The sequence below is a fragment of the Sander vitreus genome, chromosome 7 (genome assembly GCF_031162955.1).
Source record: "Sander vitreus isolate 19-12246 chromosome 7, sanVit1, whole genome shotgun sequence".
Lineage (NCBI taxonomy): Eukaryota > Metazoa > Chordata > Actinopteri > Perciformes > Percidae > Sander > Sander vitreus.
In genome coordinates, this window is record NC_135861.1 from 6,122,428 (window position 1) to 6,266,606 (window position 144,179).

Here is a 144,179-nt window from a genome sequence, read left to right on the forward strand (position 1 = left end):
TCATGTAGACGCGCCAACAGTGTTATTGTCATTACTAATTCTTCTTGGGGGAGACAGAAACTACGCACTATAGCTTTAAATGTTAACAACATTAGTCTTTCATACGTAATGCTCCGCTCTAACTAGCTTGGTTTGAGGATGTGCCACACTAGCAGCTAGGCGAGCATTATAACTTGTGTTACAAAGTGACGCAAAATGACGAGCGTTTGTCACGGAAGTAAAGGCTGGACTACAATAGAGCTGTTTTGAGCAGTTCGTGAACAGTGTTGTCTGTGGGAGATGGTAAGTCCCTTTAGGGTGGACTTTGGCCTTTTTTCACTTTGTAAACCTATAACGTGCACAAAAAAGATATATCTAACACAATAAAGGAAAGGGAAAAGCCAAAAAGCATACTATGAGCACTTTAATAATATGATGTCAAACATAATGTCACATCCTTTTTCTCTCTACTATTCTCTCTATTCTCTCTCTATTACTCCAGCACTATCCATCTTTTTTCTATCTTGCTCACACACACACACACACACACACACACACACACACACACACACACACACACACACACACACACACACACACACACTAAGAGCGAACAGTCGCTGACAGGTCGTTTCTCCCAGGACAGCTCCTCCCCTGTGCCACGGCCCATGTCCTGCTTAGTTCTGTTTAATATTGCAATAGACAGGGAAAGAGGTTAAAGAGAGATGGAGGCATGAGTTGATGGAGAAGAGAGAGAGTCATCAAGCTGCGATGGCTTGTGGGCTACTGAGCTTTACCTCCTTTCTGCTCGATGGAGGAAAGGAAACAATACAAACTGGAGACAGATAGGAGAGGATATTGGGGAGGAGGTAAGAGTAGAAGAAGATGGGGGAAGAGAACAACATAAAGAAACAAAACGGACCTCCCTGTTTCTGTAGGAAGGTAAAAACTCAGTTTCTTGCGCAAAAATATTTTTTTTTCAAAAAAGGTGAATTAAACCTAAAGCTCTTACAGTTTCCGCGGGAGGATTTTCCACTGAATTAATCTAAATCCAAGCAAAGGTGCAAGCAGCAAAGCTCTTCGCAGATGTCAGGGTGCTTTTGGGAAATCTAGCCCTCCTCTTGTTCTTTTCGTGTGAGGAAAAATGCTGCTTAGTCTAGATTCTTAGTGTAAAATGAGCCCATTATTCACTTTACCGTTGAGGTGTGACATAACTTGGGGCCGATAGGAGAAAAGTCACCTATTAGCAGGTAGTTGTTTATTCACTATTGGCCCAAACCTTTCCCACTTTTGGCCACATTTGGTTTGTTACTAACCCCTTTGACTTCATAATTGTCTACAACTAAATAACCATTCAACATTTGCTTATCCACTTTTAAACCTACTTATATTAAACTGTTGATCATTTCTTGTCTTGTTTTTTTGCTTGCTGTCTGATGTGTTGTGTTTGTTACTTCTTGTTGTGCATTGTGCGCATGTTTGAATGTTGGTCTGTATATGTTGTTTTTAAGTGCTGATCGTATTATGTTATTTTACTGTATATTATTTTTTTAGGTTGCTGTTTTAAAACTAGCCAGGGACAACAGATGAAAATAAGCCGGCTGAGCTAACTCTGGCTCATTTACAGTTACTTTGCTGTTGATTAATGAACACTGTCCCTGTCAAATAAACAAATAAATGAAATGTCAGTGGCAGCTATTCTTGCTGCATCATCCCTGTTTTCCTGGGGCCTGTATCACAAAGCAAGTTTGACTTAGTCTGTCACTCTTTGAGCTACGTGACTTCACTCAGACTAACATTGGCGTTCCTAGCTAGCTGGTGTCATCAAGCTGGTTATAATCTGGGTCAAAATTATTACAAGAAATATTATCCGGATGAAACAATGATAGCTTCACATAGCTGTTCCAATGGCAATACAGAGAGGCGGGTCTTAAAGCTGGCTGTTATATAGGAGTAAGATGCGCTAATCATTTGAATATGGGGATAATGGGGTTCACAGACTCTCTCTCTCTTGGAACACCTAGTGTTGGACTCATTTGTACACACAACAAAATGACAGAATTAAATGTGTAAACATATATAAAAGGGAGCATGAGAAAGAAGTTCAACCCTGCCCACTAAGGGAGCCATCTTTGCAACAAAAGAAAACCTGAGTAAAGCCCATAAATGGATAACCCACAAATCTTGCATTGTGATACAATCCCCTGCTGCAGGGTTTTGCAATCAATTCCTCTTGTGTTCCTTACAGCAATGCAGGAGCAGTGCAGAATGTGTGTATGTAATTCTGCCAGTGGTTTAGTTTCTTTTAAAGAATCTTCCTTGGCTTGGGTCCGCTTCGCAGCAACCCAGGTCGCTATTACTTATTTTAGGCCTTTTGGTAAAAACAGCCACTATTTATTGCCAAGAGTCATGAGTGGTATCTTATAGTCCTTTCATGTGCATTAACCTAATGGGCCAACTTTGGCCCATTTTTTTGTTGTTTTTAGAAGCCAAGACAAACTGTCACGCTGCTCTGCCAAGAGGCCTACATCCCAATGTTTTGGCCATTTTTTTTACCAGTTTCAAATGTTACAGTATCACTCCATTGAATGGGCATTATCAATTGTTATCAGCCTCATAGATATGGGTTAGAAGGAGCCTGCTACTCCTACTAGTAGGTTCAGAAGGCCATTATCATCTATTCACATGGTAACAATCGCCGAAAGCTTGGTCTGGACCCCTGGCGTCACTTTTTAGCGCTCTGGTACTCCCATTGTCAAACAAAACCTGTTACTTGGTTAGGTTTAGACAACAAAACAACTTGGTAAGGTTTAGTAAAAGATTGTGGTTTGGGTAAAAAAAGTAATGTTAGTGGCGTTAGTTAAGAACCTTTTGTAGGAAAGTTAACTTACATAATTTAAAAGTCAACGTTGACTTTTGGTTTCACACAGGAAAAGAACAGCGGTCTCCCAGGTGAAAGTCCTGTGTTTGTCCAACAACCCGCCCCACCCCACCCCACCCCACCCCAAACTGCTCCCTAATTTGCACTTTTGGTCCATTTGGCCTAGATCTAGGCCACCCTTGGTTCAAATTGGCCCTGACTGTATTTGATGAGGCATACTCTGTCACTGTACAGTGCCAGGAGACCTGCTGCACCCGGCACCAGCTGCACCCAGTAGGGCAGAGTGGATGATTAAATCATGTATCTCCAAGGTGATGAGCAGCATTAGGCTGTCTGCCAAGTATATTAAACAACTTACCTCTGCCGCACATCGTACGCATCGGACGGAAGGACAGTAAAACATTCTAAAGTTTCATAAGCTCCACAAAAAACAAAAACGTACTCACAAATTAGAAGGAACGCTTATATAAATTTAGTTTGAGAATAAACATTTGTGTTATTACAGTCAGCACTGAGCTTATGTGGAAAGCCTAACATGCTGGAATCAAGAAGACATGCTGTCACTTTTCTGAAATTATACTTATGGTATTGTGAAGATCTACTTACACTAATAAGAAACAAATCCAAATGATGTAATATATACTGAAAATGAGATGACGTTACATAGTTGATAGATGATTCCCATGCAAGCTGTTTTTTCATGACATACAGAGATTTTGTTGACCCTAGTCTTGCATTGCGCTGCGGAGGAGGGTCTGGCTAGTCCACACAGCATTCCTGGATAGAAGAAAAACATGCTCTGGTTTATTGGCATTTCTTTAAACCAATCACAATCATCTTGGGCGGCGCTAAGCGCTACGGTGTCGCTGTTTAGTAACTTGTTTTGGTGGAACGTGTACGTTGTTTTAGTCGTGCACCAGAAAACTCAGATTGGACAGATAGTCTAGCAAGCTGTCTGATTTACCCTGCATGGATCTGAGGAGCAGTTAACCATAGTCCTCATAAATCCACCAGTGTTTAAAATGTCAACACAAAGAAAGCCCAAGGTAACGGATTTACGGCCTAAATGAGTGAAATCCGGCGGAATTTTCGTCGGCAATGGAGCAATCCCGGAAGTGGAACGTCGTGGATATAGACTAGTGACCACTGGACTAAACAACCTATGTGTATATGAAGAAGGTAAAAGTAGCTCCGCAAAAAGTAGCTCAGCATCTGCCACTTACAACAACAACAAATGCTGCTTACACACTGATGCATCAGTATTACATAACAAATTAATAATGTAATTTCCTTTAGGCCCATTTGCCGAAAATACTTCTGTACTCATTTTATTTAAATGCATGTTTTACAATTGCAGTGTCGCTAAAGTAAAGGATCTGAATACTTCTTCCACTACTGCTTATAAACGTCTTGCTTGATTAATGGTTTGTGGAAAGACCCGGGTTCAATTCCTGTTAAGTCATGAAGATTTAGATAAAGAGAGTAAAACCTGTACCTCTGCTATTCTGTCTGATTCGTGCTGATTGTGGAGCACCAAGCCCTTTCGGCACACTCGGCAGAATAGAGGACAGAGTGGGCAGATGAGGATGAGGAAAAGAACAATACAGAAGGAAAAAAAAGTGCTGATCTCCCTCTCTCTCTCTCTCTCTCTCCGCCTCTCTCTTCCTTTCTCCCTCCCTCTTATTCAGTATGCTGACTGTTTCTGTACAGAAAACTGTCTCCCACGCTATTCTGCATGGCCTATTTATCACATTGATCAGCTTATAAAGAAGTCGGATATACACAGGAGGCTCACTGGAAATGTGCGAGAGAGGTTATGATTTTTTGCACCTTCTGAGAGATACGTGCTGCTCTCACTACTCAAAGGTTACGACTTGCTGATATGGCCATTTTACTCACTTGGCCTTGTGACATCTAATCAATATAGATTTCATTTGTATCCTTTTGCTCCAAAAACAATTGTACATTTTGTTGCAAAAAACAGGAGAATCAGAGCTGAATATCAGCAGAAGTTGAAAAAGACAGTAGCAATAAATCAGACCCAAAATTCATAATGTTCCTGTGTGGGCCATTAAGAAGAATCAGTCAATATGAGCTTTGTCTTCATCCTGAAAGTAGAATAAAACTGTTAAAAAGTCAGGAAAGTAGAGCTAAAAAAAATTTATTGATTAATCAATTAGTTGATCGTCAGAAATCTGTAACTACAATTTTTCAAACAAAAATGACAACAATGATCTGATTCCAAATATTTGCTGGTTTTCTTTTAGGATTTGGACTATTGGTCAGAGAAAACAAGACATTTTATACCACCGTGGGCTCTGGGAACTTGTGATGGGGATTTTATTTTATTTTTATTTTTTTGCTATTTGCTGACATTGTCAATACATCCCAAATGAATTGGCTAAAAGACAAAAAGAAATTGTAGATTAACCAAAAATAAAAAATAAATGTTAGTTTCACCCCTGCAGGACAGCAGAACATTTGAAGATGGACTTTTACTAATCAAATGAAACAAATTTGATACTGTACATATTTAATGTATGGTGCTATTAGTTACAAACCATTCCCCATAATGTCACACTTGGTAAAATAAATAAATAAAATAATAATAATAATAATAATAATAATAATAATAATAATAATAATAATGTCATACTTGGTGTCATTGCTCACAAAGTCCCATATTTTTAACGTCATCTCCAAAGGGGTCTTAGCTCTGGCACCTGCACAAATCTAAAGTGAACATTCAAAGCGTAAATGTTACAGACCCCCTGTTTGCCATTACTGAAGCTGTTCAGTTGTCTGTGAAGGTAACACTACCCACAAGAGCAGGAGACAAAAACATCACCATCCTGAAAACAGTAATCCAATCGACCTGGAATCATCCCTCAAAATAGCGACACAGCCCAATGTAAGCCTGTAACATCACATCACATCGTATACTGTGAGATGAGCTGAAATGGATGAATGAATGACATTTGCATTCCATCAGCATAAAGCTATGATCCTGCTGCTGCTGTCACTGGAGATGCAGTGGTGTATCCTCGGAACATCAATGGTAAAAGGGAAGCTCTGGGCCTGTTTGTGCTTTCAGTGCGTGAATAATCGACATAAATGTAATATTCCTGCACAACATCCTAATTAACTGTAACAGAACCTGGCCAATAGCCTTCAGACTACAGCGAGGTAACAGACAATCAAAGGCTGCACAAAAACCTTTCATATTATTATTTCTACCCACATCATAGGATATCTCTTACGTGAGCCAGCGGTGCTCGGTATACTGACCTCAGAAGTCCGTAATGATGTTTGATGATGTCACTACACTAGCCTCTACATGGGAATTTGCAGTTTTGCACTTTTCTTTGTACAGCATATAGGCCTGCCTACCATGGCAGTTTTTTTTCTTAAGCATTTTGAAATGTATGTAGGGGTTATTCATCTTATCTCACAACACATTCTAGAGACCGACATTTTTTTTATGGATTTATGGGGCGAACAAAAGGCTTAAATAATATTCAAGGTGGCAATGCAAACTGGCTACACTGAGTGGTCATCAGAAGGCTCCATCAAAAGAAGAATGCATTTTTTAGAAATGCATTCAGAATAGATTGTAGCCTATATGGTGAGATAGATAGATAGATAGATAGATAGATAGATAGATAGATAGATAGATAGATAGATAGATAGATAGATAGACTTTATTAATCCTAAATTGGGAAATGTCTCTGTTACAGCAGGACATGCACAGATACTCACACACGTATAGAGAATACAAGAAATCTACTAGAAATAATAAATAAGATAAAATAAGATAGCAAAGATAAAAATGCCAGAACAACTACTGAAAAAACATAAAACAAACTGCAAGGTCGCTATTCATGCAATTAAAACAGGAGGGTCAATTGGGTTTTGGTTGGGTTTCGCTTTATTCCCAGGGCCTTTGCTTTTCTGCATCTGTGTGACTGAAAAGACAAAAATGTAGCCTCTGCTGTATAGGTGAGAGCAATTGTAAGAGTACCTACCGCACAGCAGCTGCATCCAGGCGCAGGTCTTGTAAACGGTGGAGGTGTTGCAGAAGAAGAAGAGCGCCATGCAGGCGATGCAGCTGAGGGTCAGCACCATGGACAGCAGCACGAACACAGAGGCCGCCTTGAAGGCTCCGGACGGGATGGAGCTGAAATCGGAGAAGCTGCCCACGCAGGTGAGCTCCCGATTGGGCGACGGCCCGGTGCCCACGCAATAGTGGAAGAGGCCGAAGTAGCCGGCCTGCGGCGTGTTGACGCTGTCGCCGATCCAGTAGGGCTGGATGAACACCACCACGTTGACGATGGCGAAGCAGATGGTGAAGATGGCCCACAGCACCCCGATGGCCCGGGAGTTGCGCATATAATTGTCATGGTAGATCTTGGAGGCTTCTTGGGAAGGCAACATGTTTGGTCGGGTTTATTTCTCTCTCTTTATATCTCTCTTCCCACCCCCGTCCTCCTCCTCTTTAGACTCTCACAAGAAAGAAAGAAATGTAGCCTAAATCTTTTTAAAAAAAATGCCCAGACAGCTCGACACCCCTCACTTCCCAGGTATTGTATTTTTGTTTTCCTTCTCTATATCAAAGCTTTCCTGCGCTAAAAAAAATCCCCCCCCCCCACTTTGGCTATTTCTTATGTGGCTGTTAAAGGCTGTTAAATGAGCCTACATCACAACACCATAAAAATGTTACCTGCAAATGTGTGTGTGTGATATCACAAGACAAAACATTGTAAAAACGAATGAGAGGGGGATGCTACATTGAAGCAATACAAAATCATAGCCTACCTACACCACTAATGAATAATTTACCAAGACCAGTGATTCAACATTGCTGTCTAAGGCTCGTTTCCTTGGGGCTACACCATGAATGATTAAAAAAAAAAATCCATCAAAACGGGATTTTCTTTCTTTCACAGTGGACGGAGGGAGTGGGGGGGTTAAAGCTGTGTGTCATCCTCATCCATCGGTCCAGAGCTATCTTCAGGATGTCCTTTATTACCATCCGTGAGATGAGATGCGTCTTGTTGCCTGTATAGCGCCAGCGGTGAACCCCGTTTTTTACCTACCGAGACATCCGTTGGGTGCTCCCCTTCCTTGGCTCGCCGTCAATGTCCACGCAGCATGTGGAAATCAAACAGAATGAACAAAAAAAAAACGAGAATAGGTTTCAACACGAGCCCTCTGTCAAATTTCAACAGTCCTTTCTCGTAAATCCGACATCCTCCAGCGCCTCGACTCCATTATCATCATGTTTTTTTTTTTGTCGTAGCCTTTATCCAGTATGTCTCCTCTCCCTCTCTCTCTCCCCCCCTCTCTCTCTCTCGCTCTCTCTCTCTCTCTCTCTCTCCCTCTCTCTCTCCCTCTCTCTCTCTCTCTCTCTCCCCCTCTCTCTCTCTCTCTCTCTCCCCCTCTCTCTCTCTCTCTCTCTCTCTCTCTCTCTCTCTCTCTCTCTCTCTCTCTCTCTCTCTCTCTCTCTCTCTCTCTCTCTCTCTCTCTCTCTCTCTCTCTCTCTCTCTCTTTCTCCGTCCTCCTCCTCCCGTGTCTCTGCGCGCCCCCCGGAAGATGCTGATGTTGTACTGAGGACAGCGATGGAGCGCGTTCTCGTACGGGGGCGCAGCTGCAGCAGCAGCAAGCAAGGGGAAATTTGCATCCAAGCACGCCGCCCCTGTATCTCCTTGAATTTGAAATTAGACCTACAAATATTCACTCACGTTTGGATGAACAATGAGCGTTTTCATGGAAACGAGACACGCATTATAGCCTAGATCATGGCCCCCTGTTTGATAAACGTTTTGACTCAGGGAACCCAATGGGAGAAGATGTTTGTTACCATGTGAGATGAAAAAACACAGGATGGAGCCAATCCTGCAATCAAAATACTCCTGTCATGTTATACTACTGCTAATTAGTGAATGCAATGGTGCTAAAACTGTATAGCCTATCCTCTCAGTCAATTTACACAAACATATGTGGAATTCTATACATGTGAAATGTCCAATCAATATGTATATGTATTTGGTATATGGTTTGGCGCACAACTAGGCGGGCCAAAACTTGATATGCAGGCTGGATCAAAATTAGCGAGGGGCCGGTGTCGGCCTGCGGGCCTTGAGTGTGACACATGTGATAAATAATACTACCAACCAGTATATAAACTGACCATACATTTTGTATGTAATAGCCGAAACTGCAAAGTAACTAGTACCATGCCTGTTAGCTGAATGTAGTGCAGTAGAAAGTATAATACTTCCTCTGGGGGACGGGGAAGAGTTTGTTGTCTTGGAGAACAGAAAGCATAAAAGACTTTCAATAAAAAATATGCTTCGTGTTTGCGCATTTCCGAATTGTCACTTCGCACAGCTTTTACAGACTTTACCTTAGTTGGACAGGCTAAAGTTGTGGCTAGTTGTGCTAGAGCTACAAAATAATCCTAATACTCTGGTCCATACACTACGCCTGGTAGACAATCAGTAGCCTAGAAATCTACACACACTAAGGCATGGATACCCGACCCGAGCCCCACGGGTCCCGACGGGTCCCGACGGGTCCCGACGGTACCCGACAGATATTTAGAAATGATGGTCGGGTTCGGGTCCGGCTCGGTCACATCAGCGCGATCAGGCATTTGTTGTAAAATGGTGCTGCGGCTCCTTTAAGAGAGCTCAGTGCATATTCTCATATAGCCTCTGTCTTTCTTTTATTACTTAATGTAACAATGTCAGATGCTGTATACCCATCAGGTTTTTTCTATTTTTTGTAAAAGTTTAGAAAAGTTAAAATAAAATATAAAAACAAAAGAGAGCTCAGTGCGTGTCTAAAGTGGGCAGAAGAGAGATAGAGAAAGAGGAAGCAGACGTGTAGATGCGACCGGAGCAGAGTTGGTGGAATAAGTTTTAGTTTTGTACACAGTGTGTGCGGTGTCCGAGATAAACCCCAGACTGAAAGCCAAGTTCATTCATCTGCTCACCAGAAACGGGATTTTAACCCCCGACGTTATTCATTTTATAATGTTGGCCCTGGAGGTAACGAGTCTCCCCTGGTTTTCTGATCACGGTCGGAATTGAAGCAATCAGGAAAGGTTAACACATTGAACATTTTAGATTAAACATATTATTAACGTGAGCTTGTTCCCCCGTGTGCGCTGATACGCTCATCTGTTGACATTTCCGAATACCTTCCTACAGTTGCTTAATAAAAGCGGGCTTTCCACACAAACAAACGTAGGCTACATGTGTCATTAGTATGAGAAAAAAACGGGATTTTAACTGTGTCGGGCTCGGGTCGGGCTCGGACATAAATATCTTAATGCCTGTCGGGCTCGGGTCGGGTTCGGACGAAAAAATTCGGCCCGATCAGACCTCTAACACGCACTCTAGCGGCAGCAAATGTAATTTGCAGCCAGGGTAATCTAGCAACTCTCCGATGGCTTGCGAGCTGGAAAAACCAAACTCTAGTCAGGCCAATCACATCATGTATAGAGTCGGTGGGCGGGCTTAACATAATGACGGCAGAGTTGCGAAGGTTCCGCGTGAATTCCCTGCTACTTGAAAACAAAGAAGATGGCAGCTGCTGCTGGCGAACAGCGGTCTTTCGAATCGGCTTTGGCGGAAGAAGACTTGGAGTTAAGCTTTTCTTTGAGAAAAGAACAAAGAACGGCACTGAAGTCATTCTTAAAAAAGGAAGATGTTTTTGGAGTTTTGCCGACTGGAAACAGCAAAAGGTTAATCTATCAACTAGCTCTGCTACCTTCTTCGTTGCTCTGGTTGGTTGTAGCGCCATCCTATAGCGTGCAGAGGGAATTTCAAAAACAACCATTTATCCCGCCCCTCAGATTGAGCCCTGCCAATGGTGAGTTCCCAGACCCAACATCTTGATGTGGGTCTGGCTTGTCAGGCTAGACAATCAGGTCTGCAGTGACCATTTGCATCCGGTATTTTTCATCCAAAGAGGAGCACAAATTCTATACCAAAGCACATTTTTCTAAAGAAAAATGCTGTTCCAAGAGTGGAGAGGAGCATACAGAGCGGAGGTAAGCTAATGCTATTAAGTAGAGTTATTGTGTTGACCTGTCATCAGTTAGTTGCACACGAGCATGACAGTTTTCTTCGTGTTGGTGAGGACGATTTTTAAAGTAATGTATTTAAATGGGAAGCATATTTTGTGATCACAGCACGACTACGGTAGTCGTATGAAATGCCGAAAATCTGCGTAGGGTGGTGGTTGGGTCAAACAACACAGGACTTTCACCCCGGAGACCGGGGATCGTGTCCTGGCGTGTGGCATGTCCTTTCACCGTTCTCGTGTCACGGTGTGTGACATGTCTTTTTCCCGTTCTTCTTTTCCTAAACCCAATCGTCCCGTTGTTGTGGCGCTTCCCCCAGAGACCACGGCTCGTGTCCCGGCATGTGGCGTGTCGTTTCCCCGTTCTTCTTTTCCGAAACCCAACCTCCTGATAGATGCTTCCCATTATGTGCTGACCAGCACGAATAGATTATGTTCTCAGCAACATGAAATAAATGAGATAATCGTGTCCGTGTACGCGAATCAATAGATTACAAATAATGTGACCATTTCACGAACTGCCATGAGACTCATGCCAGCATGGCAGCATGACTTTTGCTGGGCGGTCAGGATCTGTTCGAGGTTTCTGCCTGTTAAAAGGACATTTTTCCTCCCCACCGACACAACCAAATGCTGGCTTTTGGCGGGAATTGTTGGGTCTCTGTAAATTATAGGGTGTGGTTTTGACCTAATCTGTAAGGTGTCCCGAGATAACTTCTGTTATGATTTGATACTATAAATAAAATGAAATGAAATTATATTAAGTTATGTAACAAACTTACTTATTTTAACCCTAACCACAAACTTGTCCTAAACCCAACCAAGTTGTTTGGTTGCCTAAACCTAACCATACATCGGACGTTGAAAAATTCTGCAAAAGCGTTACCCGGAGTGTTAAAAAATGTGATGCCAAGGGGTCCTGACCGAGCGCCATAGCTGGCTGTCAACACCTGGCATCCTCCCAGATCTATTTTCTTCATATATATTTACATTCTATGTATATTTTTGGTCATTGGTATTGTCTAGACTGTAATTGTATTACGTTGGTTATTCTCTACACATGGTCTGTTCAGAGAGAGGGATCTCTCCTCAGTTGTTCTTGAGGTTTCTTCCATTTTTTCCCTGTTAAACGTTTTTTGGGGGGGAGTTTTTCCTTATCTAAAGCCAGGGTCTAAGGACAGAGGGTGTCGTATAATGTGCAGATTGTTAAGCCCCTTGAAGCAAATTTGTGATTTATTTTAAAAAGGTCTAAATAAGTAAAATGGACTTGACTTGATGATGCGAGCATGGCAATAAAATTCTAGCGAATCGTGCTAGTGATCATTATAGAATGGGTGAACACTACAGAATTTATCCACATGAAGAATGTAAAATGACTGCGCTACAGCACAGAGTGCATTACAGTGCTGCCTTCCTGAGTGTTCTGTATTCCTGTATTCATCAGGGCCAGATGTTGCCTGAACCACTGAAGCCTTCATTCTCTGTCCATTAAAAGCTCTGTTACTCACTCTGGGGAGAAACGCATCTGCCCTCAAGCAAGCACATTCATGAAAACTAGGCCAAGACAGTGGTCTGTGAGTCAATTCAAGTCATTTTTTCATATAACGCCAAATCACAAAAGAGGTTATCTCATGACACATTTAGGGCTTAAATTCTTGCTGTAAAAGCAACAAAGTACTCCAATTATGATACAGCAACTTAGCGTACACACTATTCTTTCCTGTGAGAGAGTGTATGCTTTAGAGGTGGAACATTGTTGCGTATGATGATCACTATAGGGTCCAAATTTGGTCCTCAGGCAGAGATCTTGAAGTGGATCAAAAGCACGTCCCTTTATGTGCTACAGGCGTGCTTGATAATTCATATAGAAATTTGGTTAATAATGCACAAGCTAAATTCTTCCTGTCATACCTTCTGGCCGCGCTGTTCGCTCAGATCACTTGTAGCACATCTGAATGCTGTCTAAACAAACATGTATTTTTGCCCTCTCCTTTCACAGCACTCAGACTATCTTTCTTCATCCAGAGGCCTCCTGTCATCTGTTAGCAGCAGCAGGGGAGTTGACAAGCTGTGTGTGTGTGTGTGTGTGTGTGTGTGTGTTCCTGTATACGTGTACTTTCACGTGTGCACGCAGTGTGTGGTGATTGTGTGATGTATGCGAGTATTTGTGTGTGCTAAAACGAAATTGGCAGAGTGAGAGCAAAAAGGTACAGCGTGGCTGCTGAAGTGAGGACATGTCAGTGGAAGAAAATAGACTCGTACACAGCTCGGGGATGCCTCATGAGGAATGAGGTGTTTTTGGAGAGAGAGAGAGAGAGAGAGAGGAAAAGAGAGGGTTTGGGACTCTTGTGTGTGAATGTCTGAATGACTGCACTCGTGTGTGTATGTGTGTTAAAATAGATAGTCAGAGGCAGGCATTGCCAGCTGATTTGAGGACATGATGTCAGCCTCTTGCAGCTGAAAAAACACCTCATAAAGAGTAAGAGGTGCTTACAGTATGTGCATGTGTTTATTTACATCTGATGCCGCAACATGTGCACTGACTTTAATATTTTTATGTTTATTCTCATTTTAGGTCAGGTAATTTCTGTGTTGTAAAGCACTTTGTGCCGCATCTTAAGTATGAACGGTGCTATACAAATCCAGTTATTATTATTATCATTATCATTTTTTTTCTTTAACTTATCATTTTATATTAATTATATATGACACATGTACTGTTGCATAAGAAAAAAGGCTGAATGGATTGTATTCTTTGCAATTTTGCACTCAGCCCCTTCGGCCTTTTTTCTTATGCAACGGTTAATTTGTATGTATATATAGTTTTTTTCGTTTAATATGTTTGTTTGTTTGTTTATGTATGCACCTACCAATGCAAATTCCACATACGTGTACTTATTGTGGCAATAAAACTTTTTCTGATTCTGATTCTGATTTTGATGTATGTTAAACACACAGTATTTCCAAGCATGTTTCCATCTCAGCACACACTACTTTACATGATCTTGTCTAAGGTTGCCATCTGCTGGAATAACAGTGAACTGCAACTGTGTAATGGGAATAGTCGTTTCCAAATAGTGATCCATCTTAGAGCGTCTACAATGTTAGGTCCTGATACATTTCCAAAAACAGCTCATAGGATCCAGTGGCTAAGGCTCACAACATCCTGAGCTTTTGTTATTGTCAATAAAACCCATGAAAACATGTGTCTGTTCATACTTTCTGTGGATTTCAGCCTCAAACCCATTCATTCTCACTAAAATCTTTGGAAACTAATAACAAAGATATACTAAAATGTGTATCATAGATATGCTTAAAAGCCCCTAATTTCCTAAAACAGCGGGGCTCTGTAGTTTGTAGCAAACGTTACTCAAACCAGAGGAAATTTGTTGGGGACTATTTTCAGCATTGATAAGCAGAGTAATTTTTTTTTTTTTCACAAATAAGATATATCAGGATTTGGCTACACAGACAATACCTGTTAGTAGGGATAATTCATTGTTGGTTTTATTTTTTCATGGGATGTGTTGGCAATAACAGAAATATAAAATATTACCAGACCTTATAAAAGCTCCTTAATGTCCGCTGTCCGTGGTGCTGAAAAAGGATGACGAAAACACTTGGCAAATCTACTGGTCTATGAACTGTTGTTGATGTTAAAAAAAAATCATCGTGGGGTACTGCTGCCCAAAGTAGATGTGGCCATAAAGAAAAATGAGCCTCAAATCAAATCGTACGTATTTTATTAGCTTCCTAAATGTATGTGCATCATCAACAGCTGTGTGTGATGCCATTCAGTCATCAAATTAACTTTTTTTTGTGAGAGCTCGGTCAGCAAGTGGAACTTGCAATGGTCGAATTTAACTGTTATAGAAAGTTGGGGCCACGTCCCACTCTCTTTTTATTGTGACTGTGTCGCCTCGTTTCCAGTGCACACAGCAGATTATAGGTTAAAGTCACTATATGTACCTTTTTAATGTTTCTGAAGCTCTGTCAATTTTTCTACAATGGTCTTAAATGACCTTTAACAGCAAACGAGAAACAGTGAAAAGAATGCCAATTTTATATAGTTTTTAGTAAGGCCTCTGCCCGGGTTTGATTTTTCCCGCGCAGTCACAGAATGATTTGCGGCAGGTAGACGGCGCCACAGTTAACACATTCTGACGAGTCACAGAATTCTTTGTAACACCGGAAAGGCTATGTTAGCGTTTCCAGCCTTTTGAGCCAGGTAAAATGAAGCAGGAGATTTCTTTATATAGGCCTAATTGTATTTTAATGTTATTTTAGAAGGTATCTGCTGTAGTTATGGCTGATACTGGGGCAGGGCCATCACAGAAAAGAAGGAAATTAAACGACGAACAACTAAAAGCTAAAAAGGAAAGTAAAAGATGACGGTCGATAACGTGAGTCACACTCAGTCGGGCTATAAACAGATGGAGACAATTACGGGATTGTAAATGATTCAAAACCCACCCAGAATTGGCCCTCAGGTATGTAATAGGTCTATTTCATTCATAAAATAACTTTACAATGCTTGATGTGGTTGTACGTCAGTAACCCACATTAAATTACATCCTCCTTCCATTTAGACGTTTTATTCCTTTTAGTCCGTCTTTGTGTTGGCCTACTATTTTCTTTTCCCGTGTCCCCCTGTAACGTTACTTGTGTAAAGTGTCCGTGGGTTTCATGAAATGCGCTATATGAATCTAAGTTATTATTATGTTGGTTGCTCAAACAGAATCAACACAAACTGAAAGTTACATATAGCCACTTTAAAGCCTGTCTGACAGTTCTGCGGAGGCTCCACGCAGAGCTTTCGGCGTAGCCTAGGTAAGTGGCCTGATGTTTATATACTTACATATACATATACATATACCCTGATGTGTGCGTCGAGTCGGCATGTGTGGGGAGTGGGTGATAATATTAAGCTTTATTGCAGATACAGGTCCATATAACCATCCATCATACAGTAAATAGTATAAAAAAGGAGATACAAGAATACATAAAAATTGCATATTAGCCTATAGGATATACTGGCTATTACACCAATGCCGTCTTAACCTAGAAGTGTATCTATAGCAGCTTTTCAGAGGGCTGACTAGGGCTTCAATTATGTGGTTCTTTGACTTGTCCAGGCGACACATAAAACTAAACATCAGTTGTCTTAAGAGTGCCTTACAGGTTGGCACTCTAGTGGACACAAACAAATGACTGGCACTATGCCACCTAGGGACACAAAGCGGAAAACCTCATTGCATCATTGTATGCTACCCTCAGCCTCTGCATACTCTTTTTCTTATGATTAGACCACAATTGAGCATTATATAACAGTGTGATGTAGGTTCTAAACAGAGAGCACTTCACAGTTCATATTAGCTTGAGAATAAATTTGACATCGCTGTCGATAGAGGTCTTCATCATCCGTCCTGTCATCAGATATGACATGTCCTAGGTATTTCATTTTCTCACACACAGCAGGAGGACTATCTGACAAATAAAAGGTCGGAAAAGTTAATTTCCTGTCCTCAGAGTTTCTGACTATCATTATGTGGCTTTTCTTAGCGTTATACTTTATGTCATGATCAAGGCCATACTGAGAGCACACCTTCAGCATCTGCTGCAGCCCAGCACTATATGGACAGAGCAGGACCAGATCGTCTGCACACATAACATGATTAACAATATTGTTGCCCACAAGACAGCCAGTTTTTAACCTATTTAACTGATTTGATAATTCATCCATATAGACATTAAATGAAATAGGAGACAAAAGTCCTCCTTGCCTCACTCCATTACTAACACAGAATGGAGCAGATACAACATTGTCCCATTTAATCTGAAACGTTTGATGGGCATACCAAAACACTAAAATTCTCACTAAAAATGTAGGGGCACCTCTATCTAGCATTTTTACAAACAATAGTTCATGATTAATTCTATCAAATGCCTTTGACGCATCAATAAAACATAGGAATACAGATGAATTCAGGCTTGTGTACCTGAACACAATCTCTTTAAGAGCATATGTACACAGTAACAGTATTCTCTCCAGTACTTTAGACAAGATACTGGCTAATGCAATATGTCGATAATTGTCAATACTGTTGAGCTTACCAGCCTTGTCTTTAAGCACAGGTACTAACATTACAGACATAATAGCATTTGGCAGGACACCATGAACCAGACAACCATTAAAGCTCATGGAAAGCAACGGCAGAGCTTATGGCTGGCATATTTTAGATGTTCTGCAGTAATCCATTCCATACCGCTGGCTTCCATCTGCTGCCCTAACTATCATATCTGCTGGGAAATCAATATGTTCATGATTGATTCTAGCTGGGTTACTTTTACCACAATTAAAAAGGTCACAGTAGTGCTCACGCCAAAGCTCAGTTATTTTTTCTGGGCTACTAACACCTTCAGTGTCAGTGTAAGGGTGTTTTATTGTTATTCATTACTTTGACCTTTTGCCAGAAGTCAGTAAGGTTGTTGTTCTGTAGCTTTCTGGCTAGCATGTCTGCTCTCATTGAGTTTTCATTTTTCTTAATAAAACGGAGTGCATACTTAACTCTAGCATTTGTTCCGTTTTTTCATATCCAGCAATCCCCATGTCTAGGCCTGCCTGCCTCTGACCAGAGTCTAAAGGCCTCTCTTGCCTCAGCATACTGCTCAGCCACAGACTCGTTCCACCCAGGTCTGATGTTGAGTACCTTACATTTACTTTTACAAAAGGTTTCACTAGAAGCATTGAGACATTTCACAATACCATCATACATGGCACAGAGTTGTTCAGCATGTTGCAGGTCCTTACAATTCATATCTGAGCACATTAGGGCCTCTTGAGGCAGTGCAATACTATTTAAAAGACTTTCTATTCACAGTGAGTATCCAGCCACCACCTATTTGCTCAGTTTTGACCAGTCCAGTTTACTTGAGGAAGCAGCATTATTATTTCTGGACAGCAGGGGGACATTCTCAGTGTTTAACAGTGCAGCAATAGGTATGTGATCAGAGGTGGCAAGTTCATAACAAATCTCCACATTTACCAGTGAGGCATGAGCATCAGCTGTGGTCACAATATGGTCTAACCGAGATGTTGTGTGCCACGCTTCACTAACGTAGGTAAAACTTGTGTCAGGCAACAGAGCCTTACTCGACTCGAGAATTAATTTAGACTCATTACAAAACTGCTGCAGGTGTGCTGCAAATAAAGATTTGCTAATCGACATGTCAGCATTAAAATCACCCATGACATAGACACAAGATGAGCTGTTATCCTCTATGAATGACTGAATAAAAGCTAACCTGTTCAGAAATTCGTCCTCATGCTCATACGATTCATATGGTGCATAAACATTTAAAACAGTACATTTCTTTCCATTACAATTACACTCTAGCCCTATGGCCAAGTCAACATTTAAACGCACCACCTTCACCATTGAGTCATATTTGATGTTGCACAATATAGCTACACCACCAGCTATCCTACCTCGAACCAGCCTTGTACTGAGGTCGGTAGTGGACTCTCCAGCCTCATGGAAGTTCATGTGTATAGTGTTCAACTTATCCAGATCTTGTTTCGCCAACCAGGTTTCTTGCAGGCACAGAATGTCACATTCGTCCAGCATTGTGTCCACAACCAGACATCTTGATCTATCAGTAGCAGTGTGACCTACTCACAAACCGCAAGTGTTGTATGAAACAACACACATTTAATATGTTTTGTCGCTCCCTGCGGAGCAGCTGGTCTTCATCCCGTCCTCGCCCACAAATGCGACAGGCACCACGGCATTGTTACCGTGCAGCAGCACCTCATCTCGAGAGCGAGGGGCATCATCTGGACCAGACGGGCCTCCGTCTGCTCCTCTAGGGCGATGAGGCTCATAGTAGCGTCGGACAAAAAACCTAGCGGGCCAAAGCTGTGGATCGTACAGCTCCGCCACATCATTACATTCAGCAGTGATACAGAAGGAGCTGAATTGACTCTGTATCATCTCTATTTTTCTAAATGTCACTTCCCGACCCAGCTTCATTTTTAAGTACTCACTGAGAGTGTTGGCGTCTACACTGAGATCAAACTTTGTAACAAATACCTTTACCATCTTTGTTTTGACAGCCAGTATATTGTTAACTACACCAGTCCCAATTATGCCAGTTTTCTTTCTCACAAGCCTCGCTGGAGTTTTTACACTGCGAGGTGCAGGGCTTCGATGGGCAGAGTTCTCAGGTACCTGCTTCAGTCGTACCTGCTTCAGTTGGCGCCCATCCTTTACCGCCATGCTCCATGGGAGGGTCTGCGTTCATCCCAGGGCTGGATCTACAGACTGGGCTGGTTGACTGCCGTCGGTCCCGCCAGGCGTTACTGTCAACCATCCATTACCCCCAGAGGGAGTGCTGGGGGCAGGATCAGGGCCCGGCGGCTTCTCCACAGTCGAGGAAAGACCTTTCGCAATGTTTCACAGGCAGCTACCTGAGTTCCCATAGTTCTTTTTAGGTAGTCAATGTCAGCATTGATTTGCTGCATTTTCCCAAGGAGCGCAGACACATCGATGTGTTTAAATGAGATGGGGGGGTAATTCATCCAGGAAGTGCGATACAAATCTTGGGATCTCTTCACCGCACTCATTAAGCACTTGCAGGCACATTTTGACATTGTTAATGCCCTTCTTTTGTCCCCTGTGGGAGATCCATTGTTTGTTGTGAGGGAAGAGCTCTGACAACACTGCCTTTGAAGACTCAATCCGCTCGGAGCTGAAACTGCTCATTACTATCGACACAATATCATCGTGGCTTAGTGTTCGCATTTTGATCATAATAAAGTTCAGCAATTCATCCTCGACTATGACTCTACTGTCTTCAGTATGGTAAATCTCCGGTTTAATTCGAAAAAACTGTCGCGCAAACTCTCCCACAGCACGCCGTGCTGCTGCACCAGCCGCCATGTTATGTTTTGATAGAGCGAGACTTTGACTGAGACAATGATGGAAATAGGAAGATGTCGGTAAACACAAAACGTGCAAATGTGCAATGTGGCATGAAAACAGCGCGTGAGGTGCGTAGAAACAGTTGTTTACACCGGTTTGCAGCTTTTTTCTCATTGTCGAGAGGGGTTCGCGAACACCAACCTCATTATTCCGGGGGGTCGCTACTCGAAAAGGTTGAGAATGACCGCGCTATAAAATTAAATGCTAATCTTTTTTGTACACAGCTTATGTTAAAATATTTGCTTTGATATGTTCATGTTTTTAGTTGCATATACATTTATCTAAGAGTTTATTTTCCTCTCTGTCTTGAAATGAAACAAATGTTGGATGTTGTATGCTATGAGACATGAATAGGAATTGACTGAAAAATCGAATGTGAAATGCGTTGACAAACTATTTGACATGCCGATAGTTATAGTCGAACCAATATCCATACAAAACAGTTGAGTTGTAATGTTGTGCACTGGACACTAGAAGGGAGCATTTCCTCAAACCTGGTACAGTTATGGTACAGACTGCTTCGTTTCAATAGACGCAACAACTTTGTTGTGGCACAGGCTTTCTACTCTTCCTAATTATGTCACAGTCGTCTTCACAACTCAGCCTTTGAAAGCTAAAGACCTAAATTCAGCGGCAAAGCATATTTTCCAAAAAAGCTAAATATAAATCACTCTGTAAGAGAGATTTGCTGTGCTGGTGCTTTGACTCCTGCTACTTAGTTTTTAATAAAGAGCAAACACGTGGACGGAATCGCATAGTAACATAATCAAAATTCACATCACACTCATGACCCTCGATCCTTAAACAATAACTGAGAATCAGCCATGAGTAAATTGCGTCCTTTGTGGCTGGACTGTGATCTCAGAGCTTCAATATTTATTTTACTCTCGGTTTCAGACGATTTATTAAACTCAAAGTGTGGTTGTTTTCAGTTGTCTCATCTGCAGAATGCTGGTCCAGCTTACCACAGACTGCTTGTTGGCAGTGATTGTGCTGAGTTTGGGGCCATTCGGACACAAGCCTTGCGAATCAAATATGCTGTCACATCATCAAAGGCATTTCAAACTGGGAATTGAGCCGGAAATTGGAAACAGTCCCATGTTGAAAGGCTAGACACACTCAGAAACACAGTGGGACACACACAACTGAAGCAGAGGACAGTTCATCCATCTACCCTATCAGAGAAAACATGTTTGAGGAGCGAAAGCATCTCATTTACCACACTCAGACTGGCTTAGAGAGAATTGTGAATGTGGCAGAAACGAGACACGCATGCTGTTTACAGGAGACCTATATGTTGATCTATTGCGTGATAAAAAAATAATTGAAATTGCTCATTTAAAAGTAATACGCATGTATCTGAACATACATTAAAATGATCTACATACATTGATTGCATTTTGGTATAAAGGAAATATCTGTTTACTCAGAATGGGTTGTGTGATGACCCTCCCCACTCTGTGGGTGGCTCTTGCCATTTTTCCTGTGAGCTGTTCAGGAGGCTGTCAGAGGTGTGGTAGGGAAGATGAGCCACACCTGAGTCCACTCTTCCTCATTGCCCTTCTCTTCCTACTTAAACTGGAATGTAGATCGCACAAGATCTCTCTTGGTCCTGACAGTGAGCAGGGTTTGTGTTTGGTTTGTCTTTTGGGTTCTGTTTTCCACACACTCACCTTCATTCCTGCACTCACTACATTACTGAAATACATGTTTTAGCCTATTTTATAGTAATATTTAAATTTGTTTCAATTCAGTACTTAATGTGTGGTCTCCCTTCTTTTTTAGTGAATTTGAGCTGGTTCACGACAGTTGTTGTACCGCTTATTGTTTCATACAATTATACTGCATAGAGATATGGAAAATATATACAAACCCTGTATTCATACTGTAGAATATTAGCAGTTAAAGTTATATTTGTGCATGTTGCAAAAGAAGCTGTGTGCAGTCATTGAGGAAGAGGTTCAAGCAAATGTTGAGCCTTTAATAATGGTTTAAGCATTTATGGCATAAGAGTTCATTGTATAACTGAAGTCTCAGATAGATCCTTGTGTTCTGGTAAACTTAAGTCCGATGTAAGAAGGCGCGGGAATTCAGATTTGCCAAGGCCTTAGGGCCTTATTTTAGACATAATTCCCACTTCAATACTAAAAATGACAACCATAAGAATTATCACCATATCGGATCATAAAGGAATGGAGAAGATACCTTGTTTGTGAAATAATTATATATACCACTCAACCAAACTTGGGTATTGTGTGGGCTTCACTGTGCAGAATGATGAACATGTGCGTACGAGCAGAACTTCCAACACGGTCTCACGGCAGTTTGTTAAATTCTCACGTTATTTTTAATCCATTGATTCGTGCACAACAACACCTTTTTCTCGTTTTTTTCGTGGTGGCCAACACGAAAAGGGGAACCATCTATACGGAGGTTGGGTTTAGGAAAAGATGAACGGGGGAAGCAAACGTCACACCCCGGGACACGATCCGCGGTCTCTGGGGGACACGCGACAACAACAATGGGATGGCAGAGGTTGGGTTTAGGAAAAGATGAACGGGGAAAGGACGCCTAAGATGCCGGGACACGGCCGCAGGGGACGCGCAACAATAACGTGATGGTTGTGATTAGGAACGTAACAACGGGGAAACAAAACTCCACACGCGGGCCACGATCCCCAGTCTCCTGGGTGAAAGTCCAGTGTTGTTTGACCCAACCAACCTCCTTACGCGGATTTTCGGCATTTCATACTACTCGCTACCGTAGTCGTGGTGTGATCACGAAATATGCTCCCCATTGAAATACATTAGTTTACATTTTCGTGCTGGCCACCACGAAAAAAAACGAGAAAAACGTGCCTGTGTACACAAATCAATGGATTCAATAACGTGACCATTTCACGAACTGCCATGAGACTGGGTTGCAACACTTCATACAGCATGGCATTCCCATAAGCCTCAGCTGTACTTTGTATGCTAATTAGCAAATGCAAACATGCTAAACTAAGATGGTAAACGTTATACCTGTTAATCAGCATGTTAGGTTGCTAAATTCAGCATTCGGTTAAAAGCAATGTGTCTAAGTACAGCCTCACAAAGCTGCTAGCATGGCTGTAGACTCTTTGTGTTTGTGGCTTGATATCCCATCATGCCTTGTGTTTATGATACATGAGTTTAGTTTGTCATTCTGTTATAATATATTGATACAACATAGCAATGTGTGTATAAGTGTATCAATAGTGTGTAAGTGTGTATTATATTCCGCGTGTGTATGAATGCATGTGAATATGTGTGTGTGCGTATGTATACATGTTTTTACATTGTCTATTTTGGTGAGGAAAGGTAGGTGATTACACTAATCTGAAGTCTGTACTTTAAGAACCACAAATATGTAAATACCTCTGTTACCTTCTTTTTTTAACCCTGACTCAATATTTCTCATGACTTCTTGTTTCAGAGCACAGTGACCTCTACAGATGGGACAGCAGATGTAACACAGAATGGAAAAGGAAGTAAAAATACCTGAAGAACATCAACAATGAGGACAATGTTTTCTTTCTATTTACAGTACATTATTTCTGGAGGTTTTCTCTATTTGTCAGATGCCTGCTTTGCTCTGCAGTGAAACGGAAACAAAACAGGAATTTTCCTCCTTGAATAATTAGCTGCTGCTCCCCACACACACACAGACACACACACACTTCAAGACACTGACTGCTTTATCATCCAACCACTTTATTAATAGATCATCAGAGACAGAAAATGGAAAATAAGTGAAAAATGTTTAAATAACTAGACTTTCTTCTCTGTCCTGTCGCAATACTCTTTCATTCGGTCCTATTTTTTTTTTTCTTCATCTGGCCCCTATTCTGCATCTCTCTGCCCTCCATTTCTGACTCACTCCTCATTTCTCTTGGTGCTGTTTTTCTCAGCCCATGACATTTTTCCATTTCTGCCTGATCAGCTGCAAAATTGATTTGATCTGCACACACACACGAATAACATTTACAGTATTTGTCATTTTTTTGCTGTGTGACCATGCAAGGAAGTACTGATATAGTCACACTTACTGTTCATCACGTCCGGACCAGATGAGTCTGTTTTGGGCACGTAATGATTCAGGCTATGTTTAGCCGGAAACGATCTGAAGAGAAAACGCAAAAGTGGCGTTGCGTTCTCACTTTTTATTCCGCGTTTAGACGAGAGTTTTGGGGGGGAAATCTGTGTGCATATGGTGACGCAAAAGTGTGTGAAATTCGATGTAGTATGCACGCCAGTCGGCTAGGTGGCACTGCCACACAACACCACCAAGGCCGCGCGCCTACGTAGAACCTTCCTTCTACTTCTCTCCTTAGTAGCGCGAAACCAAAACGAAGCGAACAACAAAAGCTTGTCTGGAAAGACGAGGCGGTGGAGTTGCATGTTTGTCTGATGATGACCGGCACAGTCGACCGTGATAAGCCACAGCACAGCACCCACGGGAGCACTACCAATATCCTGAGCCTCGCAGCCCTTCAGTGGCAGCGGCCAGCGGGCAGAGGAGGCTGAAGCAGACCCTCCTCTGCCCGCTGCCACTCGCTTTCTCTCTTTCTCTTCATCCGTAACGTTGTAGCCTACTCTGGCTATGAAATGAATAACCTACCTATGGTCATCGAACTATAACAACCTTATCCACATTGTCGAAAGCATTTAAATATTGAGCCATTACATTGAAAATCTTTTAGATAACAGGAGCCGATCATTTCTGTAGCCTACTCAGTAACAACAGACTACCTGGACGTCTTTTTCTCGTTTCTCTCCACACCGCTGTCTTCAGACTTTTGCGTTTTACCCACTCGTTTTACTCCATAAAATATTTTTCCGTTTTCGACCCGCGAGTGTCATCGTGTAAACAGGGCCTCAATCTGTATGTTTCACAGGAGATGAAGCTGCTTCACATTTAGTCTTCTACTAAATGTTAACATTGCCTTTGTTTGAATCGCTTTTCCCTATTATTCTTGTAACTTACACAGCCTTTCTTCCTTTTTGTCTGATTCTCGAAGACCTTTGTAGCTTTGTTTTCCAAAAATACAATATTTCAAAACACAGCTATTTTTTGCAGACGCTCCGAAGAGTCATTCTGGTGATTAGGTCACAGTGGGAGGCTTTAAAGAGTGTGACATGATGTTTTTTAAGAGAGCCGATTAATGGAAAATTACAGAGAAGCCCTTCCAGATTTAGAAGCGCAGACATCTCATTAGAAGATGACAGCTTGTTTCTTCTGTTAAGCCTATTGACCACGGGTGTGCGAGCCCGACTGTTTGATTACCTGCTCCAGTGAATGTATGCGGCATATGATGTAAGCGTTCCTTTTTGCTGTTACAAAGTGAGTGTGAAAAGGTTGCCTTTTTCCAGTTATGTCACAAACGCGAGCTCTGTTGACTCTTTTAAAACTGAAGACTCACCTATTCACGCTGGCATTTAGTTAATGTTGTTTGTTTTTGCCTTTTTTCTGCTGCCGCTTTTTCTACTTTTAGCTCTGTGCCTTTTTTACTGTTTTTTTATTCTGTTCTTATGACCTTCTCTTAAGTATGTTGTCATTTCTCTGTATGTTGTTTTGTCTTTAAATATTGTGTTTTGTTCTAATACCACACTGTAAAGCACTTTGAGCTGCATTTAATTTTGTGGAAGCTGCTATACAACAAAAGTTATTATTTCTCCCTTTTCCCTAGGCCCTCCCCAACATTAGTGTTTTTCTGTCTGCCTAATTATTAATTTCAGTCCCAATATTTCAATTTATTTGATACGTCATCAATCAACGTGTATCAATGACAGAAGCTTGTTTAGTTTGTTTGTTGTATGGGTTGATAAGATTTCTGTCGTTCTGCCTGGGATGTTGGGGTATATCAGCTGATCAGTAGCTCAATCAAGGAAATTCCTAACAGGTGTGCATCATTGTGTCTTCTTAGCAGCGAGGGGCTGGGCTCCGTTCAGATGTAGGAAGACATGGAAGACATAGTCTCTCATTGCCAGACCTTCCGCCTCAACACTGAGGCGGAAGGTCTGGCTAGTCCACACAGCATTCCAGGATGGGAGAAAAACGTGCTCTGGTTTATTGGCATTTCTTTAAACCAATCACAATCGTCTTGGGCGGTACTAAGCGCCACACAGAGCTCTGGAGTCGCTGCAAAATAGCCTCGGGAAGGAACTTGTTTTGGTGGAACGTGTACGTTCAAAAGGTTGTTTTCATCGTGCAACAGAAAACTCAGATTGGACAGATAGTCTAGCTAGCTGTCTGGATTTACCCTGCAGAGATCTGAGGAGCAGTTAACCATAGTCCTCATAAATCCACCGGAGATTAAAATTACACCACAAAAAAAAAAAAAACGGAAGTTGACATACGGCGGAATATCCAGCAGCACCGGAGCAGTCCTAGAAGTGGAACGTCGTGGATATAGATTAGAAGAGAGGTAATACAGTTCTGAAGTAAAGGATATTCCATAATATTTGGGGTGCTCATTGGTATGGATGGGTGCACACTGACATGTGATGTCTGCAGTAATTACTGTAAGAGATCTTGTATTAATGTTTTTTCATTATCCTGTGTGATTTGGATGCTTGCTCTCTGTTTAGCTCTCTCCAAACTTACCTGTGCAGGTGGTAGGTTCTAGTTGGGTGAGAAGGTAAAATGGGGGGAAAAGTAGTTGGCTGCTTGCTGCGAGGCTGCAGTTTTCATTTGTTTGGGGTTATTTTGTTTTAGTTTAATGCAGCTTTATTGAATCCCCGGGTTTCATTTTTGCCCTTTGTTTCTGAAAACCTTTTTGTTAATAAATGCCACTTTTTTTTGCACTTCTTCTGCTTATCAACCTGGTTCTTCAACATCCCATCTTAAAGTTTTCCGTTGCCAAACCACCTCATCTTAAAATGCTTATATTATGCATGGCTTTTTCCCTTTCCTTTATTGTGTTATATCTTTTTTTTGTGCATGTAATCGGTTTACAAAGTGAAAAAGCCTAAAGTCCACCCCAAAGGGACTTACCATCTCCAACAGAAAACACTGTTCACAAACTGCTCCAAACACTGTTGTAGTCCAGCCTTTACTTCCGTGATGAACGTGCGTCACTTTGTAACACACGTTATAATGCTCGCCTAGCTGCTAGCGTGGCGCGCCCTCATACTCTGCTTCTGACTGGCTAGTAGTCTTTACCTAGGTACTGCACATGTGCGACTCCCAACAATAGAAGTAAGAAGCTTCGCTCTGTAGCTAAAACGGAGAGCTCAACACACAGGGTGAAAAGAGGAGCTGCAGCAATGTGCAGTACAACAAAAATATGGTGTTTTTTTGAAAATTAAACCATGTAAACCTATTCTGATATAACCTCTAAATACAATTATGAACCTTAAAATTAGCATAATGAGCACTTTAACATATTTCATGTGTTTGTCCTACAGTATGCACTCCTGCAATACAATATCTGCTAATAGCAACTAAAGCATGATTAACGTTTCTTGTGGTTATGTTCTGTGATGCTCATTCATATAACATTAGGTTTATGGAAGGGATTACTGTTGATTCATTAGTCAAGGTGTTTGTAACTGGCAGCGTGAGTTTGTGATCTCAGAATCTGATGCTGAAATGTGCACAAACTTGTGTCTGTTGCTTGCTGCTTTTGTGGAAGCCCTGTCCGTGGCATACTTGTGTGAAATGTTATACTTCAGAGTTGTGTTTATGTAGGCAGGTGTGAGGATGCACCCGCTCCCTCACTATTTAGCTATTTTGTTCCCTCCATTACTAGACATGTATTCTCATTAGGTTTTCTTTATTTTAAGTTCCTACGTCAATTAACAAAAATGAAGTATTGATTTTTGTTTGGATGAAGGTTAATTATTGGATGATGATACACACCTGATTGCTGACCTGAGTGGTGACCTGATTGGCCAGTTTGAACTGGAGAGTCAGGCTCTAATCCTATATCTGTGAGTAGAATGTGAGAGGTTTATTTTTAATATTGTCATATTCAGAATAATAGTGGAATATTTGTGTGTGTGTGTAAACGTACTGATTAACATTGTAAAAGGGCATACACATGATAGACGGCAAAACCGCTTAGTGCTGGCTGTTCCATTGATTTCCTATAGGGAGAGCAGTGCCGCCCAACTATGCGCTGCGCTACCCCTGGTGTTGCGCACCGCTCAGATTTTCCACTTTGCGCTGCTCTCAAAGTTCACATTATTGCCCTTATGGCGAATCATTTTGGAATATTTAGGTAACTGGGCTGAAAGAAACCTACCAATGTCTCCAAGACTCTGTCTATTAGGTGACAGAAGTCAATTACACAACATATCGAGTAAAGAGTTTTCTGTAATCATAGTTGGCATAAGAGTGGCTGCCAGGACGAGACTAAAACACTGGAAAACACCTAAAACCCCGGCATTAAAAGAATGGGCTAACACAATGATAAAAACAGCTTCATATGAGCATATGCTAAATAGGATAAACACTGTTAAAAAAATAAATAAAGCACCAGCATGGGATAGTTTCTGGACATACATCACACTGACTGATAAACCTGTATTATGAACAAGGCTGCTAATTATTCCAATAGTGATGTGCCCCTAAAGCTGCTGATGTTATAGTCTTGATGTTGTAACTGATTTTGTGTGTGTGTGTTTTTTATTGTTTTTGTTTGTTCTGTCTATGGTTAAGACTCGGTTTGTATTGTAACAAGAAATGTCTCTGTATGAGTGAAAAAAACTTTATTACAAAAAAAAAGTTCAAATTATTTCAACTTTGACCTAGTTGCTGCTGACCTTTCAAAAGGGCAACCAATGAGTTAACAGCTGTCATTACCTAGCAATAGGAAATAGCTTCCTTGCCACCCTGCGCTCAGTGACGGACTGGGATAAAAAAACGGCCCAGGCATTTGCAACACACCAGCCCTATTTTTGTCAATAACCTAGCTTGGAAATTAGTCTTTCCAGTACAATCTTGAATATTTGTGGCTGCATGCATAAAATAACTTTAATAAAATTAAACGAAGACAAATTATCATTAGTGGCCCATAGGGGTACATAGGGGGGCGGCCCTTCTGGCATTTGCCCAAATTCCAGATAGCCAGTCCGTCACTGCCTACACTGCGCTTTGCTCTGTTCTGCGCCTAGCGCTGCGCAGAGAGCAAAGCTCTTATAATGTGTAGGCGGCTTAACTGTCGGGGTGTGTGTGTGTGTACCTGTTGGGGGTTTTGCAGTAAAAATGAAACCGCAGCAACCATCACATTAATAGAAACCCTACTTTCAGAGCACCCTCACAGCAAAGTTGACCAACCCCATAGCACCAGCAAAAGTTGCAAAGGTACACCATGTTTTTCTCTCAAGCCAATCAGAGCTGACTTGGCTTTTCGGGAGGGGGGGCTTTAAAGGACCGAAGCTTAAACAGAGCGTTTCAGACAGAGGGTGAATCGAGATAGACCGTATGACAAAAATGTTTTTTTTTTTTTAACTTGCTAAACATGCATAGAAACCCAAAAATGCAGGTATGAACCTAAAAATGAGCATGATAATGTCTCCTTTAACCACCCCCCCCCCCCCCAAAGAGGTTTTAGCCAGCCCCAAAGGAAAATCACCAGCACCAAAATAAGAATTGAGATCCAAAAATAGCACTTCAAATCCTCTTCAACTGTGTTTAATAGCAATTTAGCAAACAACCGTTGACAAGCAGAACATAAACTTGAATAGGAGCGCTTATATCTCAGTTTTATCGTCCAGGTTTTATTTACTCAAGTGTAATCAACATTTCTATTAATGTTTTTATGTTTTGTTAATGGTCATTGATTGGTGATCTCCGTCTGTGGCCTATTTATCACTGCCTGTTTATATAAAGGTAAACACTGAAATACACGCTTTTTCTGGGTCAGGTAGTAACTAATTGTGTCAATTGATGCCTCGGAAACAATGGCGTTAATAAGCTAGATGAGTAACAGGTGACATGCAACAGGTGAGTGTATGTCTAGTGAATAAATGACACATGGGGGGGGGGGGAAGAGAGAGAGAGCGGGCATGGTGCTGTTGCCGGTGCTTCCGGTTGGCTGCGCTCTCCTCCTCCTCCCGGACAGACACCAGGAGCGCACCTTGAACGCACAAAGGATGAATGAACTTTAAATCTGCCTCACAGCGCTCTCTCTCTCTCTCTCTCTCTCTCTCTCTCTCTCTCTCTCTCTCTCTCTCTCTCTCTCTCTCTCTCTCTCTCTGGCAGTCCGTCTCTCTCTCTATCCCTCCTCCGCTGCTCAAGAAGGGAAACACCAGTGGGAGATTCTTCGACAATGGATTTACTGCAATCACGATCCTATTGTGAATGATCATCTTTTCTTGTTCTTCTTTCTTTCTTTGCGGATGCTCATTAGCGTCGTGAGTCGAGATGATGGCATCAATAGGGGAATTCGATCCGCTCAACACCAGAGTCCCTGCAACTAAAATAGAAGTTACCGTTTCGTGCCGGTAAGGTCAAACTCTCATACAAATAAATAGATTTCAGTTTAAACCCAGAATAAAAGTCTGCAACGTAAAATCTGTCTGACATGAAATTCAGATGAACAATCAAGCAGCATCAGAGTGACAGAAGTTAATTAGATGTGTCTGTGGTGAATGTTATTTTTTTACTTCTGATGTAACACCTGTGATGCCTCCTGCTGATGTTATTCCCTGATGTGCGTCCACATCTCCACCACCTCTGTAAAACAAATCGGTAACATTAATTAAGTAACTAACAATGCATTTGTGTGAATCTGTCTGTCTCTGTGTTTTTACTCCCTGGTGCCCTTTGCTCTCAGGTAAACGGTTAAGCCCATCAGCTGCCTCCAGTGTGCATCAGAGCGATTACAAATCCTTTAGACTGTCTTGATTTCTTCATGAGATCCAGTCAATGCCCTAAGTAGATTACCATTGATATTCACTGACATGCATGCACAAACATCTGGGTATAGATGGTCTAGTGCATGATGCAGTTTCATAAAATGTTACACACAATGTGGAAACACTGTTTGTAAATAGTCCTACAGTGATAATCATCCTAAAAATACATTGTTAATGTTGATTTTTATAAGCTTTAAACAAAGCAGCACACCTGAATATACTGTTTGGTGGCAGGTTAGCTGCATGGTCGGCTGCTCTGCTTACCGACTGGCTGGCTGGCTGGCTAGCTGGCTGGCTGACTAACTGACGAAGCAATAAAACCCAGGTTCTCTCTTGGTTTTGTGGACTGTCAACCTGCCTGCCTGGCGGTGCGCTGACTGAATCTCCAATCCACTCCTGAATAATGAATATATGCTGCTCCTCTACAGTCCCCTCCTGAGATCAACCAGACTTGAAGTGGCCAGACACCTGAGTTAAGACAGTCCAAACCTGGGAGAGGGAGTGGGCTCAGATGGGGAGATAGATGATGAAGTCCCCCCTCCCAAAAAAATATTTAAAACAGCTAGAATTACATGTCAGACATCTTATTGTCTTATTTTTAACAATATATATACAGTATAGTATAACAGTATATTGGAATTTATGGCATTTTCCATCCATTTTTTATTGTCAGTTATTTTGTATTTTGTAGGATCTTAAGTTGCATAATGACAAATGCTACAGCCAGCAGCTGGTTGTCTCAGCTTAATATATAAAGACCGGCTCTAATAAGTCTGCCTATATTACCATTGCATTAACATTAACATTAATTACTTCATCGTCCTCTTCCTGGGGATTGTCATCAGCCTTTGAGTAACCTAGTGTACACTATTTTATTTGGCTCGCTGTGGCTTGCATTTTAGGAAAAGGGTTGGCAGCTCAGTATTTTTAGAAATTGGTTTCACGGAATAACTTGAAATCTGACCATGACCTAACTTTCACAGGCTTTGCTGAGACTTTTAGAAACACTCAGGGGAGCCAAAAACCAGAGACACAAATGGAATTTGGGAAATGTTAATGAATGAATACATTATCTCAAAACAATAAAAAAAAAATGGACTGAAAGGATCCATTTTTACCTGCGTTTTTTTCTATTACCACAGGAGTCTGCTGGATGTGGATACATTCTCCAAGTCCGATCCTGGTATGTAAGAAGCCCTTACTGTCTGAAATGCTGGAATTAATAGAACAATGTTTTGATTTCTTTTGTTCCTTATAACTTTAGAAACTGACCTATTTTATTGTTTAAGTCTCTTTAAACTGGAACATGCACTTGTTGCATTTTATTATTCATTTTTACGTGCTTTTTATACACCAGCATTCTTCCTTAAAGCAAGAAAATATGTTAGATATAGGCTAATAAACGGTGTTCTACTGTCTCTCCTCTGGCTCTTGCACTGAAGAAGGTCAGAGCTATCAATAGGTGACACCTCTGCTGATAAAATACAAGAGTGAGGAGGGAGAATAAAGAACAAGGACAAGACTAAAGAGGGGCTGAAAATGACAGCGGAAGGAATTAAGGAAAGGAGGATGGCAGAGCTGGAAGACAATGCAAAGTTATTAACCTGTGGCCATTCACCCCTCGTATATATTCTCTCTCAATGAAGACACAAGGCTGGCGGTATTCTTATGGTATTTAGTGGAAGGATATGTCTCGTATGCAGGACTCTGAAGCTGCAAAAGTTAGCCACGTATCTGAGTTGTGTATAGCTAATTAAATTTACATTCTCCAACTTAAACCCCAGTAAAAAAAAAATGAAGACCAGTATTAGGATTTCATGGAAACCAGAAACAAACATCAATGTGGAAAATGTAACTCAAGACATCAAAGATATCGGCAACAAGGGAATCATCATAATACATTACAATCATGGAACGTACAAATTGGAGGGTATCATCTTGCTTAAACCATGGCCAATTGTTAACAAAATCCCACATGTGGTCAAATTAATTAATGTGTTTACCTACTTAATAACTCATCTTTAATCTAGCTTTTTTTTTAGTTTTAAACATTACAAAGTATGCAATTCCTGCTGCTTGCGTTGCAGGAAACAGCTTCACAAGGCTGGGCCAGGAGCTTTTAAAATCCTGACAAAGTTTAAAGATGCCCTGCCACACGTATTTCATTACTTTGTGGTAATGTCTGAAGTTCTACCATGGACTCTGTCAAATTTTTTTGTGGAAAAAAATGCCTTGGTTACCTTGTTTCAAGCCATTCTAGCGTGGTATAGAAAGTCTGCAGGAAGACTTGATTTGTGCCAGTTCTCATTAATATTCAACGAGCTAAGCTGCTTGACTCTGATTGGCTAACAGCTAGCCAATGAGAGCCTGGCTATCAGCATCCTTTACCCAGCGCAACTGGGCGAGCTCATGAATAGTAATGAGCTCAGGCAACACCACGTCAGACTGACCAGCTTTTGTAATTGGCCTGATTTCTCCACTTATTTCTTTTCCGTGGCTAGAGCTGACAGAGGAGGTAGCAGTTCATTTTCACATTCACGACATAACACAAACACATATGGACCTAACATATTTCAAAAAATACAAGTAAGAACGGTTTTGTGTGGCAGGGCACCTTTTTAAAATAGAGCAAAAAAGAAACTATTCACTGAATGCTTCAAACATACTTAATTGAAGATACTCAGTGTACAACAATAGACAATATGGCTGCATTCTCCTACACAATATTTTTTTATTTAAACTCCTTTCCAGAGGAGATAACGTTACGTATACTCCGGTACGTTAGCTCTCTACGTTATCCTGTTTTTTTTTATGCTGGATTCTGGGTTGTGAATAGCCGATTGATGCTGCGGATGTTTCAAGGCCAATCATCTCTCTTAAGGAAGAAGTCTGGTCGTCACTCCACCAGTAATTCACAAGAAGCATCACCGAGAAGCTCTTAAATATACATTTTATATTTTCAAAGCACAAAATCTTACCCAGTGAAGAACATAATGGAATAAAACATGCAGAGACAAAAAAGGCTGGATGGCATTAAATAAAAACAAAAGGAGCATGGTACAGGCTATCAGAGAGATAGTTAGAGGGTAAAAGTGGGACGGAAGACGTTCGCGCGGTGCTTCAGTCATTTGTCATCTGTGAAACATTCTGAATCAAACTTCACTGCCTTTTTAACAAGGGATCAATTGATGCACTTCTCGAGAATCGTCGTAACTACCTTCCTTCAGCTCCAGCTATGTTTAAAATCCATAATACAAAAATAATCAAGCTTAAGCTTCACAGATGACTCTTAACACAATCATCACAGCAAAAAGTGTAGCAGATAAGGCTGAAGAAGATTGCCAGAAAAGTGCTTTAGTTGGAAACGTGACGACAACAAGACGGAATGCATTTGTCCCTCTAAAAATACTTCAAAAAGCTGAAGAGCCAAAGAAACAAAATTACAGAGAGTGCATCTTCTCTTCACCTGCATTCCAAACTGCTCGGTTACAAGTTTGAGTGTTTATCCCTTTTGCCCTTTTGACACTAAAGCTTTCTAGCTAAAAGTCCAGCTGCTTCTGAACAGAAAATTAGTGTGTTACCTTCGAGAGCCCATTGGGTGCAACTTTCTCAGACAAATGGTACCCCCAAATCAGCCAGACAGCCAGGCTTTTAAATTAATTACACAAATCACAGCTAGAAAGCACAGCTGTCTAACTCCTCGCCTAGGCTGGTCTTGAGGCTCGGCTGATAGTGATGGGCCACAGATGTGAGGGCAGCCTGAGGAGCTACTGGGTAGTGATGGGCGAAGAAATCTTTTTTTGAATGACTCTTTTTAGTGTCCAGTTTGTACCGGGTCTAGGGCTGTCCTTGACTAAAGGAATTCTAAGTTGACTGACACATGATTTTGTTGACTAATCGTTTAGTTGATTTAATCGACAGACAGGAATCGTGCAACAGCACCACTTTAATTGTGTGTTCACTAGAGATGTGTACATACGTTTGTTGGAAATAAGTCATTATGCATGAAAAAACATTAAAAAAATCACTAATTAACTAAATATCTTATTTTACAAAGACCAAAACGACCGATTAGTCGACTAATCGACCCTAACCCGGTCAGCCTGTCGAATGTACTGAGTGCTCATGAATCCCCGACTTTTCCCACTCATATTTCCCACGCAATTGCTGGTATCGTAGGGCACTGCTCACACTGCCTGCTATGGGGGTGAAGTTGCTCAAAAATAGGAAGCGATACAACCAATGAATGAGCGGAAATCATTGTCTCGAATGTGGACGTCAACGAGTGATTCGAGTCGAGACAGCCTGGCAGCTACCAACTGAACAAGATCAAATTTACCCGAACTGGGGCCCCTGCTACACATGGGATGCTGAATCAATTTTTATCTTTATTAATGTAAACTTATGACTGGTAATGTATTCAAGAAAAGTTTTGTGGGGCGGGCAGCACTAGCTGTTGAACGTGCATGTACTATAACGGAGTGTAGCGGAGAAACTGACGCCATATTTTGCATGTATCAAAACTCGAAAGGTTAAATACATTTACATGTATCAACTCCAAGGAACTGATTTTGTGAAAAGAATCATTATGCCCATCAATACTACTGGGCTCCAACCAGTACAGACAGGAAGAAGAGGTGAGCCTTTTCTTTGGTTCACAACATGAGCCAATATGGTGAACAGTGCTAAGAGCTGCTTACTAGCTGGGAGATGTAATAGGAGAGACACTATCAATTGTAACCTAAGTAACACAGACACCACAGGCAAGAGCGAAGGTAGAGATTCAGGATTTAGTCCTTTTTTGTGTGTATGCACCTAGAGCAAGTGGGACTATATAATAAAATTCTTATATTTCTATCCTCTCTGGTTGAAAACCATTTAAAAACATAATTGTACAATAAGTTAGACGAAACATTTGCATACATCTGCAGCTTAAGTGTATATACAATATCTGTACAGTGCATTAAGATGTGCAGTAGAAGGTTGGATGTGCACATAAGAGACTAGAGAATAAAAACCATTACTATAATGTATAAAGTATAGTCTGTATATGTTTTGCTTTCATATGCACACTAATTGAGGCGATAACTATTAGTATTTCAGTGGTTGCTGAAACATCTTCACTTGCTGATCTGATTGGCCCAGATAATTTACAGTTAGCCAGGGACCAGCTTGCTGTACATTATCTCTTACTTACAGTGTAGAAATATGATAATGTTGCACATAACATGTAGAAGATGACAATCTGTTACTTGGCTTTATAATTATTTAAGACAACAGTAGCCCTTAGCCTCTTCCTTAGACTGTGTGGAAAAAATGTGCGTCATTTTGCAATAATTTTGTTAACTGCTGCTATCTGACCTTATTGACTCTAACAAGCGCAAAGTAACTCTCAAACCGAGGCCGTCATAGGAAGCTGAGATGACTGACAAGCTTAAGAACTTGCTATCTGACGACATTAACACTAACGTTCTGGAAATTGTAGTAGCTGCGCTGCAACCGATTATTTATCCCTTAACGTCTTTATGTGAACGATCCTAACCCTTAGCCCTAACCCATTTATAAATCCAGTGTTGGGTATCGGTAGGGTACATATTCAATCATTGGCAAATTATCAAAGATGTTTTATCAATATTAAACAAGTTATGAATATGCGTATTAATAACTTCACCAAATTGACAAACGATCAAAACGGGTGGGTCACCACCCTGGAACTCAGGGACCAATAATCAAACTGTGAAACAGTCTCATTTAGATGGTGTTTCCTTTAAAATACAGATCTTAATTAATTTGGTTCATTTATCTGGTATTTTCTAGAGGAACAAAAAGAAGGGTGAATCCAAGCAACGACCTGTTTAACCAGCTTGTTATTACAATAAGTACACAAATAATCACAGACAACTGCTATTTAAAGTATAGTAGAATTTATTGACTTCAAAATCATCAATGGCCAATCAATAATTCTTCGATCAATTAAAACCAATATACCCTTTTTTAAACTACAACAAAAAGCAAACAAGCTGTGTGTGTGTGTGTGTGTGTGTGTGAAGTAGAGGGGGGGGGGAGGTGACGAGATGTAGCCCAAAGACTACAAAAATGGCTACTCCTGTGAGCTGCACAAAACTATTTAGCCTCAAGAGGGCGGTAGTGGTGCTAGGTGCAGCACCGTGTGGCTAGGACTAGCCGGTTAGCTTTCAGGCTAACGTCTTACAGGCCAAAGGACCACACTAGCTACTTTGCTATGTGCTAGCTGTGTAGCTATTCGGCGCGCGTGTGTGTGTGTGTGTGTGTGTGTGTGTGTGTGTGTGTGTGTGTGTAGAGGGTGAGAGAGAAATGGAGGGAAAACACACTTGAAAGAAAGAAAACACTTGAAGATCTTGATCTCTGTGGGTAGAAAATAATCGCTCTCTTTGTTTACTCGAGATTCTAACTTAACTCGACGTTACAGCAGAATCTGAGGTTTTGTTTAACGAGAGAGGGTTATTTTCCCCGCTCTTTTCTGTGATTGCACAGCTGATTCTGTGGTAACAATAATTGCACTCAGCCGTTCCATGGGGATGATATACAGTGTTTTGGCTATATCAATGCCGTAGTTGACTGAGAGAGGGTAGGATTATGGCTCCACTTGTACAGTAAGTAAACTTCCCACGGCGGGGAGTAAAAGCTACAGTTCAACACAGTTTCAACACAACTTCAACAATATCGGGATCAGAGATACATTCATAGCCAAACAGATTAATAATCAAAGCGTGTAGCAATAGCTCAGTATTAATCAGATCACATTAATGGCAACACCAATAGCAACAATAGCAAATTACTCATTAATAATACACCCTGTTCTAATCTTCCCAGAACACTATACAGCCTCTTACTTTGGATGTGTAGTTCACTTAGTTTGTTTGGCGGATCCTTCCGCGATGAACAAAGCGAGTTAAAAACACGGGCCTGTGATTTAACGAAACAGAAAAGCTCCCTCCGGCAGTTAGATTTTGAACTCTGTCAGAGTCGACTGTAGAAGACGCGACGTCCTCCTTTCCTTGGAAAACGGGGTAAGTTACCCTCTGCAGATTCGGTGAGAGACGGAAAATCTCCTTCACCAGGACCCCCCTTTAGTACCACGAAGATGCTATTGAGCTCAAACTCGACCGGCGAGGTGAGGCTGTGGAGTTCTCGGCAGCACTGCGAAGTGTCATCCTTTCAGTAACGAAAGCTACAAGTGGAAAGACGGGGTTTGTCGGGCTACATTCGCTTATATCCTCCTCATTCACCTAGCGGTGAGCATGGTGCTTTCAGGTCACCTCAGCCAATGGCTGACGATGTGAAGCTGCGGCTTGCAGTTGTTAGACCTTCCACCAGCCTGACCATGTTTCGCCTCGTGTTGAATGGACTTTCTCCATTTTAGAAACCTTTTTCACGTCGAGGTGCGACTTTTTAGGCTTCTGGTTTGACTGAAGGTTTAAGCACATTGTTTGGTTCCAACACCAGTCATAATTATAACATGACAGAAACTCTACCATGTTCCTATCCATTACAATATCACAAAATGTTGCTGTTGTTGTATCCACTTAACACAGAGTGTTATTTGGACATATATGTGAATGGATTCGTCCAGGTGTTTTTCATAAGTTGGATCACAAACCCTTAAACCTTCAGTTCTGTTTACAGCCACAGCTGCTCCCTGCTGTTTGGTTCCAGCAGTTACGACTGCCCAGTCTCAGCTGTTGGATATTTGGCAGCAAAGTTACATGGGAGCCATGTGCCATGGCAGTAATGTGACTGCAATTTATGACAGGAAGGAAGTAATTAATAGTGTGGGTGCCATACAGGAGAGAGGAGATTGAGCAGGTCAATCAGTCGTTCTTTTCCACTTCTCATGTAAACGAGTTAATCAAATTATACCTGCCTAATCAAAGCTGCTAGAATGGCAATAATTACTAACTACTGGGGCGACCTCTAGCTCACCCAGTAAGAGCGTTCGCCCCTATGTTGGCTGAGTCCTGCAGCCAGCAGGGTTCGAATCCGACCTGCTGCCCTTTGCTGCGTGTCATCCCCCATCTCTCTTTCATGTCTATCCACTTTGAAATAAAGGGATGTTGGTATCATTCAGAACTATAAGACAATAGGGAATTCACAATATCAGAAATGTGGTAGTCGATACCAATACCAGTGGAATTCCACGATTCTCGATACCACGGTAAAAAACAAAACAATGAATCCCATTTACTTTAACGTACACTCCTTTTATATTGATATTAAGTTAAGTCTGTGTTGCTTTGCCGATGTTCTTTAACATATGAACCGGGCTGGTTAAACTTTTAAGTGACGTTATGCTGGTCTGGCAGAGGTTCGCTGGAACAAGTGCTAACGTTAGCTAATGTCAGCTGTCGTAGATAACGTTAGGCTCTAGGTGAAAAACAACGGCAGAGAGAAACTGACCCACTTGCGGTTTGGGTGTTCTGGGTAGGCCTAACTCATGAAAGCCATTGCTCTATGTACGGTAAAGCCAGAGGCTAACTGCTGTCAAGCCCTCAGTGTGTGCACGAAGAGGAAGCACTTTTCATTGTTCTTGCATGCTGGTAGGTGTTGTTGTTCTTCTGCATTTAACAGCAGACTTGAACACTTGTAGGTGTATGCTGCCCCTGTCAGGTCCGGATAAATTGCATCCACGGTACCTAAAGTACCTGTGGTACTGAAGAAATATGAGTATCGTCACGTTTTCAGAATTTTGGCATCAACTTGGTACCAAAGAATTGGTTCTCATGACATCCTTACCAGCACTCAGTAAAACAGGTCAGCTGTACTGTATATTACAACCCAAAGTTAGTCCAGGGGAGTGACATAAAACTTGATGAGGAAGAAAACGAGTCCATTTTCTTTTTTTGCTTTTATTGCCAGACATAGAAGCTTAAATCTAACTTTAGTGAGAGCCCTGGGCAAAATAACAAGCCAACCAGCCCAGAGTAGAAAAAAAATCCCCAAACTAAACTCAGTTACAATCCTAAACCTAACTCCAGGAGGAGATGTAACAAAAATGGCAGCTCTACCCTAGACGGCTTCTTGGCAAGGAGTCAAAGGTGGTAGTTAAGACACAAAGAGAAAAAAAATACCTTAAGATAATTAACTGATTAGCTGAAGTTGAAACTGCCCACATCAACAAACACATCCCATCCTGATGTATTTACCAATATCAAGTGCCACACATAGTTTAAGTGATTGTGGATGACAAATGACAAAGATGAGAAAGATAGTGAAACATTGATTAATCGATCAAATCAATAAGCCACTTGATAGAAAATTAATCAACAACAATTTTGACACCTGATCCTCATAAAAAACAATGACCAGGTTTCAATCCAAATTAAGCACAAATTTTAAAAACATTTCCATAAAAAAAATGTTTATTGCAACGTATTCTCATGAATGATATCGAACGAAAATGTATGCACACCAAAACGTGTGATATCCTACGAAATTAGGAGACCGCCGAGTGGTAGTGTTAATGACGAGACTAAAGGCCGTTTTATGGTTGTACGTAGAATCAACGGCGTACCCCCACAGACCCCTCTGCGTCTACGCTGGACCCTACACAGTAGCCTGAAGTGCACCTCTCGAAAAATGTAACTACACGTCGCTCGGGCCGTGGCTTGGTAGCGTTGCATTTCCCCTGACTCATTTCCTGGTTCTCCTTCTCCATAAATAACATGAAATCAAGGAGAGGGTTAACTTTTCCTGCTACAGATTTTCCACCGTGGTCAGAAAGAACAGGGGAGACACTTTGTTTCTCTCACTATGACTCTAGAGTCGCTACTCGCTCCAAAGCTAATCGCCGTCACTCTCTCACTTCTCCTTCGCTCACACACTCACACACACACACACACACACACATGCCGGCTCGACGCACACACCAGCCCACAAGAATAAACTTCAGGCCACTTACGTAGGCTATGGCGAGAGCTCTGCTTGGAGCCTCCGCAGAACTGTAAAACAGGCTTAAATATGTTCGTCAACGACCTTTTTTTTTTTTTTAAATCTCTCATTTTCGTCCACAATTGACTCTCTACTTTTTCATCATGAGATAGAATATTCAGGCAAGTTACGGGCAACTGCAGCAATGCTGCATGTGCCGCTAGTTAACACTAAACTTGACAGCAGGTTACGTTAGCTTAGTGTTAGCTAGTAGTAACAGTGTAAAGTATGACTGTATTTTACTGTAAAGGATTCAACAGCGGGACGTCCTACAGTCACCACCTGCCCTTGTTGGAAAAACAACACAACACACACACTTCACTTGAAACTGGTAAGCCTTGTGGTGCATTCAAAGTTATCGTAAAATACCCTTTTCCTATCCAGTGGATGTTCAGCAATTTACTGGTGAAATAAGTGATTGTTATAAGATATTATTACATTATAAATAAATCATTTAATTTTGACCATATGGCCTTAGCAATAAACAAGCCGTTCTTTAATCTCACCAACAAGTCGTTTTGTGCTTTTGGATATATTGAGTTTTCTTTTGACTAAAACTAGACTAAAATGACGAGACTTTTAGTCCACTAAAACTTGACTAACAAAAAAAAGATATATGAATGACTAAATATGACTAAAACTAACAAGGACATTTGGCACAAGACTAAGACTAAGACTAAATTAAAAATAGGTGACAAAATTAACACTACTGGGTGGTCACATGACGCTGGCTGGCTACGAGCTCCATATGGCTATTTGTTTAAAGCTATAGTGCGTAGTTTCCGCTGCCCCCATGAGGAATTCTAAGTAATGACAACAAAACTAGCGCGTCCACATGATACAAGCCTTTCATGACCACCCCCCCCACACCCCCCTCCTCCTCCATGCAGTTGCTAGTAGCCAAGGAGGACACAGAGGATTAAAAAAACATGACGGAGGTAATTATCTTCGAGTTTCTGAGCGGGAAAGTCACCGGACGCCACAATCTTCTGAACATACTACTGAGAAATAAGGAGAGAGTTGTGTGGAGCTGATAGACTTAATTAGCTTTGTAGCAACTCATTTGGCAATGGCTTGAATGTAACGGACGTTCATTAATATCAAAAAGTTACGCGCTAAAGCTTCAAGCCGCTTCAGAGCTTCGTGACGCCAGCTACAGACCTCCATTGTATCAGCAGTAGTTGTTGGTTCAGTTACCCGAATATAGGTTTCCCCGGGAAGCAAACGCCGCACTCTGGCTTGAAAGTCGTATATGTTAACATCCATCCATCCACTCTGACCTCCTCCCTATGAGGACAGCCGCGCTCTTATACAGCGTCCGTCAATGTAGGGAATACAGCAAAAAAATGGAATGCTTACAAATTACAGTGCTTAACTTTTCGTAGCTTTTTGAACGAATGGTTCATAAGAACAGGCTGAATATTAATATAAACAGTTGGTGGTGCTAATTCTCATTCAAAATAGCATTCATGTTTGTTTCTTGTATTGTCATCTTCCCACACTGATGTTCTGATGTTTTCTTCTCTTCGGTCGAGCTGAACCTTTTAACCGTTTAAGTCACGTGCTGACATACATTTCTTTGCCAAGTCTGTGTCTGTTATCGATGGACTTTTCCACCCCAACCAAGCGTAGAAACGTTTTTTGGCGATATTTTGACATAAAAACAGATGCATGGAAATGAACTTATTCTTATTCTAGTTTTCAAATGTGTGGATTTGCTGCTGAACAAAAGGCTGCTTCCCTATCGTCTCACCAGGCCCAGTTTACTAACATTAACATTTTATTCATGTATTACATAAATCTCAGTCCAATGTTTTTTTGTAACTTATCAGATTCTACAAATAACAGATCACGAGGTTGTTGAAATCTACAAGGTTATGTTCCATTAAAAGTATTCAGCCATACAGTGGTGTGGATGTTTTTTTTTTTTGTTTTTTTAGGTCTGCCTGTTGCTCAATCAGCGAAAGTGAAAACAGGTGTGCATCATTATGTCCTTTCAGCAGTGAGTGACTGAGCTTTCTGAAGTTATTTGAGGAAGAGTAAAACTGTTGCAATGGCTAAAACAAGACCGGATTTTGACAGGGGAAAAATCTTAACTCAAGGTCCACTTAAGAACCTTATTTTTTGAGCTTTCAACCATTTCACAGTCTTAATCAGCACGGTCTGGTCCTAAGCTCAAGAATGAAACTTACACGCTCAAGGCCAAACAGTGTGAGAAACAGAGTGTCTGAGAAATGCACCGAAAGAAGCCTGTGAGAGCCTCTAAGGCTGCGATGATGAGAGTGCATATTATCATGAAATCATCAGGGATCAAAGTTAGTGATCAATGACAGATCCACAGTGCAGAGAACCCACGAGAGATAACAACACCGACATGAAAGATGGAAGCGCATGATTGAACATTTGGGACACGTACAAAAATAGAAAGAGAGAGCAAATTAGAGACAGAACCCAAAAGCTTCTACGCTTTGATGGCACTTCATATCAGATGATTATTTACCCAGTTCTAATTTCAATGCAGTGAATCCTTTTTCTTCCACCTGAAGCAGCCAGAGCCTTGGCCCTGATTAGATTTTCCTCAAGACTGGAATTATTTATTTTCAACTGGGTTCCCCTCTCTCCCCTTTTAGTCATCATCCCTTTTGAGCTGTGTGTGTGTGTGTGTGTGTGTGTGTGTGTGCGCGCTGTTGCACGTGTGTTGCAGCGCTGTACAAAAATGTGCTAAGATACCAAAGCAAAGACTCTGAAGCACTTCTCCTTATCTAATTTATTGATGACTCAGTGTTCGTCCTTGGGGACATTGTATCACGTTGCCTGGTCATTGTGTAAATTCAATTTATTTCTTACCATTACCTGATGCCTCTCATTATCCGCCCACACATGGGGGATGTTTTAACTTTGCAAACAATGTGTGTCTGAAGTGAAGAACTAGGATGCTGGCTTGCAAAGAATGAATTCTTAGATTTTTTTTAAATAGACATGGATAAGTCTAAATATAGAGAGCAGTAGGCAAACATATATGAGAGACGGCATACAGTGTTTCCAATTCTGTGCTTCTCCTCACTGCAAGTAAGAAAGCTTCCAGTTCCTTTCACTTTTCTTATTCTTTTTACTTTTATTCTTATGCTGGGTTACAATGCAAATAATTCTTTTCACTCTTTGAAGGACTTTTTATGTTTCCTATCATATGCTTTATATTGCATGCTTGAATATTGCATGCCTGGAGACCATGAACTCCAGGCATGCAATATTCAAGGTTGCAGCGCTGAAATTTGTTCTTGGTCTCAATTAGATTTTTTTTCTCTTATCTTGGATGTGTCTCATTTTTGGCCAGCGGCCCTAGTTACAATATGTGATCATGGGCGTAAATCTGATGTAACAGTAGGAGGGGACATTAAATATAACATTTCTGAAGAGCAATTTTTGAAGGGGACACAAATAATTCAGCCACAATTATACTCGTAGAGGACATGTGTACACAGATGAATTAATACTATCATTAGTGCAGCATGGAGACTGTACCATTATCCTTCTTTTCAGCGTTTCTCTCAATTCAATGAAAAAGCTGACTAAATTGACCAAAATATTCTTCTTTAAAACCATTTATTTCTTTCTAAGTTGTCTACAATCAAGCCACAAAAATACCTTAAAACATAATGACTTATTTTGAAAATATTTCCCCATATAAAAGAAATACAATGCTTTTGTACACTTGTTAAATTAGCTGATCATAATATAAATTAGTGAGCCACTAGTTAAGCTCATCTGCTCACCCTGACAGACACACACCTCCAAAAATATGAACTAAGCTCAACACACTTACCTGAGACTCTACACCTGACTGTCCCTGGTCTCCCTGTTCCTCAGTTCTTTGTCTCCTTTGCCAGTGACATAGTGACGTTAGTAGGCTATTTCCATAAGCACCCATTCTTATAAAGATGTTACCAAATTGTCTTGATATGAGGACTTATTGTACTTACTTGGCGTTTTGGTGTACTGAAAAAAGATCTTATGCCTGTTTTTTTTCATTTTATCTGGGCAACAACAGCACAAATCTTTAACGTCAGATGTCTAAATATGAGTTAGTTTCATAGGTTCACCACGCGGTCATATTATAATTATAAAATGATCTTGCATCCTCCACATAAATATTATGTTTCGTCTGGGACAGAGGATATATATTTAACTGATCAGCCACTTAACTTCATATTCAGCAAAACACAAGTGTAGATCTTCAATATTAACCCTAATATCAGTTCACACACATAACGTTAGGCTTATCGCCGTGGTAATGTTAGTTGTATTGGGTGCATTTCTATCCAACAAGCTATTAAATAAGCTAGGTAACGTTACACTAACATAGCGAACTTTTTGTCATGACTAATTCATTAATTACTCAGCATCATTTCTATTTGAGAAAAGAACAACTTCATCCGATGTTTGTGAATAAAACAGCCTTGAACCGCCTACTTATTAATACATACCTGTCACTACCCGATGTGACTGTGAGTCGAGTGCAGATCCTAAGGTACAGCAGGCAGTGGACCAAACCACTGTGAGGCAAGGGAGGGGGGACTCAAAATGTTTCTAAACTTAAAAAGTATTTTTTGGGGTTTGTATTGTTTTACTACTTACACAGATATTTTAAGTATACATCATTATGTTATTTACAATACACAGCATTGTTTTAATGATATTTCTAGGGGGGGACAACCATTAGATGGGATTTACGCCCTTGTATGTGATCTTAACTGAGTCCAGTGCAGTTCCTGTTTAATGTTGCTGGCTAATTTCTCATAGAAACTGAATTGTGTCAAAGCTGCACTAATTAATATTTTTATACTAACAATGGCTCAAATCACTATGTGAATAAGGTTTCTCATATTTACAAACCCATGTAGTTATTATTTTGGTTCAAGACCCGCAACTTTACTGTTTTGGTTTGCCCTACTCATCAGCCACATCCCCGAAATGGATGCTGCCTTACCTCCACCAAGGAGCAAATCCAATTCACGGGCGGATACACAAATTAATTTTCACTTTCGATAACATTGCGAGATAGGGCATAGCCCTGGTGGAGGTCTGTGTTAGTTGAGTGCCCTTCTACTTCATAGAGGTTGTTGGGATTGTATGCAGCCTGAAAAAAGACTGCAGATGTAGTGGTGATAAAAATGCTTTGATTATGAATACATTGAATGGGAATATATGTTAAAAGTTACTTAAAAATGTGCATAAACATGTTTAGTTAAAACTGTGAAGTTAAAATGCTCTAATTCATTGCACTGCCTGGTTTAAAAGATGGTAATTCATTTCTTAAGTTAAATTGCACTATGATTTGTAAATCGGTAATCAATTGCTCCTACCTTTTTAGGTAAAAGAGGCTTAAAGGATGAACAGGATAAAAAGATGATTTGTGTCTATAATACTGTCTAATTTGCCTTTCATAAGATTTTGGGGAAAATGCCGTATTTTCTTTATTTCCCTAAGTATTTGTTTCCTGTTTTAAGTACAAGTTGTGATCTGCTGATCTGTTTTGATTTCTAATGCCTCGTTCGGACTGTGTAGGGGAATGTGTGGCTTACGCTCGTCCATTACAACATTGGACTTGACTGAAGCTTTATTGTGTCTTACTTTCTATTTTCCCCTTCACAGGGGCGCAACACAGAGACGATTTTCTTCGAGTTGAAAAAAAAAATGTTATTCTTTGATTTTACTTTCAGTTAGAGCTATAGTGCGTAGTTTCTGTCGCCCCCATGAGGAATTCTAAGTAATGACAACAACACTGTTGGCGTGTCCCATCTTTACAATCATTCAAAGAAAGAACCAAGCAGGCCTGCCTTGTGGCACAATCCACATTTTCTTTTTAACTTGCTATTTTCTGCGTTTAGCTTGCTAGCTCGAGGTTTGTTGTTGTTTCCCGAAGAGAACGAAGTTAGACAGCGGCAACACACACACACACAGTGATTATCCTGGAAATGTTCTCGATTCAGACTACATTGTAGCAAACTCAAACATTTCAAGAATCATTGATGTAACTTTTCGGAATGAACACATTTGTTTGGTCCCAAATAGCTAGCTGTTAACAAATGCTCTAGCAGTGCTAGGGGACGCAACTAGGCTATGTCGTGGCAGGTGTGTTTGTGTTGCTCAGGACCCAAGGAAGCGCAGTGTCGAGTGTGAAGTTGTTTGGATGAGCGGTTCTGGAGAAAGCTGCAAGCAAGAACACAAGAGGGCCAAGCGTTCCGAACGGACCCATTTTGAACAGGCTATGCACCAGTGTAGTATAATAATCTAATCAATCAATCAATCACTAGATGATTTTACACTGGTGTTTTGTTCACCAAGGATGGAAGTTATGTAAGCCCTTTTGGAAAGTTCTAATGCGTGCTGTGTACCAATTAATGCTGTCAGTCAGTGTTTTAGAGTAGGTGTCACTTTTTTAAACGATGGATGTTTCATTTTGAAACCAAGCTCTTTTCATACACCATGTTCTGCCTTGCTTTTAGTCAGTTGAATACTCATGCTGGCCCTTTGTGTTATTGAGGTTTTAACATATTCTAGGCATGTGTGACCTCACCACATTGATGTTACCCTTGGAGAGATGCAAACAGCTCTCATGCATTTCGCAGAGCGACTTAAAATTCTCTCCATTTGAAGTGCACTAGCTAAGAAGAACTGAAATCCCCAAAAACATTTTGGGCTGGTACTTGGTCAGAGACAAACGTATCTGTATGATTCATTCTGTTGGACCCAGATTAAAAATAATAGAATTCATGAGATATTTTTTATTCCCAATCGCTTCTTCTTTGTTTTCGTGTGACCCTTTTGCACTTCAAGAAGCGTAATTTCCGGCTCCAATTCCTATTCAAATTTGATACAATGATATCATTTTCAGTTCTAGTATCATAAGAAAATCATCGCTGACATTGGTTCATTAAAACTTTGAAAGTTTAAGAGAGAACACAACAAAATTGATGCAATCTTTTAGGTGCTTCATACTCTCACTGTGTAGCTTCTAAAGCCACACACTACTTACACTTATATTTCTATCCTCCACCATTTACACCACTATCAGGCTCCCATATGAAACATCCCACTTCTCTTATGTAACATCATTTGCCAGTGGAGTACTGACAGTTTTCATCCACATGCAGTTTCACTCCACTAAAATCTGAAGGAGAGATGGCCTCCCTGCTCCGACCAGTCTTGGAGTATTTTAAATGAAATAACAATTATGTGTATCGAATCAATTATGATTAGTCTTCTCTCATGGCGTTGTTAGTGAGTCATGTTTATTAAATTACATAAACTATGTGATACTTCCTGTACATTCATTTTGTTGTATCTGCTTTAGGATTCTGACTCACTAGCAGGTAGGAGTTAATGTTTAGTTATAGCACAGCAGGTGTGCTTTTAGTTTTGAGTTTGTTCCTTGTCCTGTTATAAAATTCTGTTTTAGTGCCTGCTGTGGTTTTACAATGACTCATCTGGAAGACTTTTATTCCGATACATAACCTATATGATTTAGGCTGCTTTGATGTGATTCAGAATTAAGACAAAAAAAAAGTTTGTATTGCATTTCCAGTACTGCTGCATTTTTCTACATGCAGGTTGCTGCTGCAAGTATTTGAGTGTTTGTGAAAATTGCTTTTTAACAGTAGGAAGCAGAATTTCTGTCATGGCACAAGATGAGAGAAATTGTTTGATGTTATGTGTTAGCACGTTTGTTCCGTCTTGTTCAATATCTACAATATAAAGATAAAAATAAAATGATGGAAGGCAAAGAATTAGATTTTCCGTTCGTAACGTTTTCCTCATTCATTGTGTAGCGCAATGGTTTCCAAACCTTTTCATGTCAAGGACCCCTAAAATAACACAAATTAGACCACAGACCCCCGTTTGTTAAGATTTCCTCTAACATCCGTCTAACATCCGGTAGGATTTTTGCTTTTAGATGTTTTATTCCAGAAAGTGTATGAAACCAGTGACAAATGGTCATACATTCTGTCATTGTGTTATGGAATTATAGTGAAAATACTTATTCCCCTTTTTGCAAGGGACCCACTCAATAACCCATGGGGGTCCCTAGACCTCACTTTGGGAACCACTGGTATAGCCTACACATTCAGTAAGCAGGTCAATTATAATTCTCAGTGGCGGAGGTGAATAAAGGTAAGGCCTGAGTCATACCATCTAAATAAAGGTCACTGGTCTCTAATTACCCTCGAGGTCTCCTGATGAGATCTGAGGAAAGGGTGAGCTGCCCCCGTTGATTCAGAAGTTCATGGTTGTTCTCACACCCACAATATTTAACGGCCATAATCATTTTAAGAGGAATCCCCTCTAGGTCAGCAATGGTTTGAAAGACACATGACATTTAGCGCGGTTACATGTTTAGCTCTCAGCGTTCTGAACATGGTTATGTATGTTATGCATCGTAACATACTGTTTTAGCTTGAACGCACCCCCTTCACAAATAACCAAATAAAAATGGAAACAAAAGGCTAATAGCCTAACTAGTGTAAGGACAGGAAATGGTTACATTTCAGTTTGTGTACATGTTAATAAAACAAAATACTGTATGTGTTAGTGAGCGTTAGTGGTGCTGGTAGGGAGATTTTTAAAATCTGGGTAGAGCTGGGCTAGCTGTTTTTCTTCTTCCAGTCTTTATGCTAAGCTAGGCTAATTGCCCGAAAGCTTGCGCTCTGTACCTAACAGTAGTGCATTTTCTTGATTTTCTGAGCCAAATAGATGGCAAACTTTTCTGTTCTAAAAAGGGTTGAAAGCACACTGAATTGCTATTCCTTGACTCTTTTTCTTTAATCCAGAAGCACCATCTATTTGAGTCAACAAATACAACTAATGGTTAATGAAGCTTAATTTGGACATCACTACTTTACACACACCCATAAGAGTATGGCTGTTCTGTCCCTTGGAATGAGAATGAAAATGTTGCTCTTATCCATGTTTTTGCAACTTAAAGCAACACTATGTAACTTTTCCCGCTTCGGTCCCCCTACAGGTTGTCTCATTGGAACTACAGCTGCAGCTAAAAGTTACATAGTGTTGCTTTAAAAATGGACCCATGCAGTAGTATGTCCCGAATGCAGTTCCCTTCAGCTCTACAGAGCTTTTTAAGCTTTCTTTTCTCTTTGTTTCTGTTTTTATGGATTGCAACTTTACTGTTTTAAGTCAGGCTTAAATTTATGCAATCTCAGGTAAGGCTGATGGGGTAATCTTCACTATTGCAGCATCACTTTGTGATTTAGGCCCATAAAATGGCTGGATTTTCACAGAAAATAGCCCTGCCTGGTGTAGGGTATCTCCCAACAGTATATTGGCTCCCAGTTATGCAGCTTTGTCATAGCTGCTTCACTGACGTTTTAAGAATTGGCCTCCAAAGATTTGGGGCTCTCTAGTTGTATCCCTCTCTTGGCAGCAGATCAATAGATTAGTGGGGATGTGGACCCACCCTGCCTCATCAACATTGCTGTAAGAGGGATTTCTGACAGCCAAGTCTTCTTTTCCAACTGAAATCTGCCACAATCTGACAGTGGATTGCCGCTCTGCTTCTATTTCCCAAACAGTCATCCAACCATCCAATCTCTTTACCTGTCTTGCCCCTCTTTCTTCATCTATTTCCATATTCTTTCTCCCACCCAATTTCTCTATCTATCATTCCTATTCCATATTACTTGTCTCCCTGTCCTTCCCCTTATTTATTCCATTTTGTCCTCCCTCAGTCCTCCTTTTCTAGCTCTCCCCCCCCCCCCCCCACACAACTGACACCCGACCACCTCTCTGTTTCACCTCACAGCGAGCAGCTTGTGCCCCCATCCTGTAAGTAAGCCTGTGGCATCCTGTCTGTGTCTGCCTACTCTCTGATTATATTCTCCTGCAGTACAAATCCAAGTGACGGGCAGCAAGAATATACCCCAGTCGAAAAAGAAAAACAACTTCACACAGGTGACTGCTCTCAGCTCGCCTGGCATTTGCCAGTTGAGTCCGAAAGTACTCTCTGCCACTTTCAATTACACTTGACACACTAACTGGATGGACATTTTGACACAGAAAGATTTGAAATGTCCCGTAATGGGCTTGCATGTAGATTACATGTTCTTTACTTCCTGTAGCGATCTGTGAAAAAAGATAAATTAGATGTGACAAAGTGCATTGCATACATTTTTTTCTGTCAAGGATGTGCACACATAGTGGTTGAATTCATTTGAGTCGCTGTCCTATTTCCTCTTTCGCTGTGGAAAGACGTGCCCCTCTGGACCAAATCCATAAATATAAATGATCAGATTATTGCAATTATTAATAATACAATATGTTGTCTTTGCTGCAGCTCTTTTTAGTACACCAAAGTACTGCTGTTACACGGAAATAAATGCTGTTATTCAGACAATAACATCAGATGTCCTCGTTTCCTCTCTCCTCACATGATTTCCTCGCGTCTCTCCCGTTCCTCCTCGGTGGGAGGGAGGGAGGAAAATGAAGGAGTCGAGGTGGCAATTTAAGGGTTATGAGATGCACCTATAGTCTTTGTAAATCTTTACAATCATTCCCCGAAAGAACCAAGCAGGCCTGCCTTATTGCACAATCCAGATTTTTTTTTAAACTTGCCATTTTGAGTGTAGCTTGCTAGCTTGAAGGCTGTTTCCCGTAATGAAGGGATTTTGAGAACGACAACACACAGAAAGCGGACATTCTGCGCTTGTGCTATGTGCTGATTGTCAGGCTTTATCCTGGGAATATACTCCCTATGATCCAGACTATTTTGTATACAATTGCATTGCTGGCAGGTATACAGTGTTGCCTTATATAACAATAACACATAGCTTCATTGTAATATTTATCTGGGAAATCTATGCTAGCGCCAGCTTTAGATGTAATTACAGCCTACAATTTTTTTTACTGTTTTTCTTGTAATATGGAGCTTTCCTGTGCAGGTATATTTGATATTTCCCTGAAGGCAAGTTAGTGTTTTTGAAAATGATATAATGCTGCACATTGCAGTGACAATGCCCCCTTTAAAGAGGTGACCAAGACAGAGGAAGAAATAGCTGAGGGAAGCAGGAGGAGGCATTGGGACATTACAGTGGGTGTGGCGGTACCCTTTTTATTAAAAAGAAATTGCCACTGCCCCTCAAAATGTCTGCATGCTTTTTTGCAGGAGAGCCATCATTTTTCTGTCCTAGCAGACCTCTCTTCTACGTAAGAACTTAGTATGATTTGTGCTCAATTCCGATTCATTCATGTTTAGAGTCACCTGGGTACCCGTCCTGCAGCCAGACTATTGTCAGGAGTTGTAGTTGGAGTAGGAATTGGAGAGACAACGAATTGCCTAGTGATTTGGTCTCTCCATGGCTGACCAGATGGGCTCTTTCCTTTCCCAGTCACTTTCCATAAAGCAGACAATCAGTCAGGTTCTTAGGACACGGACGGCACTGATGTAGCCGCGACGCGGATTAGTCTGAGCCCATTGTCGGGCTGAGGCGATGTCACTCTGCAACCTTGGGGAAACATCAAGGTCCTGTAACTTTGATGTCTGATAAAGAGACATACTCTGCATCATTTCAGTTGCTGGGCCAGAGAGAGTTGGGATACGACTTTGATACAAGCTAATTTAAACCCTGGAGTGTCTTTGTCTGTGTTGTTTTTTTGTTCTGTAATCTAGTTGAAGGCGAACATGTGATTCACAAAGTAAATAACTTGTAATACCCTTTTAAGCAGCACTATATGCCTCTCGTATGGTTAACAACCTGACAAAGAAAAGAGAGTTTTCTTCTAAAGACACAATGCCCAAAAGGTTTGCTGCCTGCGGCCCTTTCTCTGTTATCTCCCCTCTGTTAATTGCTAATTAGGAGGGAAAATGTGGTTTTAATTGTCTGCCGGTCGAGACAGTCTGAAGTTCATTAGAGCTAGTGTCCAAACTTCACAAAGCACACAGTGGCTGATGGTGCCCGTCTAGACACAAACAACAACACTTGGCCAGTTATTAATACATTCCATTAGAGCCTTTAGTTAGTGTTGATTGTTTGATTAAACAAAATAATTCACATATGTTTAATTTTAACATGATGAATTTGTGGGTTATAATTGTACTGCCTCTGCCTTTATTGTATATTTATGCAGTCGTAGTCAAAGCAAAGTTTATCCTCAGAAGACAAAGGTTTGGTGAACAAACCACAGTAGGACTCTTTAAACGGTGAAGCACAAACAATGGCTAGTCAGGGGACCTACTTTAACTTTTTAACCTAGTGTTATGTTTTCATGAGTGTATTATCACCTGAAACTAAGAATCATTGTTTTTGTTTGCTAAGAATGAGCCCTTCATATCTACAATATATTCAATGGAAATGGATGTAGATTGCATTGATTTTCTTACCTGAGTGTTTTAATATATTTCAGGTGCCGCAGGTGCCAACAGGGCTAATCACTAAAATTGAATAGCTTCTTCCTTTTTCTTTTTTCTTCCCCTTCGGCTTCTTCTCCTTCTCTCTCGCTCCCAGTGGTCGTGTTGTATTTGCAGGCCGTGGGAACCAAAGAATGGAGGGAGGTAAGTTAAGTACCCTTTTTCTCTTCAATATCCAATATTAGTGTCTGTCTGCCTGCCAGATCAGTGTTTTTTCTGTAATTTTCTTTTCTGAATGCTAAATTATTGACTTCAAGAGTTTCTCCTCGATGCTCATGACTTTCAGTCAGGGCTAAGAAAGGGGGGTTATTAAGATGAAGTCCAGAGGCAACTCACTGCAAACCCTGAGAACATTTTTGAAGAAAATTGAAAGTGTCAACCTCTTCACTTACCCACAAGAGTGTAACCACTGTGTGGAATGGACTCAGATAGGGGGGAAAAAAGCTTCATATACCTCACCCAAACTGATGAATTAATAGTAAAAGGTTAAGGAATGAATATATAAAAAGAATCTCATTATTAGACAAAAGGAATTCATATTATTAAGGGGCAGAAAAAGAAGGGAGATTCCTTTTTTGGTCTCATCAAATCTGCCCTGTCTGCTCCTCATGAAGTTTTGCTGTCTCCCCCTCTGTCAGTCTTTTATAAGGCGGGGTTATGTGACTTTTCCATTCATTACTGTTAATTAGAATCTGTTCATTTTTTTTTTGTTCGGCGCCTCGGCACAGAGACCCATTACCATGTCATCTCAGCCCTATTTTGCCTCGTTTTATTTGCCTATGACATTCTGTCTTTAGTCTGTGTATTTACCCATTAGCATATTCAAAGCCAACACTGATGTGTCAGTGAAGGCTTTGCCACCACTGATCCCCTCACTTCAAGATACCTCACACCTATTTTGTTCCATGTGGCAGGGCTTAATCAAAAACACGGCATGAATCACACTGCAATCAGCAGAGTAAACATCTTGCTACCGGACATGCACACCATGAGCACATAATTGTGCTTTAATGGAAACTTGACAAATCCTTTGTTTTCTTTTGACATATTGTTTTGCATTATGGCAAAAATGTATATATAATTTGCAAGTGAAAATGTGTCCTTTTGAGGGACAGATTTGCATTTCTCATTAGCAAGCAAAAAAAAAAAATCATCAGTAAATCAAAGGGTAAGGTTAGAGCCATTTGACATACTAGACATGTTAGTACCTAATACTGAAACCACAAATTTTCTTTTTAACTGCTCTGCTTACTCTAGGACAATGGGGGAAAAAAACATCTCCCCCAGTTACAAAGTAATTCCCTAACCTTCATGCTTGCCCCAGCACCTTTTAACCAAATCACACCTGAGTGAGATTATGAAACAAAGGCCTCCAGCCCCAAAAATAGAAACACTATAAGGAAATATCATGGGTTTTTCCGTTTTGAGTCGATACTCCAGGTGGCTTCTAAGGTCCACTACGCTCCCCTGCAAGGCCTTGGTAATGGCCAGGCTGGGGATGCAGTTGATAGCAGGGATTATGTGCGCAGGGCACTAAAGACACGAATCGAGGTATTGAGACTGCGGTGAGGCAGTGCCAAGATCAATAGCTCATTACATGGTGCAGTCGGGCCAGGCCGCGGAGGCGAGGCTGGCAGTCCACCTGGGGGATTACCGGTGTGATTGTCAGGGAGATGGACAGACAGCCGGGCCCAGGAGAGAGACTGGACTTGCAGGACTCTGTGGACTTGCCGGTTGGAGAGCTGGGTCAAATGTGGCTCTAATTTAGCTTTTTGATTTCTCTAGGGACACAGGATTTAACACACAGCACAAGGTGTGATAGTAGTGTGGTCATATTTTCGCAAAGGCGATTTGCATTTATGGATTCCAATCCTGTGTGAAATGTTACAATGGTAATAGGCTGCTGTTGAATCTCATGAATTTTAGTCACTTCTTTCTTCTGGTGTATTTTTCTTAATGTGAGCTTAACATGCATTGACTTATGAAACAATGCTGATATTATCACCAATTATCACTTTCTTTCTTTTCGTAGTTTGGCAGGACAGAGGTAATCGATAACACTCGGAATCCAGATTTCGTCAGAAAGTTCGTCCTGGATTTCTTCTTTGAAGAGAAACAAAATCTAAGGTTTGATGTGTAAGTAGTCTTGACTGTTTTTCATTCACTTTTTCTGGATGAATCTGAATTTATTTAATTCTAAACTTCATGCTATGCATTCAGAGTAACCAAACCAAAAATAGCAATGCTTTTGATTACATTTGAATAATTTCTTTCACTACAGGTTTTTTCCGTTGAGTAAAAAAAAAAGAGCTAATTCTGCCCGATTTGGATAAATGAACAGGCCAATCACTACTAAGATCAAATGCTGAGATGTCCAATCATGGAAGAAAAACCCAACATAATAGTCCAACTGATAATACCCGTATTCCCACTTGGTTATTCTGTTTGGTTCACCTACCTGTTGTCCTTAATCAGTAACAAGGAAAGATCACTTGCATCCCTCCGTAGCTTTAATCAAGACACAGAAATGTGCTTTCATTGCTTTATTGTGGGGTCTGTAGGGCAGAAGCTCACGGCAGTTCTTGTAAATGTCACGTTATTTTTAATCGCAGTTCATGTAAATGTCACGTTATTTTTAATCTATCGATAGGTGTTCACGGGGACGTTTTTCTCGTTTTTTACGTGGTGGCCAGCACGAAAATGTGAAGTAATGTATTTCAATGGGAAGCATATTTCGTGGTCACAGCACGAAAATGGTAGGGAGTAGTATAAAAAGCCGAAAATCCATGTAGGCAGGTTGGTTGGGGTGGTGGATGGGTCAAACAACACAGGACTTTCACCTGGGCAAGCGGGGATCGCATCCCGCATGTGGTGTTTTGTTTCCCGTAGTCTTCCGAATCACAACCGTCCTGTTATTGTCGCGCGTCCCCAGCGGTCGTCTCCCGGCGTGTGAGGCGTCCTTTCCCTGTAGTGTTTTTCCTAAACCCAACCTCCGCCATCCAGTTATTGTGGCACGTCCCCAGCGGCCGTCCCCCGCGGCCGTCTCCCGGCGTGTGAGGCGTCCTTTCCCTAAACCCAACCTCCGCCATGCCGTTATTGTCACGCGTCCCCCGCGGCCATCTCCTGGCATGTGAGGCGTCCTTTCCCCGTAGTCACGTCCCCAGCAGCCGCCTTGCGGCCGCCTCCCAGCATATGAGGCATCCTTTTCGGCTGTCTCCCGGCATGTATGAGGCGTCCTTTTCGGCCATCTCCCGGCGTGTGAGGCGTCCTTTCCCCGTAGGGTATTTCGTGCTGGCCACCACATAAAAAACAAGAAAAACGTCCCCGTGAACAAGTATCAAAAGATTAAAAATAACGTGACATTTACACAAACTGCCCTGAGACCTGGTTGTGTATACAGATGATACTGATGATACTATTATGCTGGTTTTATATAATTGAAAACTCAGAGCATCCCTCCTGTAGTGCAAGGTAATTTCCAAATAATAAGCTCTGTGAAACAACTCAGATACTACAGTAGAGTTTCAAGATAACACTTCCTGATATTCTTTTATTCTTGGCTCTTTTGAAGTCATTTTCTTAAAAAAAAAAAAAAAGGGAAAATGTTGAGAGGATGGATACTATTCTCATGTCTGTGTGTTCACTATAAAGCTAGAGCTGGGAATCAATTAGCTTAGCTTAGCATATAGAGTGGAAGCAGGGGGAACGACTAGCTAGCATGGTTCTTGTCAAGTTTAAAAATATATATCTAGTCATTTACTCAATACACAAACCCAAATGTTAAAAAGTGCTTGAGCTTTCTCTGTGCACCTAAGCTAGAGAAACAAATAAGCATTTTTTCCTGAATGCTGAAGTTACATCGTTACGTGACTTTCCATTGCTCAACACAGTTTTGGCAAACTTACCTTGACGAACAAACTCCAAACCCACATGTCTCTTCTATCTGTAGAGATAAGCGTAGGCTAGATATTGCTAGCCTAATAAAAACCACTTTAGGTATTAGCTTTGCTTAGCTTAGCCTGATTAGGGCACAGTGCTACAGTACTCCAGAACTCTCAGTGAGTTCTTGAAACTCTTGAACACCCTCTGACTCAAACATAACAAGGTGATTCCTGATTTTTAATGGTCTGCGACACTGCAACATTTGGTATCGATCCGATACCAAGTAAATACAGGGCCAATATCACCGATACGATACCGATACTTTTAATAATTAAGGTGGATGAATTTTTATGACCTTTAGCCCAAGTGTTTTTGTGATTTTACTTTTGGATTATTAATAAGTTAAAAACCAAGGACAGATTTCTCATATGCTTGTTTAATTTTGTTGTGTTACCATTGTATCTTACAGCCTTTTTACAAATTATACAGCTTGCCGTTGTTTCATTTTAAGCCTGAAAATATAGCCACACGGCGCTCCTCTTCCTCTCTGCCATTCTTCTGCCGTCTCTGTGCTGCTTGTGTGTGGTGCTGGCCGCCGCCGGGCATGGCTGCTTGCTTGCTTGTTTGTTTGCCTGGCGTTGCTGAGTCACGTGACGGTACAACATTGAATCACAAGAGGGGGGAGGAGGAGTAAAGTGTGCCAGCTCTGCTCTGTGACAGGAGCGAAACCTGAAAGCAGCGGCACTTACACAGACAGCCAGCTCTTTGATGAAACCGCAGCAGTGCATAGGCTGCTGGCATAGGCTACTGGAGAGCCTTACCAGCCTTAACAGCTCGTTAGCTGGTATACCTAGGTATATTTTAGTCGTTGACACCCCCTCTTTCAGGCCCTGAGTCAAGCTATAAACCCTCCAAATCAACTAAGTCAGCAAATATACTGACGCCTCCATGTTGACAGAGCATTATTAGTAACTGCAACATTATGACAGAATTTTTACACAGTAATGTGTTACTGCCCAACACAAAAAAGTGAGCAAGGAAATTGTTGCTTTTTGAAGTAAACTCTAAAATCTTTCAAGACTAGTACCAGTGGATCCGTACATGTACAGTAAATGCACAAAATCTCTTTAAATGCATTATCACACGTTCTTCCAGTCATATGACCTATTTCTTTCTCACAGGTACAATGTGGACTCCAGAAGCTGTAACATTTCCAAATACGTAAGTACAGTATGTCAAACTCCAATGACAGTTTTGACTGACGCTGACAACTTCCATCAGCCGTCAAATGTATCGCATTGTATTCATTACTCACACTGTTAAAGCTAATGTAAGGAGTATGTAAGGAGCAGTGAATAAGGCCAGCAGCTGATGGTGATTTGGTGTTTAGTATACTGTAAATCCGTCTTGTGACCAAGCCTTGTTTTTCTTCTTACCAAATCAACTCACGTGGGAGAGCAGAAGGTGAGTGGTGTATACCTATGCAGCTTACTTTATTATTATCATCCTTCATTATATTCTTTTCTAATATATTTCAGTGTCCCCAGCAGAGACTTTTGTGATTTGTCTGTGTTTCGTTCACTTTCAGTTTATTATGTTTTTCTCCCATTCGTTCATCTCATCTCATCAAGGACAAACACCAACAGCTCTCATCCGGAAAGCTTCCCACGTAGTCTTGTTCTTCATTTTGTCCGTCTGTATTTCATCATCTGCTCAGGTAAAGCAACTTTCAGAACTCAACTTCAAAATGAAAGCAGCTGTTGTTCTTTGAGACAGTGCAGTACAGCAGATTGTGCATGTCGGGAAATTTACCTACACACATTTTCAGTTTGTGGGTCTCGCACCTACACTTGCTCGCCCACACCTGACAGACATCAACCCATTGTGCTCTGCCCTTGTTGCTGTGCAGGAGTTTTTCTGTTGTCATCTCTTTTGATTTTTTCATGTTGCCATATGTTTTACTCTGTAGTGTGCGGGCTGGTTGTAAACTTCAAACTCTGTTGTTCAATGAAAATGCTGACTAAAGAGGAAAACTCTTCCTTTTCAAACATACATTTGACATTTGCCTTATGCACTGCTGCTTTTAGGAATAATAAGTCACCAAGCACCGGGAACAATGCACCCCTCTAGGACTTCCTCCGCTTGACCTAGTTGGGTTAATGCATGCTTTTATAAAAGGTGGAATTATACCCTCAATTTAAGGTTCAATTTAAAGTGACACTTCAATAAGATGAGATTACACTTTAGTGGAACTTTTAATAACTTGAATATCTTTATTACTATTGATTTTATGGTCTTTCATAACTGTTGAGCCTATTACCTAACCCAGTTTATGAAAGCACTCAAGGTCCACAAATGTGTAGAGTAATTAGTTTAATGTTAATAAATTGTAATGAACTGGTTCCCCTGTGCTAACTTATGAACTTATGAATGTTGAAAAAGTTTAAGAGCGCCTCAAATAAATGGGAATCTGTAACAATCTGAGCACACTGGTGTCTTATTCCCTTTTCCCACCAAAATAAGCATGTACATGCAGGTTTTTTAAACGCAGAAAAAACGTCTACAAATAGGAGATGGACTCTTTTCACATTGCCATGAAAATTGGCGTGTCCACCCGGGTGTCATGTTTCCACAATGCCGATCAGAGCTGGAGTCAATAAATACCTGTGACTACTGAATGGTGATTTGTCCCGGGAATACATGTCAATTGTAACCTTTCCCACAAAAGACAACTGTCAGATGTTAGAGGATTTTTTGTCCAGTGGGAAAGGGGCTTTGGAGTTGTGTACAATTCCAAATAGCAAGAATTGTAAAAAGCAAGGCATTATTAAAGGATACTGTAGGTTCATATTTTTTCAAGTTTGTCTTAAACAATAGTCAGGTGCCCGTTGGAAGATTGAAACAGGTTTTACTTGCTGCACCTGTTCCTCGTGGCCATGCTGGTCAACAAGAGATTCCTTTTAAAAGTGATTTCAATTTCAATCCACAGTTCTCATTCTGTGCAAAAACAACATTTATAAGAGTGTAGTATCGCTTTGCCAGACCTTGCTCCACAGTGCTGTAGAGGACTGGCTAGTCCACACAGCAGTTCGGAATGGGAGAAAAACGTGCTCTGGTTTATTGGCATTTCTTTAAACCAATCACAATCGTCACGGGCGCTGCAAAATAGCCTCGGGAAGGAACTTGTTTTGGTGGATCGTGTACGTTCAAAAGTTGTTTTAGTTGTGCAACAGAAAAGGCAGATTGGACAGATAGTCTAGCTAGCTGTCTGGATTTACCCTGCAGAGATCTGAGGAGCAGTTAACCATAGTCCTCATGAATCCACCAGAGAAATTCCAACAAAAGAAAGCGGAAGGTGACGAACATCCGGCCGAAAAGACAGAATTTCCGGCAGCAGTGTAGCCTACCCGGAATTGGAACGTCGTGGATATAGACTAATAAGTGTGAAAATTGTATTTCAAATAGTTAAATATTAAGAACAATCTATTTAAATGGCTTCTCAATAAAACAACGCCTACCTTTTAAGAGTCTGTGTGTCTGTGCTTAGTGCGATAATATCACAGCATCATGTTCCATTATTATCTTTTAATATCACAATCCAAATCAGATCCATAATGTTAACTGCTCCTATGGAGCGCGTTGCAAAGTTTTGGTGAGGAGGCATATGGAGAACAGAGATGCGGGGTGTCAGATCCATGGAAAAAAGATGGCAAACTGGTTCGTAATTAAGGATTACAAAGTAATTTGTCACTTGTGCTGATTAACGGGACTCAGCAGAGCAGACATGCTGCTCCACCAGAAACATCTCTAGAGATGCACGGTAGGGCACAGATTCTAGAGATTGTTTTTTGTTTTTTTTAATAACATCTTAGTTTTGATAGTAAGTTAAAATCACCTTTATATCGGCGTAGGAAAAACCAATCGTCGATCATCCCTTCAATCATCGATATATACAAGCCTATTTGCATGGAAGGACTGTGGGATTTGTCCCGATCACCTACATTAATAAAGCATTAGAATACCTTAAGGGCCATTATGAACAGGAGGAATGATTACAGCAACTGTTCTTTAACCCTTGTGTTGTCTTCCCGTCGACCATGAACTTGTTGTCCTTTTGGATCAAAATTTAGAGGTGAACTTTTATTGGCGCTTTTTCCGATGTTTTTGGCCCTTCATTTGATGCTTTTGACTCTTGTTTTAAAATGTTTTTTGGTGTTTTTTTCAAAGTCTTTTTTTTATTCATGGTCAATAACCTAATTTAAATGACATTATACCTAATTTTTGAGTTTGAAAACAAGCTGAAATTATGCATTACTTTTGACTAATAGTAAAGATCAGAGGATGTTAAGTGAATCCCAAACTGGTCTATGTCAAAGTTTAGTCAGGATACTATTTTAAAACCATTTAAACCGTTTATTTCAAATGCTATGAAATTGAATAAAACGGGCAAAAATTCAATGGAAGTAATCGTTACTTTTAGCTGCGAAGAACGTTGCATGGGTCCAATACAACGTACATGCATAGGCTAAGTCATCTGCGTGCCATATTTACGGTACTTAACTGTTGGTTGGAATATATCTTGGTCCTGTCTTGCAATTAACTATCTCTCTCTCTCTCTCTCTCTCTCCCCCCCCCCCCAAGGACTTTCTGGGTCAGACCTTTTGTACTCTTGGAGAAATCATCGGCTCCACAGGAGGGCGGCTGGAGAGGACCCTCTCGTAAGTCTCCCAACATCCTAAAATCCTGTCTTTTGTATCAAGGAGACATTTATTTCTTTTTTGTTCAGGTTATTGAATCATATTCATGATAGAAATGATGCACATTAATAATTTCTTGAGACCGGCAAAGTGAGAATGAAATGAGTCCCCTGCCGTCTCTCGTTCCATATTTATTGATGGCTTCTGTAGAAAACAACACCATATCTGTCATCGCAACTAATGCAATGTGTATGGACTCACCAAGTTTAAATAGCCTCATTTATTATATTGTTAGATCAGATGTCAGATCAGTCTTCTGCATCATTGCACACTGAGTTGTTGTTGCTTAAGTAGTATTGAGTTTTTTTATACTCAAAAGCGACTGTCTGCTTGCAACAGTATTTCTTTTGCAAAGCACGTCAGTATAACTTTGAATATTGACAGACAGAAAGAGAACACGCTCATATTTTCAGCTTGGCGATATGTGGATGGAAGAAATCAATGTTTTTTCACATACTTAAAATGGGGCAGATTCATTGCAAGCACAATCCCCTACTTTTATTGTATCTCTGCATTGTTAGATAACACACTGTTTTCTGAGGAGTGAAAGGAACGCTGGGAGACAGAGAGATGTGAGGTCAGAGAAGTCACGAGCCAGATTTGAATACATTTTTTTGCAAAGACAAGGTATCCCCCCCCATGTTTTGCCTATAATAACAATATGGGACTCATAATACAAGGTGCAGGGCAACAATTCTTCACAGTAACACACATAGAGCAGCATATGCATCAGAAGCTTTAAAACTGCCTGTCACTGGGCGCACAGATAGCTCAGTTGGTAGAGCAGGTGCCCATACAGTATATAGAGGTTTACTCCTTGATGCAGTGGGCCCGGGGTTCGACTCCGCCCTGCGGCCCTTTGCTGCATGTCATTCCCCCCTCTCTCCCCTTTTCATTTAAAAAATAACTGCCTGTCACTGCCTCACAGCTGCACGTTTGCCTGACAAGCAAAGATAATTGGATATGATTGTTTGTTTTTATCCCTCCATGCCGACGAACTCCGTGGCCGGAGACATTATGTTTTCGGTTTGTCCATTCTACGCCCACTGAGTAAGGTTGTGAGAAGCAGTTGAAAGCTCTAAGGGTGAAAAAAACTATTAAGTGGACCTTAAGTTAAGACTTTTTTCACTCCTACGACTACTGTTTTGTAGAGTACGATCACGAGATTTTCAACCTCAAATCATTTGCATGTTATATTCTATTCATATTTATCTCTAGTTTCTGTCCAAGTTTGCCAGTCAGCTTATTTGTACTCCCTAAAGCTTCTTTGGCATTGCTCATGGAGGCTTAGCTCAACCAACAGCAACAGCTCTGCATATAAATATACTTGTATAATTAAAACTCCACTCTGTCAACAACAAGTCCGCCCAAGTTTGTAGAGCCTTTTGTCTGGAATGGTAGTACAGTAAATGAGCCACTTTCTTCAGCTGGACTCGTTGATGAGTCAGCTAGGGGCCCCTTTAGCTAGGGGCCAGTTTATGGCCCTAAAGCTGTCCCCTGCCAATAGCATCATTGGCATGTTTTAGAGAGCTTATCATGCTCAGGCATACCAAACAATCAGCCGGTTATGGTCCGACGGCCCACATGCCACAGTGTTGGGTGGGCGAGGGGCAAAGAGAAAAACAGGGAGTGGGGAGAGAGAGAGTTGGAGAGCAGTAGTATTTAACAGTTTGGCATCATTGGATGTAAAGTGAATGTGATGCCAGTTTCTGTAGACTGATACAAAAATTGTAATTGAACCTGACGTCAAAATAATAGAAAATTCGTATGGCAATAAAAATTCGTTATGGGAGACATTCAAGCCATAATTTCCGAACAAGTCAATTTAACGTTCCTTTTTAAGCCTTTGATACGTCGTCTTTTAACCCTGCCAACTCTGTCACTCACTCACACACGTCGGCAAGAAAAGATTTATAGATTGATGCCTCCCTTTTTTTTAATTGAATGGACTTTAAAGACTAGGACAATTACATAAGTTCCATGTGATTAATCATCTTTTCACTGTATCCATTAATGGAATTCACCTTGAGGAGAGAAATGAGAAAAGTGACATGAGTAAAAAGTTACCTGCAATAAGATGTCTGTCTGAAGGAGTTTTTTAATGACTTATGCTGTGATTAATGGGGGACAATAGAGCTTAAAGACACTGACAGGGGGGATTCTCCAACATCGTACAGATACTGTAACAGCCCAATCTATCCATTAAATGAATGGGAAATATGTGATAAGATGTGCCAACTTTTTTAATCAAATTTGCGCTTTTTTTTCTTGAATATAGCCACATTTACATTGCCATGTTTTGGTTTTCAAGCGGAATTTTTTTAAACCAAAATGTAGCAATGTAAATGTGGCCTAGAGGGTGAAACAGATTTGAGTCTTCTGCTGCTCTGAGAGTTGGTGTTGCAGAAACAATGTGCAGATCTATGGCGTACTGTAAAGACACCTCAAGGACAGTCCAAAGTTGTGAGATGTGTGTGTGACTTTGCTAAGGTTATTGCATAACCAAAGCAACATAGCCAATCAAGTCCCCTGTTGTCATATCCCCGCCAAGCATTGTAGTTGTCTGCCAGAATATTTCATAAATTAACTTTTATTCAGTTTTAAGCCACATTTTTATGATACAATTTTTAGATCTTGGTCGTTTTTAACTACAGGCCTATATCATTTAACCAGATAAAAGATTTGAGTCATCGGACGTGTGAATCTTAAGTTATCTGAGCTTGAGTTATCAAGCTGAGCCAGCTTGAAGCTCAGCTCGCAACCCCTCCATCCAACGTGCAGAACAGCGTTGGAGAAGCACTGATTTTTAACATGAAACTGCTTTATTCTATGTTTTTTTTTTTTTTTTTTAACCAGTTTTAATCACTGGCTCCATTTGTTCTGGAGAGGAGGCGAGCTCTGCAGATAATTAGACTCTCGGTAAAAACCTCCTGAATGATGAAACTGACTGCAATGACGGCATTGCTGTGTCTTTTTGTTATTGTTTGGATTAAGAGACCAGTAGCGGCAGGATATTATATATTGTACATTTAAGTATGGTTTATGTTTCCTGGCAATGGAATTGTTTAGTACCTTCAAGTATTTGCCATTAGATATTAAAGTGAGATTTGAAAAAGCTAGACGTTGACATTTTCTTCTCATCAGACTCCATGAAAAAGCAAAAACACCAACTCTTGCGTTAAAAAAAAAAAGCCTTATTAGCTGCTAAATGTTCCACTATGTTCTTCAGTTAGTCGCTAAGTAAGTGCCATTTGGTGCTGGGATGGTACAATGCAGTTCTTTTACTGAAAACAGCTGCCTGCTCTGGCAGGAAACAACGCTGATCACAGCAGTGAGAGTAAATCAAAACGGTAAAGGGGAACTGCAGAATGGGGTGGTAATGAGGATTTGTCTCTACCAGCGACCCCACACATTATATATGGTCATTTGATCTTTTGGTGATAACATTTTTTTGATTTGATGCAGTTTTAAAATCATAACTGCACTCAAACAAAAAGAAAGAAATCGTAATACACCATTGCATATTCTGTACCAGTGTTGTACTGTGCTGAAATGTCCAATTACAAATATCAAACTCAAGATGACATTTTAGTTCCCATAATCCCAACAAATTGCTTATTTTTCCTTATTTTCTCAAATGTTCTCTGCCATGGATGTAACAATCCCAGCCCAGACAAAAATTCCATTTAAAGATAAAGGTTTTAAATTTACAAAACAGCCCAAACGATCAAAACAATAGAGCAGAGATAAATAACTGTCATATTATTCCCTATACACCTTGTGTCCGTGGCTTTGTCACCAAAAAACCTACGTCCCCTCTACTTCCCTCCCTGAAAGATTCAGCGAGACGCAAAATGAAAGGAACCGAAGTGTACCAGGAAAAAGCTGACAATGAAAAGGGAAACAACACAATTATAAACCAACAGAGGACAATCACTATTCCTCCCATATGGTCAGTGTCTCTGATGGCTGCCTGCAGGGAAAAGACAGCTGTCTGGAGCTTCTGATAGATCAGACACCGCAAAGCCCAGGGGGAGAAACATGGGAGGATGAAGGGAGAAAGGGAGGTAAAGGGGAGATAGAAAAAGGGAGGTATGTGAAGGGTGACATCTCAGTAGACAAAGGAAAGAGGGACGATGGAGACGAAGACAGGGAAAGTAATTCACCTAAAAGAAACAAAATATGTGAAGGAGATTGAAAAAGGGCAAAAGATGGAAGAGAAGAGGTGAGAGGAGAAGAGTCACACACAAACATTAATAAAAAAGCTAGGACAAAGACAACACAGACCCTGTATATAATATTGGTTTATTGATTTTTTTTTTCTGCATTTGCTGTCTTCACACACACACACACACACACACACACACACACACACACACACACACACACACACACACACACACACACACACACACACGCACACATAGTCCGAAACATATATGGTTCTGGCCTCCTCGTGTTGGTGGGTGTATGTTTTTATAGGTCAACAGTTTTAGAAATAGGCTTCATGCTGCGTGGCAACCTAAGCACTCCTTTCCACTTACCTGTGTGTTGCTATGGTAACCGAGGGGGGCTATTAGCCGAGGCGGTAAAAGTATAACAATGATCCAAAATACACCCTTTTGAAAAAATAAATAGGGAGCTCGGCGGATATATTATATGGACCCATATGACTACATACCAAAGGTACTTTTAAAATTGAATTGATTTTTGTCGAGAGAAACATAAACCGTCATACACATAGCCACAATACATAGGCCTACATATGTGATGTATGAATCCATCTATATAGGAAGCAGAGCAGTACGGAGCATGAGCAACAATTTATCTTTACCACATCATCACCACTTGCAGTTGACAAGCAAGCGAAAAACCAGACAAATCACCCATTTGTAAATGTAATCTGAAAAAATGAGGCCGATCTATTAACGATCCCACATGCTGCCAGTCGCCAAGATGTAGATTGATGAGGTGTATAGTTGACTAAATAAGCTGTTCTCAGGGATGGTTGCTGGGTGTATGATGGCAAACCAGCCTGTGTCATGAAATTATATATGTCTGGATTTCGCTGCAAGACATTGGTCAGTCTGTCGCCGCAGTGTGTCAGAGGGCAGGGTGTATAATTGAGGGCAGTTGCTGGGATGCCTTCTGCTCTGTGGCTGATAGACAAAGACCAGTGCACACAAACTTTTGCCAAAAAACTGAATTGTCAGCCACACACAAAATAAGATATTTTCTGCTCTGTGAGAGGAGAGGCAGATTGCAGCAGGCAGTGTTATGCTACTGTTACTGAGCTGGAGGGGGCATCTACAGATGTCATCGTGTTGCATCACATTATAATACAGGCAGCCAGGTAGGAACACATTGTTAGAAAGTGGCTTCTGCTGTATTTAGTCATGTATTTCCATTATCCCAACGACTAAATTGAAGAGAGATGTAGACTTCATTGTATTAAAGAGCTATTTATGTTTGGGTGATGTGATGATGTATACAATTGTCAGAAATGTTACCATATCTCTTTAATGTATAGATGAATTAGGCTATTATGTTGCAAATCAATGACAGTATTGGATTTTTAGCCCTGCTAGCGGCATGGTTCTAGGGATGGCAGGGTCGGTTCGGCCATTGTGGTTAGTCCACCTCTTTGGCCCAGATTATTGAATGAATATCATTGAAATGTGGTACAAGTATTCATGTTGGAGAGAGGATTACTTTGGTGATCCCCTGGCCTTTTCTGTGGTGATACCAGCAGGTAAATATTACCCCACAAAATATTTCAAAATCTATGGTATGAATTGTCACAGACATTCAGACTCCTCAGAAGATGAATCCTAATGACTTTAATGACTCTCTGACTTAACTATAGTGCCACCATGAGGTTGACATTTGTGGTCGCTAATGAAATGGATGGCCATGGAATTTGGTTTGCACATTTATGTGTCCCTCAGGATGAATTGTAATAACTTTGATGATCCCTTAAACTTCTCTCTAGCGCCATCATCAAGTCAAAATTTTAACTTGCCCAATACTTTGGTTTATGACCAAATACCTGCAAAATGAATAGCATCCCAATTATTCTCAGTTGTAGTTGGCAGATGTTAGCAAAATATTGCCATGCCAACACACTAAACTAAAGTTGCATATCCACTGCCTGGTACGGCACAGCTACTCAACTTGCTGTGTTTTGGTTTTCCATTAGCAAAAGTTGTGGATAGTACCTGGTACTTATTTTGGTCCCACCTTGGTGGAGTTTCCAAGCGAGCTGAGCTGATATTAGAAGGTCGAGTTAAAATACTGCAGACCACTGATTGGTCAGAGAGAACCATCACTAGCATAACACAGGAAATCCTGCACAAACCCGCCATTTCTAAATAGCTACCGTCAATATTGACGGCAATTTGTTATTCACTCATCCCAGATTTAAACAATGGCAGCCTGCAAAATTATGCTGTACACTACGCCATTCAATTGACAAAGTGTAGACATTGTTGCCGATGAAAGGATCCAGCGAGTGTCGTGTTGAAGATGATGTCAGGGCAGTTGATGAGATGGCACGGAAAGTTTTTCACTTTATTTGTTTTTGAAAGTGATTTATTTTGCCCACTGCTGTTGTGTCATTCATTTTACAGTTATTCCACTGAATATGGCAACTCAAGGTTATTTAGTTAGCTGAGCTGGATTTCAACCTTAAATAGCCTTGCTTGCCTATAGCTAATAACTATAGAAGCTAGTATGAGTTCCCATCAGTCACTTAGACACAAAAACATAGGAAAATAGGGTTGGGTCCAGTTTGAAAAAAACGGTAGTTATCCTTTAAAGGGATACTTCACCGATTAGCATTAAGCTTTGTGTCAGTAGAAACCAGGTAGTATTTTTGAATGATCGTGCTTCCCTCCCTCATGGCCCCCTGATACGAGAGATAACTGTATTGTGTGTCTAAAATACTACCTGGTTTCTACTGATACAAAGCTTAAAAAGTTTGGCAGCTACCCAGTTTATTTTTTTAAACTAAAATTCCAATCTCTAAACTCATGCTCAGTCTCTCTTTCTGTCTAATATTTTATCTGTCTCTCTCCGTCACGCACGCAGACACACACACGCACGCACACGCACACACACACACACACACACACACACACACACACACACACACACACACACACACACACAGAAGACCGTCACCTGCCATCTGGTGTGGCGGTTCAGGTCTCATCAGACCTGCTCTGCTGTGACAGGCATGAAGACAAAATACTTCCGCCGCTGCTGCTCTTCTTCTGTAGGGAATGTTAAACTTCATCAGCCCGAAAATCAAACATTTGACACAAAATCTTGATCGTTATCCTTGTCCGATCCATTGAAAAAAATCACCCTCCACAGCACAGCAGATGCATCAGCACAGATATTTATAACTGTGTATCTTCCAACTGGCAAGCATTTTTTTTTACTTTATCTTGTAAACCAAAGATATGTTTTCGATTGGCTCTGTTTGAGCAAGCGGAAATTGGCTTAGAGCTGGTTTCATGCTTGCCAGCTTTGAGCATCTTGGCAAATAAGGTGACAATGTTGTTCTGTAACAGTCACGGATTCAGGCAACACTGCCAATCTGTTAGCAGCACCACTTGTTGAAACAACAAAGGTTTCGGTGTAAAAGATACAGTTTTTGAAAAAGATAATTTTAGAGTAATTAACTGGAGCTTTTACAGCAAGGGCTGTGGTAGAAGTGATAAAACAGCTTTTGCAACGAGAGCTACAAAAACATGCTGAAAATGTCATCCATTTGGCCTGGTTTTCCTTAAAATTATCTTTTATTATTTGTTTTGTTCTAATTATTTGTGAATGTCATTGCTCAGGTATGTGTGATGGTGGTTCGGTCATGTATCAAAGTACAGGATTATCTTTGTATTGTTCTGCTTTTCTCTGTCTGCACTTTTATCATTAAATTACAAATCAAAGCAAAGCCATCAATACACATTAAATAATGGTGGAAGCTGTGATACTAGGCTTTAAGTATATATATATATATATATATATATATCAGCCTAGCCTGGATGCCAGCCGAACTTAGCCCCACCCACAACATTTGAGGTCGGGAAGTTCAGTCTGGACTTGATCCGTTGTGGAGCAACTATGCTCAAACCAGAGCTGTTCGGACCAATCAAATTGTCAGGGCGGGCTTTACACGATGATGGACAGATGATCAACAGTAACGTAAAGCCTGCCTTTGACTTGCAGCTTCTGTGACGTCTGTCTCCGTTGCTCTGATTGGTTGTAGGTCTATCCAATTGAGTGCAGAGGCATTTTCTTTCCTGGTTCGGTTGAAACACGCCCCATAATCGCAGCCCAATGGAGCAGTATCAGACTCATATTCTGACTAGAATCTGAGTATGACGACGTCAGGCTAATATTGGCCTGTTCTCATGAACCATAAGTTCAAAAAGCTACGAAAAGTTAACCTCTGTAATTCGAAAGCATTCCACGTTTTTTTTTGCTGTATTCCCCACATTGACGGCCGCTGTATAAGAGCGCGGCTGGCCACATAGGGAGGAGGTCAGAGTGGATGGGTGGGCATTAACATACAGGACTTTCAAGCCAGAGAGTGGAGTTCGTGTCCCGGGGAAAAAGCCCTTCACCCAGGAAATGCGTGTTTCTTAGGAGTGTTTTAATCCAAACCACAATCTTTTTCCTAATCTTAACTGGTCGTTTTGGTGCCTAATCTTAACTTTTGTTGCGGCAAAATGGTCATATTTTGTGGAGTAAATTTAACCGTAATGTCTGCCGAAACGACCGTCAGCTCGCAGTGCTTTGTCACCTATTTTCGGGTAACTGAACCACCAACTACCGCTGATACAACAGAGGTCTGTAGCCGGCGTCACAAAGCTCTGTAGTGGCTTAAACAACCAGTAACTGCCGCTCGGCGTCATGGACCTCGTAGCCAGCCGGTGTCACGTGACCAGCCAGCGGTCTCCTAACTTCATAAGATATCATACGTTTTGGTGTGCATACATTTTTCGTACGATATTCTACGGACCCGTTAATGACAATGCGTTGCATATATATGATCGTGGCCGAGAAGATTATCATACTTCACCTACTGGCAGACTAAAAACAACGACTGTCAAACTAGGCAGCACAGCATTGCCTATTTCTCGCTCAAATGTTTTCAGAAACATATTTTAGTTTACTGTTTGTGACAAAGTTGAGTCAGCTGGAGCAAACTCATTTGACAGCTAAACGGTACACTAAGATATGATCAGTACTGTGTAGTTTTACCGCAGTTCACGAGTATCATTAATACTGCATTAAAGACTCCTTGGCTCTGATTGGTTGTTTTCCTCATGCCATTAGGAGCACCAGGAAGTAATTAATCAGATCATCAGATTCATGTAGTACTGTCAGGTTATAGTGACAGTTTGCAAATATGACAAAAAGCTATTTTTTATGAAAGTTACTCAGTGTAGCTTTAACACCCATTTTGGACTTTTTTTTAAAAGAAAAAACACCAAATCTACACCGCTTCCTGCTGCTTGCTCCACCGCAGTTTCAATTTCCGAACATTTCATAAACTGAGCACCTATACTTCAGCAGCCACATTTATAATTAGTTGTTTTGCTGACATTTTTTTCTGTGTTTTACAGGCATAAGCACACATTTGCAGCTCATTTAGATGTGGTAATGGAGGCCTTTTGGCTTTATTGAATATGACAACCTCTTGTAGCTTCTAACCTTCTCTGTCATTTTAAATGTTACTATAGCTGATCCCAGCGGCTATCATTCTCCTGTATGTTTGTGTACTTTGTCCGACGATGTCCTGATTGTTAAATAACGACTCTATCTGCAGCTCCGCAGCTTTCTAATGACTGCTGGACAACATAATATTTATGAGTCCCAATTTAAATGTCATACTCGTCTGACAACAGAAACAGTGAAATATATAACTTGCTTTCTTTCTCTCTCTCTCTCTCTCTCTCTCTCTCTCTCTCTCTCTCTTTCTCTTTCTCACACACAAATGATGCATGGAATGACAAAGTCAGAAACAAATAAAGTGCATCATTAAAAATAGTCAATTACAAACAGTAAGTACATGACGTGCTCCGGACACCGACTCGGTGGACACACATCGGCTAAATTGGCAGCAGATCGTCTCCGGCAATGCGACACAGGCGGATGCTGTCTACGTTGCCCCTTTGTCCCGTTGGGTAACATTCCCAAAGATACCAAGAAGTTCAAATAGTAGTCCTCATCCTTAAAGCTTTTTATCTTGTAAAATGAAACATGAATTCCATATTTGCGTGTATCGGTCTCATACTCACACTCCTGTCACACTCTCGGGAAGTGATAAGAATAATATTCTCTGGAGGTTAGCATTTTTCAGACTTCTTCAGTCTTTTCAAAGGTCCTCATCATCTGTGACAGCGGTGATTCTTCGCAGCTTGACAGATGATTCATTCCTCCATCTGTTGCAGCAACACCTGGGGAGTGGCTTTCTGTTACACCAGCTATTAGACACTCCCGTAGCTTACACTTTTAGTGCTGCCTATCTCCAACAGACACGATTTACTGACTTTTAGGAGTTGGTGTTACACCGGTTCACTCTCCATATAAAAAGAATATCTGTTGTTGTGAATATGTAAATGTAATTTTCTTGAAATATAATACTAACTTATTCAAATGTAATTTCCAGAAGGAAACAAAATCATCCCTCTGTTAGCTTGCATTTAGGATTTTGTGTATTTGGAGGCTTGTCTCAGAAGGTGTGTGTGTGTGTGTGTGTGTGTGTGTGTGTGTGTGTGTGTGTCCACGCCAGCTGCACACACAGAAAAGGAGAACGAGGGCCAGGGAAACCACATAGTCCATCACATGGTCTCTTGTCTCAAGTCACCTAGATTTCTTTTACAACCCAAAGTGTCCCTCAGTCCTGCGTGGCGATCAGTGGACTAAAACTTTTGCATGTGCAATGTAAGTCCCATTTAAAACTCCCAGGATGTAAAACACATCTCAAACATGTCTCCATATATGAAGTGAAGACGTTCTCCTCAGCAGATATCCAGTGTGACAGGCAGAAGGTAATGTAGTCCTTAATCTAAACAGGTGATGTCAGATTCAGGTTAAGATGATGTCCTGCCCCCCACCCCTTGGCTTCTCTGTCACAGCTTGTTTCAGCTCACATGTTTCGTCATGCTCAGGCATGTAGGCCTACCACAACATTGCTTATTGAGCAGATCTTCATGCATGGTGACTGGTGTGAGGTGCACTGACAGACACCTGATTGGCTATATGGACTCACCTGGCTCCCTTTAATTCCCATGCGCTGAACATATTGTTTTAGGTATTAGTAGTTGTGCTGCCCACTGTTAGTACACTGTAGCCACCTAGAGGTGGTTTTGTGTATAGTTATTTGGGTTTAAGTTTAGTCCCTTGAGCTTGCCATAGTTTTTCAGTTTGTTCTGTATGTGTAAGACTGTATGGCTGCAGCCTGGAGCTTCCCGTCTCATGCCATCCCGCCTGGTGCCATCCCGCCTTGTGCCGTCCCCGAGCTTCTACTTTTCAAAATAAAAGCTCGCGTCTGGAATAAAATACTTTAAAAAATATCTCCCTTACTTTTCAAAGTAAAAGCTTCCCCGAGCTTCTACATTTCAAAGTAAAAGCTTGCGTCGACTATCATGCTAATGAATAAAATACTTGATATATTTGGTGTTTTTTTAACTAAACAGTAACGGCAATCATACAAATGATTAAAATACTTAAAAAAAATATATGTCTACAAGATAAATGCAGACTATCATACTGATGAATAAAATACTTAAAAATATATGTCTGTCTATAAAATAAATGCAGATTATAGGCAAACAAAAAAATTAATTCTATGGCTGCAACCTGGAGCCTCCCGTCTCATGCCCTCTCGCCTTGCTGATAAGCAATTGTATTTGCAGCAATGTCCCAGTGAAGTGTGAAAACAATATAGACTATAAAAATCTTGGAAGTCTTGGAAAGAGTGTAACATGTTTATTTTTGTATTCTTGTGTGTGCAGATCCTTGTTATCCATCCTCAGGAAATCCGGTCAGTGTATGTTTTGGTCATTCGATTTTCATTTCATTAACAGATGAAAAAAACGAATGGCTATTTGATTTTCGTTTGAAAATACAAATTCAAGGCGTTTTTTTTTCCTTTTCCTTGTCCAAAGGGAATGTGAACATTTTAAACATGCTTCGATTTTCATTTCCTATTTCATATAACAAAATATGTAATCACTAGAAAACAGAAATGAAAAAATGCCTTTTTCTTTCATATTCTGCAAAGAAAAGAAAATATAAATAAAACACGAGCGCGGCAGATTCGTCTGATTCCCAGCTTATTTAGAGTGGGTAACAGTCAGCACCGGGGAGCGAACACAGAGCGAACCGGGGACCCAGGTCATAGGGCTGGTGGCTAGCTGCTAGCTAGCTGCAGCGGCAGCAGCGAACATTATAACATTAGACCCAGCACCGGAGGTCTGATCCCCACGATCTGATTCCGAACCGCCGGTGACTTTCTGCCAGATCAGCAAGCTTAATGACAACAACAGAAAGTTTGCTGGGATCAGACTTTGGCGCTGTACGGTAACATTATTGTGACAACAACGTTACAGCCCTGAACTTAAAGTCTATTTCCTCAGCTGGTTTGACTCTCTTCGGGCGAAGTTGTCTGCGGCGGGTAGAGACAGAGAGTCAGAGGAAGGCAGGGAGAGAGGAGAATAAATAAATGTATCGAATCGAATAACCAAAACATACACTGACCCTCCTTGATTGCAAACGTGGTCAGGAACGTACCCGCGACTCCATCTGGAAAATAATTCGCGATATCGTATTTTTGACCCGCTGAACTTACCGTTGGACACGCCTCGGCATGAGACGAGATGGCATGAGACGGGATGGCATGACATGAGACGCTCCAGGCTGCAGCCATACCCGCCGCGTTTGTTCAGTGCTTGCAAGACAGCAGATGAGAGAGCTTGCTGAATTGCCTTTTTTTTTTCTAAGCCTCAGAAAATCTATGCCTGTAAGTACAATTCTTTGTTTTTCATAGTTTTGTGTTATTAAGGTTATTTATGTAAATGCTTATCTAATAATTAAAACTAGCTAATTGGCTAATGTGGAAGCACCAAGCTAATCAACCACAGGTTGTTTTGATGGTAGCAGTTTGCTCTTATTTATTCATTTCTTTCACATCATGTTGTGATTATAGTTTAACAATTAGATAAGATAAGATAGGAACATCTACATTTTCTGTAGTTTCAGTTTTACAGACTTTACCCACATGTCAATAAACAGCCTTAACTTTACATCAGCTGTGCGTTCACTGGGAAGATTGTTCACTACAGGCCCCAGGAAGTGCTCCGGGCTTTAAAGCAAATTGAACACAGTCGCCAAACGGGGGAATTGCAACTCCCGGGCCGTCACGTTGTTGATGCCCTCTTGACCAAAAAGATTTTTTCCCATAGACTTGCATGGCAAAAGACACGACTGTAAATCAGTGGACACATTTTGTTGAGCGTCACAACCCTCGCGAAATGATGACTCATTTCACTATCAGAATTTGATCCATTCGGTCTGATAACATTTGGAAAGTCTAGAAGAGATGTAATCCCCATTCTGGTTAGCGGAGCGCTAAACCAGAAGTAGCCGGCGGAGGTCTGTAGTAGAGTTTAGATTCTCTGCCCGAGCCGACATTTCCCGCCACTATCCTCAGGCCAGGCCGGGCCCTTGATCAAGCATTTGTGTTTTTTTACTGCTTTAGTACTTACTACTATTACTTTATTAGCCTAATTTGGTGGGGAGAAAGCTATGCTTCTCCCGTAGCTCTGGGTATATGTCCTGCACTGACTTGAGTGTGAGGTAAACTGTGCTAAATCGTGTCTCCCCCATCTGTAGCACTGTCTTCGATAATTCCGCAACCAGGCCAGATTGTTTCAGATATCTCACAAGTCCTATAGCAATGTTGTCGGCCAATGCGTCGGCAAGCAGACCGTGGCGAAGGACAGTATTAATTAGGTGATCAAGACAAGTAAGTTTCCTATATGGATGCAAACAATGTAGGATTTGAAATATTTTGACTCATCTTTGCAAATGTTTTATGAGTAAATTTGTATAGTAAAGTTTATAAGTATTAAAAACATGCTTGTTGACAAGAAAACTCCACAGAGAATATTTAAGGTCTTGGAGGGGGGTCATTTAAAGACAACAATCTGATAATGAGGATAAAGTGTTTACGCTAAGGGGACTATAATTGGTTCAAGAGAGGCCTTTGAAAAAGAGGACAACAAACCGATTGATAACTGATTTGGGAGTAACAGAGACTGACTGAATAAAATGCATAATAAATTAAATTAGTGTTTAGGGACTAAGCAGGGAGAATGTGGAATAAATTGATTTAAAGGACAGATCCTTTGGTGAGCTGACCTTCCTGCTTGATCTTTTGTGTGTATAGCTTCATTAGTGGGACTGGTAGTTAATCCACCCATCCATTTTTGCAAGTCGAATCAGGAAGTGTTCACAGAATATTAGAAGGAAGAAATTAGCTTTTTAGCTTTTGGAGGATCTGGTGACATGTCTGGTCAGATACAAATGGACATGACTCTCTGGCCCCCCCAGCGATTACAAACTTGTAAACTGACTTCCTGTTGATTTGAAAATTCTGCTGATTTCTTTTAAAGCACTAATTGGCCTTGCTTCAAAATACATCATTGATTTACAGCTGCGTTCAAATCCTTTATTAAAATATATATTTTGTAAGAAAAACTGAATTCTGAATACTTGATATGTGTCTCGTGACTAAAAACTTTACCTCTCCATCCTTGCAATTTAATATTCTCATCTCCTTTTAGGTCACATGCATGGGTGTAAATTACTTCTAACAGTTGGTGGGGGGGAATAAACATAAGATTTCTTAAGAGCAATTATTGAATATAGTTAGAATTATAGATAGTGTAGTTGTGGAACTGTAGTAAGTAGGCTGGCAAAGCTATTTTATTCACTTTAAACATTGGATGAAGTGATTCTTTTCGCTAATACAGATGGTGCTGAACTGAGCCTCCTAGCAAGCAAGCTAGACAACTAGCCAGCCAGCCGGTGTGTGCAATTAGCTTTTCATTCATTCATTCACCAGCTCTTGTCACAGCTTAGAAAAGCACAGCACTTTTGCCAGATGAGTGACAACTTTGTTTGGCTCATTTTCTATAACCAGTGTGTAGCATGAAAGCAGGTGGATGGAATTAGCAAACTAACTAACAAGCTACCAAATGTTGTAATTACTAAAATAGCAGACTTGTGGAAAAATATATAATTTTTTTGTCATGACTAATTTATTAATGAACCAGCGTCATCTGTATTAGAGAAAATAATAACTTAATCCTATGTTTAAAGTGAATAAAATAGCCTTGCCAGCCAACTTACTGATGTGATTCATTCGAAAGCAGACAGTGGACCAAACCACTTGGAGACAAGGGAGGGGGGAATCAAAAAGTTTCTAAACTTAAAATGCATTTTTTTTTGCCCTGTTTGCATTTGTAATGTTTTAATGATATTTTGAGGCTGGGACAACCAAATCCAACATGGCTGCCCCGTGCATCAACAGTTGTGAAAGCTGTAGTAACATACAGTTTATTAGCACTTCTGTCTTATTTGTGTCCTACTAAATCAGTCGTACACACACTGGTGTCCGACTTCTATTTGTGGACATGTTGTTACACTGTTTGCATGTACACAGTACACTGAGCCTTGCATGTTTTGAAAATGTCTGAGTCACAGAGCCTGGCCAGAGCAGGAGAAAATATTTGTGTGTAGATTCCCAGAAAAAAATGTGGCCAATACGCCCGTGCATGGCACTCTGTGAACTTTTCAAATGATAGATTCAATTCAATTTTATGTATAGTATCAAATCATAACAAGAGTTATCTCAAGACACTTTACAGATAGAGTAGGTCTAGACCACTCTACAATTTACAAAGACCCAACAATTCCAGTAATTAGATATGACCCCAAGGATAACCAGTGTTCTATCAAGAGACAGTACTTTGTTTCACTTCATTAATAGCAGATGGCAGCTCAGCCTGTTGTGTTTCCCATGAGCTGTTTACAGCTTATGAAATAACTCACAGTTGCCTTGCTTTGATGGTATTTTGCATAGGTGTTGTGGAAGATCTTGCATAGTGTCAAAACCAATAGACATAAAGAGTGTTTTGTTGCGATCATATGATTCAAGCTTACAGCGATAGAAACACATCTTGAAAACAGAGCTTTAACAAGTCTCTGTGGAATCATATGCACTTCATGATGAGAAGCAGAACAGGCTAAATACTTTTAATATTTATCAGAGGAACAGCATGCCATTATTATTCTGTAGTCAGACTCTAGAGTCCAGGCAGTTCTTGCATCCGGTGGGCTAGCTGGAGGGTGTGCAGTTGGACAGACACTGTAGATGAATTCATAAATTATTCTCTCACTGTAGCTGCCTGCTACAGCTGGGGGGCAGTGTGAGCGAGAACCCATCGACTTTAAAAACTACGTCATGGGAGATGAGGTCTCCCTCTTTCCTCTGTGTCCTTAAATCAGTTTTGCCTGACCTGGTCACTTCTTTTTTGTCCCCCCTTTTTCTCTAATTTTCTGTTAGTTGTCTTGCTCCTTCTTCTCTATTTTAGTATCAAAGCTAAATAAGTATGTGTCAGGGGTCCTTTGATGGGTTATTCTGCATTTTGGTTCATCGTGACACTGAACTGGATCACAGCTGAAATATTCAGGGTCAGTGAACAGCAGCTCTGCCTCCTGGCTTTGCCTCAGGGCCTCCGTTTCCAAAAAGTTGATGAAAATGTAACAAAATTATTCCCCTTCGAAAAGGGCGGCTATTAAATAAAATAGGCTAATTACGTGTACGTAATATAAATTGCAAAGTCATTCATTCTAACTTTCATACTATATATGACATTATTCAAATAAAGCTGAACTGAATAACAAATGGACATTAGGATGGCATCTTCTGCACCATTTTTTTAATGCGGTTAATGTGCTGTTTTCCTAAAGCTATAGCAAATATTCATATTTTTTATTTTTTTTATTTATTTTTTTTTTTTTATAAATGTTTCCTTGCAGTTACAATTTTAAAACCACCCCCTCCGTCCCAACCCACAACAAAATTTCTCTCTCAACCTCTACAACAATCAAAAATCAAATAGCGGTTATATGACACTATAACAGTAGCAGCTCCCCTTATGTCTTCCAAATGGCCTCCTGATTCTCTCATACACCCCAAATTTGTGTCAGTCTCTCCATGGACAAACATTGCACAATATTCTTGATCCAAGCATCCAATTGTAGGTGCCTCCAATTTCTTCCAGATGAGAGCTAGTATAGTCCTTTTTGCCTGTAGTGTAGCAAAATCAACAAATGTATATTTTATATTGTTGGATACAGGTGCAGCAAAATCATCTTAGGGTCAATTGGAATGTTCACAGACAAGATGAACATAGTTTTATTGGTACCTCCCTCCACAGACGTAATCCAGCTGAGAAGCGGCACTTTTCAGAGGTGGAGATTGAAACCCTGATATCTCAGGTTCATTTGCAATGTGTGTACTATTTAGCACCCTGAAAACTGTTACTAAAGGCTGTAGAAAGAATGCGGAATGGAAGGAGATCACTGATGTAGTCAACAGTGTTGCCGTGGTAAATTGGACTCCAGTTGAAGTTTATTTAATTTATACATCCTTGACGTATGCTATAGTCTTAATAGTAATATACAGGCTTATATTGCAATCTCTAAGGCCTATTTGCGTACACAAGTTCCAGACCAGACGTGAGATTTTATCGCAGCCTACGCTCACGTTCAAATTGACAAATGCCTTGCTTTGCGTAGGAATTGGCGTACGCCCGTCCTACGGCCTGTTGAGTTGATGCATCTCTGCAGCAGCCAATTATATTGGAGTAGCTTTAAATTAGAGTTTGCTGTTTTTTTCTGAGATGCGTCACAAGTTTTCTTCCAATCGTTTTCTGAAGTCTTAACTATCGATGTTTCTTTAGAGCCAGATGCAAGCCAGTTTTATATTGATCAAATCAAACCCCTTTCATTGCAGTTGTTTGTTATAATTTATTTCGAGGATGAGAGTGCAGGAATTCCGACTGATTGGTTTTGCATAGAAGAAATAAAGTTCCTCACTTGGAGATATTAAAAAATTGGAATGTCATGCATTGGAGAGATTTCTTCAGAGGTCATTAGAATCCCTTCTTTAAAGAGGTCCAAATATTCATATTTAACTGTACTGTGTGTGTGTGTGTGTGTGTGTGTGTGTGTGTGTGAGATAGAGAGAGATAGAGGAGTCTGGATATTAAGACCCAAACACATTGTGACCGTGCGCTACAATTTGACTTAGCTGTCAGTGGAGCTGTCAACTGTGGAAACAATGGCTGTCTGTCAGTATACTTTTCAAAAGCAAAAATGCTTCTAGTTTTTCTCTGTTCTTTTAGAGTTTGATGACAGATGTTATACCCACTTACAAAAACAAGAGTTCAATGACATAACTAGCTGATGACAGACGTTATTGCTGCACTGTTGCTGCTTTTAACAGTACTGCACTACCTGTAGAAATGCTTCAAATTGTCCAGAATCCTATCCTTGTGAGAAAAACAACAGCATTAGTTATTTGTTCAAAATGCCTAAAGCAGTTGATGTTTATGCAACTAAACTCTTCAACCACGTCTCACAGTTGTCTTTCAGTGAGTGGAGCCACCTCGGTAGTTGTCATGTAACCGACGTTGAAGTTGTATAATCAGGTGCAAGATAATGCAGTGGCTTGTACTACAAACTTAATTCTACAAGAGATTGTGAGCCTGTGCATAGATGGTAAAAATGTGGTGATGTGGGAAAAACAAATGGAGTGGTAGTCTGACTACTGAAGTTGTGCATACTTTGAACTGTTGAGGCAAGTAAACTCAGGTAACACTTAAGATTACAGTCTGCATATTACAGTGTATTTATTTACTGGGTATCAATAAAATACTTACTGGCTACGTATACTGAGACAGCCATGTAATTATACAGAAGACAGAATGACTTCTAATCTTATACTCGCACTGTAGTTAGCATAGAGAGTGCAGAACGTAAAAGTACAAATATCTATACAGTGTAATACAATGCAAATGGAACGGCAATAAATATCAGTTGCTTTACTTATTAAATGTCAGTTTTTGTTGATACTTATCTAAATATATTATTGTAATTATGATTATATAATGTTGTGTACCAACCCAGTCTCATGGCAGTTCGTGAAATGGTCACGTAATTTAATCTATTTGATTCGTGTACACAAACACGTTTATCTAGTTTTTTTTTCGTGATGGTCAGCACGTTTTTTAAACTACTGTATTTCAATGGGAAGCATATTTTTAGTGATCACAGCACGCGATTCTCAATGAGAAGATGACGTAGCATTAAGAGTGATTACGGTAGCAAGTAGTATGAAAGCCCGAAAATCCGCGTAGGGAGGTTGGTTGGGGTGGTGGATGGGTCAAACAACACAGGACTTTCACCCAGGAGACCGGGGATCGTGTCCTGCGTGTCACGTTTCCTAAACCCAACCGTACCGTTCTTTTACTAAACCCAACCGTGGCGTTCTTCTTTTACTAAACCCAACAACACAACCGTGCCGTTGTTGTCCCGCAACCCGTTCTTCTTTTCCTAAACCCAACCCGTCCCGCTGTATACAGCTATGCAATTGTTAGTATTATAAAAAAATGTGCTGACGGTCACGAAAAAACGAGATAAACGTGTTTGTGTACACGAACAAATTACGTGACCGTTTCACAAACTGCCGTGAGACTGTGTTGTGTGTACACTTACAAAAACACTGTGTACACTGTGTTGTGTGTACACGTGGTCTGGATGCATGCTGGTGTATCTCCAGGAGGGTTTCTGTTGACTGGTCCAAAGTCCCGGACAATTTTTATTTCCAGTCCACCCTGCTGTTTCAAAAAGAAGACTGTTTGTTTAAAGTTAATTTAATTTTTTTAATTTTTTATTATTAAATATTTAGATAAACGCATGGAGCCTACACTCTGAGATCGGATCTTGTTCGCATTGGGATTCGATCAGCAGACCACATGCCGATGTGGCTCGACTCACATTGAGTTCGTCTCTCAGTGAGTTGTGGATAACATGTGGACACAATCTGGACAAACTTTCAGACAGCTGCTTTATTTTACTGTTTCATGTTCACGTTCCGCTGTAAGGAGTCATGTTAAGTTACTGCTGATTAAAAAATAATCATATTTTTAGTTAATTAATATTTCCTTATTTTGCTGCTTGACAGTAAAAGTGTTTCAATAATAAAATAACGCAGGACTTTTATTGTATTTATTAAGAATTTATTGGAAATCAAATGTGTTTATCATTGAATTAGCGGAGCTTTGTTAGCGGCTGGAACAAAGCTGGGAGACCCGCTGCCACCATTACAATAATGTTATATCCTCGCGGAAATATATCTGATCGCCTTCTGATCAGGCAGGTAGCATTGAAGTGATAGGTGTGGACACAGCTGGGTTCCAATCTGGTGTATCTGATCACAAAAGTTGCATTGAAGAAACCAGTGTATAACCACGGCCTTAGGATGCTCAGATGTCAGAGCTTTATGCCAGCACATGAAAGCTGGTGTCAGAAACGCGCAGGATCCTGTTACAGCTAACATTTATTTTCTCGCCTGACTGTGATAATGATCCCAGTCAATTTTCAAGACTTGATGGTGTGTGCGTGCGCGTCTTTCCTCCCTTTCCTTTCTCTAATCCTTCTTTTTTTATCCCCTTGTCATTTCTTCTTCTCCCATCCCACCTTCTCTTCCTCCGCCTCCATCTCTTTTAACCTTATCTTGTGATTTAGGGAAGTGTGAAGCTTGGCCCTTTTCGTGTTCCCAAAATTTACCCCTCATTTTCTTCTCCCAATCTGTTCCTCCTTTCCTTTTTGCTCAGTCTACTCTATAGACCTCCACTCTATTTTTTTCTTTTGCCCGATTGCTCCGTCTTTTGTGATGGTTCAGTGAATTGTTCTTTCACCACAGTCAGTTCAGTCTCAAGACTTTGCATTAAATGGGAGTTTAAATGGGAGAGAAACAAAAGAAACAAAAGAAGAGGGAAAAACAACCTTTTCAAGCTTTAACCTTGAATGCATCTTAGAAAAGACTGAGTGGGAGATGGAAGAGATGGATACATTTGTGTTCGTGTATGCAAAATAATTCCTCAGATTTGGAACATCATATGCTAAAAAACATATTGAACATTATATATCAAAATAATATGGTCTTATATTATTTCTTTTTGACTATTGTATTAGATTAGGCTATATATTGCTCAATAAATCCTCTCCTTTGTTGGTCATTCATCCTCCAATATGAGGTGAAACTCTGCTTGAATCACTTGAGGAAATATGCTTTAATTGTTTCGTTAATGTGTCATTACAAGTACCCTGTGAAGAGATTTTCTCCTTTTAGTAGCATTATCAAGGTTTTTTGAGGCAGCACTGTTTTGTTTGCATCTTGTGCTCGAAGGAAAATGCATGCCTGCTCAAGGTTTAATGAAATAGGCCTTTTCCCAACAGACATTTTACATTTTATAAGTAGGAAATGCACAGATGTTACTGAACATTGTTCTGTTCAAGTGTCCCAATAGGACATGACAGTGTGCCATTAATTGCATTCTCATCCACATGCACATTTTGAATTTGGGCCACCAAAGCCTGAATGAAAATACCGGGAATTTAAAGGAGAAGAGAAACATTGCAAAATCTTTATAGGAAGTGCCTCTCCATTGTTACCACATCTGACGTGCCCTTAAGCAAGGCATTTTACCTCCAACTGCTCTAAGGGTCTCAGGGGTGGCAGTAGCTCAGTCCGTAGGGAGTTGGGTTGGGAACCGGAGGTTGAAGTCCCAGTATGGACCAAAGTACAGAGTGTGGATTGGTAGCTGGAGAGATGCCAGTTCACCTCCTGGGGAGCTCTTGAGCAAGGCACCGTACCCCCCCCAACCTCTCAGGGTGCTGGTCCAGCACTGGCAGCCCACTCACTCTGACATCTCTCCATTTGTGCATGAATAGGTCCTTAGCATGTGTGTGTGTGTGTGTGTGTATTTCAGGCCTGTGTGTAGTGATTTCTGACAGAGTGTAAATTGTTATTTCCCCACTGGGGATCAATATACAGTATAAATTATTAAAAAAAGTAATTATTAATGGAGCTCCTCAGTTTACAGTTTACTCAAATTAGATTGTTGTAATGGGTCGCTGCTAGCATTTGCTCTCAGAGCAGTAACCCTGGTTAGAACAGAATCATTTAATTAAATTTATTGATTGATTTATTTTAAATAAAACAGTTGTTTTTAAATAAATCAGTTGTGTTCAAAATAATAGCAGTCCAACATCACTAACCTCATAAATCATTTTTTTTGGTAGAAGTGATATTTCTACATGGCAAATCATTTACTAGTAAGTGTTGTAGAGTCATAGAAAACCGACAGATCGAACAGTCATGACATGCATGCTGCTCATTCTGTGTAATTGAATCTGTAACTGAAAGGGGCATGTTCAAAATAATAGCAGTGTTGTTGTGTTCTGTGAAGAAACAGGTGTCAATTATGGCCCATATTTAAGGAAGGAAGGAAGCAAATGTGCATGCTGGTTATAGTGCATTTCACAGTGAAATCCTCAGAAAAATGGGTCCTTCCAGACATTGCTCTGAGGAACAGCGGACTTTGATTAAAAAGTTGATTGGAGAGGGGAAAACGTATAAAGAAGTGCAGAAAATGATTTCAAATGCCTTGAAATGGCATCCAAAGCCTGAACAACGTGGGAAAAAACGGTCAACTACCATTTGAATGGATCGAAGAATAGCCAAAATGGCAAAGGCTCAACCAATTATCAGCTCCAGGAAAATCAAAGAAGACTTCAAATTACCTGTGAGTACTGTTACGATCAGAAGAAGGCTATGTGAAGCAAAGCTATCAGCTAGAAGCCCCCGCAAAGTCCCATTGCTGAAAAAAGACATGTACTGAATAGGTTGAAATTTGCCAAAGGACATATTGACTGGCCAAAGGAGAAATGGGGCAACATTCTGTGGACTGATGAGAGCAAAATTGTTCTTTTTGGGTCTAGGGGCCGCAGACAGTTTGTCCGACGACCCCCATGTACTGAATTCAAGCCACAGTACACTGTGAAGACAGTAAAGCATGGTGGCGCAAAAATCATGTTATGGGGATGTTTCTCATACTGTGGTGTTGGGCCTATTTATCACATACCAGGGATCATGGATCAGTTTCATACATCAACATACTTGAAGAGGTCGTGTTGCCTTATGCTGAAGAGGAAATGCCTTTGAAATGGGTCTTTCAACAAGACAATGACCCAAAACACACCAGTAAGCGAACAAAGATTGATGTTATGGCGTGGCCAGCCCAATCCCCAGACCTCAATCCCATAGAAAACTGGTGGGGTGACATCAAAAATGCTGTTTCTGAGGCAAAACCCAGTAATGCAGAGGAATTGTGGAATGTAGTTCAATCATCCTGGGCTGGAATACCTGTTCACAGGTGCCAGAAGTTGGTTGACTCCATGCAACACAGATGTGAAGCAGTTCTCAGAAATAATGGTTATGCAACTAAATATTAGTGCAGTGATTCAAAGTAAAGCAAACCCTTGAGACATTTTTCAGTTTATACAGTAAATGTTGAGTTTGTAAAGAAAAATAGAACAGAACAATAGAACAATAGAACAGCCTAATATTCCTTTTTCTTCACTTTCTGTAAAGGTATAACACAAACTTGATCAATTTTGGTCATGTTTTGATTTGGAATTGAATGTGCAGTGTTCCCAATGCAATGATATTATGGAATTAAAAGCTATTCTAAGGATTTTGAGCATTATTCACTTTTTTAAATCACACTGCTATTATTTTGAACACAACTGTACATCAAAACCTGTATGCTTGTCTACGTTCAGCAAGTGTGCTCATTTAAGCAATAGGACTTATACATTTTGCTCGGCGAGCTTCCAAGTGACAACAGTTCCAAATCTTCCTCCATTCGCTGCCCATGTTAAACATCCTTGACATTTCCACGCAAAGGCACAGCTAACCACTCTTTTGAATCGCTGATATGCCCACATTCTTTTATATTTCCACAAATTTTATATCAATAGACAGTCAAATTGCAACTACAGACAGTAATATGTCGTTCGCTTGCCACTGCTGTGCCACTGTTGTAACACCTACAACTTTCATACAATATGGCTATTATTCAACTTTTAAAGATATATTAATTAAAACAATTATCACTTTTCCACATTTCTTACAACTTCACCTTCTTCTTACACATTTTAACCAGCAATCCAGTTTAGCTTTAGCATTAGCTTTCCAAAAAAACCTTTAATTATTCCACATCTCTTTTACATTAGTGGTGTTATTCAACTTTCAACTGAAATTCATACCAATTAAAACAATTCCCACTTTTCCAACTATTCTCACTAATTAACTTCTTACAGATTGAAGCTATTAATCCAGTTTAGCTTTAGCAATTTAGCTATTCAGCATTCACACATTTTCTAGTAATATATGTATTATTATTTGTTTGTATTATTAATATTTAATATGCCATTACCGTTTATATAGCTACATTACCGACATACATCTGGCCAAACCGTTAACCTTACCTCCAAAACTCACTCAAGCCACCAAAACTTCTGAAAATAAGCTTGTCTCATTAAGAAAGCAAACATTGTCACTCAGAACACAGTGACCTAAAAAAACACTAACAACAGGGAGCATTACATAAATGATTAACTTTGAAGTTTGAATGAATATCCACATAAATCAATATTTCATTATAGAATAAAAATAAGAGATTTGCTTCAATATCCTTTGTTTTCTATTTCTGTGCATATGGTAATTTACTTTTGTTTTGAATGTGCTGTAACAGTTTTTAAAATAGTGTATTATGAACAATGTGCTACAGATATAAAGTGTTTTGCAGCTGGTGAAGCATGAATGAGAAAAGAGTTAATTGGATTTTGGAAAATGTGGTCATGATGTTAAGGGATTCACAGTTTTGTCCACGTAGACTTCTGTTTCACTGACTGTGTAAATAGTTTTGACAATGTGACTTCATAGTTGACCAATGCATGTTAGCAATCGAGAGAAACTGTAAGATCCACAGGATTTAGGTGCCTGAGTTGGACTGGTGTGCCTTTTCGTTAGTGAAATGTGAATGTTAAAAAAGTTAGAAAATGAATGCTTAGAATAAAATATACATCCGTTTGTCTAAAAGGCACCCATCTTCAAAAGAAAAGTAAGTGCAAATGTTATCTTTTTCTTGCAAATATGAAAATCTGCACTGTGTGCACAAAACCAAGTTGTAGCTATGAATGACATCTGCTTGGCAATTGTATTTTTTATGGCATGCCACAATTACCTTCTTTCTCTGTGTGTCTCTCCTTTCACCCCCAGTGGGATTCCAGGGAAGAAGTTAGGAGTCATTATCTTTAATGCAGAGGAGCTCAGTAACTGCAGGGTCAGTACACACACACACACACACACACACACACACACACACACACACACACACACACACACACACACACAACCTAAGTGTTATTTGAATATATTAATATTGTCTGCATTTGTTATTTGCCCTGATGCTGTTGTTGTAATAGCTTGCAATCCTCTTCCCCCACACACAAACACCCACACACACACAAATGCACGGTAAATGTTTAATAATGGTCCAATATAAAAAAAACAAACAGATCATGATCTGTAACAAATCTGCAAAGTTTAACCTGTTAATCCCTTCATTGGGACCCCTCCACCCACCCTCATGTTCATTTTTCTTCATGGATAAATGCTTGATGTTCTGTTACCCAGACTCCCTTAACGTGTTTAAAACTAACTGTAAAGCCGGATTCCTGCTATAAACTAAGTGATTATCGTGGATGTGTTTACCATCGTTACTCTGGGAAGTTTAGCTCTCGAAAAGATCCAAATGCTCGCGAAGTGTGTTCATTTGCGTGTGCATGTGTGTGTGTGTGTGTGTGTGTGTGTGCGCGCTGACAACCCCGATCTGTCAATGAGAAGCTTAGGTATCCCATGATGGCTTCCTACTGGAGGCAATAACTAAAGGGCCTTATTAAGAGCAATCCATCCACTCTTGTGCTCTTCTCTGTGCAGGGAAATAACATAGGTTCTCATTAACTGCTGTAACCATCCTGTATGAAGCCATTCCCTCTGCCTCTCTGACTATATTACAGACAGCTCTTAATGAATCAGTTTCTCCCCGTAGTAAAGTGTGTAATTTCAAAGAAACGCTAGATTGCAATCACTGCAATCAATGTATGCATTGGTCATTAAGCCGTTATGACTGCTGGGGTTTGGGATTCTGATCCACGTTTGCATTTCCATTATGCATGAGTTGTTACATCGTCAATTACTTTGCTTTCAGAGGCAGTCTCAGTTCCACGATTGTTGATGCTCCACATAAACCTGTGCCTTCCTCGCCAAGAAATACAGAAAAGAAAACAAATTGCTGACTTAAAAATGAAATTTCATCAAAATTACTATATTGCTGTCCAACTAAAACTGCTTGTCTTCTCTCTCAGGATATCGCTACCATGCAGTTGTGTGCCAACAAGCTGGACAAAAAAGACTTTTTTGGCAAGTCAGACCCCTTCTTGGTTTTCTACCGGAGTAATGAGGATGGAACGTGAGTCTGAGCATTAAGGGTGCACTCGAACGTTCACCAATGTGTTTTAACCTTTTACCACCCACTGTCACGCCCCAAGAGACAATAGCAATATGTAGAACTTTAATGGACTGCTATTGTGGGGACATGAACAGATTTTATGTTACACAGTTGTTACAACTGACATTTGCAGTCTGACTTAAGGGCCATCTCAAAAGTGCATGCACAATTGGAGAGCTTTTTTTTTTTTTTACATTTTTGTCAATAGCTTAAATTAATATTTTCATACACTCTTCAAACTAACATGAGTCTCCTCCCATTTTTACAAACGCTGATGTTTTGAGGTGGGGGGGGGGGACCCTGCAATATAGCCAAATGTGATTAAAATGTATAATGTCTTATTGAAAAGCCTCTTGTTCTGTTTCTACTATTCATTTACAGTCACTTACCTTTATTTCAACTCACCTTCAACTTACCTTTTCATCTTTTAAAGATGGGGCTCAAAAATGCATTAGATAGACAGATACTTAGTTAATCACAAAAGGCAATTGCAGAAAGCTGAAACCTTGAAAATATGCTGTCTCCTGACTTTTAAAGCAGCCTGGCAGTCCAACAATGTCATTTATCCCTGAAAGCATCAACTCCAAATGCTCAAAAAACTGTTTGTGCATCATTTATTTACAAACTATTTCCTGCACATGTAAAATGTAGAATTAAGAAACTGCTGGTCAAAGCACCGCAGACTCTGTAGATTTATTGGCTCCACTCAGTGGAAAGCAGCAGCTGTGGTCTCACTGGGCAGTCACGAAAGTCTGCAAACAATGTATTGAACGAAACAAGGAAATTGTTTCATGAACATTTTGGAAGTGAAGAGACTACATATGGTCATGCAAATCAAATCAAATCTCACCCACCCACTGAGACTAAGTTCAACCTTTAATATTATTACCTACTTCTGCTGCTCTGCCTTGGAGGGTTTTTGGGAGCAATGAAATGCTGCAATTCGTCCATGTCCCCCAGATGTACATATCAAAGAAAAACACCCTGCAAAGCATTCTGTAGCTTTCCAGAGGAAGCTGCGGATAAGTGATGTGGGATCATTATCACAGGTACAAAGTGAGTAATATGAATGTACTCTCCCTTTAGTGGCCTTGTGTGTGTTATTTTGCTGGCAGGTTCACCATCTGCCACAAGACAGAAGTGATCAAGAACACACTGAACCCAGTGTGGCAGCCCTTCACCATCCCTGTTAGAGCTCTCTGCAATGGTGACTACGACAGGTCAGAAAACACTTTGCACAACTCTATTATGTATCCTAATAAAGAGTGAATAAAATGTTGTGGTGGAATTTCCGGAAACACCATGTTGTGGTATAATGAGACAAAGGGAAAGCTTAGACAACACCAGGTCATTCATAGGTCACAGGTCAGGGGACGAGAACATTCTCAGCCAGTCTCTAATAACCTAGTCTATATCCACGACGTTCCACTTCCGGGATTGTTCAGTTGCCGCCAGAAATTCTGCTGGATTTCACTCTTTTCGGCCGGATGTCCGTTACCTTCCGCTTTCTTTGTGTTGGAATTTTAAACACCGGTGGATTTATGAGGACTATGGTTAACTGCTCCTCAGATCTCTGTAGGGTCTGTCCTGTCTGAGTTTTCTGTTGCACAACTAAAATAGCCTTTGAACGAGCACACGTTCAACCATAACAAGTTCCTTCCCGAGGCTATTTTGCAGAGCTGCGACGACCTATTAAAAGACCGACTTGAAGAGACAGAGGAGAAGCTCTGCCTTTATTTAAACATGCTACTAAAGGACTACGTTCATTCAAAGAGACTGAGCTACTTACCGCCTCGCCGCCCATGACAACTTTTGTTTGTTCCACCAAAATAAGTTACTTCCCGGGGATATTTTGCAGCGGCACCGTGGCTCTGCCCGGTGCTTAGCGCCGCCCAAGACGATTGTGATTGGTTTAAAGAAATGCCTTGGACGGAGTATGGGCTTATCTGCTAATGTAAGCTACCGACCGTTACCTTGAAACCATCCAGAAAATAGACGGTACCGTAGCGTGATTTAACGTCACTGCTCATTTTACACACAGTTTAACAACAAAACAAAACGCTGAGTGAACATTACTAGCTGCATTTTTCATGTTGGTTTTGAGCGGTATGCACCCCCACTAACCTGGAAAACGGTTTTAAATCAGTAACGTTACTACAGCGTGTCGGAGGAATACACACAGACTCCTGCAGCGGCGAGTCAAAGGCAGAGGGGCCATCACAGCAGCGTGGCTAACATTAGCTTCTTGTCTCATCTGGGGTCTGATAAACAGTAAATTCATCAACTTCAGTGTCCACAATGCTATGTTGCAATAAACTGTAGCTGTCATATTTCACGGGCGTGAGTGCGGATTTCATGTCGTGGCTTTCGTCACTGTTTGTCACTGAGTGAAGTAGTACTCGCCCTGTTGTTTATTTGGTTGCCATAACTTCGCGAGTGATGACATCCTGTCACTCTTCCAGTTGCTCTGCTCACCCTAGGGGGAGAGAGAGCGGATGACCGTTCGCTTGAGTTCAGTAGAGCAGACAGTGCTACGAGTTTATGACTTTTCATAAACAGCTGAAGGAGCGGTGGTGCGCGGTGTACATAGCGGAAACCCTGTTGTGCGTCTGCCCTATTTCTGATACCGTGGCGCTCAAAATTTTACCGTGACGGACCGCCACTATGCTATCGAACACTCGTACACGCACTGTATAGTGGGGGGATGGAGCGGGGTCACTAAAGAGGCGTTTTCATCCAAGAGACGCTGTGATTGGTGGATAGGATATGGAGCAGGGGACTGACAGCGACATAACCAATCACACTATGACAGACGCTGCACTTAGCACCAACTGCAATGTTTATTTTTAAAATGTATGTAGCCTACTGGCAGTCTGGCACACGTGGGTGCTCAGTGGGTGCTCGGTATTCTCCATGGGTGCTCGAGCCCCGGAGCACCCACGGTATCGGCGCCTATGCCTTCAGGAGAACAGGAACTTCAGAGAGTTGGAACGGCACTGCACAATAACACATCGTGGTTAAACTGTGCTGCCTGCTTAATTGTCTCCTCAATTGAGTGTTCATTAAATGCTCCTGTATAATTGATCAAAGTCTCCCGAACCTTATACACATGTGTGAAATGAGTTGTGCTGCTTCTGAGTTTTTCCTTGACAATTGTGAGATATGTAATTACTATTTAGACAGTGAAGAAACATGTATGAAACAGTATGTAATCCCTGTTTACATGAGCTACATAATTTCCTGTGTCCCAGGAAAGCACACATCATTTTCTATGATTAAATGACAAAGGGAAACACTTAAGACACAGGCAGGCTTTTATGTGGATGACATCACCTGTTGCTGGGGCGGTCAGAATAATGCCAGCAGTCGGTCATGGTTACCCAGGGACCAGCACTGGTGTTATTGAGACTGACTCAGTTTTCACACAGCACTCTGTTATACATTCACAGTCAGATTGGACTGTGCTGAGCAGCTATGATAGACACTTGCTGCCAAATGCACACTGTATGAAATATGCATATACAGTGCCACTTGTGCTCTGCTTCTCTTTGTGATATTGTATAGGTTTTTGGGACTAATAATTAGTGATGTTTAATTAAAGCTTCATGAACCGTTAGTTGTATTCAACTAGATGGTGCTCTTGGTTTAAAGAAAAAGGCTCAAGGAATGGCAATTATTTGTTGTAATTATCAGATGAATGGCACCCACCCTCCCTTCATGTCCGGAGCTCCGGCAGAAAAAGTCCGCTGGGCCTGTATTACAGGCACTGGCGGCATGGAGAGGTAGGCCGGGTTCCGTTCATCTGCACATACTGTGCTGCAGTAACACAGAGACGGGCTCGGGCATGCTTCAAACTCATGGTGTGAGCAGTACTGGAGTGAATTTGGAGCTGGGGAGATAAGGCGATGCTCCAACATTTTAAAAATCCGCTCTTCGCTCCATTCAAAATCCCCCCGCTAGCACTCTGCTCACATGTTCTGCTGTGCAAGTTGGAAATGTTTTCGGCAAATCAGTGCACACTGTGCCTTGCATAAAGGTAACTTTACTCTTTTTTTTAAATCGACTTCTCCCCTAATACTTTTGCAGCACACAGAAATGAATAGGGGCGAACAATGTGGGTTTTCTCGGTAAAGCATGACTGTAAATCTAGCTATGCTAAGGACTTTCAGAAACAGGTGACATTTAAATCAAATTAAGTTTTATAAATGTTACCCAGCCCAAAAACATAAAGTATATCTGGCTCTTCACATAATGCTGGAATTATGCATTTGTGGTACTGCATGCAAACTTAAAAATTGTATTCATTTTTCTCTCCTAGATGTACAATTGGTGATTTTCACTGGCTGGAAGCAGAGAGCATAGATGGGCTTTGTAATTCAGAGTTCACATAACAACCTGTACCTGCTGTGCCAATAACAATAATCCTCTTCAGCGTGACACTATTGAATCAGTGAATGTGTAATGCGGTTGTAATGCAGTGAAAGAGAGTTTTTTTACTTCTTCTTAAGTCAATAGAACTACAGGTTCCCGTTTTATTGACAGGAGATGATCTGGTATATACTGTAGCAGACCTTCAGAAATAAGATATTCTCTGTCTATTTCAGGACTGTGAAGGTAGATGTCTATGACTGGGATCGAGATGGAAGGTAAAAATCAACTGTGGATAAGCACTTACTGTGGCCCAGTGGTTTACATTGATGTCTTTCAAATGTCAGAAGAAAATTAAACACCTTGTGTACATTCTGTAGATGAAAATGTGAAGTGTTTTGGTGTGCTACGAAACAACTTATTATGCAGCAGGGGAGAGAGAGATGGGGCAGATGCGGGAAGATTGACAGAAACAAAGATGGAGAAAGAGATGTGGATGGAGATTATAAAATCCGATTATAAAATCTGTGTTCATGCTTGCCTGTCTTTGTGGATGTTTGTCTGCAGCCATGACTTCATTGGCGAGTTCACCACCAGCTACAGAGAGCTGTCTCGGGGCCAGAACCAGTTCAATGTCTATGAGGTGAGACATGACATGGGGTTGGTTTGTTGTTTCTCACCTCTTTTTCATCATATAATAACCTTGCAAATGTAAATTGGATATATTAACTTCAGCTGGCTGGCTCTTCAAAAGGCTGAAAACCTCTACAACCCTCGCAAAGACTTGAACAACCTTTTATGTAGTGAAGTAATAAAATATATGTGATAAAAATAGTTGCTCTCAAAGAAAAAAGGCTGAAAACATTTTGTAGATGTAACTCTTTCCCCTGACACCAAAATGATGCAACCTTCAGAGGAATGGATGGTTTCATAAACAGATACACAGATGGATAAATAAAAGTCACACGAAAAGGTCCTGTAATGTTTAGTTTTTTTATGATTTTAAAGCTTTAGTGCGTAACTTTTTGATATTAATAAATGTCCATTACATTCAAGTCATTGCCAAATGAGTTGCTACAAAGCTTATTAAGACTATCAGCTCTCTCTGTATTTCTCAGTATGGCTATGTTCAGAAGATTGTGTCATCCGGTGACTTTCCCACGCAGAAACTCGAGTGAAGATAATTACCTCTTCTGAAGAGTCCATCATGTTTTTTTAATCCTCCGTGTCCTCCTTGGCTACTAGCAACTGTGTGGGGGAGTGCACGATCACAGAAGGCTTGTATCATGTGGACGTGCTGACAGTTTTGTTGTCATTACTTAGAATCCCTCATGGGGGAGACAGAAACTACACACTATTGCTTTAATGCCATTTTCTAACGTTTGTCATTATGCGAAAGTTAAATGTATTAGATTGAATAAAATAAGGCCATCCTGTGGCCGGGCCTGTACTATGAAAGGCTGTTGGCCATTTTCTCCTCATTTCTTTCGCAGGATACACCCTATAATGTCTTCTTTGTTGTACAACTGTGACCAAACATCAATACAAACACCGAGAATATATAAATGGTAAATGCAATGTTCCCTTTACACTATAATATACACTTAATTCTTACCTCTTTTACAGTTTTTCTCTATCGATTTTTGGCACATATACAAACAAACAAATTTACAGTTGTCAAAACTCTAAATATAATCCTCACACCACATGGTACATTCAGCACATCACAAAAGGTTCCTTTATCATTTTGACCAATACCAAAATGACAGTGTACTCTGAAAGTTGGATAGTTACCCATTCTGTCATATTGTCCAGTTGCTAACACTGTATATTTAGGCAGCTTAATAGTATTGATGTCAACCACGGCATACACTATACTTTCAACATACATATTTCTTTGTATGTACACACTAGCCAATCGCAAATACATAAAGAAAGCTTGTACAGAAAAAAAGATAATCAGCTAAATGATCTGGAACTACTCTCCTCTCTGTTTGGCCACAACATTTCTTCGACATCACACCTGATATCCTCCCTTGCAATGCAACAAGGGAAACATCCTTTGGCATATCCTTAACTGTCACCTGTTTTTGTTTGGTTACTCTACATTGTAAGGAGATTACAGTAAGTTGTTCCCAATCTAGGCAAAGTCTATCCATCTGACAACCTTTACAACAATACCACATAACTATAATGTATCTATTATATGTGTGTGACAGGTTATTGTGATTGTTGGTTACTCTATTTTGCATGTAGGGATTTACACAATGAACATGTGTATAGCTGCATTTAAGAGTAATATGATTCAATAGCCAATGAATGCAAACTATTTAGATCTGCAAGGCTTACTCAGTGCATTTTGTGCCAAAGCAATTATAAATGACTAAAGTCATGTGAAGAACTGACCTAATGTTCATTTAAATAGTCATATAGTTTGACAGAGTTTAATAGTCATTCGGCGATTGTGCCGTTTTGTTACACAGAACCATCAAAAGAAGCTGTCATTGGAAACTGTTTTGAAAAGGGCAGGCACTTTCAAAAAATAGCTTACAGGTGATTAGATGAACCATCTGTCTGTCACGTCCACCATTGTTATTGTATTATTTGAATGAACAGTCATGGTTGTCACAGACACCTATACCACGCCTATCTGCCAGTAGCTCCTCACGGGATGCTGATTGGTTCAGTTTGACGTTGTTCGGACACAAACTTATTAATTGAAACTTGTGTCATATGTGATCCTGCGATTTCTTATGTGAAATTGTGATATCCCGATAACCCATCTGCCGTACAAGGTAATATTAAAACCTGCTCAACAGAGGAATACTTTGATCCAAGCAAACCAATTAATAATACTACTGAAGCATAATAAATAAAGAAATAATAAACATATATAATGATGATCTGTCCTAAAGTAGAAGAGAAAGTTTATTAGTCACATTTGTAATGACCATGTATAGATGGATTAAATCTCTTCCTCTACTCTCTGTATATACGCAGAAATAAAAAAACAGTTGAAATTCATTCCCTTCCAGTATTAGAAATGTGTTGAATTATTCATGTTCATTATTAAACATCATTCCAGGGTACAAAGTGGTTTTACAAGTACCCTCTCAATCACTAACTTATTCTTCCCCATCACCTGCAGGTTTTAAATCCCAAGAAGAAAGGCAAAAAGAAGAAATACATCAATTCTGGAACTGTGAGTACACCCACTTCTCCCATGTCCTATTTCCTCTTTATTGGTATTTTAAGCGTTATATATTTATATAGGTATCATTACCTCTTACATCTGTTTATGTCTCACTGACTCTCTTGCTGTCTGGCCACCTGTTTGTCTTTTTCTCAACCATCTACCTGGCCCTGGTCCCATTTCCCTGGTCCCTTTTCTGTGTGTGTGTGTGTGTGTGTGTGTGTGTGTGTGTGTGTGTGTGTGTGTGTGTGTTCACCAGGTAACTCTGCTGTCCTTCAAAGTGGAGTCCGAGTATACCTTTGTGGATTTCATCCGAGGAGGGTGAGTGGAATAATAATTAGCCTCACAGTGAGTGTCAATAGCCACCATGTTGGTTATGTGTGTGTGTTAAAATCCCAAAAGCACTACTATGAGCATCAGATTGAATTCATAAATGCCCTGAAGGGTGCATTTTTGGGTGAAGTGTGTATCAGTAAATCTCATTTGTAAATACCTAATGTATTCAGTTCATTCACTTTTAATTACCTGTTCCATTTGTTTTACCCAATTAGGCCTTCATGACGTTGGAGGGAATATTGTCCTGCCATACAAATTAGCCAGTGAACCAGAAACTGATTATATTGCACTTGATTGTGCTGGTGTGTATGTGTGTTGTAGGTACGGTGTGTACTAAGTGTACGGAAGTGTGTGATCTTTGTTGTTTTCCTCTACTCATTTTCTTTGCAACAGAACCCAGCTGAACTTCACAGTGGCTATAGACTTTACAGCATCCAATGGTAAGTCACTTATTGGTGTGTTTTAGATACATGCCTATCTCTTACATGTATTTTCATTTATTGTGGTGTGTATGTGTGTTTTATAACTCTTCACTGTCTACCTGCCATTAAATCAAAACACAGTTGGACCAGATGTGATCAACCATTAAAACATAAAACAAGACCCTCCCAGCGTGCAGAACCCCATATGAACTCCCAGTAATTAATCATTTGTCTTCCATAACCAGTAGTAAATGAATAGTTCGGCCTTTTGGGATAATGGTTATTCATTATTAAAAGTCACTGTCTCAATTGTTATTTTCGCATTTCTGTTTGTGTACGCATTAAACAAACAAGATATGTCTTAATCAGTAAGCTTTAGAAGTGTTTGTAGGTGTATGTTTGAGCTTTGGGCATCACCAAGCTAGCAGTTTCCCCTGCCTCCAGTCTTTATGCTAAGACAAACTAATTGCCTGTTGGCTTCATAGCTTAATATAAGTATCAATCTACTCATCTAGCTCTAGGCAAAAACTTTGCCTCTTTTTTTCTTAAAATGTTGAACTAAAACACAAAACCAGGTCAGCATACACATGCAAGTTTCACCTCCCCCACTTTTTCACCAAATAAATTGGTAATTTTTTATTTAGTAGTTTTTGTTTACCTGCCAAAGCACTACAGACTAAATCTGGGATTAATCTGATATTACCTTTTGTTTTACATGTCCCTCTCAAAGTTTATAAGACAATGCATGTAATGTGACGACACTGACCACATTAGAAAAAGAAACATACTTGTAAAACTTGTATTAAATAATGGTCAGTTCAGTTGTGCATCAGCCTCTCAAGCCCACTGTCCTAACCTGGTTCAGTAGCTATTTGCTTACTAGAAAGCAAAGTGTTTTTTACACTGTCAGTTCCAGAGTAAGACTGTGTGGAATACTACTGGTGTACCACAGGGTTACTGTTTGGGCTCACTTGTGTTTTCCTTTTTTCTATCGATCTAACACATTTTGGGACAATCTATCAGTTACTTTATTCAGATGATAGTACATTATATATGCTGTAGTGATCTGAATGTTGAAAGGAAATCAGTTTTTTTCAATACAGTAATGTCAGTTCAGTAGGGTAAAATACTGAGAATAGTCTGATAGATCCAAATCTAGGTATCTGATGCAATAAACTAAAAGCTGAAAAATAGGATTTAGTTAAACAATATCATAGTTGTATTTAACGAATTACACAATTGGCTCTTGCGGCGGAAATTATTAGTTTCCACTCCATTTAGAAATACATTGTTGTTTAAGACATGAAGACTTCAAGATGACTGCCAGACAGTGTGTAATGTACCCTCACTCCACTTTGTTAGTGTGCTTTCCAATTAGATCACTGGCTGTATTTTTCTCTGTCTGAAACTATTAACATGACACTACTTGAGTTTTGTGTTTTCAATTATTACAGACAGAAAACACTTTTATAAATTTTAACACTTTGGTGTAAAAAGCACTTGTCCCTTTTTTCCCTCTGTAATGTAACATGACCTGTCTCATTTTTTATGACAGATACACTGGTGTATGTGATGTTGGGAACACCACTGTCTTGAATAAATTGTTACATTTAGGCTCTCTTTTTTCACATGATGGAAAGTGCAGTCGACCGTGCAAGGTGCACAGTGTGGTGAATGTGTTTGGTATTTTCAGGGCCAGAGGCGCAGTACACCTGTGGCGCTGTTGGAAGCTAGATGGGATTAGGAGGAATACATTACCAGTAGGTGTGTTAGGAGCTGGCATCTATCGTGGCTAATCAAATCCCCCTCTTTTCATTCCCTTTAAAGCAGGGCACTTGTTCCATAATGGAGGAGAGACTCCAGACCCAAGGGGAGAAGTCAGAATTGTCATTCAGTCAAATTTGGCAATATTTACGTGTGTAATAATTCTACTGCTTACAATATTGAAGCAATTGTGTAAGACATGTACATGATTGCATTTACTGATAACTCCCCCATAATAATCCTATTTACATGACTCTTTGATTTTATTTCCTTTTCTGCAAGTGTCAAATGTGACTCCCAAAGCCACAAGTTCATCACAGTCATAGCCTGTCTCTATTGCAATTAAAAATGCAAATGCTCGAAGGTACTTTTGTGAAGCGTGTTCGAAAGGAGATAAAGCATATAAGAATTCTTAGCATGAATCATCTCCTGTGCTACACTGGTGACATACTGCACATTGTATTTTGCAGGTGAAAACTATACACAGAGAAGAAGCGAGACATGTTATTGTTTACTTCATTGTGTGTGTGTGTGTGTGTGTGTGTGTGTGTGTGTGTCATCCTCCAAGGTAACCCCTCCCAGCCCACCTCCCTCCACTATATGAGTCCCTACCAGATGAATGCATATGCCATGGCCTTGAAGGCAGTTGGTGAGATTATCCAGGACTACGACAGTGACAAACTCTTTCCTGCTTATGGTTTCGGAGCTAAGCTGCCCCCTGATGGCAAAATCTCCCACGGCTTCCCACTGGTAAGACACACATGTTAACGCACACACAAACAAATTAATTCACACATACAAGACACACGCACAAATAGTCCACCCGTAGCATTGGGTGGTTTGGACCAGGAGTTGTCGCTGAGTTGGCTCATCTGCTTGCCAGCGGGAATCTCCCAGCATCCCCTCCGCTTCCCCCTTGCATCCCTCTGAGGGATCAGGACAACCAGTTAGAAACCGCTGGATGCTAGGCTGTAGTGAAGCCAACTTTAGCTTTTAGTCAATAATATTGCCTCTGCTGCTTCAATTTGGACTTTTTTTTGTTGATATCATCACATATTATCAACATAGCAACATACTAAGATATGTTAAATTATCTTTAATTGGAAGTGTAAAAATATTTATACAGTTATGTGCTTTGGATGGAATGATGTTCCTTGATTATTGCACTGCCCGGTTAATTATACAGTTTGTACACTGAATGTGTGAATGTACACTGTGTACTTCATTAATGGGCTGTATGCTTGTTTGTTGCAGAATGGTGATGCTGAGAATCCAAACTGTGTGGGCATAGAGGGGGTTCTGGAGGCATATTTCCAGAGCCTGAGGACGGTGCAGCTATATGGACCCACCAACTTTGCACCTGTTATCAACAAAGTGGCAAAGTAAGTTTGAAAATACATGTGTGTATTTTAGAGTTAGGTTACGTTTTCTACCTTTTAGATATAAGCTAAGTTTACGTGACATGACTTTCAAAGTCGTCAGATAGCTGTAGTGTTCACACTACACAACTGGAGTCTTTAAGTCGTCTGAGTTTTCACACTACATGACTGGCAACAGTGGGCCACACACTACAAGATATTTTACCAGGAGGAATCCCAGATGAGTATGTCTGGTCTCCAAACACTGTAAGTGACACGGGACATGACATTATACTATGCGTGACACAGGAAGGTTTTGTTTTAAAAAATGGATGTCCGCCAGAAACAAGGGATAAAGCAAAGAAGTAGAAAAAAAGAAGGGTAAAGGGGTGTTGTAGGTTGGCACACTAAATAGTGTGTTTCCACACATCTTTACTATTTATAACTAGTTTTCTCTAGGTGCAACAACAACTTTGGTACGTGTTGCAAATGCATCACATACAGTAAAGTTCTTATTGTTACAGGTTTACCCTAAACCAAGGTCTTGTACTCTCCGCCAGGTCCAGATATTTACCCTGCTAGATATCAGGGATGTGTCTGCAATGAATCATTTTTGAACAGTTTACACATGGCGCTCAAGTGGCAATTTGCCTCTGATCTGGTGCTTTTGTCGGGGAGCTCCAAAAAACTGACGGCGAGTAGAAAATCAGGGCTTATGCCATTTCTTTTTTCAACCAAACCTGAGGGATTTGTATTTATTTTTTGACATGACTCACAATAAGCTTTAACACCAGATTAGAAATTTAGTTTTATTTATTAACAGTGGGGGGGAAATCAACATGTGCAGGATTAAGGAGGTTACAGCATCCCTTCAGCTAAAAATTAGTGTTTTATATCACTAAAAGTGTGGCATCAGAGAAAAGGTTATTTTAGGGAAAAGGGGCTTAATTTTGGATTTCTTTTATCTGCATATTTAATTTCACATCTAGAATCCAGAAGTTAATTTTATGTATCAGAGAAACTGTCAAAATACATCTGGCAATCAATGAAAGGTTGCAATTGGTTTTGAAGGGAATTTCAAAAAACAAGATTAGGGCATACATTTCTTACCAAGGTTATTAATGTGAGTATGGAACTAATTTGTCATTCAACAAAATTCCAAAATATCTGTAGGGAGAAATGATTTATGTAGAAAGTTATACATTAACTATACAATTATGTTTTTTTGCACATCAAAGTTAATTGGTAAAATGATAACTGCAGTTTGTGGAAGGCATTCTGGAGGTCAGTGATTTAGACATGGGGCAACTAGATAGATTACTGTATCATCTGCATACAAATAAATACTCACTGGCAGGATGTACCTTTATTGTTTATGTAAATTGAAAACAGAACAGGTGATATAGAGCATGTGGTACAGCCTTTGTGATCTTTACTGTTTTCAATAATCAACATTAACACTTTGTGTACTGTGTCCTGACCTAAAACCAGATTGTGCATCAATTCATTTCATTTGTGAGTTCATGAATGATTCAAAAACTTTGGTGAAAATGGATAATTTTGAAATAGTACAGGTACTGCGACAATTCCATGTTTTTGTTGTGAACAAACATTAATAAACCTTGTTGTTAGACCAGCAGTGTTGGACATTTTGGCCTACATGTCACTGCACTGAATTATCAATTCTCCGTTTTTTTTATCCCACCCTGTGTTTCACACTACTGTGTCAAGCAACAAGAGGCATAGATCACCCACTGGAAAAAAAGAAGAAGAAGGACATAGGTGCCAACACACACACATCCTAACATGAGGCTAAAATCCCATACACATGCACACATATACTGTATACACACACACACAGAAACATAGACTCACGGATCAATGTCATGTTCAGCCAGGTGGAACAGCTAAGTCACTGGTATTAGATCCTGTTTCCTTCCCTCTAAACAGCAGGTGAAGGACACACACATGTAGACACACACAAACACACATACATACCTACGTGTTAAAACACTCTGCCAAATATCAGCTCTGGCTTGATATAATGCCAGGTGAGCTGGTGGATATATTCATTTGTTTTTCTTATCGAAGGGAATAAAGAATGGTGGAAAAACAAGAAGCAGGGTCACATAGTTTTCTTTATGCTATTTTTTTTTTTTCAGTGCTTGTTATTTTTGAAGGGTTTCCTCGTTGCTGAAGGTTGCGGTTTTAGGCAGTGAACAACTCTGTGGCCTGCTGTGGAAACAGCATCCGAGAACAAAAAGGGGTTGCCATGGTGTGTGTGAAAGGCGATCAAAGTAATTTTAATTGAGCTTTTATGTTACATTTAAATCAAAAGGTATCCCAGAGATTCCAAAGTTAAATGTGCGTTTTGGGGTTATTATAAAGGTTTTCATATGTGATTTATGGTATAGGTGCCACAGAGATAATGTAGTTAGCTCCGATGTGCTCATTGGCATAGGTTACTACTGTACATAGTAAGATAGTTAGTCAGGCATTTGCCACTTACTTTACAGCAGATAAAAACACTATTGAATCCATTCCTTACAGTTTTGCTATTGTGTTTTTGTTGTTGTAATGGTGACAAAAGGCACAACACTTTGAAACTCTTAGTATACCAATTTAACTTTTTTTTTCTTTAACCTTTATTTAACCAGTACGTCCCTTGAGATTAAAATCAAATTTTCAAGGGAGACCTGGACAAGACATCGAACCATTACAAGGTTACAAAAAGTAAGTAGTAGGGCAAAAGTAGTAGTGCCCTGCTCTACTAAAATAGAGCAGTTCACAAACAGACATGGGACAATAAAACACAGACGAGGAACAACCGATACATAATATAAAATTTCGTTTAGGAATACCAGTTGCACTCTTCTATGTTTTTTACCAGAGCTTTGAACTCTCCCAGGGAGACCAAATCATTAAGCTGTAGTGTGTTCTGGAGGACAACTGCGCAAAATAGGAAAAAAGCTGTTCTACCAAGTTCTTAATAAACCCTGGGTGCCTCGTCGAGCCATCTTGGGGAGTGAAATTCATAACAGTTGTTGGTAAGTGATAGGAGATTAGAAAGATATGAAGGGAGTAGGGATGTAACGGTATGAAAATTTAACCTTACGGTTATAGTGACCGAAATAATCACGGTTATCGGTATTATCGCGGTATTTTAAAAAGTGTGTTCAATATGTTCAGAAAGCACTGATAGGCATTCACAAGCTGAAATAGTTTCAAAAAGTGTAACAGTGTTTATTATATTGCAAAAATATAGGCAATAGGCTTGTAAAAACTATTGAAAACTGGCTACTGAAACACTGGCCCGCTGTGGGTGTCAGGTAAAAACTTGAACCAGAGATGTCTGACTTTGAGATCCAGGAAGATTTATTTACAACTCCAACATGAAGTTAACTATGAAGTTGTATTTGACGTTACATGTGAAGTTGGATGTGGTTCTGAAATATAAGCAAATAATAATGCACTGCAATGCATGCATTAATAAGCAACAGTGTAATACACCTTTAATTGCTAAGCACGTGGCTCCACAGGCTAGTCTGTTTACTGGCGAATGCATGTTGCTAGCAAATTGCCCTAACACAACCTGAATATCAACACGTGGCTGCACAAGTAATATTAAACAATCTGCACATCTATCAGCTATGCAATAAGAAACACAGCAACAGCAATGTTATCAAGACGATAATATCTCTCTCTCTCTCTCTCTCTCGTTCTCTCTCTCCCCAAATGTCACGTCGTAACACAGGCTAATTCCACATCGTAGCAGAACACTTATTGAAGATAACAAGGCAGTAAAACCCATGACAGTTTAGCAAGCTAAAGAATAGTTTTAACTTACGTTCTGGGCTACCCACTTCACTTCAACAAGAATGATAAAGAAAAAAGTCTGTTAACATTCGGCTACATTCTTTCCCCGTTCTCCTGTCTGAGCGCAGTGCACCTGCGCGGCAACTTCAGGAGCCTTGGATGAAGCTGGGAAGGATTAAACACAGGGTTTCCACATCTTGGTAATCCACCGCGATAAGAAGGATATTTTAAATGAAAAGGGTAATTGTTACCGTCAACATTTTTACCGTGGTTTACCGTTACACCGGTAATCGTTACATCCCTAGAAGGGAGTTCACCCAGTATGGCTTTATAAATAAAAATATACCAATGGTGCTGTCTCTCCAGTGATGTCATCCTTGGAGTATTTTCCCAAAGTCATTTATATTTTAAAATCTAGAGAGGAGAAATAAAGAAAGCATGCAAGTGACTTGGTGTGGCAAACATAACTTCAGGGAGGTAAAAGTGTCAGACAAACTCAATCTCAATCAGTCAATCGGTTTTATAGTGTGTTCCATTTGTCCAGAAGTCGGAATTTCCGAGGTCAAAGTCAGAAACGCCCCAGCAATGTACCCACAGCAATGTGCAGCACAACAAAGATATAGTCTTTTTTGAAAATTAAACCATATAAACCTGTTCTGGTACAACCTCTAAATACAATTATGGACCTGAAAATGGGCATAATATGAGCACTGTAATGGAACGCGGTCAACTTGGGTGTGACGTCATTGCCAGCTCTGGCTTCCGAGTTCCGAGGTAAATGGATTGCACTATTATTTTGTCACATAATAATTATACGAGGTACAATTCCAGTGAAATGTAATAAGTTAAACTTCAATGGTAAAAGCTTGATTCAACCTTTTGCAAGCAAAAGTCCTCAGGCTCCTTAGGCTATGGAATAATGTCTGAGACCAACTGGCAGGTGGGCTTTGTGTTTTCATTAGTAGTCTGCTATTCAGGTGCACAGGCAGAATGGAACCTCTAACCTGGGTACATTCGTCTGTGTGTGTGTGTGTGTGTGTGTGTGTGTGTGTGTGTGTGTGTGTGTGTGTGTGTGCGTGCGTTCCCCAGCTGTGCAGCAGAGATAACAGATGGCTCTCAGTACTTTGTCCTACTGATGATCACAGATGGAGTGATATCTGACATGGTGCAGACCAAAGAGGCTGTGGTCAATGTGAGTAAACACACACACACACACACACACGCATGCATGTAAACAAACATGCACAGAGACTGATGGATAGCAGTGCTTTTCTCTCAGTTACTCCTGCTACTGATGTTCATCTCAGTCTCCTCTTTATTTTGTGTGTGTGTGTGTGTGTGTGTATTTTCATACAGTCTATGGTCCCAGCATTCTGGGATAAGTAATACCTCTGAAATAAAGTAGAAATACAAAACTAAGATTTTCTCTTCAAGATTCAAGTCCTGGAGAGGAAAATATATATTTTTGCTCTAATTGTGACTGATCTCACTTTTGTGGAGAGGTCAATAATTATTTCAAAATCATGTCAAATTAATGTTTGAGAGATCTCTGAGAGAGATGTCTGATCCAATTAAGTGATTTCTCTCAGGGCAGGCAGTGTAGAATATTGAAAGCAAGTTATTTGTTATTTAACTCCCTCCTAAGTATTTTACATGTGCAGTGTAAAACAGATGAAGTCTCAGATATTTTCTTTAAATCCTCTAAATTGGTGCACAACTCTTAGTTTTGTGTCAATGAGAGTTAAGGTTTGGTTAAAAAAAGGTACTTACTGCTGTAAGCTTTGGATATTAGGTCAGGTTAATAGCCTCACCTTTTAGATTAAGATAATGACTAACAAGCTTGAATTAACACTTATTTCTGACTACACCAAAATAATTCAACACTCTTTTAAGCTTGCTCACCCAAAACTTATAGATGTCTTAATGTATCCTCAGGATACTGAATCAACTGGACTAATTATTCAATTTCCTTTTGTCTCCTGCACAGGCATCAGGACTGCCCCTGTCCATAATTATTGTAGGTGTTGGACCTGCTGAGTTTGACGGTGAGTGTTCCATTTTTAGTAACAGATCCATCATTTTTCATGTCAACATGAGCAAACATGACAGCGTAGAGGACAAGAAATCACTTTATCTACAGACGACAAAACGTTCAGTCAGTGTCAAAGACATGCAGTGGAGATGCCTCACACAAGTGATCCACTTTAAAGGGTAACTACCGTTTTTTTCAACCTTTTTTTTCAAACCCTATTTTCCTATGTTTTTGTGTCTAAGTGACTGATGGCAACAACAATCTTTGACATTGGTCCAGTATTAAGCGAGATCGCTACAGTCGGCAGCGGTGAAACAAGCTACAATGTAAGTTAATAGGGCAATTGTCCAGCTTGTATTTTCCTTCACAGAAGTGCTTATTTTGCCACTGACAGGCTCAGAATAATATTCTGAGTGTCCGTCAACTCAGGTCAATTTGATGAGGACTATGGTAACTGCTCCTCAGATCTCTGCAGGGTAAATCCAGACAGCTAGCTAGACTATCTGTCCAATCTGAGTTTTCTGTTGCACGACTAAAACAACTTTTGAACGTACATGTTCCACCAAAACAAGTTCCTTCCAGAGGCTATTTTGCAGTGACACCGTGGCTCTGCCTGGCGCTTAGCGCCGCCTATGACGATTGTGATTGGTTTAAAGAAATGCCAATAAACCAGAGCACGTATTTCTCCCAACCCGGAATGCTATGTGGACTAGCCAGATCCTCCTCCGCAGTGCTGTAGAGGAAGGTCTGGCAAGGCGAGACTAAATCCTTCTTTACCACATGCGAGTTGGTAGATATGCTAGCCCAACGTGGCATTTTACTTACCCTGGGTAATCGGGCAACCCTTATTGTTGAGCCCTGTTTAAGAGGCATCTCTACTGCATGACTGTGACACTGGTGAAGGCCGGATGGCCTACTAACCCTAATCCTTTGTCTTCTGTAAATTAAGTGACTGCTTTTCATTGAGTGCAACTTCTTCCTCTCCGCTGTCATCATCAGTCAACTTAATAAGCATCAGGTTTTTTTTACATATCCAGCAGACATGGAGCAACATTGTAACATGGTTTGTTTCATTGAGCTATTGTAAATACAATATGGGGACCACAGGAGGAGTAGCTACTGTTTATATATAAATAAATATAAATTAGTGCTGTCAGTTAAATGCGTTATTAACGGCGTTAACGCAAACCCATTTTAACGGTGCCAATTTTTTTATCGCGAGATTAACGTTCTTTTTGGCATAGCAAACTCTGTAGTTTTTTTCACATGCTGTTGCAACTAGTAACGTTAAAAAAAAATACAACACTAAACCAGATCTAGCTAGACCGGAAACAAACAACAGGCATGCCGCACACACTTGTTTGGGCTTGCGAGCCGGCCAAAGAGTAGTAGGCTAACGTTACGTTTTGAGTGGATGGCGAGCGCGAGACGCCGAAATGGATGACAATAAGATTCTGAATGGAAAGTTTACTTTTAAAAAGTTGCCAAATGGTTCCATTGACAAGACCAAAGTGATCTGTGTGTTTCGTCGTTGTGAACTGAGCTATCATCGCAGCACGTCCAGTCTGAAATACCACTTGATGGCCAAGCACACAGCTGATGCGAATTCTCCCCCCCCCTCGTCAAAGCCAGCCGACAAAAGCACAAAGCAAGTCGATCCACTTTTCCATGATAAGAGCATTAAAATGGAAAAAAATAATTGGACAAAAAGAAATGTAGGGACATTTAGAACAGGAATAACATTTTTTATACGTTGTACAATCATGTTAAACATTCAGATGAAAACCAACTTAATAGCCTCCAAACCATACGACAATATAGGTCGTTTATTCCTACCCTCTACTGTAATACGACCCACAGGAGCGTTTTCCTCATATCTAAACCAGAGAGTGTAACGGTCAAGGTTTTTAAACACGCCCAACATTGTGACATGGTCACATGTTGGTTATCTTTAGGCACCAAAACTACTTGACTAAAGCTTAAGTGCATAACTTTTTTATATTAATGAACATCTGTTACATTCAAGCCATTGCCAAATGAGTTTCTCCAAAGCTAATTAAGACTATCAGCTCCACACATCTCTCTCTGTATTTCTTAGTATGGTTCAGAAAATGGTGTTGTCCGGCGACTTTCACGCCTCCGTGTCCTCCCTGGTTACAAGATACTGTGTGGAGGAGGGGTGGGGGGTGGTGCGCCATGACTGTAGGCTTGTATCATGTGGACGCGCCGACAGTTTTGTTGTCATTACTTAGAATTCCTCATGGGGCGACAGAAGCTATGCACTATAGCTTTAACTTTTAAAAAAACATTGTGGTTTGGGTTAAAATCATTACTTCACTTCCTGTTAGGCACGAGATGCTCAATGTGTTGTTGCTCCGTTTGTTAAAAAATACTTGCAGTTTACTTTTATTTTCAAATGGGACACGATACCCGGTGTCCTGGGTGAAAGTCCTGTGTTTGGCCCATCCACCACCCCAGGCTATGGGAGTGTTTTTTTCTTGGGAGGATAGTCTCTAGATGGCATCTTAAAACAACCCAAGAGCTGTCTAAAACCATGAAGATAATTAGGACCAATCCAAAACAATACCTTAACACACATGTGCTGTGATTGGACATTGCTGTTTGGGAAGAAGTTTAGGCAATGATTCAGTTAAAAGTTTCCTGTCCTCACCAATGCATATCCCATGTATCCTTTCAAAAATCTTTAATGTATTTTCTTATCCCATCGACAATATGGGGAACTACTCAACAAGATATTACACCATGGCACCAGGTCACAATCTCCACTGTGCGCCTTTCAATGAGAAATATAGCTGAGCAGAATTTGATAGCCGGCCACATGAAGCAGCGGCTTCGTGCACTGAATACATTTGAAATGTTGAATGAAATAAATTCAACAACCTTGACATTGTAAAGACTCTAATGTGTGAGGTTTTCTATGAAAGGCAGCAATCGATTTTGGCCTTGGCTTTTAACTGACTTGATGGGACTCAAACTGGAAACCACTTTAGTAGCTGTATCAATTGGTTCTTTATAAACACCAGTACGCTCTTCTCCTTTCTGTGAGAGTCAATGAAGTCAAGTGTGAAGGAATTGTACAGTTCACAGGATAATTACTTTTCAGTGTGGGAGGTGGTACGCGCAGTATGCTTAACTCTGTTACTGCTCAGCAGGGTGTGACGACTTAACGCCTCATCATTGAGTTGGCTAGCCCATCATTTTGTAGTTGTTTAAGAAAATGAATGGTGGGATTGGAAGAGAAAGCACTCAGGCATGTTTGGGGGTCACAAGCTCCAAGTGGCTTAATAGCACCTCAGAAAGCATGTGTGTGTGTGTGTGTGTGTGTGTGTGTGTGTGTGTGTGTGTGTGTGTGTGTCTAATTGCCTCTATTTGTTATTTGCTCTGTCTTTAGTCTGTGTATATGTGTATGTGTGTGTCTAATTGCCTCTATTTGTTATTTGCTATTTGTCTTTAGTCTGTGTGTGTGTGTGTGTGTGTGTGTGTGTGTGTGTGTGTGTGTGTGTGTGTTTGTCTAATTGCCAGACCTAATTGCCTCTATTTGTTATTTGATCTATCTTTAGTCTGTGTACTCCATTTCTGAGTGTTTTTAATCTCCTAGCATGTGACTTTAAGTATTACGCTGTCAGTTCTGGTGTTGGTCCTCTTAATGTGTGTATATTTGCTGATTTGACCTCACGTTGTGCTCAGCCACCTTTCCATTGCAGTGCCACACATGCACTTTAAGCTTTTGAGCTTTCCCCATGACAGAATTATTTTCCTGTTCTGACCTGTATTGTAATCGTGCATCATTTTTGCTTAAGAAATTGCATTTTTGGTGCACGTGTTCTGACCATTCTCCGCCAAATACGTGTTCTTACTCCACATGCTGTGCTCCAATTTAGCAGTTATGTTATGAAAATACGAAAGAACATCCCGTACTGTTTTTAAATTCTCCCTCGTGGTTCTCTCTGTCACTTTCTCTCCTTTCAGCTATGGAGGAGCTGGATGGAGACGAGGTGAGAGTGTCCTCCAGAGGACGTCTTGCTGAGAGAGACATTGTACAGGTACGCATCATAATTCTGTTTACTGTCGCAGGTTAAACTTGAGCATGTTTTTGTCAACAACAGCTGCATGGGGGAGTTATCCTCGGGGGAGGATGGCTTGCATTAATAACACACTCTTGGAACGGCCTCATACAATACACAGTACAATACCCATCTATGGTGGGCCACTGAACAAGCTCAGTGTCTTGCTCAAGGGTAACACCAGTTTTACTTGGCCACACAACTCAAAAGCTGTCCAGTATAAAATCAAAGGGTCAATCCTAACCCATTTAATCCCACATGTTTCTCAGTGATGTGCCTACATAAATTATAAAGCCGTCCCACAACGGAATATGTTTAGTATTTTTTCTTATTCAGTGGAAAAGTTACTGAAAACGGCTGTTATAGTGATATAGTTAAAGCTGTTTAAAGTAGCTGAAAGTGTTGTTGCAGTGTGTGCTGGTTGCTCAGCTCTCTGTCGATGCTGGAGTTTGGAGACGTTTCTGTGTGATGGCATATCAAGTTTTGACAAAATACTTTACCATCGCTAATAACAATGTAGTAGCTAATAACAATTTTTGGAGTCTGTGAATAAGTTCAGATTTGTAGATAGTAAGAACAGCACTTCTTGTGTGAATCAGGTTTTTTCTCCCACACCTATTAATAGTGGTCTCCAGAGCAGAGTCTCACACTTCTCCTCCTTCCACCAAAATCAGTGCGTATATGCAGGGTTTCTAAATGTGGGAACCCACATTAGAAATAGGTGACAAACTCCTTTCCTATTGCCAGTAGACGAGTATTCCTTTCTGTTTTTTTGTTTCAAAAAGTGGCATGGAGGCCAGTGAAAATTTTACGGTGGTTACTTCTTTTTTTAAATCTGTTATGCTGCATTCACATGGATGCAGGTAGACGGCGGACAGAATGGCATGACGGCAACACGCATGACAATATGTTGCTATGGTGATGTTGTGTTGTTTACAATGCCTTCTACCCTTACCATTGCTAGTATTCTCTGCCGCCCACACTTAATTTTACCGTCCTGCTCGCATCCATTTAAATGATACCCGGTTTGCTGACTACCGTCTGCATGAATCCATATAAACGCAGCATACTTTGGAAATACTCTTGCGCGCTGCTTGCACAGAGACGACGGTGTCAAGACACGATGTGAGTCCCTTAACGATGTGAGTTGTGCAGCCATCTTTGACAGCTAGCTATCGCGCCGTAAAAGGGGTGAAAATTAGCGTGTCCACCCAGGTGTCCTGTTTCCATCACTGCTGATCGGAGCTGCCTGGAGCCTATAATTACCCGGAACTACTGCAGTCATTTGTCCGTCGAATTAATGCCAATTGTAACCTTTCCCACTAAAGACAATAGCCAGGTGTTAGCGGGGGTTTGTTGTTGTTGTTTTTTTTGTCCAGTGGGACAGAATCATTAAACATGCAAGAGGACATAAACATATGTCATTTTCAGCATTTTAATAAGCGACCAATGTTCTACAAGGACACCACAATGCAATCTCAGAAAAGGGATTTCCCTACTGAGTTAGCCCACAAACACACTTCCACATCTATCATTATTTTTAAAGTCAACAAGAGAGAGAGAGAGTTTGATAAAGAACAAGCAGTAAGCCCATCAGGGACTGATAAAACCAGGTCTGGCAATAGTAAATAGTAATTTTAGAAAGCCCGATATGAGAACATAAACAGGAAGCAAATGCAATGGCCTCTGATAACAATGTACCTTTGAATTTTTGCATAGTAGTGGAAAAGACAGGCGAGTCAGCTGGCAGAGCATATATGTACAGTAGGGTACAATGGAAAATGAGCGCTTATAATGATAAATGTATAGTGATGTGATGTTGCGAGGAGGCATGTGAGCAAACATGTAATCATAGCCAAAGCACATGCTATTTACTGTTTGCAATTGAAAGATAAATGGACAGGGTTCATAAGGGATTCAATTGGATTTTTTTCAGTGTCAAATCATAACATAAGATAGTTATCTCAGGACACTTTACAGATTAGGTCTACAACACACTCTATGATTTACAAAGACCCAACAATGCCACCGAAGAGCAAGCATTTGATGTAGCAGTGGTGAGGAAAATCTTCCTACCTCGGACAGACCCTGGCTCTTGGTGGGCGGCCATCTGCTGCTGCCGGTTGCGACACAGAGACACAGATACAGATATACAGACATACAAAAATATGATTCATAATAAGAATAGCAGTGACAATTATAGTAACAATAAAGATAATAGAACTATGACTAAAAATAACGCCCTGGCGTAGCAGGGCGTTGAGCAGGACCACGGCAACAGCTGCAACCATGATTTAGGTGCCACACCAATCCAAGGAAAACTGCGAGGCGAGAAAACATAAGGACTCTGGGGAATAAGCTTCCCAGAGCTAAGTTAGTAACAAGCATTACTCTGACATGAATGCACACAGATGGAAACAGAGAGGAGCTCACTGTGTCAAAGGAACTCCCCCAGCAGTCTAAATCCATAGCAGCATAACTAAGAGCTGGTCCAAGGCAAACCTTAGCCAGCCTACAAAGAGTTGATGGATGAATCTGACAACTATGAAGAGAAGCAGAGGGATTGTTCAAAATGTTTGATATACAGCCTTGTGCGTAAATGTGATGGCAGATACATATCGGTCTCATGTCCAAATAAGCGCCTTAATCAATTTTATGTAGAATGAATGACATCAATCTTCCTAAGTCGGACATAGTAACATTTTCATAACACTTCCAACACGGCAAATCTAAATTGTAAAATAAATAAATACCTGGTTAGTCGCAGCCCTTGAATTTATGATATAATGAAGAATATAGTTTAATACATCCTCAAAACAATGTCAATGAGCCAATTTCAAGTTGTTGAAAAGATTTTTCTAATGTTATTCTGTAAAACAAATCTTTTTGACGTTTTCGTGTAGGGGAATGCAGAATATCTCTTTATATACAGCATGTGTGCAAATTACAATACAATGTCCTGTCATTCGATGTTTGTGCACTGTCGGACATGATAAAGTAGGCAGCACAAATTGCCATCACATATTAGATTACATTGATGAGAAAATAATTGAGGGGCTTCACTGTGAGCAGTTGGGGGCAAGCGTCCCTCACTCTCAGAATGGTCATTAATTAAAGCTTCCACAGCCAGATAAGAAAATCATTTTCTATCAACAATTAAAAATCCATCGGTGATGAGATCAGAAAACACTTTTCTTCCTCTCACGCACCAGGTTCCAAATATCTCGCATAATTGTTCCGTAACAGTCCTGTCACGTCTGAACAAAGCCGTACCGAACATTTACATAACAGTAGTTGTCTGTCTTTAACAGAAAGATGAAGCCAGCAGTGTTATGTACTTCATGTCTGAAAAGGGCTTATGAGAACAAAGTCCACGTTATCAGTCTTTATTAATAGGGACCGGCATTGGAAATTAGCAAAAGCTATAAATGCTGTAGTCTATGTCCACAACCTTCCACTTCCGGAATTGCTCCGTTGCCGCCGGATCTCTTTTAGGCCGGATGTCCGGTACCTTCCGCTTTCTTTGTGTTGGAATTTTAAACTCTGGTTGATTCATGAGGACTTTGGTTAAATGCTCCTCAGATCTCTGCAGGGTGAATCCAGACACATAGATAGATATCTGTCCAATCTGAGTTTTCTATTGTACGACTAAAACAACTTTTGAACGTAGGCTACACATGTTCCACCAAAACAAGTTCCTTCCCAAGGCTATTTTTTGCGTGGCTCTGCCCGGTGCTTACGCTTAGCACCGCCCATGACGATTGTGATTGGTTTAAAGAAATGCCAATAAACCACAGCACGTTTTTCTCCTGCTAATGCTGTGTGGAATGCTGTGTGGACTAGCCTGACACTCCTCCACAGCGCTGTGAAGGAAGGTCTAGCAAAGCGAGACTACAGTATAAATGCTGTGTTGTAGTACATTGGAGATTTGTTGCACAAATTTCTTATGTCTTAGCATCTGTCCCTATTCAAACAAACATGAAACAAATAGTGTATTAAATAATGTATCCATCTATTGTTTACCCCTGCTTCTAGTTTGTTCCATTCAGAGACTACATCGACAGATCTGGCAACCAGGTCCTCAGCATGGCTCGACTGGCTAAAGACGTCCTCGCAGAGATCCCCGACCAGCTGCTGTCTTTTATGAAGAGCCGAGGAGTTGAACCGCGACCGGCCCTCTCCACCTCGCCACTACCGGAGCTACACCGGCATATCTGACACAACCATGGCCACTCATGTCTGCCTCTCCACCCTGACTCTCTCTCTCTCCCCCTTCTGCTTATCTATGCTCACTGCCCATACAGTTATTTGTCACTTTAAAAAAGGAGCAGAAGGATCGACCCGTGACTTGTCCTCTTCCTCTCTTATCACCGGTGAAGCCAAACACGCACATCACACTGACACAGCGGGCGCTCATCCCTGACTGACCCACTGCTGTTTTTCACCTTCTCTTCTCTAACTCCCCCCTGTTATATAGCTTTACTTTCCATTTACTGTATGAAAGAGCAGTGAGACTGAGCCATGACTGTCCTGTCCCCCTCCTCCCCACTGACTACCATTCAAAGCTTGACTTTTTGAATTTGTCTGTTAATTCCCCCATCACTAGACACATGTTTTGCACAAAAGAGTTTTTACATTTGTGTCCAGTGTTGATACTATAGTCACATTTGGCAGGAAGTGCAACTTAAAATGAAATTGAAGCCAGTCCCAAATGAAAGCAGAGCTCTTGATGAGCAATACACACCAGCTTGTATCAGATGCTTTGGGGGGTATTTTTGGCCGAGCTTTTGACTGTAATCCATTGGAGTAATTGGTCACCGTGAGGACAGGTGTTTGAGATTTATACTTTACCATCGTCATTATCAACACGCTAAGCCAAATCTTTTTAAAACTTAAATAGAGGCAGCCCAAACAATTATTTTAATCCAGGGGTTTTTCAAGCTTATACACACATTTCTAGATTTAGTGTGTCTTAAGTGTGATTCATGGTTCTGCGGAGGTTCCACGCAAAGCTTTCACCGTAGCCTACGTAAGTGGCCTGATGTTTATACTTGTGCGTGTGTGTGCGTCGATCTCTTTAAGAGAATGGCATGTGTGCGTGGGGATTGTGCGGTAGAGCAAGTGAGAGTGTGACGGCGATTAGCTTCAGTGCGAGTGCCAACTCTAGAGGCATAGTGAGAGACACAAAGTGTCTCCCCTGTGCTTTCTGACCACGGTGGGAAATCATTATCTTTATGTCCATTGTGAATAAACGTCTATGAATACGCTTAGAAATCATAGAAGAACCAAACTTGCATGATAATCATCTGGTTTTAAAGTTTTCCTCAGTATCAAAGTACTCCTGTGATAGTCTGTACATGCATGAGTATATTGCAAACATGAACTGCTAATAGCTGATTCTGCATATTTTTTATGTCACAAATTTGTCAAAATGTGAACAAATATAAGCAGAAGAAACTGGGCTCAAGTTGTATCCCACAGCCAACTGACTCCATGACAACATTATACTTCTTGTTTACACCCCCTGAATTATAGATACTGTAGCCTAGTTAAAAAAATGACAGCCTGGTTATCGCTGGTTCTTATGTCAATAATTATCAATAATAGGAGAGACGAAATCCATTAATATTATGGGGGTGGGGGATGCAGTTGTCTCCATTCTCTCTATGAGCCCACAGTGTCAGACTTTGAAAACCCCTGGTTTAATCCAACGAGATGAATTAGTCACAGACCTTCACACAGACACACACACACACACACACACACACACACACACACACACACCTCTGTCTGCCATGCCACCCTCCACCCCCCTCTCTTTGCTCAGCGTGGGCTGAGGCCGGGTGCAGATTCCTCTCCTGCTGTTAGAGAAATGCCAGTCTCTCTGGCTGCCCTGCAGAGAGGAGGAGGAAGGAAGGAAGAGACAGGGAGGAGGTGGGAGTAAAGAGAAGAGAGATGAAGGTGTAGGATAGTGAGGGGGAGATGGAAAGAAAAGAAAAATGGACGAGGCCATAAGAGTGAAGAGGAAAGATACAAGTTTGGACAAGGACAAAGGGAAGAGGAGAGGATCCAGAGATTAGTTTGTTTGATGGGAGGAAAATGGGAGACGGTGGCAGATGAAAAGCTGAGTTGGAGATAGTAACAGAGAGAGAGAAAGACTATCTCAGTCTTTACTTTGAGTTTTTACTCAAAAGTCTGTCTGAAAAGTCTTTGTATGCATATGTTTTGGGGAAATAAATCCAAATGAAGGATAAATGCACATTCTCCGACAAGCAATATACCTGACTCCCAGTGTAATGTTTTCCCTATGCATGTCCCTCCCTCTCCCCTGCCATGACTTGACATTTTATTCCCAGGCAGACTGGAGCTGTGTATACAAAGTGGCCAACGCCTGCCACCTAGTGTTCATCGTTTATATGGCAGGGTGTCTTTATTATGCATGACTAACTGTACATTCCTATACTAACTCGCACAGTACAGACGCATGACCTGATGCAACTGTCCTTACTGCAGTGAATTCAGGCATCATAAAGAACTACAAACTCCAACACGTGTATGTTCTCATGTGAAATGTAACGGTCTCTTTTTAAAAGGCGTTTTGTTAATGTCATTGTGATGATGGTGGCTTAGAGGGGTGTTCATGCTGTTTCATGTGTTGTGTAAGCATATTGATTTTTATAAACGTGGACAATAATTTTTTTCAATCGTCAAGTTTTTTTTGCATGTTGAGAAATGAAAGCCTTCCAGTGTTCAAGTAGATGTTGTCATTGCAACTGATTGTCGGGGAAAAAAAGAAAGAAGAGAAGTATATCTCAAAGTAATATGCATTTTTCCTTGTGTAACGGTATATTTTGGTTTGTAGATCTCAGAACTAACTTACTAAATGTCTTGCAGAAACCTGGTATATTCAGTAAGCAGAACTTGTGAATTTCCCCATCGAGAGACATGTATTTTTGATATTTTGCAATGATATGGAATGTTCCCAGGGTCATAAAAACATAGACGTGTTAGGTCTCTGCAAGACACCAACAGTATCAAAAAGTATTGTGATGGCACTTAAAGCCTGTAGTGTGACTTTTGTACAAAAAGAGCATTTTTGTGTGTCTCTTATCTTTGTCTTAATGGCTGTATGAATAAGTGTATATTCAGCCTACTGATCATAGTGTTTAAGAAATGATCATTTTCACTGTATATACAGTACAGTACATGATGAAATATGTTCCCCACTTGTTTGCTTAAACAGTAGAGCTACAAAAGCCTTTTATGAATGTGTCTCTAATAATAAATCTATATCGTATGTTGACGTTTTTATGAATGTCTAATAAGAATGTAGTTTGAACTAGAAACCCTTAACTGTTTTGTCAAATATGTTGTGTTTTGATATGACACTACGCAGAGTGCTCATGAAAATGCATTCTGGCTTTAAATGGTTGACTCAGTAAACGGATTAAAAGCACTTAAATACACAGGACTATACATGATGTGTGCCTGTTGATTTACAGCACTATCCCCTGTATCTGTTTCCATCTTGTGTTGAAAATAAATGCAGTAGCTGACAGAGAGTTGTGATGCAAATATATATGTAATACCAAGTGAAAGTGGCTTTATCTGTGTCAGCAGGGTCGATGTAAGCTCTAATGTGGAAATCTCCAACACCTTCATAACACTTCAAATGTTTTGCGGTCGTGGAACGCTTGTATCATGTGGACGCGCCGACAGTTCTGTTGTCATTACTTAGAATTCCTCATGGGGGAGACAGAAACTACACACTATAGCTTTAAAGCTACATTGTGTAAGAATTTCTCCCATCTAGCGGTGAAATTGTATACGACAACCAACTGAATATCACTTTCTAGCCCCTCCCATTCCGATCGCGTTTTAACTTCTACGGTGGCCGAACCCGAAATTAGCTCTAAGTATCTCCATCGTTTACACGCAGCTGTTATAGCCACTCCAATATTAACTTTGGTCTTGTTGCTTTGCCTGTCGCATTGTCGTTTTAATTCTCTTTTTCGCTTCCTTGGCGACTCCGTTACATGTCCTCGAGAATCTTCAACAGGCTTTCAAATCTGCCGGCAGTCGCGAGTAATCTCCCGGCTGAGATTCGTCACGGTGCCGGAGTGTAAAAGCGCGAAAGGCGGAGGTATGTCCCTCTTTGGCTAATGTATTTTAAAGATATCGGCGCATCATGGCTGCCGCCATTTGAGCGACTCGCTCGTATGTATTCTGAATGATTCTGAATGGCAGATTCTACGCGTACGAGGATACTTTGATTAGTTGGTGGATGAATGAGCACATATTTGTGAAAGACCAAAGGGGTTTTTGCTAAGAATCAACTCAAAAAATTACACAATGTAGGTTTAAGTCATAAACACAGGAAAGAAAACAATTTACATCAGACTTAGAACATGGATCACCAGAAGAAGAAAAAACTATGTCTCACTTGCCTCTAAGGGCATCCGTATAGATGCAATCAAAGAAAAAAGATGGTTTTATGGGCTGTTGCAATCTTCTACATCATTACCTGTAAACATTCCCAAGTCCCTGGATGTTATGAGTTATGCTGTTCTCATTGGGGGTTCTTAAGGTCAGAAGCTACTGATTTACCATCATTATTTCATTGATTGACAAGCCAGTCAGGTAAGGCGAGAGTAAAGGAGTAAATAGAATACTGTGATAATGACAATAAAACGGTTTCTTTTAACATGTTCAATACATTGATTAAATTAATTTAAATCAAATACTGACATGGTTAATATTGACAGTGATGGATATGGCTGTCTGGAGGGTAGGAAACCAATCTGAACACTTTTGTTTGATTAGAAAAATGGTTAGTGATGCAATATTTATGAGTATGTGATTAAAAAGTCCCTGCACAGGGAATCGTTGAACAGGCTATTTATTATTATGCTGTTATGTAGATGTACAAAAAAAAAGGGGAGAAAAAGTGGCTAAACAGATCACTGCAATTGCACAGAGGAACAGTCGATGCCGAGCCCGCTGTGACGGCCTATTAAACATAATGACTTAAAGAGGCAGAGGAGTAGCTCTGCTTGGCTGTAAACATGCTACTAAAAGGACTACGTTCATTCAGAGAGACTGCAGCTTAGGAAGTGAATGGCCGCATTGTAGAAACTTTAACCATGCTGGGCAGAAAGATTGTCTCCCCTTCATGTAGGTGCGCTCACCCAAAAATGATTTCATTTTCATATACCCACTAGCACATCACTCGTCTGCAGCTCTGGACAACAACAAGCAGATCCTGATGTCATTACAGCGCTCTTTTTTTTTTTTTCTTTCTAAACATCATTTTTATGAGTATGTGGAAAGAAACAAGGAACAACATCTGGCAAAAACGTGTGTTTTTAAAGGGACTTGAACAAACCCGGTTTTGTGGGACTTTGGGTAATAGGTCAGAGAGGCTTAGCTCAGGGAAACTTTGGGCAAACAGAAACAAACTCTTGAGGAAAAAAAAAATAAAAGAGGAAGAAAGAGGAGGCGCAGTTGAAGTTTGCAGCGAGTTGCTTGAGGGCTACTGGAGTTGGACAGGCTACTGTAGGATCGTGCGCAACACTTTTCAAGAAAATTGCTTTAACTCGTGGTCTCAAACTAAGTACATATTGAGGGTTTTGTGCATGTTCCAAAGTGGTTTCCTCAAACATTAACTGGAACCAGGTTTAAATTTAGCTCAGCAAGGCTATATGATCAGTTACGAGACTGACTGAGAATGACTGCTTAATTCAAGGTGACAGATCCCACTGTACACGCTGCAAATGAGTGTTGAGGAAATAATCAGGGAGAGGTAATTGTGTCGAATTTTATAAAAAAAGACCCAATAATAACAAATGTAGCCTGTTTTTTTCCACTTACCTCACTGCTGAGCTGCTTTATAAAACAGCTTTTCATTGTTGTTGTTGTTGTTGTTCTTATGCTCTCGCAGCTGAGCGGTGCTGTGGACGGAGCACCAAACCAAAGAGAAACACAGCACAATCGTACGCTGTGTAAACCCGTTTACTGTAATCAATTTCTTTTAAAAGGAATAGTTTAAAATTGTACGAAACATGCTTACTTGCTTTATTGTAGAGTTCTGTTAAATGAGAAGATTAATACTTAATACACTCGCATGTCTGGTTGCTAAATATGAAGCTACAGCGGGTTAGCTTAGCTTAGCTTAGCTTAACAAAAAGTCTGTGTGATGTTGATACCTGCCTTCAAAGGGGAGTGTTTTTAAATCCACTTCCAAACACACAATGGCCCCCGAAAAGCATCTTTCTCTGTTTCTCATTGCGGTGACTTGGGCTTTAGGGCAGGCAATACCGCGTTCTGCCAGCAGATGCCGGGAAAACGCCATTGTCCGATCCGTTAAAGACTGGAAGAAAGGGGAAACAGCTAGCATGGCTCTGTCTAAAGTAAATAGACACACCAACCAGCTACCAACCAACTAACTCCAAAATTTAATTTGAAAAACAGAGAAAAGAAACAAAAAGGAATTCACTAAGCATAACCAAGAAATAGTCCAGACTCCAGCCCCTCGCGAAATGCAACCTTGTTGTCTGAACACTTCAATTTCTATACAATTTGAACCATTGAGATGTGAAGTGTTTTTTTTTGTTTTTTTAATTAATGAGCTTTAAAGGTGCTGGTAACTGGATTTTTAACCTGATGAGTCAGATGTTTTTGTTACACAGAACCATCTGAGAAGCGGTCATTGGGAAATGACACTGTTTGGGAAAGGGCAGGCACTTTCCAAAAAAAAATACCTAGCAGGGAATTGGATGAACCTTCTGTCTATCACGTCAGCCATTGTTGTTTTGAACAAACAGTCACGGCCGTCATACACACCTAAACCATGCCAGTACCTGCCAGAAGCTCCTCACCGGATGCTGATTGGTTCGGTAAGCTGGTAGTTCAGACAAAAAATGACTTGAAGCCTAGTCTATATCGATGACGTTTCATTTCTGGTTTATTGTTCAGATGCTGCCGGAAATTCCACCGGATGTCCCTTATTTTCAGCTGGATGTCCGTCACCTTCCTCTTTCTTTGTGCTGGCATTCTAAACTCTGGTGGATTTCTGAGGACTATGGTTAACTGCTCCTCAGATCTCTGCAGGGTAAATCCAGACAGCTAGACTATCTGTCCAATCTGAGATTTCTGTTGCACGACTAAAACAATCTTTAACTAGCTTCAACCAAAACAAGTTCCTTCCCAAGGCTATTTTGCAGAGCTGCAATGGCCTATTAAACATAATGACTTGAAGAGACAGAGGAGAAGCTCTGCCTGGATGTAAACATGCTACTAAAGGACTATGTTCATTCAGAGAGACTGAGCTACTTAGTGCTGCCAAAGACGATTGTGATTGGTTTAAAGAAATGCCAATAAACCAGAGCACGTTTTCCCTCCCATCCCGGAATGCTGTGTAGACTATCCAGACCTTTCTTTGCAGTGCTGTGGAGGAAGGTCTGGCAATACGAGACAACTTGAAGCCTGACAAGATGGATTTTCATGTGACGTGTGATCCTGTGTCCAGAATCTAGCTGCTGTGCAAGGTAACTGGATTTGACGTTATATATAATTAACCTTTTGGACAGCTGTTTTCCCCTGTCATGGTTTTGAATTTCTGTTTGCTCATTCTTCATTTTCTTTCCCCCCTGTTTGCTTATTTATACTTGGTGTCTAACTCTGCTGTCATTTCCAACCGTGCCCATCAGTAGATTCACTTCACCTGCTCATTCTCCCCACTCACCTGTTCTCCATTCCCTCATTAGCTCCCTAGCATAATGAGAAGTCATTTCCACTAGTCCTCTTGCTAGATTGTCTTTGTGCTTTATGCCTTAGCGGTCCAGTGTTAAGTTTGTTATTTTTACACTTTTTGATCTTGACCTAGTTTTGACATGGTTTGTGTGTTTTGAATTTTGCCTCAGCCTGTGCTGTTGCCTGCCTGGATTTTTGCATCCTTATTTAGTAAAGACTCTTTGGTTCTACCTTTCCCTTGTGAGTTGTGCTCATGGGTCCCTTTGTCTCTGAATTGTGACACCCCCTGTTCCCAGTCTTTGTGCTAAGATAAGCTAATCAAATGCTGGCTCTAGCTTCATATTTAGCGCAGAGATATGAGAGCGGTATCAATCTTCTTTTCAACTCTCGGCAAGAAAGCAATAAATGCACATCCTAAAACGTGGAACTACTCTTTTAATCGTCTACATCTAATGACAAAAATTAAACATTGTTTACCATTGATTGATGAGGATGCGTTGGTTAACAGTTTGTGGTACGACACTGGAGTACAAATTCCGCAGCACTCTGCTGCACCTTCTTGCTATAAAGACGACACACTTTGTTAAAACACTTATGGTAATGTGAGCTGGTAGTTTGGATGAAATCATCCACTAAATGCCTGGTATAGGATCTGCCACCGGTGCAGCTACAATTATGCTAACGGCATACTTGGATGCCATTGCATCTTATTGTACTTTTCTCATGTCAGTTAATTCCCTTAAATCTACTCACAACTGATTATCTCAGTGTGAGCAGGCAGTCCAGCGTTTGACAATATATTTCTTCCTCATCACATAATCCCTCTGGTCTCTTCCCGTCACTGGAATCTGAATAGGCAGAGACATAACTTAAAGCCATTAAATCACGAGTTGGCCACCATCATGTACGTACTGAAGCAAACCATTTTAGGCTCAGAACAGACAGAGGAGGAAGGGGATACTTAATACCCCTGTTTTGGAGTTTGAATAAAGGCAAAGCTTTGTTCTCTGTGTCTGTAAACGGTTTGGATTAGGACAACAGACCCAGGACTTGGAGGCATTATATTCTCTGCGGAGCATGGCAGTAGCCCTGACAGCGATGCTAAACACTGCAGCCTCTGTCCTGGGTAGTTATGGAAAACAATGGTGATGATGACTGAATGTATTATTACTTTTTAGAGCGTAGTAGATCCCAGCAGCAAAAGGTCATGCCTTTTAAAGGTACAATCCCTAAGGTTTAACCGAAAAGTGATGCAATGAAGCCTCTCAGCCCATGGCTTCTAATGAAGGGCCGTACACAATCAATATATGTATATAGTCATAGTCTGGGCGCCGGGCTATGGCTGCCCACTTCTCCTAATTAGTTAGGATGGGTTAAAATTCAGATAGCAAATTTCACTGTACATTGTACTGCGTGACAAATCCAAATCTTCTTTTATATATACATACTATATATCAGGGCTGCACAATACATTCGTTCATACATATCACGAAAGACACTCCAATATTTGGTGTTAGTTGAAAGAAATTATCAGTAGAAAATGGCATTCTTTTGTCATCATCTTTTGTCTTCATCTGTCATTCTTTTTTTAGTGGGGCCTTTTATATTCAATGTTCAATTTGTTCAGTATGTTGAATGTTGGAAATGATTTCCTTTCATTCGTTTTAAATTCAACAAGCAATTTGTTGTATTTTAGCAGAATACTCACAGCAGCAGAAATGCAGAGTACACTTCAATATCTGTTTAATTATCGCAAGTAGCATCGTTATCGCGACATTCAACAATGTTATCGCATCGCATATTTTCCTCATATCGTGCAGCCCTAATATATATTTAAAAATAAAAAATAAAAATTAAATATATATGTATAGAATTTACTCTAAATATCTGTCAGAGTAGCTGCTCAATGTGCGTTTTGCTGCCCCCAGTGGTCTATACACAACTGTGGTCATAGACGGATTACGCCATGGGCAAAGTGGGCACGTGCCCAGGGCCCCGATACTATATATTAGGGGGCCCCTAACGATCTGATGAATTTTAATTTTACTATCATTGTGCAACGGCAAGAATTCATTCACGGTATGATCAGAGCCGCCACTTGTCAACAGGCAAACCACGCAACTGCTTGGGGCCCCCGGCCGTGAGGGGGCCCCCGAGGGCTAACAAACTTTACCCCACAGCAATGGCTCAAAATGTGGCAACCACAGTGATTGCAACCCTCCTCCCCCTTAAACAAACAAATTACTTTTTGCAATGACATCTGAGTTGGAAACCTCCCCGAGGGGGCCCAATGCCATTTCCTAGAAGCATGATAAACAAACTTTTGAATTGATTTAAGTCAAACGAAAATGAAGAAGAATTATCCTTCTGGGAGTGAAAAAGGGAAGAGAAAAACAAGGATGAGAAGAAAAGAAATCAAGACAGTGGTAAGTAGAGCAGATAATGAAGATTACGTTGTGTAACAGAAACTGTCTGAATGCTGTCATTTAGCCTTAACTAGTCTATGGGGGAGACACTTGGGGAGAATAACTTTAGCTAGAGATAGTGGTATACATTCCCCAAATTCCCCATACAATGTCCTTAATTAATTATGAACCTTGTAAACCACCTGTGCTGTTTAACAAGTGTTTTATAGTAAGTAATCAATGTTGTTGCAATTATTTACAAGCGAAACAATGGCAGGGCGACCCGTTCTTCGGAAACGATTGTGGCAAATTGCGAGGTCCTCAATGACGATCAAATTAAGGGGGAGGAGTGGAATTTAACGAGGCTAATTCCCGAACACGCCATATCGACAGCGACGTTGGAGTGGCTGGCGAGACGTCGCCTAATCGTGAATGCGATGGAGTGCACCGCTGGCCGTCACCAAGCGTGCGTCTGGAAAGGGGGATAGACAGCTTCAGGTGGTGGTGCCATGAACACGGCTTCACAAGGTCCGTTCGACATAAGTCGGAACAACAGCTGAGCTGTTTCAGTCTTACCTGGCAAAGTTCTTGTGGCGAAACAGAATGAAAAAAAAAATTTCGGCACTAAGACACACAGTTTACAGTGTAGCCTAAAGAAATCGTGATAGGCATACTACTTGCCTAACCCCCATCCCTCAACACTCGTTTTATAAACACTAGGCTACGGCGCTTTTCCGGCTGCGCGCCCCGACCCAGTCACGAACGGCTCTCCTCACCCGGACCCAATCGAGGGCCCGTCTGGGAGAGATTCTGCCTTAGAGGCGTTCAGTCATAGTCCCGCAGACTGTAGCTTTATGGTAGCTTTGGGACACTCTCTTTTTGGAAAATAATAAACTAACCTGTCTCAAATAAGACCCTCATCATTTGTGACACTCACTTTTTGGAAAATAATTTGTTACACTAAACTGCACGTATACCAGAGTTAGTAACATTGGACTTATGGCGTTTATTATTTCACGTTTGTGTTAACTAGTTAACCTAGCAAGCAGTCCGCAGCTATGCTTGCTAGGTCCCCAGGGGACTGCAGCAGCAGCCTCGACTGCGTGAAAAAAAACTCTCGACACCAAGCGGAAATTCAGGCCAGGATTCCAGAGAGTTTCTAATGACACACACGAGCACTGTGCAGCACACAGGGATGTCAATCTGGAATATATTTCATGGATTCAATGACATATTAACACAAACAAAGTTGCGCTGTTAAAACTTCTTAGCACACACCACATACCTCATCCAGGGAAAGCAGGAACACCATTTTTATTTGCTAAACTACTTGTTTGCTATACAGTACTTGCATCTACTTCATTAATAAACTGTGGACTGAGAAATGTAGACAAATGAAAGCCAAACAAGACTGCCTTTATGCACCTGATCCAGTTGGCCACCAGCCAGTAGAAAGCATTAGCAGAGACAACAAAGCAAAGGACATTAATCTCCCAGCAGGCATTATAGGGATTTTGCATATTTTGGTGCCATCCGTCGGGTTTGTGTCTGAGTGAACTTCTTTTTTTTCCCACATTAGCATCAGGTATTCATCAAACACCCACTCACAGAGAGAGATGACACTGCTCCATTAGTTCCTCTAAATGGAGTATCTGATTTCAGATATCAGGTTGAATAGTGAGTAATATATATACACAGGCCTCACGTCGTTAAATATTCACTAAGGCTATGTTCACACTTGGCGTCTTTTTTTAAGCTGCCAGCGTCTGTTTTACATTATAATCCTATGGAGTCAATTGTGTTTTCAAAAAAGTCCTGAGCGCTTTTTTAAACTCCACAGCCGACTTTTTTTTTGCAGCTCGGAGCGTTTTTTGAAGTTGAAAAACTTCAACTTTTCTGAAAAAAAACGCCCTGCATCAAGCACTGTTTTGACAGCCGACCAATGACGAGCGGAGAAGCCAGACAACAGTCGTTTTCATAACAACGACAAAAAAAGTCGGAGTCGGAGCACAGCGAGTTACCATACAGTCACATTAGCTACAAAAGTTAGCGACACGCACTCGCTTGATGGCCGTTCCTGGGCGTGTCTAGCCTACTCCTGGTTGCTTGGCAAAAGTAAACGTTTGACACGGTGACGCTTCTGTATCGATAGTAGCATGCTAGTCAAGTCAGAAGAACAATGTTTTTGGATTTAAAAGTATTTATTTCTCGATAGGGGTAACAAAATATATGAGATAAAATGCCAAACATATCAGATATATACATAAATACGATGTACTGAAGCGTTTCCGTCATCTTGAATGATTTTCTTTGACTCGAGCAACCAAAAAAGTGCCTTATTTAACTGTTTTTTGTCCAAAAAAAAGACGCCAAGTGTGAACATAGCCTAAGGAAATCCGTGGGAGAGAATTCTGCTGTGGGAGATGAAAGATAGTTGAGGATGTATAAAAAAAAAAGATAATATCAGAAATGTTTCAGGAGCTGTGTGTAAGCATAAGTAGACAGGTTTTGCCAACAAATAGTTTGACGCATGAGCTTTGTTGACGACAGAATTGGTTCCTGACCTCGAAAGGCAGTTTAGAACTTTGGCCTGGATGGGTTTTTTATAGGTTAAACAAATGAAAAGGGAAGAAGAATAGGCCAAACTAAGTGCAGGATTCATGGACATAAAGTACGGGAACAGAAGCAGCTACCTTGACAAAAACAGTTACAAATGTATGAAATGACCGTGATGTGGGACAGTGAACTCTATCACATAGCATGTGCGTCACTGTGTCTGAAGTCATAGTTCATTAACCAGTCTCTCTCGCTTCTCTTTAACCCTGAAACAAACCTGGACTCACTTCTGACCAAAGTTTCATGTGTTGCTTCACTCTACATCCGCTGCCCTCTTGCACCAAGAGCCACGTATTACAGTAACACACAGTTATATACAGTCATATCAGTGCATTGCATTAAAGCAATTGACATCTGGTACCATGATGAAAGAAATTAGAAGATAAAATCCTGATTAAAAAATAGATCTCAATGGATACTAGTCTTTTGCCTGGAACATGTAGCTTTAGTCTGCAGTCTGTCAGCAATATCATGTACTGTATGTAGCCATCAAATGCATCTATTATCCCTTTTACAAGGGTTCTTGTCAGTCGAAGAAATATTTTTAAACCAACTCATGGGTTAATAAGCTAGCTAAAATATATAATAATAACAATAATAATAATAATAATGATAAAATGGGTCATTTTAGCTTGCAAGATTGAAACTCGCCGGCTGGAAATTAGAGTTCTGCTTTTGTGTACCTCTCTCTGAAATCACCCATTGTTCCAAAAAATACTACGACTAATTTTTAGTGGTAAATCTGCCACCCTGATTGTTGTACACTGCTTTTGTGTCATGCTAGAAATTGGAAATTTTAACAATATCAGTTTTGATGGTTCGGGCATTTCATTGGGGCACCTCCTGGACAACTCCATGTGCAGGTATAGGCACATCTTATTTGGAGAAAACGCCAGGGCAAAACACTCTGGCTGGATCATATATGCCATCTGGCCTGGAAACACCCCAGAGTGGCTGTGGAGAAGGATGTCTGAGCTACCACTGCAGCTAAGACCTGGATAAGCAGCAACAAGTAGATGGAATGGATATCATCTATCACTTTTCTGCAATGAAATAGCAGAAAATAGCATTGCAATTTCCTGAGACGTATTGGCCAACATATATGCTGATAATAATCAATACATACATACAATATACATACAATATCTGTAATAAGGTAAAAACAGCCTGGTGATTAGACTGTAATTTAAAGTGAGCAGATTTATGCTTTGCAAAGTTTCAACACACACACACACACACACACACACACAAAAATCATTATGTAAATACAAAATTCAGGGTCAGTAAGAGTATACAGAGTCTTTCCTGCACCATGGCTCTGTACGAATTATTATATATCCTTGAATGCGAGTCAGTATGTAGTCAAAAGGCAAGCACAATTAATCCATCAAATAGGATGAGACTTGCCTGTGTGACTAAAAGCCAACTAAGCTGTCTAAGAAGTGCATTAGACTCAGAAGGGGGCTGTTTGTACGAGTGAGTGTTGTGTTGGTGACAGTGGTAGTGATTGGTTGGGGGTGGAAGGGTTCTTTGCAGCTTTATTAAAAACTCATTGCGTAATTCTCTGAGGGAATCTTTGTTCCCAAAAACAAGCTGGGTTTTTTATGTTTCACGTTGCTGTTGATACAGTGAGATTCTCAGGGGAGTGTCTGAAAATAGAGTGTGTGTGTGTGTGTGTGTGTGTGTGTGTGTGTGTGTGTGTGTTGGGTACTTGACAAAAACAGCAACTTTAGGCAAAGGGTTAAGTGTCCTGTAATAAATGCAATCTTTCACAAAAAAAACTTTTCTTGGAAATGTATTTTTAGCATCTCAGAGGAAAAACAAAACATAAGAGGTCACAAGTTTTCTCCACTGCTGTGGCAAAGATCGGGACACAGCCATCAACACACAAAAAACCCTGAATCAGATTTCTTTGATATCAGGAGGGGAAATAATCAGCTCTGACACAGCAGTGTAAATTCAGCCAAAGACCTGCTCCAATCACTCAGTGAACTGCTGCAGCTTCCTGTTTATGTGGCAGGGTTTACTGTAAAGCTGCAGGGGTCTGGATCAGATGGGGGAGATTACACAAAATCTAGATAGTGGATTAAGCCATGCTTTTCCAGTTATCCTGGCTGTATTTAGCCATGACTCAATTTCATTAAAAAGCAGCATATAAAGTCCTATATACACGTGTGTTTCCATAATTATATTAGTTTCTATATATATATATATATATATGTTTGTGTGTGTAACTCTTCCATGTGCATCTTATTCACCATTGTTAGCACATTATTTGTGGTTATTAGGTTTCATAATTGTATAATCCTCCCAAACTGTAGTCCCAGTTTAGTAGACCGATTGGTTGCTGGTCGTTTGCCGCTGAACCGCGTCTCATTACCGTAAAGTTGACCAAACTTCAACTTTCTGCTTGGCGCTCTGGTCGCTCAACATGCCCAAAACGCGACGCCGACGGATTTTCCGCTTCTTGCAGCTGAGAGAAGCCGGCTTCCATTGAAAATGAATGACTTCCTGTAACTTTGAAGCTCAAGTCGGCGGCAGTGTGTACGTACAGTTAAGCTTCCATTAGTAGCTGCTGCTCATTTGGTGTAAAGTACACGGTAGTGGGTCTTCTCCATTTCATCAACAGTAAATCTGTGATCAACCTTGTGGTTTTTTGACAAAAGCCAGAACGCGCATCGATTTAGATACTTACACCTGGCTTGACCTAGTCTCACCTCCTCAGCCTGGCTTGGCTAACGTGAAACAGGTTGCACTGACGAGACTAGGCCAAGCCTCACTTTTTTGGTTAACCTGGTTTTCTTAATTCTGCTTTTGAGAAACTGCCCTCTGGTGAGGCTGAAGCTGGTCACAGTTTAGAAGGGGTGAACACAACTGTGTGCAATCTAAAATCTCACAACAAAGACCCAGCTGCCACTATCACCAAAATCCCATTTCACAATTTCATAGCTATATTTTTTCAATGTTCGTGATAAACACCTTGTCCACAATGGATAAGAAACTTATACTGCTTAGAAAGTATATGCTTCTTGGTGAGAGTGCCAGCTTTGTTAAGGGTATCATCTGTCATTGGTACAACATTGACAAATGCACCCAAGAAGCGCACATTTTCCCCCCAATTCACTTTTGGCACATTGCAAGCATTACCAAAGGAAATTAATTTGACTCATTAGGTCCATCTGTGGCTTACATAATATGCATGAGTGTAGGTGTTTGTGAGTTTCAATAGAGCAGCCGAAACCAATAAGTTTGTGGGGCAGAGAGAAGAACCTCTGTGGACTTAGACTGTTAGTGGGTAATCACTACGAGCCCTGCATTTCCTCATACTTAACATCAAATTAGACCCAACATATATATCTTTGGACCTAAAATTGGTCACAGAGATAACTCCTGTAGATACCAGGACTTCCTAATATATTTAACAAGCTGACTATTGATGTGAGCTAAAATGTAATCTGTGTGGGAAAACAGAGAAGTGTTGACTGGATGCAGTGAACAGCAGCCGCCCTGCTTCTCTTTAAGCACTTTGTAACCAATAACTTTACAGGAAGGACCTCAGAATCAACTGAGAGAGGCTGAGATTTTAGTAAATGAACCGTGGTCCATTGCATTTGTTGGGAAAGCAAAAGTATTGAGATAGGAAACATTTAAGCTTAAAAATGGTATCACAGATACAATCACATCAGGTATTTACTCAATGCAGGAGCAATGGTAGGAATCATAGTTACTGTAAGGGCTTTTTTCACAGCAGACATTTGGACTTGTCAAAGTAGGTCATAACACCAACAGTAGCTCTGTTTAAGCGTTCAAGTAATCCATGACAGTGTGATCAGAACTGCCTCTCGGACACTTCTGTCTCAAAGCCCACTCTCACACATATTTTCGACATTGGATTGTTGTTTTTTTTGGACCGAACCCAACAATCAGGTAAGAAAGAAAGGCTTGTTTGATTTCTCTCTCAAGCTCTCTTTTTACATTTGTTGCACAAACTTGCAGCACTTTTTGTGTATCTGTCTACAAATGCCTTCCATGACAGACGTGGTCGGACAACACATCATACCAACGAAAATGTGGCACAAGAACGAGATAGTTGGTGGGGTTACAAAATGTATGTTTTATTGACACGCATGAAAATAGGACATGAACCCCGGTCTCTTGGGTGAAAGTCCTGTACTGTTTGTCCTAACCACCATCCCAATCTGCATCCTTACGCAGATTTTCGGTCTTTTATATAACTCGCTACCATTGCCGCTCTACATATTACGTAATCTTACAGCGCCGCGGTCGAGCTACTGCTATGCCTGGGGCGTTCCATACAGACTCAAAAGGGTGCTTTTTGCATCGGTATCTGACGCAGAGAGCCATTGACCAAGTGTCAGTATTTGACAAGTTGGGAATGAGAATGTGTTGAAAAATGATACGTAACAACATAGTTTTGTGACTTTTACTTCAGCTACTTGTTTTCCCAAATACAGGGTGGCGAAATGTGACAGTAAACTGAACAAACCGCTGAGCTCAGTGCTGGCGTGAGCGTAGCGAGTGTGTGGTTGAGCGAGAGGGAGAGAGTGATGGCGGATGCACTCAGTGCAGACAGCTGTTGGCGATCGGAGCGGAAATTAGCAGCGAAGTTGTAAATGTACAGCGTAGGTTTCCTCAAGACCCAAGTAAAGTTCCTGTGTCTTGCTACCCAGCTGCTGGCTAAAGTGAAGCTGGTTAGCATCAACCTCGGCCATAGAGGCAAAATAAAGTTGCATAGTTATAGTGATGGCCAAATGAAGCTTCATGAACCATTTCCTTTATTTTCTGAGCCCAGGGTTGAAAGCACATTGAATTGCCATTTCTTGAGCCTTTTCTTTAAAACAAGAGCGCCATCTAGTGTGGTCAACAAATACAACTAATGGTTCATGAAGCTTCATTTGGACATCACCACCTAGTTACATAGCCGCCTTATGAAGCGCAGTACGTGGTCGTTACCATGTAGGAGGGGCTTTGAGTTTGACCGGGACCTAGACCTGACATACCGATGAACAATTTGCAGCAATTTTTGCAAACCTTTTTTATTTTATTTATAGCAGCAGCTGTAGAATAGAACTTTATTGTCATTGTCACTTGTACGACGACATTTTCAAAAGTACTGACCCGGCAGTGTGTCATTTTTAAGATATAACCAAAAGTAGTAAAAAAAAAAGAATAAAATGATACATAGTATCTAAAAGCAGCATGAACATGCATTCATACCTACATACATACACAGCAGCATGAGCATCACTACATACTGTACACACAGTCTCACTTATTGTGCAATCAGTTCAGTTCAAAAGTAATAATAATATTAACTGCAGCATTACCAGCAGTAGTAATTGTAGAAGGCTAATTGACTTGTGTCAGGGTAGTAGTAGCAGTTGTAGTCTTGGTAGTCTTAGCAGCACTAACAGTAGTAGTAGCAGCAGCAGCTGTAGTAGGCCTGTATTAGGCCTAGTAGTAGTAGGATAAGTATCAATAGCAACCCTAGTAGCAGCAGCAGCAGCAGTAGAATCAGTCACAGTCATATCAGTAGCAGTATCAGAGTCCAGTGCAAAACAAACCTCCTCAGTGTGACATTGTGTATCCTTTTACACAGCATAATAGCCACTGACTCTCTACCCTATACAAATGCACACTGAAACACTCCTCATGTTTACAAGCAGGCTGAAAGTGGATAATTTATCCACACACAGTGAAAGGTAATCTAACCTACGCAGGCAAATCTAATTAGGCTGGAGCCAGTAAAGTTACTTCAGCCCAGCGGAGGTGTTTATATGAGGGCTGCTCAGCTGGAGTGAAAGCAAAACTTCTATTACTGATGTTATTAGGCAGCATGTAAACACACTCACTTACCTACTCAATGGTTCCCTCATTCACTCAGTCACTCAGCCATCTATTCAACCACGGTCATCTGATACAGGCAAACAGCTCAGTGTGCTTTTGAGGCAGCGGAGGGCTCTTAAGAACTAAAAAGCTGATATCTGTGCCCTTATTTTTTGCTCCATGTTACATGTCTCTTAGCAACTTGAATATGATAATGTATATTAGTCCATATAAATTAACATACTCATTTTAAGGTAATATATGTAAATTATTTATTTCTATAGACCAATATTACATGGTATGATACAACATCAGGAAAGCAGTGTAAGCCCTGTTGAGAAAATTATACCTGAGGCCATTACAATGAGTCACATATACAGTAACACTCTCCCTAGAGGCCCCAATGGAAATGTTATACAAGTAACAAAATGTAAATGCAGAGTAACAACACAATGTGAAAAAAAATCTGCATGACCTATCCAACTCCTCTATAGTTATTATAAGGGTATGATGAAAGTGGTTTTATGATCTGGTCTCACTTGCACACATCCTCCCTCCTTCCTTCCCTCACACACTCACTCCCTCTCTCCGGTGACGCCGGAGCCTGAGGCCGGCCTCCCTCTACCGAGAGCCAATTGCGGCGCGTTGAGCAGGCGAGCCTTCATGAGCCGACCCCCTAATTTGACTGGTATAACATACCCATCTCCGATCATGTGACGGTTTAAGCGAACTACCAGCCCTATGGAGAGAGAGTGATCGCGTGTGTGTAAGCGTGTGTGTGTGTGTGTGTGTGTCTGTGTGAGAGAGGAAAAAAAAAGACCGTGATGTGGAGTTACATTGCCATTACGCACTATTACGCACTGACAGCAACTTTCAAGAGAAGAGCGCACGTCGCAGAGGAGCGGAGTTTTGGATTCCTCGCATATACAAGTGAGTCTAAGAAGGGACGCTCGTGTGATTTAATAGAGCTTTTCTATTCGTGCATGTGTGTAGTTTGTCTCTCATTGCGGAGTAACCTAGAGCGGGAAGCGTGGCTCTGTTGAGCGAATGGAGAGGAATTTGGCGTCTCAATATAGGCTACTACATAAGTGCGCTTTTAGCGACACATTTGCTTCATGCATAATACTCACAATATCTATATCACGTGTAACTATAACATTGGGACTTTTTGTGATCTGACTACCTGTCACGGTGTTAAATCCCGAGTTAACCTCCATAACTGATTATTCATGCAGCGTGGTGAGCGCATCATGCTGTCAAAGCCTCTTTGATGTTTCAGGGCGGCAGGGTTACCATAGGGCAAGTGACTCACGCCAAAGTATTCCCAAACTCTCTTCCTAAACTTTTTCCCCATGAGGTATCGCCCTGGCACGGCAGTAGTAGACCCCAGACCCCCAAGGTTATATGATTATTATTATTAGTAGTAGTAGCAGTATATGATTATAACATAAGCAACCATATCTGAGTCGACTTTTGGCATTATAGATCCCTAATTACATAACTAACTGAAGGTGGGAAACAACAGCAGTGAGACCTTATAGGACTGTTGTCTTTAACGTCCTGTGATTGTGATAGCCTAGTCAATGACGTAGTAGTAATAATATTAATAATGATAATCCGATTAATCTATTAATTTCCCCTGGACTACATGAGGTTGTGCACCCTCTTTACAGAAGAGGGCGCACCATCAGCCTCATTTTTTTTTTTTTGCTCATGCAATACACATGTAGCCTTTTAATATTTAATCATTGCATTGCATAAGGGCATCTGTTAATACCTACTATTTTTAATCCATGTAAATGTAGATCCGTTGTATTGTTTATGGCCTCTTTGCTGTATAAAAATAGACAGTAAATCCTCCACTCATCGTCCAATTTAAATCTGTTGATCTTGATGAAATATAACCCTGTTAACCACTGCCTTTACCTCTCTGGTGTACTGTACATACACCTTGGTAGTCTGCCGCACGTTTTTAGGTGAACTTTGTAGTTTTAACGAGAGACCATATCAATGTGTATGTCTCCAAAAGTTATACAACATTGCAAAAAAAAAGAAAAAAAAATTCTATCAGGCTAAGGACCACTAGAGGGAAATAAGTAGAAACACATCATAAAATGACAGCAGAACCATGTGGCTTTAATGTTAGAAGTGGTGAGAAATGGGAACCCCTGATTCCATATGGTCAGCTTGAAGTCTGAACCAGCAGCTGCAGCGTTCACACACACACACACACACACACACACACACACACACACACACACACACACACACACACACACACACAGTCTTCAAATTCCACTTCCTTCACACGTGATTGACTTTCCTTTTGAAGTGCCTGCACACCTCTTGAACCAGCAGCAGGAATGAAGACCAATTTCAGTCTTTCTGCTGGTTTATTTTTGAAAAAATAAACCTCAGGGATGGTCTTGTAAAACATTAACCCCAGATCAGACTAACCTGACTGAGTGGTTTCTGTGTTGTCATGCTGCATTTGCTGGGAGTGATGATCACTCCAGTGCACAAACCTGTTAACTGTAAAGTTAGATTTATATTATTCAAATCAACAAAGTCAGAGTAGGTCGTCTCCTTTCATACAAAAACAATGTAGTTTGGGCTGGCATGCAGTCCAACTCAAAGACAAATTTCTTCCATTGCCATAGCTGATGAACACACTGATTTGTCTTTTGCAGGAAGAAGACAGAAGTGTTTCATCAACATTTAGCCAATCTCTAGCAGAACAGATTGATCTTCAGAGCAGAGTCCAGTTGCCATTCATCCGCACAGGAATGGTGGATCACTTGCCGCTTGGTGAGGAGACCTTCCTGTGTTATACCGGCTCCCCGGGGTCTGACTACAACTGCTTCGGTCGCCACACCAGTGGTGGTGCGTTGCCGGGCATCATGGTAACTGACGCATGCATCTACGACCACCACCACCACCCTTACCAAGGGGTGACGCTCTCCTCCTCAACTCTGCTCTCGGAGGATGACCTCAGCGACTCCTCCAGCCCTCGTTCCTCCCTCTGCTCCAGCCCCGAGTCCTCGTCGCCCATGTTGTGCCACGTCCTCGGCTCCAGCTACGAAAGCAGGAGCAGCAGGAGCAGTGGGAGCTGTAGCTCCTCAGGCGGAGAGAGTCAAGACAGCCTGCTGGACCTGCTCCTCTCACATACTTCCCTCACCACCTCAATAAGCTCTAATGCCAGCAGCTCTCACTCTTCCTCTCTATCTCTATCCTCCCCACCCTCATCTGACCCTCTTTTACCCATGGGCCTGACCTGGGAGTCCAAGAGGGAGCAGCGGTTGACTCTCCTCCATCAGCAGGCCAAAGAGGACTGTTACGAGTTCCCTGTCTTCCTGGACGAGCTGCAGGATCCTGCGGCGCTCCTCTTTCAGCCCACCTTGGAGGAGATCGAGGAGTTCCTTGAAGAGAACATGGCGGTGGCAATGGAGAAAGAAGAGGATGGGAGCGATGAGGCGATGTCACCAATGCCCGAGGATGCAGAGGCGGAAAGTACGAGGACATTAGCAGGAGAACTGGTATCACAGAACTCAGATCAGACTGTGCCCGTGGCTCATTCTCCACTCTCCTCCTACACAGAGACCAAACATACACCATGTGCATTTGGCATGGACAGCTCACCATCAGCAGTGGATGTTACTAGTTCTAGTTCTACTAATAGTGTTGATGCAATCAAACAGGAGGATTGTGGTTCACCAGCAGCCTCATCAGAAGGTACCAGTGCCTCCAGTGTGCCTGTAATCCTACAAATCCAGCCCATACAGATCAAACAAGAGCCCAACCTTAGTGCCATATCAGATTCTGTCACCCAGCAAACCCAACCGCCAAAAACCCAATCCCATCCAACCCAGGCCCCGTCGGACATCAAAATCGCCCAACTCCTGGTCAACATCCAGGGGCAGACCTTTGCCTTGGTGCCTCAGCTGCTTTCCCCAACAAACCTTACTGGCTCAAGCAAAAACGGAAGCATCGTTTCGCCCAAATTTGTGCGGATCGCACCAGTGCCCATTGCTGCAAAACCCATTGGGCTTGGGGAAGGCGGGTTAGGCGGAGGCTCAACTGCAGGGGTTCTCGTTGGAGGTCAGAGGTACCAGAAGAGTGCAGTAGCAGACCTCATTAAAATGCACAAGTGCTCTTTTCCTGGCTGTAATAAGATGTACACCAAGAGCAGCCACCTAAAAGCCCATCTGAGGAGGCACACGGGGGAGAAGCCCTTCGCATGCACGTGGCCCGGCTGTGGATGGAGGTGAGCAAAACCAAGGGTCTTCTTAGAGCAGCCATTGACCGAAAAGATAAAGACAAATTAGAGCTATGTTAGAACACTCTTGCTACCTCCAGACTTGCAACCTAGAACTGAGAAGTTTAGATGAGTAAATGGAGATTAATTAATAGATTGATGGGTGAATAAAATATACAGTACATAGAGTGCAGCTAAATGTATATGCAATGCATTTTCAGTGTTAAGTGTATATATGTTTATTGAGATTACAGTAACCTGGGTTATCAACTTCCGCTGTAGACTCATATACAGACATTTGAAGATAAACGTGGATAATTGACTTTCCAAATGTGTGTAGACTTTGAAGAGATGTGTGAAATGAGTTTGTCATGCAATCAACAGTGATGAAGGTGTTCTTTATTGTGGGGTCATTACATATAAGAAGAGACTGTGACACTCTTTAGGACAGATCTTAATCCACCAAGTGCATTCGGATGGAACGGCTTTATTGTTTGTTTGTTGAACTCCTTTCTTAGGGCCAAAACATTTTGGAAGGTTTTCATCCTTTTTCACAGAAACAGAAAATAGGCAGAAGTCCTTCACATTATTACATTGAGTGTCTTTCATGTCACCACTTTAAAAGATATTGTTTTAAAGGAGAGGGAAAAGGTTTAATAAGGACATAAATGATGTGTTAAATATAGGGTTCAGGAGGTATAGTAGATAGATAGATAGATAGATAGATAGATAGATAGATAGATAGATAGATAGATAGATAATGGTTGGGAGGGAAAGGAGAAAGGGGCCATATTGAGGGAAACAAGTCTATTCATGATGGTTACAATTTTTTTCTGTTCTACATGCTGGCCCCACTATCTGTGTGTTTGTGTACCATGGTTTAAGTTTTAGATTAGATAGAACGCCTTTTGAAGTCTTCTGCAGGCAGACTTTGCCCCCCTGCCAGTTATTACACTTGTTTGCTTACTGTCTGCAACCACTTCTCACACACACACACACACACACACACACACACACACACACACACACACACACACACACACATTCATGCAGCAGAGACATGTGTGGTTATTGCAGAATCAAGTTCAAAGTTTTCACCTGGCACCCAGAATACATTTTCAAACCACAATGCTTTTTTAAAACACTCCCTTGGCTGCAAACTGGCATAATTTGCTGTTCTGTCCTATAATCATTGCCTTTATCCAGCTTTTGGATTCCACCTCTTTTGCCCAAGGATGCATATAGAGTCTTGACGTGTGTGCATGCCTGCTTGTGTGCATGTCTTTCTACACATGGACAGAGGCAGGGTTAAGTTAGGGCATCAAGGTTAAATTATGGTAAGGATTTGGGTTTAACGGTGAGGTAAGAATATGTATTAGCTTTAGGTAAGGAAAGTAATGTAAATGTGTATGAGAAGGAGTGAACCAGATAACTCTGGCCAGCCTTAGCAGACACTTTATCAGTCTCCCTGAAACAGCACTCTGTGAGGACGCTGTACTGCACCTGCAGCCACTTCAAGCCCCGCCAGTTGTGACACTTTGCGCATTATGTCTGGGCTTGTATCCAAGTATTTGTAAGCACATTACATAATATCAAGTTATTCTGGACAAAAATTAAAATGTGTCATTAGACCCTTATGCATTGTTTAAAGCTGGCTTAAGGCAAACACAATTTGGTTTTTTTCTCACATTAGATAATGAAGGAATTATGTTTTCAATGCATTTGTAGAATACACTTTTTTCCTTTTGAGAGCATTTGTAATGGCATCAAGCTTACGATGATTATGGTGCGTTTAAAGGAATATTTTGACATTTTGGGCCAAATGTTTAGCCAGGCCAAATGTTTCCCCATTTGCAGTATTTATGCTAAGCTAAACCAATGAAACCTGGCTCAAGGTACATAGCAACAGACATGAGAGTGGTAACAATCTTCTCATCTAACTCTCTGCAATACAGTGGAAAAATGGCATTTGCCAAAATGTAGAACTATTCCTTTAATTTGGCTTCTTGGATCTTGAAAGTCTACTTAACTGGGCAACTTCAAACACAAGAAGTACATGTAACTTAAAATGCTGTAACTTACACTTATACACAGAATCAGTTTTTATGTACTGCAGTCTAAAGTACAAATGTCTTGAAATACAAATGGGGACAGATAACATCACAATAGAACCAAACCACAACAGACACACAACATACAGGAATCGTAGGCTAATAGAATCATAGCAAATAACGGCACTGGCATTTATCTTTTAAAACTGGTTTCAAAGTATTTTTAGAGAGGATAAAGGTTCCAAAGATAATAATAATAATAATAATAATAATAATAATAATAATAATAATAATACCCCCAGCCCTCCCCAAACAACAGTATTTACATGACAGCAGCAATATACTGTATTATGCAGTTGCCCTTTCCTTGCTCCTCTCCCTCTTGGCCAGGAAATGAAGGTGAGCTGGGGAGTCAGGCACCTCTTACCCTCTGTAACCTCAGAATAGATCAATGTGTTTACCCCTCTGAAGTAGAGAGCAGTGGTATTTCATTGGCTAGACTCCTTCATATAACTCAGTGAAAGTTATATTTCTTACTTTGCCAAACTTTTTTTTCTTTTTTTTTAAAGGTTTTAGGGCATGTATCCGTCTCTTTCTCTCTGGCTGTAATTTATGGTTATGCTCATGTACAGATCTGGATACACAGACAAAGTCACATGTGAACACTTAAAGGAACTAATGCAGGCAACTCGGACCTGCATGGAAACTTTCATGTTAGGTTTGCGTTGGAGGGCTGAGCTCAAACCCAAACCGTTTGCTGTAAAAACACTGTGACGTGGGTGTACTCGGTAGCTGTCATCAGGGCACTGGTGTGTTGTTGTCTTTGTCAGCCGATGCATTTATCGTCACAACAAAACTATGTTGTTGGCTGGTGACAGAGCTGTCACATGTTGATTTAGCATTACATTTGGACGTATAGAGCTCAACTGACGTGTGAAGAGAGAGTAAATATCTTACTCTTAGTCAGTTATGATATGTTATTGATCCTCCTGGGAAACAGCGAGATTTGGGTCATCCAGAAAACAGCCTCTGTGGAGCTAGAAAGGATCCAGTGTCCTGCTAAAGAACAAATTGAGGAATTGAATCCAGCTCCTCTGGTTTAATGAAATCCATTTTGGAAACCAAGTCAAAAGAGGTTTTATGGTTGCTTGTGTATAGCTTTGCATGTAGGACGCAAACATCTGTTATTGATTAGTGCTGTCATGCATTAATGTGAATTCTCTTTTAACTTACACAGAGTTAAAATTGAGCCACTCGTAAATACAGTGACAATACATAAAGGGCTTTGAGCTGTCATGATAAACTAAACCAAAAGAGACAAGGAAACAAAAGATGACAGATGAACTATGTACAGTATGTGTGCTTGCCAATATCTCTGTTACTGTATCCAGGTGTGTTAACAACCTAACAGCTCCACCTTTCATGGCTATTTTCACTGTTGGCAGTTTAGTAACAAGCCAGAACAAAGCTTGAGTATGTGTTTACCACAGCACCCACACTAATATGTATACTGTGTCATGCTACACCCACGCCAAGCTGCCCCAAGGACTTAAGGTGCAAGTGAAAAACACATTCAAGTGATCAACACAAGTGCCCTCCAGCCCTTGGAGTTATGAACTCAGTGAGCTTGTCCACCATCCTTGGAACATATGGAGCAGAGAAACCTTAGAAAGTGTGATGAGGAGTGGAGGAATAAAGCAAGATAAAGCAAAAGTTAGGTGGTGGGGCTATGAGAGAAAACAGGCACATGATCTGTATCTCCCGCCCCAAAAAAAAAAAAGATTAAAAGAACAACCAGGCTGTCCATAAGACTAAATGCCTGTTCTGTTGAAAGATCCTCCCTGGTGCCTTATGTTATAGTTGGGCTGAGTCCCAGTGTGAGTCAGTAGAATAGCAGTACATGGTTTCTATCATGCCCCAGCTTGAAGCTGATATAGTACAGCTTTAGGGTGTATGTGTGCGTGTGCATGCACAAATTACCATAAGGAACAAATGTACAGTCACATAAAGTACAGAGCAGAACGAGACTGATGTGGTTTCAGATTTGTATCTTAATAATGACATGCCTCTTGGTGTAGATTTAGAAACCCTGCTAATCCATTTAACATCTGTAATATTCATATGACAGACAAGTCAACACAAAGTTATTTTGCCTGAAGGGTTTCATCCCTCGTATTTTTTTGTGTTAAATTGGCACTATTTTATAATAGTATTATATTCAGAATGGATCAAGTGGCATTTGTGGAAGAGGTCACTTAAAGTGACGAACCCAAAGAGAATTATCATCCGACTGCAGCTCATTGTTTTTGTTAGCAACAAAATGTTAGCATTCCAACACACACAAAAAAGATGGGGAACAAGGTAAATTAACCTACTTAGCACCAGCATGTTAGCATTGCCATTGTGAGCATATTAGCATAGTGACATTAGCATTTAACTCAAAGCACCGTTGAGTCTGGGTACAGTCTCACAAGGCCGCATTACTGTAGACTCTTGACGTTCAGCGCGGTCGGGGCTACTGTGCGCGGAGGGTACAACGCCTAGCTGTGCACCTCAAAGATTTTTTAACAACTCGAACACAGCGTTGCAATGATTGGCTACGGAAGAGAGGAAGTCCGTTCTTTGAGCCGCTCTGATAGCTGCTCTGACTGCAGTCAGTATGAATGACCAGACAGTTCACTGCGACCATGAGCGCCGTCCGCAGCGATCCGACCCCACTGAACGCCAGAGGCACGAAACCGGTTGTAGTCTTGTTACGTTAGTGACTGAATATCTGTACTACTTGGAGTATTATGAGCTCCTGTGATAAGAACATCACCAGGGCGTGTAGAAAGGTAAATAGAAGCAGGGCTACCACCTATAAAGTAAGCTCAGATATAGCTTTGAATTAAGCCAGATATTCTCAGGCTTTCTGTTTTACTACAGGCCAAGTCAACATGAGATGAAGGTTAAAAAGATCTCAATACCAATCAATCAACCAAATGAGTCCTTAAGTCTGAATGTTTGTTTTGAGCTTCTTAGCTTTTCAGATTACAGGTTTTATAAGCTCTGTCAGTTATCTTATTATTATTGGTCCATTAAAATGATGAATAGGCTGGTTGTGTAATCCATGTGTAGAGTGGAAATAAATGTGAGCGACATCTTTATCACTCTGTGAATTATCGCCTCCATGTCTTTAGTCAGCCACAGCTACTGTAAATGTGCCAGGAAACAAATCTGTGTTACAGATTAATCTGATTTTAACAGCTTTAGTAATATATTCAGACACACACAGATATATGTTTTGGAAGCCACCTAGGTTAAAACGGAATACTTAACTACATACATTAATACCGTTAGAAAACACTTGCACATGCATGTATACTCGCATGCATATACATTACATACATACATACATACATACTGTACATATGCATGCTTACATCCTTGAGTTTGTAACTTAATTTATGTATCTTAATTAGGCTACGTAACAAATAAGCTTACTTTAACCCAAACCTGAAAAAAAGAGATCTTTTCCTAAACCTAACCAAGTAGTTTTGTGTGAATTCACAATGTCTAAAACCATAAGTCCGACAAGGAGTTGATATGTTGTTTGCAGTCATGTTATTTCTATGATGGGCGATTCAGATGGAGGGCTGGAAAGCAAAATGGATCGGAGTAATTTTGTTAGTAATATTGACTGGAAGAAGGTTTGGTCTTTATCACAAAAGTTTCTTCTAACAAAATAATGTAAAAGAAGTGCCATTTAAGTTGATCCATAGATATTATCCAGTGAAACATTTCTTATAATAGTTAAAGACTTAGATGTAAATTGCTATTTCTGTAAGTCGTGGTGGTGATGGCGCAAACATGCCTTTGGTGTGGGAGATCTGGGTTCGATTCCCATTGCGATACATTAACCAATGTGTCCCTGAGCAAGACATTTAACCCCTAGTTGCTCCAGAGGCGCGCAACCTCTGATACATAGCAATTGTAAGTTGATTTGGATAAATGCATCAGCTAAATGACATGTAATGTAAATTAATTCCTGAAAGTTTGTTACATACGAATGTAAGTTAAGTAATCAAGGTAAAAAAGTCACAAAAGTTGACTTTCAGGACACAAACACGGATCCCCTGGGTGAAAGTCATTTGTTTGTTTGACCCAACCATCCAGCTCAACCTTGTACCCCTCGCACATACATACATACTTATGCACACATACATACATAAATAGTATACACATACATACATACTTATGCACACATACATACATAAATAGCATACACATACATACATACTTAAGCACGTACCTACATACTAAGCATGCACATGTATACTTACTCAAGCATACACATATATATACATACTCATACTTATAGTCCCTCATATTCACATACAGTCTCACGTTATAAATGCACAGGGGTGTCAGACTGGGGGTGGAAATGGGACTGAGTACCCAGGGCCCTCATGTGAGGAGGGCCCAAAAAGGTAAATGAATAATGAATAGCTGTGGATGTGGGAAGGGGACCATAAAGAATGCCTTTCTACAGCGCCCAGAATTTTCGGCTAAGCCCCTGTATATGCATGAGAGTGTGCAAGTGCTTAGTACCAGTAAATATGTATGTGCAAGTCAAGTATTTGATTTTTGCCAAGGTGGCTTCTCATATATATTCACACACACACACACACACACACACACACACACACACACACACACACACACACACACACACACTCACACACCTATATAACAGGCACTACGCTATCATCCGCTTAACCCTTCACTGCCATGAGGTCCAAGCTGACTGGAGCCCATAGAGACCAGAGCAGAGCAGGCCAGGAATAGACTGGGCTTGGATTTGCAGTACTCATGTGTTGAGCTAAATATGGGAGGGCTCTTTAACTTCACAGAGTAGACACAGGACAAAACGCATGTTCAGTGCATACATAGTGTCACACCTCTCAGATTACCCTCATATAATAGCTTGACATGGCTTTAATTGATTTGGCAGTTTGAAGCATGACTGCATCCATTATTTTTTATATAGGGAGTGCTGTATACTAACAGGTTGATTTATGCACAGAGGTGGGAGTATTTCAAAATGACAGAGAAACAGTAAATTTTTCTATTTTCTTCTCTGTGAAATGTCAGTGTTTTACATTACTGAGTGTACATTGGAAGTAATGAGTGGGTATTGTATTGTTAAAGATTCTTAATGTTTTTATTTTTATATATATATATATATATATAAATTTGATAAATCAC

The 144,179-nt window shown here is 40.7% G+C and overlaps 3 protein-coding genes across 4 annotated transcripts in view; 2 read left to right on the forward strand and 1 right to left on the reverse strand.

Annotated features, from left to right (window-relative positions):
* The window catches only part of lhfpl4a (LHFPL tetraspan subfamily member 4a), a 28,757-nt gene extending 21,463 nt beyond the window's left edge, over positions 1-7,294 (reverse strand). Inside the window, exon 1 of the mRNA XM_078253909.1 lies at positions 6,886-7,294. Within this exon, the coding sequence (XP_078110035.1) occupies positions 6,886-7,294 (409 nt within the window). The remainder of the gene's footprint in view (positions 1-6,885) is intronic.
* A 23,033-nt stretch (positions 7,295-30,327) lies between these two features.
* On the forward strand, positions 30,328-117,529 carry LOC144520559 (copine-9-like). 2 transcript variants are annotated; one of them, XM_078254342.1, is made up of 21 exons: positions 30,328-30,407; positions 31,964-32,004; positions 53,303-53,349; positions 55,238-55,341; positions 58,269-58,308; positions 58,549-58,551; positions 61,729-61,805; positions 87,343-87,406; positions 88,491-88,594; positions 89,749-89,853; positions 93,238-93,279; positions 93,569-93,644; positions 96,150-96,203; positions 96,454-96,515; positions 96,924-96,970; positions 99,285-99,466; positions 99,971-100,098; positions 104,980-105,082; positions 105,878-105,935; positions 109,913-109,986; positions 114,043-117,529. In XM_078254342.1, the coding sequence occupies exons 1-21, from the start codon at positions 30,328-30,330 to the stop codon at positions 114,223-114,225; spliced, it is 1,674 nt and encodes a 557-aa protein (XP_078110468.1). In that variant the 3' UTR covers positions 114,226-117,529. The 2 variants fall into 2 exon arrangements, with proteins under 2 accessions (XP_078110468.1, XP_078110469.1); XM_078254343.1 differs by lacking the exon at positions 58,549-58,551.
* A 15,803-nt stretch (positions 117,530-133,332) lies between these two features.
* Positions 133,333-144,179, forward strand: part of LOC144520560 (Krueppel-like factor 15) — a 13,940-nt gene continuing 3,093 nt past the window's right edge. The window contains exons 1-2 of the mRNA XM_078254344.1: positions 133,333-133,556; positions 135,317-136,890. Of these exons, the coding sequence (XP_078110470.1) occupies positions 135,413-136,890 (1,478 nt within the window). The 5' untranslated portion in view covers positions 133,333-133,556; positions 135,317-135,412. The remainder of the gene's footprint in view (positions 133,557-135,316; positions 136,891-144,179) is intronic.

Excerpts from the sequence above, each read along its gene's own strand:
- LOC144520559 (XM_078254342.1), top strand. The coding sequence starts at position 30,328 with ATGATGGCATCAATAGGGGAATTCGATCCGCTCAACACCAGAGTCCCT. Across the intron at positions 88,595-89,748 it reads CGGAGTAATGAGGATGGAAC|GTTCACCATCTGCCACAAGA; the intron begins GTGAGTCTGAGC and ends TTTTGCTGGCAG. Across the intron at positions 105,936-109,912 it reads TGGACCTGCTGAGTTTGACG|CTATGGAGGAGCTGGATGGA; the intron begins GTGAGTGTTCCA and ends CTCTCCTTTCAG.